This window comes from Armigeres subalbatus, chromosome 1, assembly GCF_024139115.2.
Source record: "Armigeres subalbatus isolate Guangzhou_Male chromosome 1, GZ_Asu_2, whole genome shotgun sequence".
NCBI classification, from domain to species: domain Eukaryota; kingdom Metazoa; phylum Arthropoda; class Insecta; order Diptera; family Culicidae; genus Armigeres; species Armigeres subalbatus.
In genome coordinates this window covers 242481937-242594828 of record NC_085139.1, presented here as the reverse complement: position 1 = coordinate 242594828, position 112892 = coordinate 242481937, and the positions used below count along the sequence as shown (strand labels likewise).

General features: G+C 40.0%; 2 protein-coding genes across 3 annotated transcripts; one reads left to right on the top strand and one right to left on the bottom strand.

The window, feature by feature from the left end:
- Positions 1 to 31539: 31539 nt before the first annotated feature.
- On the top strand, positions 31540 to 96718 carry LOC134207156 (carboxypeptidase D-like). The gene is given in 8 exon segments (XM_062682877.1): positions 31540 to 32030; positions 94582 to 94938; positions 94940 to 95251; positions 95253 to 95344; positions 95422 to 95451; positions 95564 to 96094; positions 96097 to 96129; positions 96327 to 96718. Coding segments are annotated over 7 exon segments (1731 nt in total). The 5' UTR covers positions 31540 to 32030; positions 94582 to 94597.
- Positions 65981 to 66874, bottom strand: LOC134212156 (uncharacterized). 2 transcript variants are annotated; one of them, XM_062689776.1, is made up of 2 exons: positions 66791 to 66874; positions 65981 to 66731 (listed from the first exon to the last, which is right to left on the bottom strand). In XM_062689776.1, exons 1-2 carry the CDS (start codon positions 66837 to 66839, stop codon positions 66013 to 66015), a joined length of 768 nt encoding a protein of 255 aa, XP_062545760.1. In that variant the 5' UTR covers positions 66840 to 66874; the 3' UTR covers positions 65981 to 66012. The 2 variants fall into 2 exon arrangements, with proteins under 2 accessions (XP_062545760.1, XP_062545751.1); XM_062689767.1 differs by having other exon boundaries at positions 65981 to 66734; positions 66791 to 66871.
- Positions 96719 to 112892: the final 16174 nt, after the last annotated feature.

The window sequence follows — 112892 nt, the reverse complement described above, 5'->3', positions numbered from 1 at the left end:
AGAAGTTACGTATTGCTTATAGGGTGGAAAGTTCAACGCGTCGCGAAATCTCTCACCGAAGCGTTGTTGTTGTTTTGGTGGTCGCGCACACTTTGCAGGCAATCAACTTGAAACTTGACTAATTCGCATTTGACAAAGTAGAGCCTTTCTTATACTTGAGCTTAAATTTTACAGATATATTGTGTTAGTTTATCGGATCTAAAAATAATTGACCTATAAAATTTTGTTACCCTAGTCCTTCAAATTGTCGTAAAATTAAAATAAAGAAACATCTGTTTCTATTCTTCATCGCACACTCGGCAGTAACGGGCAAATCAACTTAGAATTAATTAGTTATCCACCGGTTTCGTTTCAATAGATACCAAAAACAGAGTGTATAGTATCAGGGTTGCTAATTCCTATAAAAACATAAATTACTAATGCGTCACCCCTAAACGTCCATCAAGTTGCCTTAAATTGTGCCAGGACTCCAAAAATTATCAAAAGACGCTATTAGACAAATGGGAGTTGATGTTTTAAAACTTTTTTGAGGTTTGAACTCACCTAGTTTTTATTCAACATATTTCCATTCTATAATTTATTTGGTAGGCATAAGTGGCCTTGTACGTTGCGTAGCCAAATCACTGTTTTCTTTAGCGAATGTTAAACTGAAACTGTGCCAATTACAACTCGATTGTCTTGTTTTGTAAACATCAATTCGCTACAAACATTTCTATCAATTTGAACATTTGCCGTGAATTTAAGGAAACCGCCTGGTAATGAAACATTGCCCGGATAAAAAATTACTGTAACTTGTTTGGTATAAGTCATTGAAATATTATAAATTTTATAGTACACAGTACCATCTATTGTAATTTTATTGTAATTTTTGACGATAGAAAAAAATCTTATTGTAGCCTATAAGTTAGGGTTTGCCAGGCGTAGCGCATGCAGACTTACCTTAATCTCATCCCAGGGGCTGCCTAGTCTACAGATTCTGATAGGCGGCCTCTAGCGCCGGATGGTGGACGCCGGGTTCATGGCCAATACCGATGCAATGGTTCAGCTTTTTAGGAGGGATTTGGCACACTGCACTCGCGGAAGGTCGGGAATCCGATTTGGGAAACGTTTTAGGAAGTCGGCTTTGGCCATTACCGACACTTTCACAGCGGCGGTTTCGAGTATTGGCTATCGCTAATCAAGAATTCCACAGTTAGTGACTCACTACGGCACTGTCACTTCGAGACGATTAACTACGCACTTGGGGTTCGGACGGTCTCTCTGGTTATCGACCATTCACCTGGTCAACGTAGTGAGGTTTTGGCAGTTTCACTTGTTCACACACGCGAACACTTCGAACTCTGGGCTTCACGGTTACCGACAATCGAACGGTACGTCTATCTTTAACGAGCACCAAGCACCAAGAGAACTTCTCTGCAGTCCCGTAGTGTAAGCGGAAGCTGTACTAAACTTTTCATTCTCCCTTTACATCTTTCTTCGCAACTCAGGTTTAGTACCTCGAGGCTGGGTTACCAACGTTTTTCCGACGGCGTGTGAGGCAAGATTATATAAGAATAATTATAGCTCCTATATCTTTACGCTTTAATTTTCTAATATTTATGGAACATTGAAAATGTAACAAGCCACATTATAAGAACAATACATTAAAATGTTACTAATACATTCTATTATAGTTGTATTGTTTCGTATTGTTTATCAAAAATGTACAGAATGTTAAAACTATTCTATTCCATTGTTATGAAAATCATTTTAAAAGATAAAAAACATACGATTCTTCGAATATGTTTTTCATGATAAACAACGTAAAAACAGTAAAATTTCAATTGACTCTATTGTTTGAACAAAATGTTTTTTTTCATTATTTTTTCGTTCTGTAAACATCAATTTATGCTTATCGAGATGTTTATTATTCTTTTATATTATCGATTTTTTAATCAACTTAAAATTTTAATTTCTTTATTTGAGTATTTGTAGTTTCCGTTGAGTGTGCATTGGCGATTTGACATGTTTTCATCCGAACCAAAACATGAAACAAGTTTGTAAAAGTGTTTTCTGTTGGGGTATATGTGGAAGCCGCTGGCTAAACCTTTGAAGAGAGATCAGGGCAGCTGACAACTTCTGATTCTTACTCGGACATCCGCAACAACCATTTTCCTTGATGATGTTCCACGGTATTTCCGCAGCATCGCTATAGGTCAAATCCCGAATCGCAAATATGCTCCGGTGTTGGATTCAACTATGGTAAGTTTTCTTCATTAGGAACAAATAGGAAAACTGAACAAAATTTGTTTTTTTTTGTTTACCGCCAAACCACAATATGGATCACCAGAAACCGACAGTACAGTGAAATTAATTCTTGCTTCAGAGCCAAAAAGCGTCGTGACGAGAGAGAAGAGGGTTGTCTCGATAAAAATGCCAATCGTGTGCTCCAGGAAGAACCAATGCAAGAGTTTCTATTTATTTAGAATAAGTTAATTTTAATTTATTTTGAAATGAAACCTTCAAATATTTAAGGTAAATGGCAAAAATTAGTTTTACTAGTTTAGTTTATTTTTTAAGAAATGTAGTGATTATTTCCAATTACAAATTGTAATGATGTTTGGAGAAGGAGTATTTTTTGCATCTCACAAAAATGTGATTTTTCTTCTTAAAAAAAATATAGAACATAAATGTATTGTATTTCTATTGTAGTACTGGAGTGTAATTCATTCTAAATCCTATCCAGTTTTTCGCGATCGTTAATGGCCGCCAGCTTGCCTGCGGGTTAGTCTCTGGTTTGACGTTTGTGAAGGTCAACCGCACCCACGTTCGAGCATTTTGATCAATGTGGTATATTAGAAGGCTTGAGTTCACTTCATCAGAACCTTCTTATATGCCACATTGGTCAGAATGTAAAACAATAAAAAAGTGAGGAAAAACATTTAAAACACATTGTTTTCTATTGTTTCATCTATAGAAATCATCCAATTGAAAAACTGTAAAATCAATTGTTTTGCTCTGAATTTTGTATGGAAAATTTCGATTTTTATTGTAAAGATACATAACAACCCCTATTTTTATTGTAAAAGTCCATTTACCATTAAATTTATCGTGCAAAACCATTAATTTTATGCATTTTATTGTAAAATTTCCATTACATTCAATGGTAATTATTATGTGCTAAATGGTGCTGTAGCAATAAAATTTATTGTTTTTCAATGATATTTTTTATCCGAGTGACTATGTATGTAGATCGCTGAAGTAGAGTAGAATGGAGACAATTTTGCATGCGCAGGTGAGTCAACCTGAAAAGAAAATCTTTTTGAAAGGATGATTTCTGGTACGATTTATAAACTTTCTTGTGCTATAAGAAATATAAAGTATGGGCAAAACATACGCAGGAAGCGAATCACATCTGAATGGATCACATTACAGTTGTTTTCATATCTATCGAAATGGAGTTCAGCCACGTTCAGCGTTCTCCACTGACGATCGTCGCCGTCAGCTTACACCGGTTATGAAGTTATTTCCGATTTGGTTTAATTTACCAGTCTATTTTTCTGTAGCTTAAAACCTCTGAATAAATTGCTTCCATTTTCCATTTAATTGTGCGAGCGGTTTGATTCATATTCCGAACAATCGAGTTGCGAAAAACCTTTCGATACTTGGCCTATAGGAAATTGGATACTTCTGCGATATGCTAAGTATCAAGCCTCTGCCGTCGTCCATTGTGCCGTGATCATCGTGACGATCGTTGAACTCGACCAAAAGATATTTTAGTTACTAGATAAAGATTGTCGCTGGCGTCGCTGTCCGGAACATCTTTTGCTGGCGAGGATAGGGAGCTAAGTCAAAGAAGGAAAATCCATACGATTTGACAGGTATGTACCACACATGTTTCGGACAGCAGAACAAAGGGAACCGAAGCGACAATCTTCATCTAGTAACTAAAATATCTTTTACTCGACCGCGTCCGCAACGTGCAGCGGACCGATACCAAGATCGAGGAAACTTTATCACACGTTTGGACGTATAAATTTCGATATTTACATTTCAGCTTCCTTCCTTGAGTTGAGTCAAGTGGAGAAGTTTGCCTCCGCCGGCTCTATTGAACGGCTACTTTCTTTCCGCATTTTGCATCGCTTACCGGCTGAGTGATGTGTCAAGTTCACTGGTTACTGCTCGTTGACAGGTAGGGCACAAATGTTTGATAGGCTTGATGTACTCAGATAGATTATTGAATGCTTGGAAGAAAGGTGCATATACTTTCCTAAAACTGGCTCCCGTGTGGTCACCATGTATGCGGTCACTGGCCACTTATGAAAGCAAAGAATTGAATAGACGATTAGATAATTATGAGCTTCACTTCAAAACCTTGTCGTTTGGGCGTGTATTCCCTTCAAAATTGAAAGTTGTCGTACCGTTCAATGAAGACTGACAATCATGTTTACATAAATGAAAAATTACCGTCATATAAGATATTCTTATATCATCAACACTTTCGCTCGATGGATTTTTTCCTTCCATCGGAATACGCCGACAGAAACCATGAACTCTAGACATGATGCCATTCTTCCGCATCCACAGTTCCAACCACAACAGAAGAAGGAAGAAAAAGGACGGGTTTTCGTTTTTCCTATTCATATAGATGCCGAAGGATGTGAATTGTTAATGTGAATCTCTACTCAGAATACTTGGCAAGGATGGGGACTTGTTAACCGATAAAACGTGTAGGTATGACGCAATTAATTGGCATTGAATCATGACATGCCTACATTGAATGCTTACCATACTACACCCGTTCAACATTAGCTATAAGTCGGAAGAAAGTTATAAATATGGTCAAGTTTCATCAGGATAAAGTTCCACATGAAAATAAAACGAGAGGTCAGGCTACTAACAACCCTAGTCATAAATTGTCAATTTGAGACTTTTCTTCCGTTCATCAATGAACTGCTGAGTTATTTTTAGCTTCATCATATGCCTAAAGAGCGACCGAATCTTTTATGTTCAAGGATTGAGAAATGCCAACAGATGAATGGAAGAGATTTGATATGCACCATCCAGGGATATATGCCTACATGGACGTAGGCCATGCTGACTGGTATTTATTGCACTCTGGAGCATTCCAAAATTTGAACAAATAAGATTCCTTTAATGAGGTACAAGAAGAATCGTGTTACCGACGATACAACTGAGCCATCGAAGTAATGAGTCGGTATCGATTACATTTAGTTTTTATGATTATTGAGTACTATATTACCAAACCAAATTAGTAGATCAAGATAAGTTATTGTGCAATATATCGATGATGTTTGCTACTTTTACAGCGCGGGTCCAGTGATCCTTATAAACTCGGTAGCGTTGACTGGTGGCTACGTGTGGAGCTAGAGCGGTTCGACAGATTTAGGTATCGACGACCTGCCTTCCGTCCGGGCTACAGTGCTAGCTCATACTTCGCCTTCATAGCAGACGTTCTACAAAACTTGTAATATAAGTAATGTTTTAGAATTTGTTTCTTCACACCGTCTTGAGGTTTTTGCACAACACAGTTTCAAGAAGTTTCTTCAAATATGTCATCAACATCCACATTGCATATGGTTATTATACTAATTTTCCAAGCATTACAGATATTAATTAAATGTTTTTGGCTTTACTTAATCGCTGTATGCTTATGATTATAGGATTCTAAATGAATCTCAACTTATACCAAACGTCAAAGTCATTTGATATTTAAGTCACGCTGGTAGTAATTTTCCAGAAAAATATATTAAGCTCTTTTAGTGGAATGTATTAAACCGTCTAAGACGAATTAAGTACTGTCCATTTAATTCCACTAGTTAATTTTCGTTATCTTTGCAGATACGTATTTCGACCACAACTGTGTGGTCGTCTTCAGTGTCTTGTACTTGACTCGACTCGATACTTGACTCGAGTCAAGTACAAGACACTGAAGACGACCACACAGTTGTGGTCGAAATACGTATCTGCAAAGATAACGAAAATTAACTAGTGGAATTAAATGGACAGTACTTAATTCGTCTTAGACGGAGTAATTTTCCATTTTTTCGGGGTTCTCTGACCATCGCAACATATTTGCAACTTCTTCTCGACGACGAGACTAACATTCCAACTGGATACCAGTTTTCCGCGAACGGTAATGGCCGCCAGCTTGCCTGCGGGTTAGTCTCTGATTTGACATTTCTGGAGATCAACTGCACCCACCGTTCGAGCATTGTGATCAATGTGATATATAAAAAGGCTTGAATTCACTGAATCAGCACCTTCTTTTATGCCACATTGGTCAGAATGCTCGGAGTGGTGGGTGCAGTTGACCTCCAGAAATGTCAAATCAGAGACTAACCCGCAGGCAAGCTGGCGGCCATTACCGCTCGCGGAAAACTGGATACAACTCCAATGAAAAGTCAACTGATCTTAATAATAGCTATACGTCTTCTCCTAGGTGATTTTCAAGAGAAAGCGCCCTAAAAATTGTCAATTTATGCAAACTAATTTTTCTGAGCCAAAACAGAAGCTAAATATTTTTTTAAATTTGACGCAAAATATTCGGGAAAATTACATCACGTTCATTAAATTGATATTATCTATACTGCCGCTAACCGCAAGTCAGACATATCTGTATATAGCATCCATATACAGATGGGACTGACTTGCGGTTGGCGGCAGTATAGGATGTTTCAAAATTTTCAATTGCCCACAAACATTTCTGAAACAGTCTATATGTTTATATATCAAGTTTCCTACAAGACTTTAAGGACTTTTGGAGAGTTCCAAGCCTCTTAAGGGAAGGCTTCCGAACTTCTTAAAAATACTTGAAAGGACGCTTCTCAGTCTCTTGACAGAAGGCTTCCAAGGCTCTTGAAAGCATGATTTCAAACGTCCTGAAGGGAAGCTCCCGAGCATCTTGAAAGGATGCATTTTGATGGCTTTCAATAGGCCTCTTAAATAGAGGCTTCCTAACCTTTTTCAGGAAGGCTTCAGCGCCACTAGAAAGGAGGCTTCAGAGCCTTTTGAAATGAGACTTCTGAGCCTATTGGTCAAACATCTTGAAAGGAAGCCTCTTTGTCTTTTAAAGGAGGCTTCCGAGCCTATTGGCAGGAGGCTTCCTAGCCTCTTGGAAGGAGGCACTCGAGCCTCTTGAAGGGAGATTTCTTGGCATCTTAACAGGAGGCTTCCAATCCTCTAGAAAGAAAAATGTCGAGCCTCTTCAAGGGACGCTTAAAAGGAGGCTTCCGAGCTTCTAGAAAGGAGGCTTCCCGGCCTCTTAAAAGGAGGCTTCCGAGCCTCTTGAAAAAAGGCTTCCGAACCTCTTGAAAGGAAGCATCTGAGTCTCTTGAAGGGAGGCTTCCTAGCCTATTGAAATGAGGCTTCCGGGCCTCTTGAAAGGAGGCTTCCGAGCCTCTTGAAAGGAGGCTTCCGAGCCTCTTGAAAGGAGGCTTCCGTGCCTTTTAAAATGAGGTTTCCAAGCCTCTTGAAAGAGGCTTCCGAGCCTTTTGAAATGAGGCATCCGAGCCTCTTGAAAGGAAGCCTCCGAGCCTCTTGAAATGAGGCTTCCGAGCGTCTTGGAAGGAGACTTCCGAGCTACTTGAAAAGAGACTTCCGAGCCTCTTGAAAGGAGGCTACCAAGCCTCTTGAAAGGAGGCTACCGAACCTCTTGAAAGAAGGCTTCGGAGCCTCTTGAAAAAAGGCTTTCGAGCCTCTTGAAAGAAGGCTTCCGAGCCTCTTGAAAGGAGGCTTCCGAGCCTCTTGAAAGGAGGCTTCCGAGCCTCTTGGAAGGAGGCTTCCGAGCCTCTTGAAAGGAGGCTTCCGAGCCTCTTGAAAGGAGGCTTCCGAGCCTCTTGAAGGAGGCGTCTGAGCCTCTTGAAAGGAGGCTTCCAAGCATCTTGAAAGGAGGCTTGCTAACCTCTTGAAATGAGGCTTCCAGGCCTCTTGAAAGGAGGCTTCCAGCCTCTTGAAAGTAGGCTTCCGAGCCTCTTGAAAGCAGGCTTCGAGCCTCTTGAAAGGAGGCTTCCGGGCCTCTTGAAAGGAGGCTTCTGAGCCTCTTGAAAGAGGCTTCCGAGCTCTTGAAAGGAGGCTTCCAGCCTCTTGAAAGAGGCTTGAGCCTCTTGAAAGGAGGCTTCCAGGCCTCTTGAAGGAGGCTTGAGCCTCTTGAAAGGAGGCTTGGAGCCTCTTGAAAGGAGGCTTCCAGCCTCTTGAAAGGAGGCTTCCAGGCCTCTTGAAAGGAGGCTTCCAGGCCTCTTGAAAGGAGGCTTCTGAGCCTCTTAAAAGGAGGCTTCCGAGCCTCTTTAAAGGAGGCTTCCAGGCCTCTTGAAAGGAGGCTTCCAGGCCTCTTGGAAGGAGTCTTCCGAGCCTCTTGAAAGGAGGCTTCCGAGCCTCTTGAAAGGAGGCTTCCGAGCCTCTTGAAAGGAGGCTTCCGAGCCTCTTGAAAGGAGGCTTCCGAGCCTCTTGAAAGGAGGGTTCCGCGCCTCTTGAAAGGAGGGTGCCGCGCCTCTTGAAAGGAGGCTTCCGAGCCTCTTGAAAGAAGGCTTCCGAGCCTCTTGAAAGGAGGCTTCCGAGCCTCTTGAAAGGAGGCTTCCGAGCCTCTTGAAAGGAGGGTTCCGCGCCTCTTGAAAGGAGGGTGCCGCGCCTCTTGAAAGGAGGCTTCCGAGCCTCTTGAAAGGAGGCTACCGAGCCTCTTGAAAGGAGGCTTCCGAGCCTCTTAAAAGAAGGCTTCCAAGCCTCTTGAAAGGAGGCTTCCGAGCCTCTTGAAAGGAGGCTTCCAAGCCTCTTGAAAGAAGGCTTCCAGGCCTCATGAAAGGAGGCTTCCGAGCCTCTTGAAAGGAGTTTTCCGAGCCTCTTGAAAGGAGGCTTCCAGGCCTCTTGAAGGAGGCTTCGAGCCTCTTGAAAGGAGGCTTCCGGGCCTCTTGAAAGGAGGCTTCCGGGCCTCTTGAAAGGAGGCTTCCGGGCCTCTTGAAAGGAGGCTTCCGGGCCTCTTGAAAGGAGGCCTCCGAGCCTCTTGAAAGGAGGCTTCCGAGCCTCTTGAAAGGAGGCTTCCGAGCCTCTTGAAAGGAGGCTTCCGAGCCTCTTGGAAGGAGGCATCTGAGTCTCTTGAAGGGAGGCTTCCTAGCTTATTGAAATGAGGCTTCCGGGCCTCTTGAAAGGAGGCTTCCGAGCCTCTTGAAAGGAGGCTTCCGAGCCTCTTGAAAGGAGGCTTCCGAGCCTCTTGAAAGCAGGCTTCCGAGCCTCTTGAAAGGAGGCTTCCGAGCCTCTTGAAAAGAGGCTTCCGAGCCTCTTGAAAGGAGGCTTCCGAGCCTTTTGAAAGGAGGCTTCCGAGCCTCTTCAAAAGAGGCTTCCAGGCCTCTTGAAAGGAGGCTTCCAGGCCTCTTGAAGGAGGCTTCCAGGCCTCTTGAAAGGAGGCTTCCGAGGCCTCTTGAAAGGAGGCTTCCAGCCTCTTGAAAGGAGGCTTCCAGGCCTCTTGAAAGGAGGCTTCCAGGCCTCTTGAAAGGAGGCTTCCAGGCCTTTGAAAGGAGGCTTCCAGGCCTCTTGAAACGAGGCTTCCGCGCCTCTTGAAAGGAGGCTTCCGTGCCTCTTGAAAGGAGGCTGCCGCGCCTCTTGAAAGGAGGCTTCCGAGCCTCTTGAAAGGAGGCTTCCGAGCCTCTTGAAAGGAGGCTTCCGAGCCTCTTGAAAGGAGGGTTCCGCGCCTCTTGAAAGGAGGGTGCCGCGCCTCTTGAAAGGAGGCTTCCAGGCCTCTTGAAAGAAGGCTTCCATGCCTCTTGGAAGGAGGCTGAGGCCTCTTGAAAGGAGGCTTCCGAGCCTCTTGAAAGGAGGCTTCCAGGCCTCTTGAAAGGAGGCTTCCAGGGCTCTTGAAAGGAGGCGTCCAGCCCTCTTGAAAGGAGGCTTCAGGCCTCTTGAAGGAGGCTTCCAGGCCTCTTGAAAGGAGGCTTCCGAGCCTCTTGAAAGGAGGCTTCCGAGCCTCTTGAAAGGAGGCTTCCGAGCCTCTTGAAAGGAGGCTTCCGAGCCTCTTGAAAGGAGGCTTCCGAGCCTCTTGAAAGGTGGCTTCCGAGCCTCTTGGAAGGAAGCTTCCGAGCCTCTTGGAAGAAGGCTTTCGAGCCTCTTTGAAGGAGGTTTCCGAGCCTCTTGGAAGGAGGTTTCCGAGCCTCTTGGAAGGAGGCTTCCGAGCCTCTTGGAAGGAGGCTTCCGAGCCTCTTGGAAGGAGGCTTCCGAGCCTCTTGGAAGGAGGCTTCCGAGCCATTTGAAATAAGGCTTCCGAGCCACTTGAAAGGAGGCTTCCGAGCCTCTTGACAGGAGGCTTCCAAGCCATTTGAAAGGAGGCTTCCGAGCCTCTTGAAAGGAGACTTCCGAGCCTCTTGAAAGGAGGTCTCCGAGACTTTTGGAGACTTTGGAGCCTCTTGAAAGGAGGCTTTCAAGCATCTTGAAAGAAGCCATCCGAGCCTCTTGAAAGTAGGCTTCCAAACCTCTTAAAAAGAGATTTCCGAGCCACTTGAAAGGAGGCTTCAGAGCCTCTTGAAATGAGACTTCCAAGTCTCTGGAAAAAGCACTTCTGAGCCTCTTAAAATGAGGTTGCCATTCTTCTTGAAAACAAAAAAAAATCCAAGCCTCTTGAAGAAAGCCTTTTGAAATAAGGCTTCCGAGCCTCTTCAAAGGAAGCTTCCTGGCATCTTAACAGGAGACTTCCAATTATCATGAAAGAAGAATTCCGAGCCTCTAGAAAGGAGACTTCATTTCGAGCCTCTTGATAGGAGGCTTCTGAGCCTCTAGAAAGGAGGCGTCTGAGCATCTTGAAAGGAAGCTTTTGAGCCTTCTTTTGCAACTAGTTTTGCTTTGCTTAGCTTAGACTGACTGTACATATCAATGGTTGCTACTCCGTGATTGATCACAACTGGTGCAAATTGCACTATACAGTATACAGTATGGAAATGTTACAGCATGTATGATGTAACAAAAAGGCTCCGTTCGATTTGACTCAATTTTCCATCACTTTTCAAATATACAGGTTGTCGTTACTATGAATTGAAATTTAATATTGCATATAAGATAAAGTTGTATGTAAAATTAAAGGATATCGAACACAAAAATATGAGTTCAAATATATCCATAGCGTGTAATTTTTAGAATTTTTCACTGTGATACGATCCAAGTGAATAGTGGTTGGGATCTATCATCTATTCTCGAAGTGCACGTTTCAGCGGCTCGCAAATGTTGCCCAAGTAGCACACGCAACATCTTCATAAAAGCACCTTGTTTCTATTCAGTTTTATTAAAGGCATTGGAAAAACATCAAAGTACGAAAATGTTGCATCAAGATGTCAAAAACGTTCGAATTGTGAACAATGGTTCATTAACATTGCAATGCAGTACGTGTTTGACATTAGAAAACAAACAATCAAAGAATACTGCACTTCCTGTTGCGAAAACGAAGCAAAATCATTAAGTTGCATATTTTTTACCATGTAACTTCAATGCGTCTTTCAAAATTTATTTGTTTGTTTAAGAGCCAGTTCGCGAGAAGCGCGACCCCCTCTTGTATCGATATTCTCCGATTTGGATGAAATTTTCAGGGTTTGTTCATATATGTAAGAAAAGACATTTAGCAAATTTTCAGATTTTTTCATTGAAGGGAAGTGGGGTAAAACGGCCCTTCAAAAATTATTGTTCAAAAATCGCCAAAACCAAAAAAATGCAATAACTTTGGCAATGAGTGACCGATTTTGTTTAAATTATGCATGCCTTTTCTACTCAATTAGTACTTTATACCGAGTGGTTAATAGGGTTATAAAGTTGTTTACTTTAGGAGAAAATTGACTTTTTCGATAAAAAATGGTCGTTTTTCCAAAGGGAATATTTTTCACCAACAGATCTAGGATAAAAAACTAAACCCGTAAGGCAATCAAGGAACTAAAGAGCTTTCATCTCATATATAATTTAGAAGCGCCAACTCAAGAATTTCTAAGAAAATCGCAATTTTCTGCAACACTGTTTATTCAAAAGAAAGTTCGCACAAATTTTGACCCTACTTAAGTTGATGTTTTCCGATCTGGAGAAAACTGTCCAAACTTTTTTGTCTAAGTTGAAATTAAAAATCAGAATTTTCCATTAGGGGAGTGTAGGGTAAAATAGTCCTTTAAAAATAAATGTCAAAAAATACATCAATTTTTTAAGTGAGTTTTAGCAGAAAATACATAAGTTTAAAAACACTATTTCTTCTTCCATTCAATTCATCTATATTTTTCGTCTCAATAGATACTTATATCCTTCGCTGATCTATATTAGATAGCAAACTATTTGCAGAACAATTTTCAACAGAAGTAATAGGTCCAAAATAAGTGCCTTAAACATTAGCACGTCTTTCGCAAACTGAAGCATTTGATGAAAGTGCTTGTTGATTTTTTTTTTGAATCAGCTACAATTACTGTGGGTACCGGTACTGATGTTGCTTTTACAGCTATGCGAAAAAAAAATAATTATTCTTAACGGCAAATGAGCAATTTCGTAGCGTTTAAACATAGCTTGTTTGGGGAGCTGCTTCTCAGATTATATTTTTCTTTTGTACCTACTTGCATCAGGTCACCATAGGCTTGTTTTTGTAGCTTGTAACGATTGTGCGGTATTCATAACTCTCTTTCATCCTCAATCATTATCAATTTAAACCAAATTCTGCAAGTTTATTGTAAAAAACCGTCTAAGACGAATTAAGTACTGTCCATTTAATTCCACCAGTTAATTTTCGTTATCTTTGCAGATACGTATTTCGACCACAACTGTGTGGTCGTCTTCAGTGTCTTGTACTTGACTCGACTCGACACACAGTTGTGGTCGAAATACGTATCTGCAAAGATAACGAAAATTAACTGGTGGAATTAAATGGACAGTACTTAATTCGTCTTAGACGGTTTAATACATTCCACTAAACGAGCTTAATATATTTTTCTGAAGTTTATTGTGCAAAAACGTCAAACCGTGTACCATTCATACATTTTGAATTACTAACCTTCAAACTGTTAACTAATATTACAGAGATACAATCTAAACAAAATGTTTGACTGAATGGACTATACAAGTTCTAATCGGGTGTATATATTTTCAAAGGTTGGATAATTTTATCTCATAGGTAATGGAATACCCTCGATTCTATGTTTACACAACTGTGTGAAAAACACTCCAAAGTTTAACAAAGTTGCATTCATTTAGCACAATACAGGAAAAACCTTTTTTTTCTACAACGAGCTGATTTTTTACACGGAGAGCGTAACAATGTAATGTGTATACTATTGAATAGGATAGAGTATCAATTGCCTGACGATTTGAAAACACACCCCTCATGAAAATACTTCAAATTTTAGGATACACGTTTCTACACTCATAGATAAAGTATATAAATTGTAGATCGCTTAATGAATTAATTTAAAGATTACCAAGCAAAACTGTTTTATTCTCGGCTTAATTTACACCACCTGAAAGTGCTTGAGTACCTCAACAAGACTGTGTAGTTGATTGTAAAAAGGATGCCTTAAATATCAGCCTTTTTCTCTTGAAATCTTTACTAACCTTATATGAACATATTTCCAACCAACCATAAGGTGTGGTTTGCTAAGAAGTAGTACTTGGGTAGTAACAGCTTGCAATACTTTTTGAGAAATCTATCTATTGCTTTTTTCACCGAGGAATAGACTACCGTGTTGGAGTACCAAAACAAATGTTCTCACTTCCGAATGGATGGAAACTAGCTAAAGCATTGGATTTTGCTTTACGTCGTTCTTGATCCATGCATCGTTCTTGCAATTAAGACGCCATCATGGACGAACTGGTGGGAATATATTTTGGTAGAACAATATTTTTGAACGGGAGTTTAAGACGGCGCTAAGTTTACAATACTTGCGCCGGATATTATAGAAATGACATGACTATTTGACCAGTTCACGTTATTTTTTGAGATTGAGAGATTGTGAAGGATTTAATTGTTGACAGTTAAAAAACCATAAAAATACTAAGCTTGGAATAATTTCGAAGCAAACTAGCAAAATCACTAGATTAGTTGCCAGTTGGGTCGGAATAATCAAATCTAAGTAGTGTGGTTACGATTATCTTGTTTCGTATCATTATTTATATTTGGAGATCTACTTTACTCCTCTCTCCCCATCCCAATATTTTACCAAATAGATTCATCTACATATAGAAATAAACCTTGTAAGTTTCAGCCAGATGCTGAAACATCGATAAAATGGCAAAACAAACTGGCTTGCAAACAAACAGTGCAATATGCAGAAACTCATAATTTGATTGGTTGTTCTTAAGTCGGCGCACTGAAATAAGTTTCAATAAGTTTGATGTATATTCTGCTTGAGCTCACATATAAAAATTTATGAATTTTTGACATTTTATTTTTACAAGGCCAACATTTTACCCAATTTACCGAAATTGCTCATTTGTCGTTAAGAATAATTGTTTTTTTAGAGTAGCTGTAAAAGCAACATCTCTACCGGTACCCACATTAATTGTAGCTTATTCAAAAAAAAATATTAATAAGCACGTTCGCCGAATTCGTTCATTTTTGTTTCAGTTTGCGAAAGACGTGCTAATGTTTAAGGCACTTATTTTGGTCCTATTTTACTTCTGTTGAAAACTGTTCTGCAAATAGTTTGCTATCTAATATAGATCAGCGAAGGATATAAGTATCTATTGAGACGAAAAATATAGATGAATTGAATAGAAGAAGAAATAGTGTTTTTAAACTTATGTATTTTCTGCTAAAACTCACTTAAAAAATTGATGTATTTTTTGACATTTATTTTTAAAGGACTATTTTACCCTACACTCCCCTAATGGAAAATTCTGATTTTTAAGACAAAAAAGTTTGGACAGTTTTCTCCAGACCGGAAAACATCAACTTAAGTAGGGTTATCATGCCTCTTCTTAATTTGGCAGGTTCGTGGCACGATTTTTACACTGCGCAATCCGTTGCGCTTGACCCTAAAGGGAGTTTCTTTTAAAACAGTGTCCTAACCCAAAATCTGGGCAGATAGGATCACTAATCACAAAACGATGTGGTTCCGAAGAACACTAACTACGAACAGAACGTTTATTACAGAGTCCAAATGTGTTTTATATTACAAGCTATGTGTTGCTACATTTTCGCGTCATTGCGCATATACAAAGTGGTTTAATTTTGCTTACACTGGTTAAACGTGAGGGTATTGATCCGTGTGACAAATATAATTTATTAAGCATGGGAGAGTCGATGTGCTTGCTCTGCACAAGCATTGAAATAAGTAATTTGATCCGAACGCTTGGGGTGAAATTGCTAAGTTATGAGTTTTGTCAATCGTTAATACAATGTATATGACACCTCCTTTTACAAAAAAATAATTGAAGTGAAATGAAATTTTTTTTTTTTTTGCAAAAATTTGGCCATTCCTTGGTGGTTTTTTTTCTTTTTTTTTTTTGTTTTGCGAGTTTATTCTTTATGCTTTTACAATTCTATTTTTATGAATTACTGTTTGTTTGTTTGTGTTTTCATTAACAATAGTACAATTTGGGCTGTTGATTTCTTTTACAATATATGGGCCTAGATAGAATGGGTCTAATTTTTTACGATTTTCGTTTGTAATATAAATGTGGTCACCGATTCTCAGATCTATTGGATTAATTTTCTCGTTTACTACTTTTTGTCTACTTTCTTTTCGCTCTAGCAAATTGTCTCTAGCTAATTTGTTTGTTATATTCAGTTTAAATTTTAATTCGTTGTAATATTCCTCAAGGTTATAAATCGGCTCATGGTTTGACGTTTTCGAAAATCAATTGGTAAATTTGCTTTATGTCCAAATACTAATTCAAACGGTGTAAAACTGTGCTCGATATGGGGTGTTGTGTTGTAGCTGAATGTATAAAATTGAATCCAATCATCCCAGTCATCTTTGTGATCATTGGTAAAACATCGCAGATACTCGTTCAAGCATCTATGATTTCTTTCCAATGCTCCAATTGTCTGTGGGTGATACGCTGTTGAAAATTTTTGTTTTATAGATAAAAGTTGGCAAATTTGATCAAGGACTTCGTTGTTATACTCTGTGCCTTGATCTGTTCTAAATTCCAAAATATTTCCGTAAATCAGAATAAAATGTTCGACAAGCGCTTTTGCTATTATTGCTGCTTCTTTTGTAGGTATTGGAATACAAACTACGTATTTGGTTAGATTGCATTGTAGTGTTAGAATATACCGGTTACCGTTTCTCGTTCTTATGAACGGTCCAACTGTATCCGCTGAAAGAACTTCGAAAGGTTTTGATGGTGTGGTAGTAATAACTTGATTTTCTTTAGTATGTCGGTGAACTTTATTGATTTTGCACATATTGCAAGACTTGACAAAATTTGCAACATCTGCTTTCATGTTTCTCCATTTGTATACTTCTCTTATTTTCAAATACATTCTGTGCTGTCCAATATGACCTGACGTCGGGGTCATATGGAAATTCTGAAGAACTTCTTTGATTTTTTCCTGTGTTGTCAGTAGTTTTGGAGGATTGAATAATATTATTTCGCATTTGGAAATGGCTCTGTTAGCGATTTCCTTGAATGTACTAGCGCTGATTTCTTTGAAAAGTTTATCTTCGAGTGAAATGGCCAATTTATCTCTTCTATATTTTATTAAAATCTCTTCAATTTTCAGAAGAGCATACTCTAGCGCATGACTTCCGTTATTCAGAGTAATTTCAATACTTCCCAATATTTTTGTATAATTATGGCTGTATACATTAAATCTTACTTGGTTTCGGTGCACTTCGCAACCAAGCTTAAGGATTTTCTGGTCTCAGAGGGATTTTCAGTTTGCCAAGCATTAAGGTGATCAATCTTATTACTTGGTTCTTCTGATCTTAGTTTACTATTTGATTGTGAACTGTGTTGTTTTCTTGCCATTGCCCTAGTGTTGACTGTTAAAACTGATAATTTTTTCAGTTCATCTGAATTTGAAGGAATGCGCGAAAGTGCGTCTGCTCCTACATTACTTTTGCCTGAAACATATTCAATTTCAAAATCGAACTCTGCTAAATCTAAGCGCATTCGTGTTAATTTGCTAGTAGGATTCTTCATGCCGAATAGATATACTAGTGGCTTATGATCCGTACGAACTATAAACTTTTTCCCGTGTAAATAACTTTTAAAATGATTGATGGCCCAATGTATGGCCGTTAGCTCTTTTTCAATTGTTGGTTTGTTACTTTCACCTTTTGTGAAGCTTTTGCTTGCGTAGGCGATTGGTAAATCATGGTTGTCATGTTGTTGTGAAAGAATGGCTCCACACGCTACGTTAGAAGCATCCGTAGTAAGGGTAAATTCTTTCGTAAAGTCTGGGTAACGCAAAATTGTCGGAGATATAAGTAATCGTTTTAATTTCTCAAAACTGTTTTGATGTAAATGTGTCCAAGCAAATTTTACACCCTTTTTCAATAAATTGTTCAAGGGCTTTGCTATATTCGCAAAATTTGGCACAAACTTTCTGTAATAATTACAGAAAGCGACGAATCGTCGTATTTCATCCGCATTTGTAGGTACTGGAAATCTTTGATGACTTGGAATTTGCTATTGTCTGGTAAAATCCCTTTATCTGTAATACGATGTCCTAGATAAAGAACTTCTCTTCGAAAAAGTTGCATTTTTCAGGGTTGAGCTTGAGATTATAGTACCTCAAGCGCTCGAAAACCTTTGTAAATTGTTCAGATGATGATTTACTGAACAACCTATAATAATTATATTGTCAATATATATAAAGGCACAATCAGGATATAATCCTGCCATAGCGATGTTCATCATTCGCTGGAAGCTATTAGGGCTAATGTTTAACCCGAAAGGTAATCGCTTAAAATTGAAGTGTCCAGATGAAGTGGAAAAAGCTGTGTATTTTTTGCTTCCGGATCCAATGGAATCTGGTGAAATCCAGACATTAGATCCAGTGTTGTAAAATATTTAGCATTTCCTAATTGATCAAGAATTGTATCAATTCTTGGCAATGGAAATTTATCTGCCAAGATTTTTTATTCAACTGGCGAAAATCAACGACCAGTCTCCATTTTTGCTATTGTTGTCCGATTTTTTGGAACAAGTAAAATTGGACTATTATACAACGATACTGATGGTTCTATAATATCGTCCTTCAGCATCTTTTGAACTTGTTTTTTATTTCATCATTTTGTGAATAAATATTCTTATAATTCAGGATATAAACTGGAACAGGGTCCGTTAAGTGAATATTTTGAGTATAAAAATTGTTTGTGCTCAATTTCTCATCTGACATACAGAAGATGTCTGAATTTTGTTCGATTAATTTTTCAAAGGTTTCTGTACAAAGTGGGGAACGTTTGAAAAATCTATTTTAGAAAGCAATTTTGGTTTCGTTCATTATTTAAATTGGGTTTCGTCGCGATTTGTTCATAATTACAAAGTTCGTCGACAACGGGTTGAAAGTTCTGTATTTGTGCTTGTTTGTCAGTTGTGTTGATAAATTTTATCATAGCATTCGTTGGAGATACTATTGTATTTCCACAAAATATTCCAGGTAAAATTTCCTGTGAAAATACTATAGAATCAGAAGTAACTTTGAAGTTTGGTATTCTGCGTACTACTTCACACCTCGGTGGGAGAATAATGGTGTTTTGGAAACTATCCTCGATTGGTATTGAAACAACATGATTTTGGTAATTGAAATTTAATAGCCAATATTCATAGTCTATAGTACATCTGTGTTTGATAAGAAAATCCCGTCCCAAAATACCGTCTGTTGGTATTGGGAAATCATTACCAACTATCTGAAAATTATGACTTATTTGAAGACAGTCATTGAATCGTAAGTTAGTAGTAGTTTCGGCAATGGTTTCAGATATTCCATTGGTTATACCTGAGAGTTTATATTTAATATTTCTATCAATAGGTTGGTTAACAGATATTTTCCCACTTTTAAAAAGTGAAACGTCGGCTCCACTATCAATTATTAATGTACATTTTGAATTGGTCATATGTACATCTAAAGTAATAAAATTTACAGCGTTTACATTTGTTAAGTAAATTACGTTAGACGATGCGGGTTTACCTGCATCATATGTTGATCTAAAAATTATCGTTATTAATACTTTGTATATTACGTGAAAGATCCAGTTGATGAAAATTGGTTGGTACAGGAGGTGTATGAGATTGTGGTCCTGCATCTTGGGATATGGAATTTGGAATTGAGGTGTTATGAACACGTATTGCATCAGTTGTAAAGATTTGCCTTCGAGAATTTGTATGGTACCTTCCGCCACGTCCTCTATTTTGATAATAGTTATTCGTATTATGAGGAAAACTATTCCTGAATTGCAAATTATTTCCATGGTAGTTTGGTTGAGCGTTATACTGACCTCTTTTAAAGAAACGAGTTGTGTCGTTTCGGTTGCTATTGAAGCGGCCTTTGTAGTTATGTTGCGTTTGTCTGCTTTTGAATGTTAACAATTGAGCAGATTGACATGAAGTGTTTGCAGTATTTTCCAAAACCTTTGCGTGGCTTCCTTCATGTCCTTAAATGTACCTGCTTTAAGAATGAGCTTTGTCTCAGCCGAACCAATACCATTAATTAAGGTATCTACTCCAGCTTTTGTTGACATTGCTGTTGATACTGTATCAGGAATTCCACTATTAAGGTAGACAGCCTTCAATTTTATGGTAAGTCTTTCCACCTCGTCGCAGAATTTTTCTGCAGTGTCTTTTTGCGTCACTGCCTTCAGCTTGGCCAAAATATACACCGGAGAATTTATCCTCACATCTTGTTTTAACGTCAGCAATAATATCGTCAATCGTTGCCAATCTTTCAGGTAGACCCAATCTGGCTTTCCCCGTAAGACGTGTCTTCAAAAATCTTGCTGCTGTTGCTTGTTGGTTCGCCTCCGTTAGATCCTTCAAAAGATTTGCGGAATCCAAAAAGCATCGATACTGTCAGCCGTTCCATCGTATGGCTGTACGATAGATGTAGCTACTTTATAATCAAACGGCATTGTGACTTGTGGTTTAGTGTTTAATTGTTCAAATTTGAGTTTAAGAATATTTCGAATTTCAGATATTGAATTTCGAGATGCTTTAATTAAAAAGGTTAATTCCGTATCCGGTATAGTATCTTCTTCTTCTAGTAACCCCCTTTCAATTTGGTTATATAACTCGTTTGCGTAGTTTAATTTAGCCTGAAGAGTGGTAACTGTGAAATTTTTATTAATGAATTTTTTTAAATTATTTAGAAGTGTGTTCAGTAAGCCAATGTCGTCTTGTAAAGTCAACATTGATAAATATTTCAGCTAGATTAAATATTATACATCAGCTATATTTGCGATAGATGCTGCTTTTCCCATGGCATACCCTTTACGCTGCCAGCGTTTCTTCAACGTTTTTCTCAAGACTAAAATGAGTTGAATAAGTACAATTGCAAGGATTAGCCAAAGTTTAATTTCGTGACTATCATGGTAATTTTCATTTTGTTCTAGGTGTTCAACTATGTTAATATTATTTTCGTTGATCTACTTTTGAATTTGGTTTCCCCATCGTAATATAAATGTACAATATTTAATACACAATAATTATAATAATAACAATAATAACACGATGTAATAGTTTGAGTACTTCACCTTACTGAATTTTCCAGAACTCCAGCTGCTGTATTTTCACTCCACTGGTCTCGGGCTGGTGTTTTTTGGCATCTGCATTCTCTTCATCGCCTTGCTCGTCTGCTGTACAGATTATCTTCCGAATCTTGGTATCTGCATTCTCTTCATCACCTTTCTCGTGTATCGAACAGTTTGATTTTCACTTCACTATTTTTCTCGTGCATCGTAATGATCGTTCACGCATTTTACTAGCACTATACAATTATTTTGTATTGTTTTGCACATTTCACTAGCATTGTACGGATTGTCTTCCTCTCTTTTGTTGTGCACCGTGCCGATGGTTTTAAACCTCTGTGCTAGCACTTAAATACTGGCTGCAACGATTGCGACTCAATTCCACGCAAACCATCTCTTCAATTTCTTAATGGCTGTTTTTCTTCATTCTCAGTAAACTGTTGCACTGCACTAACTCTGGCCGGTCGCCATATCATGCCTCTTCTTAATTTGGCAGGTTCGTGGCACGATTTTTACACTGCGCAATCCGTTGCGCTTGACCCTAAAGGGAGTTTCTTTTAAAACAGTGTCCTAACCCAAAATCTGGGCAGATAGGATCACTAATCACAAAACGATGTGGTTCCGAAGAACGCTAACTACGAACAGAACGTTTATTACAGAGTCCAAATGTGTTTTATATTACAAGCTATGTGTTGCTACATTTTCGCGTCATTGCGCATATACAAAGTGGTTTAATTTTGCTTACACTGGTTAAACGTGAGGGTATTGATCCGTGTGACAAATATAATTTATTAAGCATGGGAGAGTCGATGTGCTTGCTCTGCACAAGCATTGAAATAAGTAATTTGATCCGAACGCTTGGGGTGAAATTGCTAAGTTATGAGTTTTGTCAATCGTTAATACAATGTATATGACAGGGTCAAAATTTGTGCGAACTTTCTTTTGAATAAACAGTGTTGCAGAAAATTGCGATTTTCTTAGAAATTCTTGAGTTGGCGCTTCTAAATTATATATGAGATGAAAGCTCTTTAGTTCCTTGATTGCCTTACGGGTTTAGTTTTTTATCCTAGATCTGTTGGTGAAAAATATTCCCTTTGGAAAAACGACCATTTTTTATCGAAAAAGTCAATTTTCTCCTAAAGTAAACAACTTTATAACCCTATTAACCACTTGGTATAAAGTACTAATTGAGTAGAAAAGGCATGCAAAATTTAAAGAAAATCGGTCACTCATTGCCAAAGTTATTGCATTTTTTTGGTTTTGGCGATTTTTGAACAATAATTTTTGAAGGGCCGTTTTACCCCACTTCCCTTCAATGAAAAAATCTGAAAATTTGCAAAATGCCTTCTCTTACATATATGAACAAACCCTGAAAATTTCATCCAAATCGGAGAACATCGTTGCAACCTCCCTTGGAAAGGGGGTCGCGCTTCTCGCGAACTGGCTCTTAAATTAAGTTGCAGACAAGTTGAGTGTGTCTTCATGCTTAATTTAGCATTGTTCAACGTTTTGACAACTCACAATTTGTTCCTGTGATGTTGCAATCAAGTAACAGAAAACCCGAGTACAAAACTTCATAATCGTATGGTTTACATGGTGAGTCAACATGCAGTCCCTTCGAACTGTTGAATGGTGCTGTGGTAGAGTGAAGGACTATCAATCACAAGATCCATAAATCGAATCCAGTTTTATGTTTTTATTTTATTTTTTTCCGCTGTAGTATTTTGCAACATTATTGCAACTTTACTGTAATCGAAGGATGTTTCCGTAGGCTCCACCTCTTGTGCTTTTTAGATTGTAAGAGAGTTATATTTGATGGCACATATGCAAAAATTGTTTCTTTCCGAATAGTTGCAACACAGTGAAATGTTCAGTAGTGAAACAAGTTGTGCTGCTTGGGTTGATCAATAACGGTGTCGGCCAAGTCCTTACAGTCAGTTGAGAAAGTTAGGGAATGTTAGTGTGTGGTTATTGTTGTTACTATAGACCGAGAATACCTCTGCATCTCCACAATTACCATGAGAAGAAAGACCTATGCAACTTCTACACAACAGTATTAGCACAGACAAACAGACATAACACATTGAACATTCACTTATCAAATTCATCGTTGTTTAAACACTAACGACATCTGTTGATTTCAGTTAGTTGGGCAAATCACGAACCAGATAGTGGTAGTGAGCAAACGTCAAACTAAAGCAAATCTGATGCGCGCGCCACGGGTGATCGATTGGCCAACTAATGATTATTTGAATTGACCAGTAAATCAGCGAACGATGGAAATTTGATGAGTGTTATGTCTGTTTGTCTGTGGTATTAGCATTTCCTCAAATTGTTCAATTGTTCATCCTTCGCAAGAATAAACAATCAATCGCTCTAAGTGAACGATTTTTCTTTTGAATTTCGGATTAGGCGCCCGCGTCATAATTTTTTTAACGTGAAGAAAGTAAAAAAGGAACGGGAATAAAATTGAAAATATGGTAATATTCACGGCTGTTCAACTACATTGATAGTTATCGGAAAGCTAATGTCAAACAGCAACTCTTATTTTATCTCCATTTGAGATATTTTCAACCGATATTCATATAATAATTGAGGAGATTCGCAAAGTGGACTATATTGTTAAAATATACTATATTTGATAGAAAGTAGGTTACTAAAATATTTCGACTATCTCATATGTTTTTGTTTCTCCAATCAATCCTACGCATTGTGCTCGCAAGGCTACTGGAGACCCCCATTCGACTCATTGGGCCATTTAATTGCAGGAATGTATTTGATTTGGTTTCAAATCCAGCAGAGGCTTAAGAGCTGAGCAGAATAGATACGTTTGCATGCGTTTTGACGGTTTTACCATGGGGAAACTGTCAAAATGTACGCAAACGTATCTATTCTGCTTAGAAATTTGCGTCCATTTTTCCCCTGTACTGTGTGCTGGTAAATGGGTTTGGTTGGTCCGAAACACCCAGTTTGGACACAGTACAGATTTCCACGGCTCGTTATGCTGATTCGACACACTTACTTAACTTGCACTTCCTCATTTATTTGTATTTCCAGTGCTCTAGACTAGTTATAACACTTAACGAGAGAAATTATTTCGACGCGACATTATCGACTAACATTTGCGACTATTAAGCTTCTTAGTTGCTGATTGAATTCGATGCTCTTCGGAAACTTTGGAATCTAACATCTTGTTGTTTATGAAGGTAAATTATGTGCTTAGTCGCATTGGCTACTGAACTTTATAGCCCATTCAGACCACAAGCTTAATCACTCGATAAAAGGAATCATGATGTTGAAGTTTAAAAAAAAAAATGGTTTTATTATTCATTGCATATTCGGCAATTCGGCCGTACGTAAATCTTTTTTTTTTGTTTTTTTTTTTGTTGTGCATATGCACAGCACATGTTTCGAAATGGACATATTGATATGAAATTTGCGTAGGGGTTATCACTCTCTAGATAGGCGTGTTAACCCCTACACAACAAGACCACTTTAAGGTCACGTTTGCGGAAAAGCCATCAGAATCCACCAGTACCACCAGTACCACCAGTACCAACCTTCAACGTGGTTAACTCTTTTTTGCAAATTGAACATCTTTCGGATGCTTGATTTGTCCAATCTTCACATGTGCTTTACTGTTGTTTATCCACAGTCAAGCGAGAATATTAATACATCGAATGCAAGCTTATATTATGCTTTGTGTCCAAAAATCTTAGAGGTATGTTTTTTCTATCAAAAGTTCCAAATTACTTTTGTAAGGCCCATCTGACTAACGAACCTTATTTTTATGGTTAATATGATACTACGACGTCAGTTGTTTGATTTCATACACTATTCTACGCCAACAGTATTTTATTTGGAAGGCTCAAAAGTTTCAAAGAAGTATACATAAGCGACAAACAAATAGTAAAATAAATTTTAATTAAAATATTTTTTTTATAACTTGAGAAGAAAATTATTTTCGGATTGTTTAGTTGTATGTTTCACCTTTCAAAAAACTTTGCACTTTGTTATATTGTGAAGTATTTTTTCTCTAACAGTAAGATCATATTCAGTTTTTTGTGAAGCTTAAATATTTTGAAACTCGTTCACAACATTTCTTGACGTGAAAACATTTCGACCCAAATTCGAATGCAATAAGTACTAAAAACTATTGCCAAAATAATGAAAAAAATACAAAGCTACAACTCCTCCTATTGGATCAATATTGTTTCTATGAATTTGTATAAAATACTATTTCCCAACGTCCAGAAAAAAAATTCCCCTACGTACTTCAAATTAAACTTTCGATTACTTGGGTTTTTACCTTAAGGCTCAAGACTCCATCACGCTGTTTTGAAAATTATGACTGTGTCGCTTGTTTGTAAACGTGATGCAATTGGTACGGAAAAAAGCAGCAGCGATAAATATATTTATTTCCGGTTTATTTGTTCAACCCGACGAACAACAATGATTGTTTCCAATAAATAAATCTGGCAACGAAGATGATTATTTGTATGCACATCTTTGTTTGCGTGTTGGCTGGCGTATACGTTTTATTGTTCGGATTGAATGAAGTTGCATCGCGTAGATTTTGAACTCACCATTTCACTTATTGCGCTTGTGAATTTTAAAGTCTACCGAATTTTTTTATATTCACAATACGGTCGACAAATTTGTTTCTCATTTCTAATTTTACTAAGAAACAAGCGAAACTAAAATACCCTTTTTCACTATTCTCGTATTTTTCATAGGTAACATGTTGAGAAAAATAAATGCAGAATAATCAAAAGTAACTCTCGTTCACCTTTGTAATCATCAATACCAAAATTCTTGAATTATTTAATACAATAACCTAAATACGGCTCCGTCATGCTTAAAACTCTTTAGCCTCCCGAATAAAATACTGTTGTAGATATGCTCTTCATTTTCAAAACATATTTAGCGTAGAATAGTGTATGAAAACAAGGAACTGACGTCATAGTATCATATTAACCATAAAAATAATGTTCTTTCGTCAGATGAACCTTGAAAAAATAATTTGGTAAATCGTACATAACGTTTGATAGAAAAACATACACCTGAGATTTTTGGACACAAAGAACAGTATAAGCTGAGCTTTCCATCGATGTATTATAAAAAATCGGTGGTGACAAACCTAACGGAATAATAATTTTCAAAAATAAACCCAAGATGGCGGCTAAAGCAGGGAGGGCAGCAGGGACTATGTCCAAGGGCTTGACGATCCCTCACCAGGCCATCTGCGAGTTGTGGCGCCTGCCTAGGATGTGGTGGGGTTTGACAGTGTGCCCTGTTAAACCTCTATAAAAAGCTGTATGAATCCGCAAGTAGGCTCCGTCAAAGCGACCGTGTGCCGCTCAAAGCGCACAACCCCAAGTCCTGGTGTTAGGTGGGACGCTAAACAGCCCTGACACGACGGCCCTCCGACGAGACAGGATGTTTGCGCAGGCCCAATAAGCCGCCTGGAAAACCAATAAATACGAACAATATAAGAGATAATGCGACTCGATACAATCGGCAACAACCTAGGCGACGAATAAAGGATCACGATTGGAAGTTTGGAACATGGAACTGCAAGTCAGGCTTCGCAGGTTGCGACAGGATAATCTACGATGAATTACATCCCCGCAATTTCGATGTCGTAGCGCTGCAGGAAATCTGCTGGACAGGACAGAAAGTGTGGAAAAGCGGGCATCGAGCGGCTACCTTCTACCAAAGCTGTGGCACCACCAACGAGCTGGGAACCGGCTTTATAGTGCTGGGAAAGATGCGCCAACGTGTGATTGGGTTGCAGCCAATCAACGCAAGGATATGCAAGCTGAGGATAAAAGGCCGTTTCTTCAACTATAGCATCATCAACGTGCACTGCCCACACGAAGGGAGATCCGACGACGAGAAAGAAGCGTTCTGTGTGCAGCTGGAGCAGACATACGATGGATGCCCACCGCGGGACGTCAAAATCGTCATCGGTGACATGAACGCTCAGGTAGGAAGGGAGGAAATAGACCGGTCATCGGGCCGGATAGTCTGCATACCGTATCGAACGACAACGGCCAACGATGCATAAATTTTGCAGCCTCCCGCGGAATGGTAGTCTGAAGCACTTTCTTCCCCCGCAAGAATATCCACAAGGCCACATGGAAATCACCTAATCAAGTAACGGAAAACCAAATCGACCACGTTCTAATCGACGGCAAAGTCTTCTCCGACATCACGAACGTGCGCACTTACCGCAGTGCGAATATTGAATCAGACCACTACCTCGTTGCAGTATGTCTGCGCTCAAAACTCTCGACGGTGATCAACACGCGTCGGAGTCGTCCGCCGTGGCTAAACATTGGGCGGCTACAAGACGGTAGACTAGCCCAAGACTACGCGCAGCAGCTGGAAGTGGCACTCACAACGGAAGAGCAGCCAGGCGCAGCATCTCTTGAAGTTGGCTGGAGAGATATTCGATCCGCCATTGGAAGCACCGCAACCGCTGCACTACCCAAGTAACAATTTCCATGCTTGTTGGATTTATTTAATTCTTATAGTGGTTTTATGACAGCAACCGCCATGACTAGTTTTCAGTTTTATTGGCGCTCTTATTGCTATCAATAAACCACTCATAAATCAACTGGAAAAGCTTCAAACGTCAAATTCCGATTGATCTTATGAGCAACTCTACGATTGTGGTAAAGAGCTTAATAAGCCATATTTTCAAAGCTCGATCAAAGTCGTAATGTGGTCAAATGAATAACCCCAATAAGAATATTTGCATTGCAAAGAGTTTATAACGGTGTGAAAGAAGAGCAACATTTTTCTGCTCGGAATGTATGATGGCCATATTGGAAAAGGAGAAGTATTTTCAGGTCGGTGAAATTTATCGCTGAAATCCATAAATAAATGATATTTTCTTCGCGTAGAACTTTTCTTGTTAAATGATTGGAATTAGGAGCAACATCAACATATTAGGATATTTACGATGTTGATGTTTTAGTTGTTTTCAACTTAAAGCGCTAAACTACATTATTTTGCCGGCGCGTGGTATACAATCTTATTTTTTACCTAGATTTCACCATAAAATCGAAAGCGCAGTTTATTTCAAAGAAAGTATATTGAAAAACTAACCTGATAAATTTTATTTTGTTGACATCCTCTTCATGAATTTCATCATCAGTCCATTTTGTTATTATTTCCCGCAATATATTTTCCCCTTTTTAAAGCAACATGTTTGACAGCTGCCGCAGCCAAATTCCCTTTTTTGCAGGTGTTTCAAAAAGGGTTTTTCAAATACTCTTATAGGAGGTTTATAGTGGTTAACTAGAGAGGGCCACTTGGCCATATTTTACTCTTATAGTGGTCATCAGAAGGTTGTCGTGTAGTTATGAGTTTTATTGTTAGTTCTTATGATTTGATCTTGAAAACCATTCCAAGAGGGGAATAAAACTTAAAATGTTACTTGGGTAGGCACGGTGGCTCCGGATCAGAGAAACGACTGGTATGACGGCGAATGTGAGCAGTTAGTTGAGGAGAAGAATGCAGCACGGGCCAGATTGCTGCAACACCGCACGAGGGCTAACGAGGCACGATAAAAAACGGGCGCGGAACAGACAAAACTCGATTTTCCGGAGGAAAAAGCGTCAGCAGGAAAATCGAGACCGTGAAGAGACGGAGGAACTGTACCGCGCTAATAACGCACGAAAGTTCTATAAGAAGTTAAACCGTTCACGTAAGGGCAACGTGCCACAGCCTGATATGTGTAAGGACATAAACTTCTTACAAACGAGCGTGAGGTGATCCAAAGGTGGCGGCAGCACTACGAAGAGCACCTGAATGGCGATATGGCAGACAACGGTGGCGGTATGGTAATGAACCTAGGAGCACGCGCGCAGGACATGCGACTTCCGGCTCCGAATCTCCAGGAAATCCAGGAGGAGATCGGCTGGCTGAAAAACAACAAAGCCCCTGTAGTTGACCAACAACCAGGATAGGTGTTTAAACACGGTGGTGAGGCACTGGCTAGAGCGCTGCACTGGGTGATTACAAAGGTTTGGGAGGATGAGGTTCTGCCGCAGGAGTGGATGGAAGGTGTCGTGTGTCCCATCTACAAAAAGGGCGATAAGCTGTATTGTAGCAACTACCGCGCAATCACATAGCTGTACGCCGCCTACAAGGTACTCTCCCAAATATTATGCCGCCGACTAACACCAATTGCAAGAGAGTTCGTGGGGCAGTACCAGGCGGGATTTATGGGTGAACGCTCTACCACAGACCAGGTGTTCACCATACGTCAGGTATTGCAGAAATGCCGCGAATACAACGTGCCCACACATCATCTATTCATCGACTTCAAAGCCGCATATGATACAATCGATCAGGACCAGCTATGGCAGCTAATGCACGAACACGGATTTCCGGATAAACTGACACGGTTGATCAAAGCGACGATGGATCGGGTGATGTGCGTAGTTCGAATTTCAGGGGCTTTTTCGAGTCCCTTCGAAACCCGCAGAGGGTTACGGCAAGGTGATGGTCTTTCGTGTCTGCTATTCAACATTGCTTTGGAAGGGGTAATACGAAGAGCAGGGATTAACACGAGTGGTACAATTTTCAATAAGTCCATGGTGGTAGAAGAATTTGTGTACTTGGGCTCACTGGTGACTGCCGAAAATGATACCAGCAGAGAAATTCGGAGACGCATAGTGGCTGGAAACATACTTTGGACATACTTTGGACTCCGCTAGACGCTCCAATCGAATAGAGTTCGCCGCCGTACCAAACTGACAATCTACAAAACGCTCATTAGACCGGTAGTCCTCTACGGACACGAGACCTGGACGATGCTCGTGGAGGACCAACGCGCACTTGGAGTTTTCGAAAGGAAAGTGCTGCGTACCATCTATGGTGGGGTGCAGATGGCGAAACCATCCATCGTTCACACCGCGGAAATCGGACGACTGCGGTGGGCCGGGCACGTAGCCAGAATGTCGGACAGTAACCAGGTGAAAATGGTTCTCGACAACGATCCGACGGGCACAAGTAGGCGAGGTGCGTAGCGGGCAAGGTGGATCGATCAGGTGGAAGATGACTGGCGGACCCTCCGTAGACTGCGTGGTTGGCGACGTGTAGCCATGGACCGGGCCGAATGGAGAAGACTCTACCGCACAGGCCACTTCGGCCTTAGTCTGAATAAATAAATAATAATAATGGAAAAAATATGAGCAAAATCCTTTCATATTCACTCAAATTTGACGATTTGTGATTCTTCCACCTCACCCGTAAGTTTGTAGTTCAATCCATTAAAAGAATAAACAAACAACCATGTGTTCACCATTATTTTACATGCAATTGAGTCATTTTACACCATTCTACAGTGGCTAAATTCGTGTTTCTAGCGCGTTTATTTAAAAGTACCTTTATTATGCGATTTAGCGTAATGGCGTCTTCGAGACATTTTATCAGTAAGTCGACGCGCTTCTTTGGAGGTATTCAGCCAAATGATCAATCCCCCTAAAAGTGAGATGAAAAAAATATTTTTTCCACTTTACAACATGGAAGGTATACGTCTTCGCGAGAGTTGTAGCAAAAGTTCTCCTGAAAAACTTTGTCGAAGACACCAAGTTCGTAATTTCATTACTTTTGGAGATTTATTTATTTTTATGCCAACAAGTTTTGAACATGTTCGATGTATGAGCGAGCATACAAGCATATGGAGACGCATGGTGCATTGGTTCATCAACTCCTTGTGATGGGTGATTTCTAACTTGCTTAATAGGAAATGGTTTTTGATGAAACATTCCTTACATTCGCTTACAACTCTACAGTTCGGGTATTAATTTAAAGTTCATTACTTGTACTTTGCTATGCGTATGAGATTGACTGCCATAATTTGCCCCTTGTCAAGTAGCAATTAAATCAAATATGACTAAAAAATCTGATAAAACTGTTATAACTTTCTTATTTTTTTAGTTTTCAAGTCACAATAGCCACAAACGGTGTATTTTACTAGTAGGTATGTAAAACTGAGCATAGAAATTAAAGTGAAGAAGATATGTTAAAAAAAACATTAAGAGGTTGACTGCATAAAACATAAAACATCTCTAAAAATAACGGAATTACGAACTTGGTGTCTTCGACAAAGTTTTTCAGGAGAACTTTTGCTACAACTTTTATAAACAATAAAACCTTATATGTTGTAAAGTGGAAAAATTAAATTTTTCATCTCACTTTTAGGGGGATTGATCAGTAAGCTGAATGCCTCCAAAGAAGCGCATTAACTTACTGATAAAATGTCTCGAAGACACCATCACGCTAAATTGAATAATAAAGGTACTATTAAATAAACGCGCTCAAAACACGGTTTTACTGTGCATTCGGGTGTTTTGCTCCAGGCCGATTTTTGAAACATTTTTTTCAAATGCGTTAGAAAGTCATGAACACCTTATTGTTTTGAATGGGAGATCTTTGTGAAATGTGGCTGGTTTTGTAAATTTTGCATTTACACGTTGATATGGTTCGGTATTCTTGTTTATATTGGTGAAAACATCTAAAAAGCTTAAGGGGTGCATATTGCTTTTTTTTGTTTTGGAACTGTTTTTTTGGAAATTTCGATTGATTTTGATTTCACAGCAAACTTCAATAATAAAATGTCTTGACTTCCATTTATTTCACATCGAACACCCAAATTTGCCCGTCCTATCGCTTCCATACGCACCCATTCGGATGTCCCCGTACCGAACGAATCCCCAGACTGCGACCGCCAAACTTTGTTGTTTATCTCCCATACGTCGACGACGAACGAGATGCTACACACCGCGCTTTTCGAGTGGCTCCACCAAAGTCCCCAACCAGCAGCGCCAACAAGCCCAGTACGTACCTATCCGGAGAAGAGCTTTTTGCGTGCAGTGCACTGAATCGATTGTGTGTCTATATAAAAATTTACCATCTCAGCTGAGCTTCGCTCAGTTGGCAACGATCGGTCGGATCGTTCGGACGCGTTTTCTTCCCCCTTAGAGGCTCAGTGTGGGTACCATTGGAGTGTATGATAAGTGACAGGTGTACGGAAGTTGACCGTTGGTGGCGAATGTGACACGACACGTGATTAGCAAGTGTGACGATCTGGGATTAATTGGAAGAATAGTCGGAAACCCAGTAAGACCCAGTGGCACAGATAACGAATGATCTCCGGTGTTAGTGCAGTGACAGCAAGGCAGAACGGTTATTCCCAGGGATCGCGACATCGGTGATAACGCGTCTTCTCGAACTGCCCAAACGATTGTGATTCCAAAATATTATTGCACCACAGCTGAAAGGAGAGGATGCCGATAGGTTGCTGCTAACTAATCGAAGCAAAGTGAAAGCAGATCAACGGGATTCCCCTCTGGATAGTCCGGGAGGTGTAGAATACGCCAAGTGAGTGAATGGGTTGCTTTCAGGTTTCTGGTGCGTGTGGCTTCTTTGGGTGCCTGAAGTGGGAACTTGGTCGCATAAAAATATGACACGCGACCGATTATAAACAACAGTTACTTCACTTACTTTCTTCGGAACTGAACGGTTGTTTTTTTTTTGTGGAGCACAACACTAAGCGGAGGATGGCTTTTACCCGCGGGCAGCGAGTGGGTGCGTTGCAGCTTGATGTCGAGTGCTACGGCTAAGAGACACGGAACAGTTTAGGAAAAGAAAGGTGCCTTGCAAAGAGTTGGCGCGTGTTGTGCTGCGCTGGGGTATGGCATTCGATGTCAGTGGGGTAATCAGATTCATGTTGGGTATGTGACGAACGCCGTGAATGCGGTCTTCAAATGGAGTTGGACTTGCAAGATTTGAGGTGCTTAGCACATATAGATAAGTACTAAGACCATCGACCTTCTTTTGTTCTGAATGGACAAGTTTGACGGGATTGTGAGTAATGAGCGTTGGATAAGACAAGTACTGGTTCTTTTGCAACAAAGGAATGTCTCGCTGCTTTGCATTTAGAACATCGAACTTTGATGCATATGATGCATACGACCAATTTTTCATCCCGCTTTTAGATTTATATTCAAGCTTCTTTGACCAATTACAGAAGGGTGCAAGATATGCTAGTTTTCCTCATATAAGTTAGAATTTTTTTTAATGATGAACCTCTTTTATGTACTGAATTTTACTCTGAATGAACTGACACTGTAGCAAGGAAAATCATTTTTCATTTTGAAATGTTTTCTATAGACTCTAAAACTATTATATTTGACTTTTGATTGTTTACACTCCTGTATTAATTCATGCCCCAAAGTCGAAATGGAAGTAGACTTTTCCCAATAGAATTTTACTTATGCTGAAAGAGATTGATTGTGTCTAGAGAACACACTTGTTGGGGCTATTAAACTAGTTCTGGTATGCCAAATAATGAGATTATTACTTATCAATTTGATTACTTTCGCCCTTTGAATAATACTTAGATTTTCCCTCATAATCAAAATTTTCACCTTCTGAACTGCTAGGGGAGCTGTTCCGTTTTCCATCTCACTGAACATATATTCATCTCATCGCAAAAAAGAAATACAGAACCAATCTCCTCGCTTATTCTTGCTAACACGCGTGCTCACTGCTGAAAAAGATCACAAAAATAAGAAACAAACCAAATTCCTTTTCACTGCTTTGTTTTTGATGGGATGGAAATAGGAGCTATGGGATGAAGTACCGAACCGTTCCCCTATTTTAAATAAACCTGAAACTGATCTTTAGAGTGTCAATTGCCTTTTTTATAATTGTTGATAGAATCACTTTCTGAATGAACGGTGGTGTACTCTCCTATATATTTTGGTTGAAGATTCCATATGAAAATGGAAAATCAGGTGGGAGGGAGTTGGTTTTGCGTAAAACTCATTTCTTTTCCCTGCATTCTGGCTGGAACAATCAAACGTTATATTTATAGAGGCGCTCAACAAATAATTATATCATTTCCGTGTGTGAAATACACACGATTCTTTTTTTACACGGGGGAACAAAATTGCTTAAAAAGTGTGGAAATCCTCAGACGAAAAAAAACATGAGGGTTGTTTACAAGAAACGACCGCTGGACGCAAACTAAGTACCTGAACACTATTAACATCATTTGATATTTTAACAATTACTATTTGTATTATTAGCAGTTTTCTTCTCTTCCTAATGAATGTAAAAATCAATGATAGTCATGATTACAGACGCGTATAGGGTAAGACGGTATAATATGCCCCCCCTAAGGCAATACCTATGAAAAAAAATTATTTTTCAACGTAATTTATACAAACTTTGTGTTATTTGGTAGCTCAACAAGTCGCAAATGCATTACCTGTGAGTAGTCATATAAAAATATTACTGAGAACACGTAATAAAGCTTTTTTGAAAAGTCGTGAAAAACTGGATTTCAAAAAGTGCCTGGGCAATATGCCCCACCGTTATCAACCACGTATCATAGCCCTTCATTGGTATTTTATCTATCCCATAATAAAAAGGTTACAAATCCTTATGTGCTTGACATTAAAAAACCAACATAAGTCCATTCAAGCAGGTCTGAATTACATTTCAAAATTGTCCATACATTTTTGAAGCAACTGCTGCAGGCTCGCTGCGCTTGTGTACAGTTGGTAAGGGCATACCGTCCTGCCTACACTGGGGCGTTTTGGCCAGTGAAACATGTTTTCGAAAATCGTTACATTTTTGAAGATGGAAGTAATTTTATATCATATTAACCACTGAGAAAAGTTATTTTGTTGCCCAACTGAGTGTTCCAGTGCAAGTTTTCCGGACAGTATGCTAGAGTCGCTCCAGAACGTTGAGCAAACAAACATGAAAAGTTACATCAAAACTGTAACTTTTTGTATTTTACTATTATTTTCATTGTGTAATAGAAAAATACTTCCACATTCACATAGTATGATGGTTTTACAAATATTTATAGGTTCCAACTGATTTTTACCCTTAGTTAGGTATAGTTTTCTAGAAATCAAAGGGGAGCGTTTTGGCCAGGTGGGGCGCATTATACCGTCTTACCCTACGTGCCAAAATACGGGTGGGACAAAACAACAAATAGCGGAAATAACGTAGCGGGGTTTCTAAGAAGCATAAGATATTAATGATTTCAAGATCATTAAATTTTAGGAATCTTCAGGAATTTCTGTGGATCGCTACGAATGACTTAGAAAACTTATGATTAATCAAGAATGCCCTAAGGCCCTGGGTCTTATTTCGGACAAGATTATGTGGACTTAGGGATGATGGTGGATCTTATAATGGACTTCCAACAATTCATCTAAACTAGCTAGAATTTATAACTAGAATAACTAGAATTTATAACTAAGATTTTTTTAAACGTGCAATTGACCATATTAGCAGATTTCAACAATCTTTATTTTCTACAGTAATTCTAATAGAATTTTAAACATTCTTTTGAGATTCCAGGAATATTTTTAACAGCAACCATTACGTACTTCCTGAAAATGTTCAATAACTTAAGGGAAACCATTAAATCACCAAAACATTTAATTTCTTGGAAAACCTCTAGACATTCTTGATCACTTTTTGGATTCAAATGCTTCCTGAAATCCTTACGGATTGTCAGTAGACTTTTTGGAAAAAAATACTTTCTACAAAACCCCCGAAACATCCACGATTAATAGTTTAACCTTAATTTTTCCCGTAAAGCTAGTAGATCACTTTTACGCAGTGTTGGTAAAATCACTCATAAATCTCAATCAATGAGCCTTCCCATGCGAACGAAATCGTCTGCGATTTTAAAGGAATGCATCACGCTTGAATTTTTCATGCTAAAATGCATAATTTCACTCATTTGCCAAAAAATCATTTTGGTTGAAAAACACATTTGAAAACAAATTGGGGGCAATTTATTGCTTATACATGAAAGAGTGTCTTATATTTTATACGACAAACGTCAATTCACTGTTTTTAACGAAGGAGAACAAAAGAAAACTTACTATGATTCAAATGGATGATTAAACTCATCCATGAGTTTTTAGGTGCTGAGTTGGGTGCCAAATCGAGCCCTAGCTTAATCCATTTTTCAAGCTAGGGCAATAAGTTGTGGTATTTAAAGAATTTATCCTGTTTAGTCCTCTCTACCAATTGCAGTTTTTGAATTATAACAAAATTATCTTTACCCTTCACATGGTTGAAAGGCTAAATTGTATGCAGCGGAAACAGCTTTTCTAGCAATTAGTTATAAAACCAGGGCCCGCATCGACCTAGGCTGAACTAACTGCTGGAAAAAGTTTGAGTTAGGGTTTTATGGATGTACTAACTCTTCATGAACTGGTAAACAATGGTAGTTCGAGAAACACACGGAAATTATTGTTACTGAACAACTTCTTTAAATTGAAATGGTCTTGTAGATAGAGCTAAATCCCGGGTTTCTAGCTTTACTGGCAAGACAAGGATGTGGCTAGGGCTCCGATGCATGGCCAATTAACAGTATTACTGTTCTGTTTTCTCAAGGAAAGATTTGATAAGGGGCGCGCCTTCAATGAGATTGCTCTCTGTGAAGTGTCTAAATAGCGGGACCGTGTCATGTACTATTGGGAAAACAAAACAAGAACTGTATCGAAACCGATACTTCATTGCTTCTCAATAGTAATGGAGTAATTCAACATGTACTTAAACACTAAGGATACAAGGAATGCTAAAATAGATCTAATAGCTGGTCGCAGTGGCACACCCGAACAGTAAAAAAAACCTTAATTTATTTCTGAAATAAATAGTTCGAAACTTTGTGGAAAACTAAAACTTCGAGATATAAAGTTTTCGTTCAAAGGGATGTAGCATATATGTTTTCTTTCATGTTCGAACGAGAGATAAAACACATTTTTATTTTGTTACGGAATGAAATTCTTGTTGAGTTTGATATCGAAACTACATTACCTACATTACATGGGTCCGCGACGTTAGGCATAAGTACGTTAGACATAATGGACGTTAGGCATAACGGACGGTAGGCATAATGTACGCTAGGCATAATGGACGTTTGGCATAATTCAACCTTCTTTATGTCATGGGCTGTTCTTTGGGTCATTTTATGCCTATCGTCTATTATGCCTATCGCATATTATGCTTAACGTCCGTTATGCCTAACGTCCATTATGCCTAACGTACTTATGCCTAACGTCTTTCTTTATGCCTTACGGGATATACCCCATTACATTAGGGTAAATCCGGGTGAGATGCCGCGTCGCTACAGATGCCACAGAGATCTGGTAGAACGAATTTAATTTTTTGGCACAAATTTACGTGAGTGAGAGGCCCGTCGGTTTGTCGGTGATAAAATGCTTTTGAATTTTTTTTTGAAGTTTCATACACCATGTAGAATAAGGCAGTTTCATCAGGCACCGAATTATCACCGTATGCATAATTTGGATGCTCAAAATATGTTCCCATGTGTCAGATGATTTCTTATATATGTTATGTCAATGTTTCTATCATCACTAGATGGATAGATAAAGCCTGTCTACGTTAAATTTCGGACACTGGGATAATGTCCAATTTATTTGTAGCCATTGTATAAATTTGAACGAGAATGAAAACATGATGAAAGCAGCACATAAAGCAGAGAGATTCAATTGTCATGTAAATTGATCGTCTCAGTGCTTTGTGAAAATGTTAAAAAATCGCATTGGAAGAAAGGTGTCCGAAATTTAACGTGGAGACGTTTTATTTTTTTTTCGGTAAAGGGATATCACCAAAATTGCATTTTCTTAAATCCGTTGATTTACTCCCACAGTAGAGTGATTCAAATTTTGACTTTTTTGCTCCCCGATGCTTAAGGTCACTCCTGACAGAATCCAAGTTTCAAAGTGCTCGCGTTTTCGGGGGCACATTACTCGATACGGAGGCGGCGGAAAACTGTCATTTTTGTTGATTCAGCTTTGCTGCGTCGTGAAAAAATAAAAATGACAGTTGTGGGTTGCTTCCGTATCGAGTGGTGTGCCCCCGAAAACGCGAGCACTTTGAAACTTGGATTCTGTCAGGAGTGACCTTAAACGATTGCATTTGTCTTTTTAATAATCCTTCACAATTTTTATCCAATTTGGATGTAATTTGAGTTAGCACGCGCGGTTTGAAGTTTCTATGAAAACAGTTACTTCCACGGAAAACCGTTCCCTAACGCTTCATTCAAAGCTTTAAAAGCATATGAGTACATTGGCAACATAGAAAATTTGACTAGAAAACGGGCCGTCTTCGTTGCGAAACGATTTGATGCTCGCAAGAATAGTTATTAAGGAAATACTGAATTGTGGGAAATTCAATTTAACACGTAAAAGAATAACATCAATATCAATAATGAGCATTTTTATTTTCTTCATAACTTTGCTTCCAAACGAGAAATCGCTTCGCAACAACAACTGCCTTTCAGCTTGAGAAGTATCCTGTGTAGTCAATGTGTTGATTATATTTAAATACTTCATGGGTTACCCCACAGAACGTTCTTTCACATAAGGGCCGGTTTTCACAGTAATTTCCATACAAACTTTAAATGTCGCGTGCACAGTCAAATTACATCCAAAATAGCTAAAAATTTAGGAGGATTATTAAAATGGCAAAAAAGTCAAAATTTGAATCACTCTATCCCAAAGCTAGTGAAAAGTTGAACATTCCTAGATATGTACAATATTATAACTAGAAGATTTGAATAAGATATTGGTGAAAAACCTGAGAAAATCGCCTTATAAATGACTGAGATATAGATATTAGTTACAACGGAATGAACGAATGAATATTAGTGTTAATATGGATACCTACATTCATGGGCGTAGCCAGGATTTCGAGAAGGGGGGGGGGGCAACTTTGTTGGTCTTCTAAATCGTAGTTTTATAGTAGTTTTATAAAAACACATGAATATTAACACATGAAACCAAATCGAAACAATAATGATTAAAACAATAATGGATTTAAAAATGCGTGATTTATTGCTCATCAGATATTTTTAAATAAAGTGAGAAAAATATTTACGAGCTAAATATTCAGAAAGAATATAAAATCGGCTATAACCATTATTATAAAAATCCTGCGTTCTTCCATAAGTTTAAGAAAACTAGAACCATACATCTGAATTTCTAAACAAATCCTCTCTGAAATAATATTTATTATAAAATAGGCAGAAAAATCAATATGCAAGCTTTTTCCAGGAATTCCTTTGACAATATTGCTCCTGGCATTCTATCCGAAATTCTATCAGGAATTCTTTAGGAATGCCTCCAGTAACTTCTTCGGCAGTGTCTTCAGGAATTCCACCATAAATTTTGCCGGGAATTGATCCGAAAATTCCACCATTATTTACTCCAAGAAAATCTTCACGAACTTCTTTATAAGTTCTGCAGAATTACCTGCAATAATTCAAATAATTTCGTGCTGTTTCCCATAATTTTTAGGAATAAGAATAATCCGTGGAAATTCCACAGAATTGCCAGTAAACATTCCTGAGAATATGACGAAAAATCTTCGAATTTCTTTTGTAAATTCCATAAAATTTTCCGTGAATTGTTTCGAATAATTTCTTGTGAAAATTCCAAAGAATTTCTCCAGGAATTCCACCGGAAATTTATACAGAAATTATATCGTAAATGAAATCAACAATGGAATTTTCGGAGGAATTCCTAGATTAATTCGCAATGAAATTCTGAAAGGATTCCGGTGGAAACTTCAAGATTTCCACTGGTAGATCCTCCAGGAGTTTCTCCGAAAATTCCTCCTAGAATTCTTCCAGGAGTTCCACCGGCATTTCAACCAAGAATTTCTCTAGGATTTCATTCGAGAATAATTCCGGTAGTTCTATCGGCAGTTCCGCTGAAAATTCTTCCGGGAATTTCGGCAAAATTGGAATTTATTTAGGCTTCTTCAGGAATTTATATAGATTTTACACCAGAAGCTCCTCCGAGAATTTCTCTGCGAGCTCCTCAGGGAATTCTCCGGGAGGTCATCTGATGATGATGATGGTCCAGCTACAAACCCCAACAAAGGTTCCAGCTAGACGAGATTTGTCTATAAGATGAATTCTCTTGTTTCCGAGAATGCTTCTGGTAGTTTCCCCGGGGTTCCTTTGGAAATTCTCCCGGGAGTTTCTTCAGAAATTCTTCCAGAAAATTACTTTGAGAGTTCCTCCGGGAATTCCACCAGCAATTCATCCGGGAGTTTCTCCGGAAATTCCTCCGGGAGTTCCACCAGAAGCTATTCCAGGAAATTATTCAGGCTTTTTTCAGGAAATCATTTAGGCTTTCTTCAGAAATTAAGCTGGGAGGTCTTCTAGGAATTCTTCTAGGAGTTCCTCCTGAGATTCCTCCGGGAGTTCTTACAGGAGCTCCCTCCGAGAGTTTCACCGGCAGTTTCTCCGGGTGTTTCTCTGAAAAGGAACTCCCGGAGGAACTCCCAGAGTAATTTCCGGAGGAACTCCCGGGGGATTTTCTATAGGAATTTCCGGAGAAATTATCAGAGGAATTCTCGGAGGAAATGCCGGTGGAACTTTTGGAGGAATTTATTGAAGAACTACAGGAAGAATTTCCGGAGGAAATCCTGGAGAAACTCTCGTAAGAATTCTAGGATGAACTCCCAAAGGAACTTCCGTAAGAATTCCAGAAGGAACTCCTAGAAGAATTCTTAAAAGAACTTCCCGGAGGAATTTCCATAAGAACTCCCAGAGAAATTCTCCGAGGAACTTCTGGAGGAATTTGTTGATAAATGCCTAAAGAAATGCTAAATGAATTCCTGGAAGAAATCCTGATTGAATTCCCGGAGGAACTACTGGTGGAACTTCAGAGGAACATCCGGTGGAATACCCTAGAGAAAGAGAAAAAATATTTCTGAAGGAACTTCCGAAATCCCATTTCCCGTGAAATTCCCGCCAAATATCGTCCAGGAATTCCCTGTAAAGTTCCTGGAGGTATTACCGGAGAATTTCTTGGAAAAACTCCTGGAAGAATTCCCGGAGGAACTCCCACAAGCACTTCCGGAGGAATTCCCACATGGAAGTCTTGGAATAATTCTTAGAGAAGTTCCTAAAGGAATTTCCGAAAAAATATCTGAAGGAATTCCCAGAAAAATACCAGGAGAAATTAATGCAGAAATTCCCAGATGAAATCCTGAAAGTATTCCCAGATGAATTGTGGATTGTTGCGGATTGTTGCGAAGAAATTTCTGGAAGAACTCTTGGCAGATATCCGAGTAAATTACGAGTGAAATCCGGAGGGAATTCTAGTACACTTCCGTAGAAAATCTCCCGGAGAAATTCCTGAAGGAATTCCTGGAGAAGTACCTAAAGAAACTCCCGATAAAATACCTGTAAGAATTTCTGGGGAAATACTTGGACAAATTACAGGAGAAATTCATGAAGATATTTCTAGAGGATTTCTTGAAGGATATTCTGAAGTAATTGCGAAAAGAATTCCAGATTGGAATGCTAGATGATTTCGCTATTGAATGTTTGGAGGTATTCCCGGAAAATTTCCTGGAAGTAATCCCGGAGGAATTAGAGGAAGAGTTCCGAGAGGAATGCCCGGAGAAGTTCCTAGAAGAATTTCCGAAGGAATTTCTTATAGATTTACAAGTGAAATTATGGAGCTAAATCGGAGGATTTCCGTCATAATTTTTTGAAGAAACTTCTGGTAGAATTTTGGGAAGAAATTCCGTATGTACTCTTGACGGAACTCTCGAATGCATGCCTGAAGGAAATGCCTTCCTGAAGAAAGAATAGTCAAAGAAATATCTAGAAGTAAATCTTGAAGAGAAGAAAAGAAATCTTCAAGGAATTTCCTCGTGAATTTCCTAAAAAAAAATTAGTGGGGAGATTCTAGATAAGGAGGAATTACAATTACATGAGAAGGATTTTCTAACGATGTTCAGAGGAATTTGTGGATAACTTTCCGGGGGAATTCAGAAGTTCCCAGGGGAGCTTCTAGAAGGATTTCAAGCAGAATTTTTGAGCCCGAAATGTTTCGAGTTGCTTTGAACTTTTATATATTATGGATCCTGGATGCCCTAATAAGTTTTGGAAATCTTTTGAATTTCAACCACCTATTTCTGTATATGATTGGATCGTAAAGTGCACATGTTTGAGGGAATTCATTTCAGTACCCGTTCAATCTTTCCACATTAGCATTGCCCCCCTTGGCTACATTGAAATAAAAGAGCAGATATCTACGAAAGAAAACTAGGAATGGAAGAACATTGCTTCGAAGAATATAAAGCCATCTTGGAGTATTAGACAAGTTGAAAAAACGCCGTGAATATGAAAAAAAGGGCAATATGCGCTATTTTTGACGATTTGCGTAATTGATTGTGGGAGAAAACCAATATATTAAAAGCATATTAATGACTAATATACTCGACTGTGTATTGTAAATTGTAAATTATGTAAAGTAGAAATAAGAAATTGTTCACGCGATTAGTTTGTTTGTTTTTTTGGGTTGAAAACAAATATAAATGATTATACTTTTCTGAAAAATATCGTTCATTAGCGTTGCCATTGAGCAATTTGTATGAGACTAGCATTACTTTCATCCGTTACCTCAGATATTGATTTGGGACTAATCACTATCTCTTATAATCCCATTTCTCCAACATTTCCCGCGTGCCGCATCTCTCCCTGAGGTGTGGCATTTCACCCGGATGTGACTATTTTTTTTGTATAAAGTGAATAGTACAGTCCGTCTTTTTGTTGTGCAAATGACTTCTAAACGAATATAAAAAACATTATCAGAGTTTCAAAAAAGGTGTGGCATCTCACCCGGATTTACCCTATGCCCAAACAGACTTCCATTACGATATCACGAAAATCTGTGATGTAGGCTTTCTAAGCACCCGACAGTTTCAACAGTCTTCGGATATCATACTTCCCCGTGTCTGTTATTAGAGCATTATAAAAAAAATTGGAATTTGAGCTTTGCTCAACGGAATGTGACTGACTTGCGGTTACTTTTCTCATTGAGACGAAATGTAATCGCAAAATAAGTCATATTGAGATTTACAACCACTACTGCAATTTCTCATTTTCAATGAGAGATGTCACGTGATGTTTACATATCTGCCCCTTTCAATATCTATAGAAACGCGAAGGATGAATAGCGTGCTACAAAAATCTCAAAAAATATTTGTTTCGTGACATAAAAGTGTGCCATATCTGCTTTATTTTTGTGTTTATTACCACTTTCAACTCGGTGGGTTAAAGGAATATGATTAATTTATCTACTAGTCATTATTCTTTGCATATATCTATAACAATCACTTAGAAATTATAATTTTAAAACAAAGCACAACATTTTTTCGTGACTGCCTTTCAAGCGAAATTGATCAAAGGGAGCATCCATGAATTACGTAACACTCAGAAGGGTGAGAAAGGGGATCTACTCAAGTGTGACAACTCATACAAAATTTCTAGATGCTTCCTAAAAAAAGTGTGACATAGGGGGAGGGGGGCTTGAAAATTGCCATTTTTGCGTTACGTAATTAATGGATCTTCCCAAAAAACCTACGATACTGTCATTTGGTCGCCTGCGATAGAAAAAGGTGCTTTACTTACTGCTTTTAACACGGCAATTGAGTTTTTCACCTAGCCACTATGATCCATTAAGGTCACTCCTGACGGATTCCAAGTTTCAAAGTGCTCGCGTTTTCAGGGGCACATCACTCGATACGGAAGCAACGCACAACTGTCATTTTCAATATTTCACGCATGCTGCGACGCAGCAAAGCTAAATCAAAAAAATGACAGTTGTGCGACGCCGCCTTATCGAGTGGTGTGCTTACGAAATCGCGAGCACTTTGAAACTTGAATTCCGTCAGGAGTGACCTTAAACATTCAAACATTCTTTGATGTGTGACGTTTAGAGCTGATCTCAAACAACGAGCTTCATCGTCGTTGTCACCAAAGGCCTATAGCAACAGAGATTCGGGATCGGAAGTGGGCCGAGTCGGCCACACCTTACGTAGGGGTTGAGACAAAATCTGTAGACAATCATTAGACTGGAACCAAGCGGGACATCGCAGCAGATTCAGAGGCTCAGGTGGCGAAGCCTCTATAAAGAAATCAAAGTAGTCGCTGACCTGGCAACAGGTCAATGCGATAGCTGTAACTTACAGCCTCTAAGTAAGTAAGTGAGTTTAGAGCTGATCAAAATTACTTAAGTACACACAATTTTTAACGAGAAAATTATAAAAACTTTGCAAGCAGTTTTTCATATGCACTTTTTTATAGATGTACTCGACTTGCGGTTAGCGGCAGTTCTCCTGTCATAAGTTGAGTCAAGTACAAGACACTGAAGACGGCCTTACAGTTGAAGTCGAAATACGCATCTGTAAAAATTACAACGAGGTGGAATTGAATGAAATAGTACTAAACAGGTGAAGCGAAACAAAATGCGTTTTCGTCGGTGGGTGATTGTTGCAGAAATTCATTCTTCAAGATGGCGTCTTATCCGATTTGGCTGGCATTGGTGAAAAAAATACACTTTCTCGCAAGATTCTTACTATGGTCTTGTTGCTATAAGTGATTTAGAATACGCATGTTCAATCACTGATAGCAACGAAACCAAAGTCAAATCGTGTGAGAAATTTCTATTTTCGCCAAGGACAGCCGATTCTTTTCAGGACCACCATTTGTTCAATAGAAAGTTGATTCGAGACGAATATTCTTCACAGTACAAATAGTGACGACAGGCAGTTCAATCGCACACAAGCTCGCGCCAGAAACAGACGCAGCAATTAGACCTGTGCGCCGATCCACTTTGAACCTACGACGAATATTATTTGCATGTTTCGTCCATTAATGGTAAATTTATATTGTACGCTGTTAAATAAGCCTTCAGGAAAACATTTCAAAAATGCAAAATTCCTTTAAAAATTCCTTTAGGAATTTCTTTACTATCTCTCAAGAAATTCTTCATGAAGTTCGTCCGGAAGGGTTTGTAATTCCTAGTGAAAATACTATTCAAAATCCTGAATAATGCCTTCCTTAGCTTGGCGACCACAAAGCAAGGCCAATGCAAAAGGTGACTGGATCATCTACATGGTACGGTGTTAGTTTTTTGGTTCTTCGCTATGCCTATGAGCATCATCATGTTTGTGTTATGATACAGGAATGCTAAAATAGTGAATCTACTCAGAAAACTCGTGAAAAACTGTAGAAGGGCTTGATGTACGCTGTGAAAAGTCGTTGTAGAGCAGCTGGCGATTGATTAAAATCAAAGACATGAAACACTGCGTTAAAATTGTCATATCCCAGAGCTTCTGAAGGAGAAATTCTCCAAAAGTACTATCAGACCAAGTTTTTCTTTTTCGAGCTGGGCAAAATCAGTACCGCTGTAGCTCAGTAAATTCAAAAACTGAATTTAGGCAAAAGTTTTGTTTATTACTGATTTTCAGCAAAATATTTACCGTATCTCAGTAACCGAAACGTCACTTTTACTGAGAATTCGACTAGGATTTCGGCAAAAATCATGTTTTCTGAAACTCGGCGGTGCCCAACACGGGAAAATATACAAAAAAATCTGAGATCTCGGTGAAAAAAATTAAGTATGTAATGTTAGAGTAGTCCACAATTCTTGTATAACGAGTTCCTAGAATGCCTAAGGCAGAATTTGTCCAAAATATTTGAAGGAAATTTCCACAGAGTTTTACAAAAAGGAATACCTGGGTTGAAGGGCGGGGGGTTGCTGCAGTTCTTTTAGATTTTTTGGTGGAATAATTCTCCATAAGTCCCGAATGGGCAAGTTCTTAGAACTTCTGAGAAAGGAAATTCCCTCGAATTACTCGAGACTGAAGAACCCAGAATGGCTGGAAAATCAGTGTCCCAGAATTCATGGAGCAGGAATTTCTTAGAGTCCTAGATAGTCTGCAGGGGGGCAATGTTTCCTGAAATCCTTAGAGGAAGAATTCGTCATAATTTTCGAAGAGATAAATGATCAAAACTCCTGTGTAGAAATTCGCAGGAACTCCTAGAGAAGGTATAACCCTGTATTCTTGATATATGAGTTTCCCAGAACTCCTAAAGAAGGAATTTCGCAGAATTTCTGGGAGGAGATTTTTTCAGAATTAAAGAATCCAAAGTTCTTAACGGAGCAATTCCTCAAAATTCTTAGTGCGGAAATTCTCCCGAATTCTTGGAAGAGTCTTGAATCCCCAGAACTTCTGCATTACATCATGCTGTCATCAGTTACAAAAAAAAACTTTTCTTTAAAACGATAGCACATCTGGCAAATTAACGGCGTAGCGAAAAATTTCGTTGTTGAAGAGGGGAGAGACTTCTGTGTTGAGTTCAATTAAGCAACTAACAATTATGTTTCTGCCCGACTTTGTGTCCCATGCTGTTCAAATATAATTATCCAGAATCTTTTCATTTTCTAAGCTTCTCTTGAGCAAGTAAAATATTAAGCGCAACGTATCGTTTTCTAATTTTCATGATAATTAGAAAACACTCATTCCTACCTATATAGAACAAATATGCTCCTTCTTATTGGCTTTACATCCCCCACTGGGACATTGACGCCTCGCTGCTTAGTATTCATTAGGCACTTCCACAGCTATTAATCGCAAGGTTTCAAACCCAAGTTATGATGATACTTTTATGCCCTGGGAAGTCGAGACAACTTCCAGTCCGAAAATTGCCTAGATTGGCACTGGGAATCGAACCCAGCCACCCTCAGCATGGTCTTTCTTTATAGGCGCCCAAAACATATGCATCCCAGTCTTTACAAGAATTTCCTGAAGTATAGGCCTTGAGCTCCCTGAGAGCTGCTAGCATTTTTTTTATTCGTTTATGCTGACTGTGGTCAGCATAATTGAATAGAATTGAATTGGATGAGCGTTTAGCAATTTTTGCATTACATTTCATCCAAGAGTTCCCTAGAGTTTGGGCATGAAGGTCTGCACGGGTATCCAAACGGCTGTTATCTGTTTTTTAGAATGGATAATGCGTTTTGTATCCCATAGAACCAAATTAGCTATGCCCTCAGCTATGCCCTAGTTCATCCCAGATCTTCCGAGAATTTCCTTGAGTATACACTATACACTAGGGTGGTTCAAAAAATTGATTTTGCTCCACAGCGCTCATCTGATTCTATGCCATGTTCTGAGTGTCCTATGGCAATTTGAGCTCATTTGGATTAAAACTGATTATGCACAAGTCGTTTCAAGTTTGCATGCAAATTAGTATGGGGCAGTTTATTTTTTCATTAAACTGTTAATGACGCTTCCTCATCAAGCGCAGGTTAAAAGAAAACCTACATAGCTAAAAGGAATACTCAACATCTTTCACTCAACATCTTTGTCTCCATTCTAGTATTAAAATGGATTGATGTATACTTTTGCTGGCCGCTAAGACAGCGGGACGGACATTATCCAAAAATGACATGGAACAACTATGCTTGTAACAGTAGAAGTACAAAGTAGAAGTGAAGTTTGTCTTGCCAAAAAGGCCAAACTTGGTGTGAATGTTTTCAACTCAACACTACAATATTTGCAATAAAAAAATGTCTCTTGTGAAAAATTGAAAACAAAACAAATTAATTATAATAGGAACCTGAATTATTTAAACAATGCCGAATGGTAAAAACCAAACCCGCAGCTCATAGAAGTGTGACGAAATCTCTAATGTTACACGTTGCATCCGTATTACGAAACCTCCCGTCAATTTTGTACAATGCTGCACAAACCAACATTGTCTACCGGTATGCGCAGCAGCACCTATTTAGAAGGACGGAAGCTTAACATGCGTCTAATGGAGCCACGCGTGTGGGCTTCACTCGAGCTCAACGATGCATGAATTTGCCCATTTTGTAGCTTTAAATTTTCCTAAACAAAAAAAAAAGTCTAACCTCCGAATGCCAGTTGAGCTGGCACTGAAACCGGTGTCTACGCTTTAAAGCTAATTGAGGTATCCAGCACCCCTCCCAGAGGTATCACATAACCTGCAGCAAACGATCACCATTTTCGGGAACGCGTAGCGCGAGAGGAAAAGTGAAAAGTTTTCACTTTTCAACGCATCAGGCGTGTAATTCGACGGCGGCAATGCATAGACCGATGAAAAATGAGATCGGGGAAAAGCATTCCCCAACACATATGTGAGGGTTACACAATAAGTGATGATGGTCGATCATCGAGATAGAGCTGACAATGAGTTATGAGTTACGAAATTAGTTGTAGAACAATAATGTTTGATGGTAATAGCCATGTCCCACGCAATTAACAGCAGAGCGCAGTGAAAAATCACGATTCGATTATCAAGTGGTACTTGGCGGCGGGTACTTGGTAATGGAATGTACGCGGCCGCAGTGAAGGCCACTGTGAAAATTCAATGCATTTGGCGAGTGTTTATGGATGAGGTGGGTGGTGTGTCTGCTAATTTGAACACGATCTTGATTCTTGTTCAGCGATTTATTGTTGGGAAGTTACCTTGATAATGGAACAAATTAGTTCTGCTTCGTCTTGATAATATGGTTCGTCATGTGTGCGATCGTTATATTTGTTTTATTCGTATATATGCTTCTCTAAAAAAAACATTGCGATTCAAATGAGTTTATCATGGATTGACCAATTAAGTAAAGTAGATTGGATTCTGACGGAAACTCAGTTCGCCACGGATCGATGAAAAAAGGTAAGGCTTGAATAATGCACACGACTATGGCACCGGCGACGACGGCGAGGCTTAAAATAGTTGACATATTAACACGTGAAGCGATGCAACAAGCATCCAATTATCTGCAATGCCAACCAAGAATGAACAATATGTGTTGTGCTCACCATGTTTCCATCATGAGACTATTAACCTTTTATAAGGAGTCACGCCGTGCTATTAGACTTTTTTTAATTTCCATTTTCTGTAGGCCTCCGTGAATGGTTTAAAGCGCATGGTGTTCAAGGACACAAAATGCGTGCAGCTTCCCCTTTATTGGGGTACATGATAGAACTTACACACTGCGCAGACAAGTACTGAAGTTAATCGCAAATCAACCTTATCTAAGAAGAAAATCAATAATGGATGTGCTCAATTTTCGATTATTGGTAACACGCGGTATTGATATTAAGTAGTTTGAACATAATTGATCCACTTTTTTATGCGCAAATGCTTCGGATGCACGTAGTAGACACGCGTATCCAGATCTCTCAGTTGTCGTTGTTGGCATTTTATACGGAACTAAGCTAGACATTCCTTCACTACTTGGAATACATCCTCGTAGATCGATGTTTTCTTGTCACGTTTAATCTCTCTTATCAGCATGCTTATTGTTTTTAACGCATTTTCCAATCACTCAACCCGACATTTAATGCGTCACATCGCGGGCAGATGTGCAGCTCATTATCGTCTCTAATGTTCTGCAAAACTGGATAGTATGAGAAGCAGTGTAGAGATTTCTTCCCAAATGTATGACCAATTAGGCGATTTAGAAATACGTTCGCTACAAACATATGTATATGTGTAATCAAGTTTATTGACGACTTGATCTGCACACTTTTTGATTTATCGACTTGCGCACTTGCCATTGATTAAAACGTAGCTTCTTAAAATCTTCTCGACACTGTCCAACGTAAGTCCTCTGGAGACTGTGTGAGAGATCTGCATTTTAGATATCCTGTGGCATGACAACCTGGCATTTGCCGAGTTTTTAAATGGTCCTTCGAACCTGATGGGCGTCGAAGATGTCCGCCCAATCCAGTGTATGCTGTTAGAGAAGACAAAACCAACGTGCCATTGCTGAGGGATTTCATGGCCCATCGGTCTTGGTTGCTGCTCATTGTTATTCATATAAGGCATTTACAATGCCTCACTAAGGTGAGTGCGGTTCTAATCTCTTACAAGTTTTGTATGGTGCTACTTTATACCTTTTCTGCACATGGTATCTGGACGTTTGCGAATGGCGGTGATGCTGTGATATCTGAATTGGATGGCCCACTAGTCGATCGGAGAGTGAGAATTTCGGTATTTGATCTACTACTAGCTTGGACCTGCTTACTGAGAGGGAAATTGCGTGCATCCCAAGTTGCTGTGCACTGGTGAATTCGTTAATTGCACGAAACTGATTCTAATTTGATTTTCTGTGGTCGTATTTAGGAATCCAAGAAGGAAGGAGTTTTGAATTAAATATACAAGGCATTTGCTGCCTGTTATCAGGAAATTGCGGTTCCGCTAAAAATACTCAACCTTGTGTGGTCTATGCGGTCTGTTGTTTTAGACATTGTCGTCGTCCATCATCATGTCTGCTGCTGATCGGAAACTGCGCGGTTTGTAGAACATCTTTCGCGGCGATTCGGACATTCGTATCCAGCTACAAGGCCGAGAAGGACAAGTGCGAGGTTCCAGTGCGGTTCCAGGAGTTCAACACTGTGCAAACGGAGTTGGAGACTTTGGAGGACGACGACGAGGTATTGGAAGCATACTTGAAGGAACGCACGGAATTCGAGAACGCATATTATCGTGCAAAAGGTACGCTTCTTCAATTAAACCAAACCACTGTGGTCCAAAATATGCCGGAGCGAGTAAATAAGCATGCTGGTGGAGCCCATATAAAGCTACCAGACATAAAGCTTCCAGTATTTAGTGGGGATTTTGAAAGCTGGTTGAATTTTCACGACTTGTTCATTTCTCTCGTCCATTCATTGACGAATTTGTCCACAATTCAAAAATTTTATTATTTGCGATCCTCGTTGGCTCCGCTCCAAACAATTCCGATCAGCAACGAACAGTATTTGGTTGCGTGGAATTTGTTGATAAGTCATTATCATAATCCACGAAGGTTAAAAAGAACGTATGTTCAGTCGCTTTTCTCGTTCCCTTGTATGAACGCAGAAACTGCTGCGGAATTACACTCGTTAGTGGATAAGTTAGGATAAGATAAGATAAGACCAATGTGAAAATTCTAAAACAACTGGGCGAGGAAACAGATCACTGGGATGTGTTACTAATTCATTTGCTCAGCACACGGTTGGATTCCTCGACAAGGCGCGACTGGGAGGATTTTGCGGAGACAAACGATTGTACGAAGTTTCATCAGCTGATCGAGTCAACGGCGAGTCAACGTGCTGGAAACGGTGAATAATAAATCCTACGAGTCAGCAGCGATCAGCAAGAAGCCCAATCCTCCACGCACTGGAAGTCATGGAGCTGTACAGCAAGGATTTCGCTCATGTCCAGTGTGTTCCAGTCAACATTTTCTGTACCAGTGCGAGTCGTTTGCGAAAATGACGGTCAATGAGAAAGAAGGATTCGTACGACGAAACAAGCTATCTCGGAATTGCTTACGCCGCGGTCACAGGGCGAAGGATTGCTTTTCCGAAAGCTACTGCCGCAAGTGCAGAGGTCGTCACCATACTCAGCTGTGCAACGTGTCTAAATCCGATTTCACCAGCAACGCGGCCAGCAGTCAACCAGAAACCAATTGGTTTCTTCCAGTGCTCCCAGCCAACCCAGCATCCCCAGTGGGTCGCAAACCTCAACTCCAACCGCGCATACGGGAATAACGAGCTGCATTTCCTCCGATGGGTCGAGAACAAATGTGTTGTTGGCGACAACAATAGTTACGATGGTAGACGATGAAGGTTCAGAACATCCAGTTCGGACGTTGTTAGATTCGGGGAGTGAATGTTGTTTCGCAACGGAGCGAGTTGCCCAGCGGATGAGAGTTTGTCGATCAAGAGTAAATCTACCGATTGCAGGGATCGGTCAAGCCTCCACTGAAGTTCGCTGCAAATTTCTAGCAACGGTTAAGTCCAGAGTATCAAGCTATTCCACCACCATTGAAGCATTCGTTCTGCCCAAGGTTACTATCGATTTACCATCGATATCTGTCGACGCATCGAGTTGGACTCTACCAACAGGAATCCAACTGGCGCATCCATCCTTTTATCAGTCAGGAGCGGTTGACTTGGTGTTAGGCGCTGAAGTATTCTTCGACCTTTTCAACGTCGCAGGTCGCATTCCTCTGGGCGGCACACTTCCTTCGTAATTAACTCGGTATTTGGTTGGGTGATCAGTGGCAAAACTCCCCAAAGGCAATCGGGGTCGCCCATTACATGCAACGTTGCTACTACCGCAGACATCCAGCGCAGCATGGAGAAATTTTGGGAAATAGAGGACGATGCAGCAATCGCATATTCACTCGAGGAAGCCTATTGGAGAAGTTCTTTCTTGAGACGACAGTTCGTGGAGATGGTGGAAGGTACATCGTGAGAATCCCGTTCAAAGATGGCGCTTTAGACAACCTGGGTACCAACAGAAGGACAGCGTTTCATCGTTTGCGACTTATTGATCATTTAAATCAACGAACTTATCGCGTACAATTGTCATTTTTATTATTCCGGCTTGTATGTGCAGCATGTGCGGAATAATAAAATGATAGTTCTGCGTGGGATTCGTTTTCTATGGGGTGCCCTTGAAAACGCGAGTGCATTTAATTTTGGATTCCGAGATATTTTATTTCTTCGTCGCCTTGTTTACGGTCTAAGAACTGTGATATACAGAACCAAAAAAATCGGTAAATCGGGTAAAATCGAAACAGAAGGCAAAAAAAAACTTTGATGAAGCGTCAACAATCATTGAATTCCGATACAGAAAACAATACAGCTAACTTTTCGAAGCAAGCAATAGACGACAGACCTGTCATATTGCCAGCAGAATCGTCTCTGGAGAAGAGAAAGTTCCGTATCCCAACATATGAATGGATTAGTGACGAAAACGAGCGTAAGCTGATAATAGAAGAAGACAGAAGCAGAATAGGAGCCGCTTTTAACCTTCCTAGTGCATTGGGGTCTATTTTGGCCCGGAGATTATTTAAAAACGGTGTAGCTTTGTAATCAAATAAGATAGGGTGTTGAAATTTTCTGACTTTTCCTAACTTTTGGAAACGAAAAAAAAAAGCTTTTCATTATCGAACGCTGAGTAACAAATGATTATGGTGACCCTTTTTGAAGGACTTGGGTGGCCACCGGAGATCTTCCGGAAGATTCGGAACGTCCGTTAAAATGGTCAATTCATGAAACTCATTATGGAAGAGTACGATTTACAATACAAAGCTACTCTGAGTAACAAAAGATAGTGGTTACCCACTTGAATATACTTGAGTGGCCATCGGAGATTGACTGAACTTGCGAAATTGTACAGAGAACACAATGAATGGGGCTTGGGATTAGCTACCCATTCTCAATGCACACGTTTCGGGAGCTCCAATATTTAAAGTCAATAACGGTGCCGGCCACGTCCTTACGGTCATATAGGAATGGAAGGATTGTTAGTCCGACTCTCGTTGCTACTAGAGACCGAGTATACCTCTGCATCTCCACGATTGTCTTGGGATAGGATATCGTTTTAGTTACAAAGGATAATTTATCTGGATTCACTTTGGTAAGCGATGCGATCTATGGGATGGGAAATAACACTAATACGATTTAAAAGTTAAAACATGCACGCTCGGTGGCATATGAAAACTGAGGAGATTCGCGTTTGGACGACGCATGGAAGCGCAGCACTCTGTACTCACTTGCTTGATGGCTACAGCAAACTATTGAAAACGCGCTTTTTTCGACCGCGCACGACATGCGCGTGAGCCACCGAACACGAGATAGATATTTTATTTCTTTCTCGACAACTAAAACACGCACTACACTTACTTGTTCGATATCTACTCTTATTACCGGCTGCGCAATGCAGAACACAATTTTTCGGCAGATCGCGCGATCGTTCTGCTGTCCAAAACAAGACACGCACTGAACTCTTAATGATTGTGGAAGTGCTTAATGAACACTAAGCTGCAAGGCAGCAATGTCCCAGTGGGGGATGTAATGCCAAAGAAGAAGAATAATAATAAGAAGATGCTCTCAGTATTAAATATATGTCATGAACTATTTTTCAAACCTTAGTAAATAAATGTGGTTGAACCTATGTCCAACTTGATCATAGTTGAACCTCTTTGCTGCCATTATTGACCCTCTGGTAGTAAAAATTAAAAATTATAAGATTGGTTTTTCATCATCCATCATCTTGCAAGACATTTTTGACCAGAAGTTGTCAAAAGATTCATCCAAAGTAATTTTTATTTTAAGTCAAACTTTTATGAGTCGATGATTTATGACTGAATGTCGTCTCATGGAAGCAAATTATGCCTTTGAATAATTTTCTGGGTTAATGTGATAGTCCTTAAAAAAAATAGTGTCATCTTAATTTTTATGAACTGACTATAATTACAGATTTTTTGATCTTGCGGAGTTTCATTGGTGACTACAAACGTTCCTGAGAATGGGTTACGACTATCATTCATTACTCAGGATACGAAAATAGGAAAACTATGACAAGTTTCATTAATTGACCGATTTTACGGATGATCTGAATGTACCTTAAAAGACATACAGTGGGCAATCCATGCGAATTGGTTACGATCATTTGTTACTAAAAGTAGGAAAATAAAAAGGTTTAGAAGAATCGTGTTTTTCATCTTCTTCTTCTATGGATTCTATGGCGTGTTTTTCTAAGGTGGGTTTTATGAATTGATCACTTTTACATGTGATGATCTTCCGGAGAGCCTTTGGGTGCTACTCACATCCGTGAGAAAAGGTCACGGTAATAATTTCATGTTCAGAGTGAGACAAGGAAATTTAAAAAAAAAATAGGCTCTTCTAGTATGTGTTACTTCAATTAACCACTTTAACCGATGTTGCGTATCTTCCGTAAGACCTCCGATAGTCACTTTGGTAAATGAGAACGGGTTACGACATTCCTTCGTACCTTGCTCAGAGTTCGATAATAGAAAGATTTTTTGACATACTCTTTTCTGGGATGATTTTTTTTAATTGATAATTTTTATGGATGTTCGGAAACTTCTGGAAGACCCCGGTGACTGTTCAAAAATTGACCACTTTATGGGATATTTTATTATCCAGAGTACGATAATGAAGAGCTAGGAATAATGTGACCAGGCGCTGCATTTTTCGACTTCGTTTTACAAATTTATTACAATTCATACAGCCTTACAAATATTTTTCCATTTTTTTTCTGCACTTGCACTTTTGGAGGAATGGATCCTCAAGCCAGTAACCCGCGTTTCGCAGGACGCTTGCTACACACTTAATATTTTTTGCCGGGATCTCAGCAAAAAGGTCAACTTTTACCGAAATTCGCACAGCCGTGCCCCAGCAAACATGTTTTTTGCCGAGATATCTTTCAAAATTGCTGAAAATCAGCAAATAATTTGCCGAAAATCAGCTAACAAACATCATTTTTGCCGGAATATCAGTTTTTTATTTTGCTGGCGCACGGTTGTGCGGATTTTTGCCGAGCTGCAGAAATAAAAACTTAGTGTGTGGTCACATTAGCAAGGAAGGAACTGTGCTCCGCTGGCCACTCAGGTCTATCACATGGGGTCACCATAATCATTTGTTACTCAGCGTTCGAAAATGAAAAGATTCGAAAAAACGCACTCTTCTATGATAAGTTTGATGAATTGACCACTTTTACAGACGTTCCTGATCCTCTGGAGGAGCTACGGTAGCCACTCAGATCCATCAAAATGGGTCACCACCATCATTTGTTACTCATTGATAATGAAAAGCTTTGTAAAAAACCGCGCTTTTATTATGATAAATTTCATGAATTGACCATTTTTACGGACGTTCCGGATCTTCTGGAGGACCTCCGGTGGCCACTCAGGTCCATCAAAATGGGTCACCACAATCATTTCAAGACAAAATTTTCAAAACGACTTATCTGCTTTTGTAAACAAAGATTCAAACGACGATTTGACGAATCTGATAGCTCTCCCACGCAAACCAACACCACCAATAGGTAGGTGAAGGTTTCCGCTACCTGTTAATGGTGTTGGTTTGCGTGGGAGAGCTATCAGATTCGTCAAATCGTCGTTTGAATCTTTGTTTACAAAAGCAGATAAGTCGTTTTGAAAATTTTGTCTTGATTTGTTACTCGTAGTTCGATAATGAAAAGCTTTGGAAAAAACCGCGCTATATTATGATAAGTTTCATGAATTGACCGTTTTTACGGACGTTCCGAATCTTCTGGAGGACATCCGGTGGCCACCCAGTTCCACCAAAATGGGTCACCACAATCATTCGTTACTCAAATTACGATAATCAAAAGCTTTGTGAAAACCGCGCTCTTCTAGGATGAGTTCCATGAATTGACCACTTCTACGAATGTTCCGGATCCTCTGGAGGACCTCCGGTGGCCACGCAGGTCCATCAAAACGGGTCATCATAATGATTTGTTACTCGGCGTTCGATAATGAAAAGCTTTGAAAAAAAACCGCACTCTTCTAGGATGAGTTCAATGAATTGACCACTTCTACGGATGTTCCGGGTCTTCCGGAGGAAGGGACACCGGACCGTAAAATAACCAGGAATTGTGTTAATCCATGGAAATAGACAATGGCGACATTCTATTAGGATTATTGCTACACAAATTTATGAGCATTTCCAAAATCACCCTTCGAAAGGCAAGAAATCACGCCAGAAGTTGGCTTGAGAATCTATGTTCCTTCAACATCGATTCCTGGGAACCAGGATGGCCAAAGTGCAAAAATCTGTCCGTGGAATCCTTACCTTCAATTTGATTCCAAAATATTGAGAATCGGTTCGAAAATGAGCTTTTGGGAGCGAATTCAAGTTGGGGTCATTTTTGACCCGCTAATGCACAATGTGTAACTTTTTTTTAATGCACTAGGAAGGTTAATATTGTCGTTGATCAGGTTGTTTACCATGATTAATTTAATTTTTAGTGCAAAAATAGTAAATTAATTGAATGTTGTAAAACTACAAAAAAACTTGTTGTCGGCTCCGCGAAGTGACATACACGACTGAGCCTACTAAATAAATAAACGAAAAAAAAGATAAAACATCATGCAGTCAATAAAATACGTTGGTTCAGTTATTTTATGCTTGTGTAATAAAAATAAAATTTCATCCAAACTCGTCATGTATATCAAAATTTTCTACTACTCCGAAATATTGGAAAAGGGGAAATAATTTCATAATAGAAATTTGATGGTAACACTGCCCACGTACATGTTCAGTACTTGTGTTAGTTGTTTGATAGACTGAGACAATTTACAGAATGGTAGTACAGCCAAATCTTTTGAATGCAAATTGTACCTGGATTTTTTTTATTGTACGTGTATTGTACGCACTAAAATTTTATACACGCAAACGATTTCTGGAGCATTCAACACTTCGTTAATCAAACATCGTTTTCCTTTCATGTTTATGATTGTGTGTTACCATTTTTTCATTTATCCATTTCAACCTTTTCCCTTTTCAAAACAATACCAGTTGACTCCAAACACAAATAAAAAAGAAATTCCCTTTTTCGACAGTGGTTTTATGGTAGTTTTATTATTAGCCTTGAGTTTGCTTTGAAGACATGCTCAAGAGTGAGCCACTTGGTCATAACTTACTCTTGTAGAAGTTTTCAAGAGGTTGTCATGTAAGTTTTAGTTTCATCATAATTTTCAAAAAAATATGTTCCAAGACTGCAATAGAGTATGATAAAACTAAAAATGTTACTTAGGATGTTGTTGCAGCCAACCCGAGTAGCACACTTGTCACATATTAGTCACTGTGACTAATATGCGACCAAATCCAGTCACATTGGAGTTGCTGCAACCAAATAGATCTGAACTGTGCTACTAGGGAACATCTCAGAGTAAAATTAATGATTAGCAGGCCTTGGAAAATTCGTTCAAAAATGAATGAATGCTTCGTTTTTAGCCCACAGCGAGGTTTTAATTTCGGTGCACAGATTAATGTTCGCTCGATGACGTGCTGTTTGCTGCACGAATAGGGGAAGAGGCAAATACAAAGCATTCGTTTTATACATTGAAAGTGGGGAGTTTTGAACGCGGCATCTTCACAAACCGGATAGTGCCGAGGAGGCATCGTTCAGTAGGGCAGCGTGAAATGAGGATGCTTCCTTCGTTCATCGGCAGTGTTTCAGATGCGAGTGAGTGTTGTGTAAATACAAAACCACATTAGCGAGAAAAAGAGAGCCTGCATTATAAACCTCTCTTTCACACATTCATTCCAACCGAAATGCGCAACTCACTATAAGTGAGGCAAGAGAGTTAAATATTCTCTGCACTAGCGGGTGCTGGGTTTGACTCTCCAACTGTTTCGTGCAATAGTGCCATATGGAGCGAGGAATCATTCTTCACTAAGCACTTTAAAACTGTTCTCTCATGAAGCTACCTTCCTCGGAAGTATTTCTGGTGCTGAAGCATCGGTCATCATCTTCATTGCTTCATTCATCCAAGCCCTGATGATTAGTTTTTTTTTATTCTCATTTTGATCCAGATATATCAGTGAGGACCATTCTCGCAATGTTGGCTGCAAAACATTGTGCGAGACAGGGATGACACCAACCTGATTATCTAGCGATCTTCAAAACTTGCCTTGTGATTTTTCAAAACACCTTTTCTTACGTGAAGTATATAAAAGACATCAAAAATTGGTACAATAGTTGGTCCACGTTGGCCATTAGGTTTCAAAACCAAGCCACATTTTTTGACGTTTTAGTTGTTCAGCACATCCCAAGCAAACCAACGAAGGTTGCTAGGATGATGAATGCTATAAAACCCGCACACTTCTTCTTCTTCTTATTGGCATTACATCCATAACTGGGACATTGCCGCTTCGTAGCTTAGTGTTCTCTAAGCACTTCCACAGTTATTAACTGCAAGGTTTCTAAGCCATGTTACCGTTTTTGCATTTGTATATTGCTCTTTTCACAATTGTTTAGCTTTCTGTGATCATCCTTCTTGCTCCGTTTTCGAGCTACGCACTGTCACACGCTTTGAGACGATGATGAAAACAAACTATTTGTATTGTTGACCATCAAATTTGCTGACTGTCAGTTGCAAGGCCAATTAAAATAAGGCATTTCAAAATAAATATTGTATGGAACAATTAGATAACCTTACTTTGCAGTAACCTTGACGCACTGCGAAATCGTGTGCAAGATTCGACTGTGATAATCATTTATTCAGGGTAAGTCTAAATAGGAGTAAATGTCGCAATATCATGAGGCTAACCCCGAGCAGGGGCGACGACCTCGATAACAAAAATTGGTATGAACTAGCCTTGCATAAGAGGTCAAATACCAAAAACTTATATGCAGAATACTTGAGGCATAACATGCTTAGGTATTTCAATACCAAACGAATAATAATTGGTTATGCATTTGGTATTGAAATTCAATTTAATAACTGAGTAAGTTATGGCTCAAGTATTGTACATATTAGTTTTTGGTATTATTCCTTTGGTATTTTACCTCTTATGCAGGGCTAGTTCATAAAAGAGTATGGTATCAATAGCAGCATTAGGTATTATTGAGCCAATTTCTCTTGCTCGTGACACGATGATACTTTTGTCACAGACAAACAGACATGACACTCGTCAAACTTCCATCGTTCACTGATTTACTGGTCAATTCTAATGATTATTTATTAGTTGGCTAATCAATCACTCGTGGCGCGCGCATCGTTCGAGTTTGACGTTTGCTCACTACCGCAATCTGGTTCGTGATTTGCCCAACTAACTGAAATCAACAGGTGTCGTTAGTGTTTGAAAGACGATGAATTTGAAGAGTAAATGTTGAATGTGTTATGTCTGTTTGTCTGTGCTTCTATGCTCAGAGAATTCGAGAAAATTTCCAATCCGAAAATTTCCTAGACCGGATCGGGAATCAAACCCAGTAACCGCGCATCTTGACGTACGGCTAATGAAGGCCCCTTTTTTCGAACCACAAACGGTCTTCCAAACGTGCCTTGTGGTTCTCCAGTTACCCTAGAGCCTGATTTCCGTCTGTTGTAGCCAAACAAATTTTCACTCAATTCACTCTTCCGCGGAAAATAAAGAATCTAATACAGACAGAATAATCTGCAATCAAATTTGCATTCAATATGTTTTTCTCCACAGATCTTACGTTTGCATCTCCCATAATTCTACGAGTTTTGTCTTTGGAATTCTATAGTTTTCTCATCAAATTATACGATCTTTTTACCGAAATTCTGTACATAAATATGTCGTCCGTAAAGCAACATTTTTTTCAATCAAAATTCTTTGAATTTTCTCTTGAAATTTTGCGACTTTTGCAGAGATGCTATGAAATTTTTTAAGCTTCGTCGAAAATTTTGCGAGTTATGCTTCAAGTACTAGAGCTGCATGATTAATCACTCTACACTGTTGGAATTCGAAAATATCCTCTCTCGCATGCTGCTCAGCTTGCTTAACGAGAACTCATCTCAGCTGTTCCCAGTTGCAGAACGTCATAGGACGCAAAAAGCAACAGATTGATACACTCTAAAAAATAATGGAATTTACATATGACTGAAACGTTATTGAACCTAATTATTTAGTGACTTAAACTAAAATCTGCCCTAATTTAACGTTCCATTTGATGTGCAATTCAAATCAATTTCATTACTTTGAATAATGACTAAAATGTACGTTATCGTTTGAAATTCACATCAAATATTAAAATTAAAATCTTCAAATCTGTGGAAATCTGTTCAGTGTGGCGTAAATTTACATGAATCTTGACCGATGCTGTGCGGCGGAATGAAAAAGCTTCGTCCTTGAATTTCAGTTCAGTTGAAAACAATGCCAGAGCATTTGTATGTCAGTCGCAGTTTCCCGTATTTTTTTGTTTCGTGCGCTGTTTATGGAAAAGTGAATTACTTATCTGGAAATCTATCATGAAGCTAGCTGGACTACTCATCGCAATTTCGTTTTAGATTACCACGTCCTCAATTGGTGAGTAATTTTTTAATCGAACTTCGCTAGCAGCACCAAAATAAGAATAGAATTTCTTCTTCAGATACCATGTATGTACTTGCAGAATCTTATGTACTGCTTTGTACAAGATGCATTCATGTTTGTCCTGTAAAACGGTTGCTTATGAGTTATGATCATGACAGAAATTGATTGACACCGGAGCACCAAACGTCCACAAAATTGCCCGCTTTTGGAAACAGAAAGGAACACAGGCCTGCAACATATAGATGTACAGCACAAATAGACAAACCTCATAAAATTTTGGAGTTTTTTAAATTAAAAAGTCCAGTAATTTCAAAATAAAATAAAAATACTGTATAAGACGTTGAAAAAATAAATCATATAATTACAACAAATTATTTCTTTTGAACCAGAGCATGCAAGAAAATTTCCGATCAACACCGCTGCCGGAATAATGTTTACGTGACAAAAAATTGAATTTAATTTACATGTCATGACGTAAAAATAAGTAGAGCTTATTACGCATATTTCTTGCGCCTCATGTGATTTTCAAATCAGACGTATTTGTACATCAATCGGGTCGCTCCTTTTATGTGCATCTTATAAAATGTGAGTTTACATGATTTTTTCGAAGTGTGTATTATTTATTTATTTGTTCATACTAAGGCCGAAGTGGCCTGTGCGGTATATAAGAGTCTTCTCTATTCGGCTCGGTCAATGGCTACACGTCGCCAACCACGCAGTCTACGGAGGGTCCGCAAGTCATCTTCCACCTGATCGATCCACCTTGCCCGCTGCGCACCTTGCCTTCTTGTGCCCCTCGGATCGTTGTCGAGAACCATTTTCACCGGGTTACTGTCCGACATTCTGGATACGTGCTCGGCACACCACAGTCGTCCAATTTTCGCGGTGTGAACGATGGATGGTTCTCCCAACAGCTAATACAACTCGTGGGCGGACCATCACCTTGCCGTAACCCTCTGCGGGTTGCGAAGGGACTCCAGAATGCTCCTGAAACTCGAACTACGCACATCACCCGATCCATCGTCGCTTTGATCAACCGTGTCAGTTTATCTGGAAATTCGTGTTCGTGCATTAGCTGCCATAGCTGGTCCCGATCGATTGTATTATATGCGGCTTTGAAGTCGATGAATAGATGATGTGTGGGCACGTTGTATTCGCGGCATTTCTGTAGTACCTTGCGAATGGCGAACACCTACTGGTCCGTGGTGGAGCGTTCGCCCATAAAACCCGTCTGGTACTGCCCCACGAACTCCCTTGCAATTGGTGCTAGTCGACGGCATAAAATTTGGGAGAGTACCTTGTAGGCGGCGTTCAGCAATGTGATTGCGCGGTAGTTGCTACAATCCAGCTTATCGCCTATTTTGTAGATGGGACACACGACACCTTCCATCCACTCCTGCGGCAAAACTTCCTCCTCCCAAATCTTGATAATGACCCAGTGCAGCGCTCTAGCCAGTGTTTCGCCACCGTGTTTAAATAGCTCTCCTGGTAGTTGGTCAACCCCAGGGGCTTTGTTGTTCTTCAGCCGGCCAATCCCCTCCTGGATTTCCTGGAGATCTGGAGCCGGTAACAGTTCCTCCGTCTCTTCACGGTCTCGATCTTCCTGCTGGCGCTTTTTCCTCCGGAAAATCGAGTTTTGTCTGTTCAGCGCCTGTTTATATCGTGCCTCGTTCGCCCTCGTGCGGTGTTGCAGCAATCTCGCCCATGCTGCATTCTTCTCTTCTACTAACTGCTCACATTCGCCGTCATACCAGTCGTTTCTCTTATCCGTGGGCACCGTGCCAAGTGCAGCGGTTGCGGTGCTACCAATGACGGATCGAATATCTCTCCAGCCATCTTCAAGAGACGCTGCGCCTAGCTGCTCTTCCGTTGGGAGTGCCACTTCCAGCTGCTGCGCGTATTCTTGGGCTAGTCTACCGTCTTGTAGCCGCCCAATGTTAAGCCGCGGCGGACGACTCCGACGCGTATTGATCACCGTCGAGAGTTTTGAGCGCAGACATACTGCGACTAGGTAGTGGTCGGATTCAATATTCTCACTGCGGTAAGTGCGTACGTTCGTGATGTCGGAGAAGAATTTACCGTCGATTAGAACGTGGTCGATTTGGTTTTCCGTTACTTGATTAGGTGATTTCCATGTGGCCTTGTGGATATTCTTACGGGGGAAGAAAGTGCTTTGGACTACCATTCCGCGGGAGGCTGCAAAGTTTATGTATCGTTGGCCGTTGTCATTCGATACGGTGTGCAGACTATCCGGTCGGATGACCGGTTTATACATTTCCTCCCTTCCTACCGGTGCGTTCATGTCACCGATGACGGTTTTGACGTCCCGCAGTGGGCATCCATCGTATGTCTGCTCCAGCTGTGCGTAGAACGGCCTTTAATCCTCAGCTTGCACATCCTTGCGTCACGCGTTGGCGCATCTTATCCAGCTCTATGAAGCCGGTTCCTTGTTCGTTAGTGGTGCCACAGCTTTGGTAGAAGGTAGCCGCTCGATGCCCGCTATTTTTGGAATTCCGATTTGGCTAAGCTCAGGAAGCAGTGTAGAAGAAGTTGGAACAGATGCCATTCAGCAGGGACGGATTCTTTCAAGTTGGCTCGCAAAGTTTACAAGAAGGCTTTACGATCTGCTGAACGATTCGGCTGGAAAAACCTTTGTGCAAATGTTCCCAATTTGCGTGAAGCCACTCGATTGAATAAAATTCTTGCGAGATCCAAGGATTTCCAAGTTGGCGAAATTCGCAAGCCAAATGGCGACTACACGAAGAAGCGTTAGAGCACTTATTTGATACACACTTCCCTGGATGTGTAGATATAGCATTTTAGGATGTTCCTGATGTCTTTTCATGTAGTTATGGGTCTTGGGCTCAGGCTCGTAGATCATAACTACTGAATCGATTCAATGGGCTCTTCATAGTTTTGCTCCTTACAAACCTACAGGGGAAGATGGGATCTATCCCGTTCTTCTTCAGAAGGGTTTTGAGCATATCAAACATATATATTGAGGGTGCTTTTGACAACGTGTCTTTCGATGCAATATTGGAAGCCGCACGTTTTCATGGGCTACCTCATATAATTACCAAATGGATTCACCAGATGCTTAAAAACCGACATCTCTACTCGACATTACGTCAAGCAGCGATTAGGAAATTAAGTGTCTGTGGCTGCCCCCAAGGGGGACTATTATCTCCACTTTTGTGGAACCTCGTTGCAGATACGCTATTGAGATTACTCAATAATGGTGGTTTTCCTACCTATGGATTTGCCGACGACTATCTAATATTGATAGTCGGTTTGTGTATTACTACTTTATTCGACCTGATGCAAAACGCTCTCCAGGCAGTCGAAAGTTGGTGTCGCCAATATGGCCTTTCGGTTAATCCGAATAAAACATCTATTATACTTTTCACGGAAAAACGTAACCGAAATGGTATTCGCCCATTACATCTTTTTTACTCTGAAATCAATGTAACAGATCAGGTAAAGTATGTGGGACTAATTCTTGATTCCAAGCTCTCCTGGACTCCTAACATTGAGTTCAGAGTCAAAAAGGCGTGTATGGCTTTTGGCCAATGCCGAGGAACTTTTGGTAAAACTTGGGGTCTTAAACCTAAATATATCAAATGGATTTACACAACAGTTGTACGACCAATTTTGGCTTATGGATGTCTTGTGTGGTGGCAAAAGGGTGAAGTGAGGACAATTCAGTCTAAATTAGGCCATCTTCAAAGGATGTGCCTAATGGCAATGACTGGCGCGTTCTCTTCGACTCCCACGGCTGCTCTTGAGGTTCTTCTCGATATTGTCCCACTACACATACATCTCAAACAAGAAGCACTTTCTTGTACTTACCGATTATGGGTTCTCGGTTTCATGGAAGAGAATCCTGTAAACCGTAGTTCTACACACACTTCGTTGTTACAACTCATGGTTGATTGGGACAGAACAGTCCTTGCTCCAAGTGATCTCACACTCGCTAGTAGTTTTCCTTATAAGACATTTTTAACACAATTCCCCTCGCGGGATGAGTGGACATCTGGCTATTTGAAGAGAAGTATGTCGGACAGCATTGTTTGTTATACTGACGGCTCCCTCTTCGAAGGTAGAGCGGGTGCAGGTGTCTACTCGCGTGAGATAAAATTGGAACAGTCCCACTCACTGGGTAGACACTGCACTGTCTTTCAAGCGGAAATATTTGCCATTATGTATGTGTGGAGTGCAATCCGCACTGCAGAAACACATAATGAGCAAAATAATATACTTCTGTTCAGATAGCCAAGCAGCTATCAAAGCCCTCGCTTCGGCCAACTCAAGGTCGAAGTTAGTAATCGCATGTCGAACTCAAGTAGAGGAACTGGATTCAGTTAATACAACTAACTAACTGGATTCAGTAGTAGCTAACTATTTAGCTAATCTGTCTAAACAGAATTGCAGTGTCTTAGTCAAGGCCTTGACAGGTCACTGCCGACTCAACTATCACATGGCAAATATTCAACGTGTTGAATCCTCAGCTTCTCAGCTTGCACATCCTTGCGTTGATTGGCTGCCACCCAATCACGCGTTGGCGCATCTTACCCAGCACTATGAAGCCGGTTCCTTGCTCGTTGGTGGTGCCACAGCTTTGGTAGAAGGTAGCCGCTCTATGCCCGCTTTTCCACACTTTCTGTTCTGTCCAGCAAATCTCCTGCAGCGCTACGACATCGAAGTTGCGGGGATGTAATTCATCATAGATCATCCTGTCGCAACCTGCGAAACCTAGCGACTTGCAGTTCCATGTTCCAAGCTTCCAATCGTGATCCTTTATTCGTCGCCTAGGTCTTTGCCAAACCTATAACAATTTTGTATGGATCGTCAATCTGGTCTGAACCCCCCTCCCCCTAGAGGCGTGACGTACTTTGTGGATACTGCCAGAGGCGCGTCCATGATTCAAGTCGTGTGTATGGGATAAATAAGGGGAAATTCCGAATTGTACGACAATTCTGTCGTTAAGAAATCAGAGCACCTTATAGTAATAATCTATTTTTATAATCCGGACTTCAGATCATCTTGCACGAAAGAATCCTCAAAATATTTGATACATTCGCTTCGATTTTAAGGAAAAATATTGAATTTCTAGAATTACCAAGGATTTCCAGGAAGTATGACATACAACCTGGATTTTTTTGCTTTTGAAATATTTTTTTAGCAGGGGTAACGAATTCCACAACTTTCCCGAATTTCGTCGGGTTCCACTGCCACTGCTTGTTGCCATTGTAGTGCCTCATTAAAAAGTACCACCAACAACAGAACTGGTTAAAATGGTTCGTCTAGCCCCTAGACATAGGTTTTCCTGTTCTATCAAATCCACTCGTTGAAGGTTAACACCTATGACAAGTAAAATAAGCTTAAGATTAGTCGATCCAGTAGCAGTTTTCTAAGCTCAATCTATCTGTTCAACCAATTCAAATTTACGAATTTGATGAACTGAAATGTGTAGAATGAGTAGATTTAGATAAGTAGCTCTATTACTAATGACCAAAACACAGAAAGTTATATACTTGTAATATCTTTCAGTATAATTATTTACTAGATACCTCGACAAACGAATTATGTAATGAGGTTACAGCAGCTGTGGATCAGATTACAGTAGTCAACATATTTCTCAGCCTAGCACGTAATTCACAATGCTGACAATAAGTAAAAGACTTCCCATCCAGAATCGTAATCCTTCGATCAACGCATTTGATCCTGATTCTATCACATCCGGAGCGCCTGTTGCATTTATGGGTGTTGTAGATGTATCTTCGATTCTGGTTCCATTTTCTTGATTCGTTTTGACAGTGTTGCCAGTTGTATTGTTACGACACGCCTCATTTGATTTATTTTCCTTTCTTGATGGCTTCTCGGTCCCCAGAGCATTGTTCAGCAGATTGGTAACATTAATACGTGTCCCATCCCTGTCGGAACTGACCGTAGAACTATTCTTCTGCGAAACGGTTTCCGACGAGCTAACTGGTTTTGCATCGGATTCGGACCGTTGGATGTGGATCACGTCAACTACTTCCACCAGCTTGCCCTCAGGAGTCATCTTCATTCGATGCTTCATTGCCGTGCACTCACTGGAGCTGCTGTCGTCTGTACAGAGGGAGCACTGTTTCATGTTTACAGAATCACGTTCGGTACAGAAGGCGGCATCTCCGGTGCAGCCTTGCCTGTAGCGGACAAGTTTCGTATACGGATCCATCTCTTCCAGTTGGAAGCATTGGTGCATGTGGCTGGTATTTTTAGTACCAATTAGACCGCAAACTTCCGGCACCGTATTTTTATAACAGTCGTCCCACCCGATTTTAGATTCACATCTTTGGCAAATTAGTGAGAATACTGCTGCAAAAAAAGGTGTTATTGGTGGGTTCTGCAGTTAGGTCTTGATCTTGATATACCTGATGGAGTGCATCCGAGAAACGCCAGCAAAAGAAATACGAACAACATCCCTGATGAGTGGTAATACTTTAAAAGGTTGATTACAGATTAGAAACGTGAACTTCTGTAGGCGATTGAATTCGAGAACTCCGCTTTTATCAGCGTGTCCGATAGTTTGAAACGGTTTAAACTTGGATGTTTACTTTTCTGATTAAAATTGAACGTTATAACTACTATGTTGAACTACTGCAGGTGATGTGAACGTCACTTTAGGAGGATTATTACTGAGTCATTTGGTGGAATTGTGGAACGATAGTAAAAAGAGTATGAAAAACCCATTCGTGTCGGATACTACATGTTCGAAGCCGTGTAGTCACAATTGGTCAGTGTTGGAATTGCTTCCGGACTTTTAGCTAAGATCGTAATTGAAAGAAAGAGAAAATATTACGAGGTATCGCTTCATATAATGAACGTAAAATTGAATAGTTTCGAATAATAGTCCGGGTTAAGAGATGATCAAAGCCTAGGGCTGCAAATCTCTATAATAAAGATAATAATAATAATTGCTCGATTTGGCAACTGATCTTGGGCGTCAACATCTTGCATGAGTTTCAGCTAGCTATAAAACGTCGTTTGATTATTTAATTACTAAACTCGAAGTTGCATCTACTCAGCGATTGAGTAAAGTTGTATTGCAGCCTCTTTCTTTCCATGGAATTTTCGTTAAAAGTGGAACAACTCAAAATTTAGTAAAATTTGAAATTTTACTCATCCGATGAGTAGATGAAAGTGTGTATATTTTACTACTATTTGTATATTTAGGTTTTTTAGCAATAATATTTTTATGGCAATTGTGCACGCACATACACAAATACACACGGAAGTAGGAAGCATTCCCCTAAGCATGCTATGGATGGACCTAGTTGTCCTCTAGATGGTTGCAATAAGAAGATGCAGTGTGGGTAGCACTGCTCAACCTTACTCATTGTGCAGCTGCTTAGGCAGTTGGTCTCCGAGTCAGAGATTATTCTTGCAGATTCGTACTGCGTCTCGGCCAACAATAAAAACTGGGTCACGGACGGGTCCAATACGGCGGCAATTTGCGCAATGGGCCGGTTCCCGGTCCATGAGGTTGTACGCACACCTGCTGAAGATGTTGCTATACCTAAGATTATGCCCGACCTCGTGGGTCGGAAACCGATTCTCTTCGCTGGTGGTCGCTCGGGCAGTAGAGTGGGGTAGCCACTATACCAATCAGAGAGGTCAAGTTTTGCTTTGCAATGGGACGGAGTCATTTATTGAAGCATCGCTCTTTTGCTCTGGCTTGGCCAGGAGACTGAACGGATTTAGCAATCCGTGGTTGAATAGTCCCCGTCAGATTCGTGGATGGACGTCCGATGTACTGGTGAATGTATCGATTGCAGACCTTCGGTCAACCTGAGCAGTAGAGGTAGGAACACCACTTAACGTTCAAAGAGTTTTTGATAAACTTTGCCAGCCTACAGCATAGTAACGGCTAAGACTAGAAGAGGGTTGGCACCACCCGGATGGTCCCGGGAAGGTCACGTCACAACTCCCTGGCCTCCAGCACCGCGCGAGTGCGGTCGAAGTGCCATTGGCGACGAACGAAGCTTGCGGTGGTCAAATCCCTAGATACGAATATAGCTCCGCGGCCGACAGAGTGCCAAGCCTTGCTCTAAATGCAGCAAAACTTCGAGCCCTGACATGCCTGGACAACTGTAGTTTACCTAATAGATGGAAGAGATAGAAACTGGTGCTATTACCGAACTGCCGTAATCTGAAAAAGTGACGTATACCCCATTTTCCAAAAGTGGTGTTAACGAGTAGTACTCATCAAGCTCTTTAACAGTAAAATGGAAAACATGCATGTTGTCATTTGGCGCTTACGTTACTTTCTCAGATTACGGCAGCGAAGCCCTGGAAACTACCCGGCAATCCTTCGGCGTATAGACCATACCCAAACAACCAAAAGTTCACATTTTACTTAAATTTGTTCCTAACCGAACCAATTAGTTCCTCTTGGTTCACATCGAGCTCCAAGCACCTTAACAGAACTTCGAAGTTCACTTTTGCGCTCCAGCCATACACAAAATTACTTAAAATATAAGCAGCTTGTAGCTAGCTAGCAGCCAAAACAGCCCATCTTACCCGTACTTTTGGTTGCTTGGGCACTGTCCAGTTGATCGATACCACGGGGAAGTTGCTTGAGAGGATCATCCTCAATACACCGAAGCTACGGCTTAAACTATCCGTTTAGGTTTCGTAGGAGTAGATTCTTATTGGACGCTCAACTCTGCGGGTGAAAACTGCGGAAGTAACGATCCACCGCAAACGGCATTCATCAGCACAAGTTGGGATGCCATCATCGTGCTCTTTTTACTCCGGCTGGGCATACCGGTGGGCCTGTACAACATTTTGGAAAGTTATTTCCAGAAACGTGTACTATTATACAAGACCGATGTTAAAGCCAGGGCATCTAGGTTTCCGCGGGAGGAATTATTTCCACTTGTACAGTGGCCCTGAAAATTCATCTCCGATTTTACTTACTTATGGGTCCTGCACACCTCCGACTTGAAAGATCTCCATCCTGAGCGATGTTCAGCTATCGCTTTATCCTGTTTCGGTCGACTTATTTGACATGAGCCTCTGGGTCTGCCTCTGCTGCGATGTCCCGCTGGGTTCCAGTCTTATGCGTGTTTACAGATTTTGTATCCGACCCTAAGTAAGGTGTGGCCTACCCAGTCCAACTTCTGATCCCGAATTTCTGTTGCTATTGCGCGCTTTTTCAAAAAATCAAAGCGCTTTTTCAAAAAGCGCGCAATAATAGTAATTAGCGGTCCAAATTCTGAAATTTTTTAAATTTGATTTCAAAGTTTTTCGGAAAAAAGGGACGAAAAACAAAACAAGGAATGACGGTTAAAAGCTTTCGAATCCTTGAAAAAGATCCAATAAGGATCGAAACGTTGGAGAAAGAAAACATATAGTTTTTTTTCATTCACAATATAGACTTAAACGCCAATGATATGGAAGCAAAAGTTTTTTCATCCGTCATTTTTTGGTGTACACAAAAAAAGAAAATTTATTCGGATAATGTTCTGCTGATACAGATGGCATTTCCAATCCATAAGCCCAAGCTCACGCTTATGATCGGATAAGTTATACATATGAAAAAATATGCTAACATCCGAAATCTCTAATTTTGATCCGCAGAACTTCAAAATCAAACAAATCAAAAAACCTTGACGATGCCACTGAACGTTCGGATAAAAATATATTCGACAAGGAAAAAATTGCTGCACCTGCTGAAGAGGGAATTCCTTCTCTGAAGGTGTATATATGAAGGTAGGCGTTTGGAAGCGGGAAATGGAATAGAACTAGAAGCTTCGTCAACGATACAGGGATGATGTATTCACTGCTTCGGTAAGTCCGTTCCTTTTTCATCTAACACGTCAACGCGACTACAAAACATGAATGAGTGCTGATTGTAACATGTAAGGGGAAAGGCAATTTGACCACTCTAAGGAAATTACTTGCCACAGGTACAAGAACACATTTTTCATAGTTGATTCATTAAAACCAATGTGTGGAGTATTACCATTCATATAAAATGTATTACTTTTGAAAAATAATCAATTTTAGTTCATTTGAGATCATTTTAGAAATTCAACCTGCTTAAGAATAAATGATGGGGATAATATGAGTTGGGACAATTCGAGCAAATGTGAATTTTAAATCAATTTTTTTTTTCTCCAGTAATGAAGTTATTTCCTAAAAAAATAAAATAAGTATTCTGTTGCGCTTAACATTTTGGGTTTATTCACCACTGCTGTTGAGAAAGTAACGTGTTGCGAATATATTGTTCCAGAAATTTCAAGTAGCGATTCAACTTTTGGCGTAGAACCATTGGTAGAACACCGTGTTCTATCGCAGCTCTGTTGACCCGTGACCCATGGTGATTTATGGTTTCAATTGCTGTTGATAATTCACTGCTTCTGATGACCTACACAATTGTAACACCAAACAATATTTTTTTAATCATATTAAACTTAAGGTGAAACCCTTTAGAAACTTTAGATTTGAAATAATCTACCTCACGCTTTCATAGGCACAATTCTTAAAAATCAAGATGCAGCAACCACAAAACCCTTTCTTTCAATTTTGGAAATGTAAATAAACTTAAATTTGTTCATTTCAACATGCCGATATCTCCCCTCTCGTCGATGCTCATGTTACCCCAACGAGTGATTAGTTGAAATTGACGTTGTGTTACATCAAATTTATTAATTATATGGAAATCAAATACTTTCAATATGCAAATAATGAATAGACAAAGTTATCTTAACTTCGAAAATAAGCAAAATAAGACAAAATAGACTTGATCCTTATTTAGGTCCAATTCATATAATTTTCCTAATATTTATTCCGTTATTAATTATTTAACATTTTTTTTATCAGAAAAATATATTAAGCTCTTTTAGTGGAATGTATTAAGCCGTCTAAGACGAATTAAGTACTGTCCATTTAATTCCACCAGTTAATTTTCGTTATCTTTGCAGATACGTATTTCGACCACAACTGTGTGGTCGTCTTCAGTGTCTTGTACTTGACTCGACTTATGCCGAGTCGAGTCAAGTACAAGACACTGAAGACGACCACGCGGTTGTGGTCGAGATACGTATCTGCAAAGATAGCGAGGATTAACTGGTGGAATTAAATGGACAGTAATTAATTCGTCTTAGACGGTTTATTTTTTTATGATAAAAACTTGAAATTAATTAGGAAAACAGCTTACATTGCTTCATCATACGAACAGGCAACTGGGTGGAGCTAATAATTCAACAAGCGATTGCATTTTCATCTTAAAAAAGGCATTGGCCATTCCACCCCGTTGGCGAAATTACGCCCTCCTTCCCTATGTATAGGGATACGGTCACCCAACACCAAAGTCATGTTGAATATTTGTAGGTTTTTTAAACTCCTGATTACGATTTGTTCTATCGTTTTCGTTAACTTTTTTAGTGAAACGCCAGTAAAATTTAAAAATGCTTAGTATATAAATTGCATTCAATATATTGATATATTTATAAATCCTTGTATTGACATCTATTGAAAAAATCCTATGAAAATCCCTATGTAAAAAAACAGCAACTATTCAATAGTTTTTCTAACGGGTAACGAGTAAACTGTACTTTTCTCGCTTAACTCGCTTTTTGTAGTACTCAAATTAATTTGTGAGGAGGGTGTTGATTGTCCTTTTGAAAAGTTAAGATTTCTTTTGTGCTGTCCGCTTGGTTAATTTGTTTTCTTTTTATCATGTACTCGTTAATCCACACTCTTGGTAATCCATAACAAATGTATCACTGCATGGAAAACATTCTCTTTTATTGTTCCCAATCACAACTCGTATTTAACATTCTTTATTAAGATTATTTAAACATTTTTTTCTATTAAACCTATATATCAAATTGTTTTGTGAGAAACAGAGTAGAACATGATATGTCAAATATACGGTAAGCTAATCGTTCTGAACATAGAGTGTACTCCCGTCTTATGAAATGTTAGTTCGCGTTCGATCGTGTTTCCTTTAATGAGCAGAACGATCGCGCGATCATAGAGATTAGGCTTTGCGTTGTGCGGGTAATTAAATTAATTAACAAATAAAAATTAGTGCGTGTTCTATCGTGTTTCTATTAGTACGCAAAGCGATCGCGCGATCATCGAAATATTTTGTTCTGCTAAGTGCGGTAGATAAGTCAATTAATTAGTGCGCGTTCGATTGTGTTTTTGTGGTAACTCCATCAAACTACACGCTACATACGGCAAACCGTTTATCAAAACGAACCCTGCTACACTTCCTATCCCATATATCCAACATCCCAGTGATTTCTCGTGGAAGTGCAGATGACTCGTCGGCTTCCATCAAAGCGAGTATCACGTCAACAATTTCCTACCTATTCCCCAATTGACCTGCATTCGGACACGGCCGGCGCTGGTATTGCTTGACTTTGGGTTACCAGTTTTTACACATTGAGGATGATGTTAGTCCCAAACATCATCTGTTGGTTCTCTGTGTAATTACAGCTGACCTGGCAATAACGGAGGAGCAACCGTGGGCGGTCAATCATGCTCATGCTCATGCTCATTCACAATATAGACTTAAACGCCAAATAATTACCGAAAAAAATTGTGCACGTGTTCGTAATGTTATAGATGGTCAATAAGGTAGCAAGAAGGTTCACGGCACTGCACGTTACACCATGTCGAAAACACAAGGCCTTTTGAACTGGATGTACGATGCATATGGTATGGTATCTTGATGACGAGAATCGTTTCTTGGTCTTCTACTATCCGGAAGCAAATTGCTCGAAATTGTCTTCATGCTAGAATATAAATATTAAATAAATTAAGATATCCGCCATTTCCCAGAGCTGAAAAACATTATGATTTTAACTTCTTACGGGTTCTTTCAAATAACTCCTCTATGTTGCACCCTTCAGATTTCAAGTTCGGTAACGTCTTGTAAACGTCCGGATCCATTTACTCACTTTATTCGCTGCACATTTAGAAAGAATTTATTAATTTTGAAGACAAAAACGGAAACGCGGACTGAGCGAACAAATACAGTGACCACTTTTTTCACAAAGGCAGTGACAGCCAACAACGGTCGAATATGCTGAATGCAGCGCCGTAGCGTGCGGTTGGCCATGTTGGCCGCCTCCAAGGGTGCCAGCCTTCAGGGGACGCCAAAATCAATGTTTACTCTGTTAGAAAAAAAATCTCGTTTTAAGGGACCTCTGAGATCGGGTTGGGGGAGCTAATTGAATAAGAAAAAATCTGAGAGTACCTCATTTGGAACCACCAACAGACTCAATCCAGAACTGGATATCCTTTGATCCGAAAAGATACGATGGGGATTTCATCCAACAACCAACCGATAGTGATAAGACCTGAACCAACGATTACTTCATTCTAATCTAGATTTGGTTTTAATTGACCCAACTAAGTCTATTAGTTCCTTAAAATCACCGACCAAGCCTTGGCCAAGACTATAGGTCTGACAGCGATTCCGAACATCTATGAACCTGCGCCAGATCTGAGTTTAATTTACCCAACTAGGTCCAGTGGTATCTCCAAACCATCCATAGACTTACTCCAGAATTGGGTTTTCTTGATTCGAATAGGGCCGATAGCGATCCGGCATCCAACCAACCCATTTTCAAGTAGGTTTTTCATATTGCGATTTTGGCAAGTATTTAGCTTGGCCAACCATCAGTCTGACTCAGAACCATTCAAGTGTTGAATTTTCCCCGATTGGAATAGGTTCGATAGTGATTACGACAACGAGCACCGATCGATCCACTTAATAATTGGATTCAATTTACCCAACGAGATCTAGCAGTGCATAGGTACTGGGAAAAATCGGCGCTGCACTCGGCTCTGCAAGGCTCCTCAAATTAATTGCTTCGAAAAGTATCGCAAGAATAAAAAATGAGTTTTATTTTCTGGAATCCTCGTGCACATTGTAACCTTCTCATCTCCAAATGGTCGGGGTTCAGCCAAATCACACCAAGCGCCATCGAAAAATTACCGATTTTTCTGTTCAAATTTCCGTTTAGCAGATTTTATTGATCGCAAATCACATCGAATATCCCTAACCCCACAACTAAGGATGCCCTACTGCAAATGTATGATTAAATTGGTATGAATCTATTTCCGTTGTCCTTGTACGAACAAAAAATTAAAAGTCAGTCGAAAAGCCGCTTGGTGCGGTTACACTGGTTACACGGTTGTAGAATACACTGTTTTTGATCCTCATCTACTGAGAGTTTGGAATTAAAATCTTTTATCAATGCTATATCTCGTTCTCGTTCAATACTTCCAGGCTTCGAACTCGCTACTTGACAATTTGATACCTCTCTGAAATATTCCAATGCGTAACATCGATGTTAAGTATAGAGTCCCGAATTTTTGAAGCTTTGAACAAGTTTTTAATATGGTTGCTACCTTGCACGAAATAGTGCAACTCGATCGTTGAAATTTCATGCGCCTCAACTATAGATTTTGCAGAATCAATTTCCTGTGCCTCTGTAAATGATAAGATATTTGGAAACTCATTGTCTGAATATATTTAAAATAAAGTTAAAAGTATTTACAGCTGGATCTAAGTTCTCATCAAAACCGCACAGTCCTATCAGAAAGGGTGTTATCCAAATACTGTAAATGGGTTAAAAAGCAACTTCCTCATCGAAAGCCTCATGCTTTTTCAATAATTTTAATAAATTGAGGTCATTATTTGCCGACATTACAGCACATGAGCTAGGAAATCGGTTTTTCAAATAAAGTTTCACAATGAAGACATTCAATTGTGCTAAACGTTTTCTAGTGCTGTTGGGCATATAATACGTGTGCCTATAAGACACATTCCACGCACTTCTACGCCAAGGGACCAAAATTTTAAACTGAAAATGAGGGTCCAATATCTTTAGGACACGAAAATGTATATATTGAATTATAAGAAAAACATTTGTTTCACTGAAAATTAGTTTGGGAACATATTTTAATAGCCAATCAAAATAGTAGACTTTTAGTATGAGAAAAAGACTTCCTAATCTAATTTTTACAAATGTGCTCCATCGCACCTATTTGGATTCAAATGTATTGATTAATACATGATAAAGTAGAGTTTATGATGGCCTTTTTATGAGCCAATTGTATTGCTTTGAAAATATTTGTTTTCTTAAAATTTTTGTACTTTGAAAACAGTGACATTGAAATGGTGTCACGTTACGAAAATAGTCGCATAATTAATACTGCACAAAAAGTACAGATATCGAAAAAATAATAATTCGGATTCTCTTAGTACTCGTCAAGAGCCTTCTTTTCATGTTTCAATATTCAAAATCGGAGCATTTTTCACAAAGTTACACTAGGTACAAAAATTTGGTGTCGCGTTACGCGAATTCAGTGTTTTCCTGAAATGAGGGATAACCGGCTTTCGGTGTATGTATAAAGTATCACAATGGCCCAGAAATAGAGAAAAATATTTGTTTAGTACCGTCAACTGGGGGGAAGATGATCATTGAGGTGAAGATGATCATTTGATGTGTCAGTCAAAAGTGCCAAATTTTTTTATGAAACGGTAGTCAACAATATTCTCCGTTCAAGTAATGTTACCGCTAGGTAGAAATCCGAGTTTTTCGATTATAATCATGAAAATGTATTTTGTGGAAGAAAGAGAGAGATAGTCATAAATGACGCCATTTTCGTTTCAAACATTGACTTTGTAGACTTTTTTACATAGTAAATTCAACATTCATACAAATAACCTAGTGTATTTTGACTACTAGGTCATAATGATTTTAGTAGAGCTGTCTTGATCAATTTCACCCCAAACCAGATTACTCAAAAAATGTGTGATAATTTAATTTATTTTAATAAATGCGAACACATTTCAGAAAACTAAAGTTGTTGATTATTGCAACGTATAGCAGTACATGTTTTGAAAATATTTGTTTCGATTTAAAATGTAAACACACATTGTTATTGCATGTTTTGTCTTAAAAATGATCATCTTCCCCCCAGTTGACGGTATATTAGGGTTTGTACGTGAATAACGTAACAAAATTGGGTATGTAACGGGGTGTATCATTTGATAACTGTCCATACTAAAAAATGAGTTCCCATGCAAAAAATGTTACGAAGTGGTTGGAAACTGCAAATTTTGGTGTTTCATAGAACTCGTAGGGGTCATCCATAAATAACTCACGAAAAATTTGAGCTCATTTTTTTGTTCGTATATATTTTGAGGCTTTTTTAAACCTCTCTCTTCGCGCTCGATATCATACTCATATGAGTAAACGTATCGAACAGTTTGCTCCCGAACATGGCTTCCTTCTACCCTTTCACGGACCTTCAGACTCTTTGCGGATGCTATGTAGGACGTGTTTTTGCTTCAATTATTTATTTGAAATGCTCATTTGTCGTGAAGCGTTACGGAGCCGCAAAAATGCTTTTCGATACTAGTTTGATCTTGATACATATATATATATTTATACATATTTTTGGCTTTGGAGAGCAGACAGATTTGTGCTTTTTCTTTTGATTTGATGATTTTTAGTATTTTAATTTATTTTCCTTACGATCAGTAGATCTGCAAGATTTTTTTTTATTTTTCTAACCGAGATCTGACGGCCCAATTCTTTGTTCATGAATTTCTACTAATATCCCAGTTGAAAACAAAGGTTAGTTAATTGCAACACTTAAAACCGTAACCATGCGTCAATTTAGCCGATATTTCAGCTTATGGAATTTCACCGAGATTTACACAGCCTAGAGCGTTGGTCATCGGCAGTTGAAAATGTAATGGAGAGCATCAGGAAAACAAACTTCAGCAATCACTGCAAGAAATTGGTCTATTGAAAAAGGCAAACATTAGGCTTCTGTTGTCAACATTGGAAATTTATTGATTTCTCAGTTATGTTAATCGAGATAAACCTATTTAGGGCAAAAATCTCGTTATTCTTAATAACGGGATTTTTGCCCTAAACAGATTTATCTTGATTAACATATTCGGTTTTTGTGTTTTATTTTACAACATGACATCAACACTATTCTCAAAAGCGTAAGGGCGTAAGGGTTTTAAATGCACGTAAGCAAATCAGTGCACGACGCGTCCGCTCATGTGGTAAATATTGCTTGCAACAAGAGACATACACCAATGTATTCAGACATGTATGAACAAAAAGTTAAAAACATATCAGGTTCCAGAAGAAAAGAAGACTAAAAAGAACAGAAAAATACATCTTCAACATTTCTTAGCTTCTTGGGCCATCATCACCTTTTAAAACGGTTAACAAAGAAAAAAGGCAACACAGAAGTCTTCATCTAAAAAAACAAATCACTTCTAGAGATCGATCATCTGACTATGTACTTAAAAACAGATCCGGATCGTACTTGGGTGTGACTAATATAAATATCAGAAAACCTATTAATATTGATTTCGTTTTGAAAACTGGATATGTGACATGAATGGTTTTGATTGTTTGTTTGGATGGCCGGTTAGTCCCTTGAATCTTAATAGTCGAAACACCAGATCGTGGCCACCACCTCGAACAACATTCAAAGATAGATAATGTAACAATATCCCCTGTCGAATGCAACATGCTGCATCGAAATCTGCTGAAATTATGCACTCTATCAGCGTGAAACATGTTCGCCTAACGCGACATCATTTGCAGAACACTGTTTGTCGATCAGCGTAACGCGGTGGGGTTGAAATCAATCCATCGAATATTATTGTAATTTCCGTTTTTACCCACAATTTGAGTTCACAGCCTCATTTCTGTTGATGTATACGAGAAGTGTTTGGAATAAATCGAGATTCCAAATCATATACCAGAGCTAAAAAACGCACTTGCATTGCAAACGACGAAAAAGTTCATTTCAGCGAAATGCAGCGCGTTTTATTTACTATATTTGAAACAAGAAATCTTAAAGTGAATATTCTATCAGAAAGGAAATTTATTGAGGATTATTATAAACCTGTTTAGTCATATGCCTCCGAAGCTAATTTTCGAATGCAGATCTAATTTCTCCCTGAAAGTCGACTCCTCATGGTGTCGCGTTACGCTGGAATGTGTCATAAATGAACATTTTTAAAGAGTAAATAATTTTTGCCATCCACCTTGCATTATAGAAAGCACCAGGAGCTCTAATTTGCAATTTTCCACCAACCCATTCAACCCAAAAATATTATCGCAAGTTGGATAACTTCCCGATAATCTACGCGGTGATGTTGCTCTTTAAGTTGTCGTCCAAAAAACTCAAATAAGGAACTTCTCTCGTTTTCTGTTATTGATGATTTAACGAATGTATCGTCCATACCTGAGTGATACGAACTCTTTTCTAGGCGGTGCCATTCCGTCTGAAATCTAGAATGGAAAACCTAAAATGGTAAATAAAAGTTTTGAATAATTTTGAGCACCCCTAAATCATGCCCGATTTAGCTCAAATTTTGCATAGGGGGAGACTTTTGGCTACGAAAACGTTTGCGTATCGTCCGGTGTAAAAACCCGATGAAAAAAAAAATTATCACCCGAAAAATAAAATTCCAAAAAAAAAAAAATCGATTTCTTTCAATTTTTTTTAATAACGTCGGATCTCGACGTTTCACGCATTTTAAAGTCATTTGGCATCAAAAACAAAAATTCGATTTTCGACTTTTCCTTTGGTTTTCATGGGTAAAAAATTCAAAACTTTGATGAATTTTAGGCACCCCTGTATCATGTCCGATTGAGCACAAAATTTGCATGGTGTCTTGTTTTGGGGTTATAAAACTTGTGAGCAATGTCGTTTTTTGAAATTCGATGACAATTTTTTATCTCATTGGAACCCTAATAATTATGTTAAATCTCATTAAAACCCCACTACCTCCACTATTGGTGCTACCTTCACTAAGGGTACGGTTGCCCTGCATCTTTTCACAGTTGGCTACGGTGGCGATTTAGTGGCTGTGGAAACGCATGGCTATCGACAACAGATCCTCTTGAACAACTGGTCCAAATAGCTGTATGTCGTTTACTACAAAACCTGACGTGGTCTTACACAAATTGTCAAATACAACACGGACCTTGGAGGATGTACTCGAAGTTTTAAACACTGGGTAATGCGGAGAATAACAGTACGGAATAGTGTCGGCTGGATCGTCGATTCTCCGCATGTGTAGAAGGTACTAGACCATGAAACTGCAATATACATCTTGGGTGGTGGATCACGCTCAAGCCTTTTCTCCGGGTTTAAGAACCGGCGCTCACCGAGAGTGACGAGTCGATCGAGATAACGACCGTAAGAATCGCGAGTGGTGGTAGCGGAATAAAACTTTTTACAACAGGTTTCTTCAGTGGACAACACTGGATTGGAACTGATGGCCTCCAGCTCCCAGAACCGTTGTAGCGCTTGATCTTGGTTTCGAATCGAAAATGGTGAGGAGACAACGACGTGGAACGCTTGGGGATTGGATGACAACTTTCCCTGAAACGGTCAACCCGAACACTGTGGGTAAACCTTCACTAAGAAGAACTTCACCGCCTGTGTGCAGCTCATGGTAGGCTTCACCACCTACAATCATGTCGATATCTGCGGGGATGTGTGAATTTATTCAAAGTTCTCATTTCCCAAGATCCAACTTTCCAATCGCTATCCTTTATTCGTTGCTGTTGAATCCATCCGGCTTTTCTACTTTTGCCATTCTTGGTGGTTGTAGAAACCTCGAAGAGTGTTTTGTGCAGCAAGCAGACAGTTTCGGTCGGTTGTACTCTGCTTTGCGCGATCGAATTAAAAATTAATTAGTGCGCGTTTAATCGTATTTTAAGCAGCGAGCCGATAATTCGCGCGATCCGGTTCCCTGTACAATTTCGCAAGTTCTGATCAATCACAGAATAAATAACAAGTAGGAATATGGTTATACGGCTCACACTCTTGGAAGCTGTAGAAGCTTGGTTGACTGCCTTACAAGTGTTGCGCTACTTATGTGGTGTGCAAGGGATCTTATCGATGGTGACACGATGCAGCACAGTGCGCACAATTGTGCGTATAGTCCATCGGACGATGATCAGTCGCCCCCAACATGAGAAAAAGCAACTGTTGTGAGCCACTCCTGTCATGGAGAACAGATGCTCGATCAGATTTGCACATCCGGAGTCAGATAGTACTCCGGTTGCTGTGCCGCTCTGGTTTTCCGCCTGTTGAAGATGATGTGGAGTAGATGGAAAACTTGACCAGAGCTGGTCCCAGCTGCTTCCGCCAGAGTAACGAGACGATGAAAAGGTTATTTCTAGCAATACGACCCAACAAACTGTAGCTCAAACCTCTTACTCCTGACACAAATGCGCCATCCTGATGTTAAGTTTTACAATTGCTTACAAACAAACAACCTCGGGAGAGGAGCAAAGACCCCTTTCCTTGCCGACGCCCATAGTTCTCACCGGGATTGATTATCCGATCTTCCCTAGGTTGCTCGTTCCACGGCCAGCACCACGGGAAGGAGAGATAGGAGTTGATGGATAAGTGGCTAAGGACCGTGAAATGACAATGGGAAAATGGGAATATTTTAATGGTGCCAATGAACATTCAAACACTTATTCAGATATGCGATATGTATCCAATTTCACTTTTCTGGAAACAAAGAACAATGCAACAATGGCTAAGCGCCTCAACCGTAGATCAGACCCATCACTTTCTAATATACAATTGCCGCATAACTGATCACGAATGTGATCATAGAGTATCATTTACCTGGTACCACTTCAAACACTTCGTATCAGTCCACCCTCACCATTATGTTGTTATACTAACTGACTGACTGACTGAGTGAGCTGATTGCCACACGCGCATCAATGGCACGCGAGCTTCCCAGCATGGAATTTTATTCAAATAGGGTGCCGAAGAGAGAGAAATTGGCGCATGCATGCCAGTGTTGAATCCATTCGAAAGGTAGTAACGGCGAGGTGACGAACGTTCCTCCAGGAAATGGGATCACCTACATTCACTAAACGCCATCATCATATCAGCCAGCAAACAATCAAACACGATCACGAAATGGCGAGACAGACCTGCCAAACAAACCAATAATGCGCCAGGGTGTATATTTTAATGACTGCCCTGTCTGGTCTGAAGCGGTTCGTTCGAGCGGATTTCACATTCTGTTTTGCTTCACTTTTCCGGATTAACTTTAGGTGGCGTTTAGTTAACAGATCAATTAGCTGAATTAATTACAGGTTTTTATTGACTTCGGTCTGCAAATGTCAGATAGAATTTTATTTCCAATTGTTTGAATATCCATAATTAGCTCTTTCCTAGCTTTCTGTGCACTTCGTTTTGCTCGCGATCGTCTGTTTAATTTATAATTTATACCAATTTGAACCAAAGTTTCAAAGTTTCATCTTTTTCCAGTTGGTATGTAGAGCCATAGAAGAAGAATAAGAAGGCCTTATAAAAATATCTTGATAAATCATCCTAGCCCCTATTCGTTCTCCTCTGTGATTAAGTATTTATCCTTTTCCTATATTCATATTCAAGATTTTATAACTAAACTATTCAACAGTTATTTGTAAAAATGCTGGGAGTAGTCATCCACAAACAAACTAAAAGTCAAGACTGTTAGCCAAAGCACAATTACAATTAAAAATATGTACCTCCTAAAATCGCCACTATGCTGTGAAAATCACGTTGCATTCAAAACAAATTGTACCACACCTTTGTATTCGCTTTTTCCAACCTGATTGCTCAATATCCATAACAAATAACCATAAAGCTTCCCTAATTATCTGGGCTCCATCTGGTGGTTCTTGAACAGCTGCCACCGAGCCGACCTTCACCTTCATCAGTAAAGCTGCATTTCCGACTGACGTCATCGAGGAAAAATCCTTCACTGCACTGCACACAGATCGGTGTGTGGTGCAGGCAGCATCCATTCAAGTAAAACCGTTTTTAAGGTCACGGTCACACCACCGGGAGCAATATTTTCCGCTATGTGCTGCCACTGTCATTGCCAGAATTTTTTTTTCTGCAGAGGATACCGTCACCGCTCGCTCGCTCGCTGGTGGTGTCGTCATTCCCACACCTCTTACTCAGTTACAAGTTGCTCCAGACTTGGTCCCGCGCTGTCGCCTTGCGTTGTAAACTGCTTCGACGGTGACCCATTTTGGTGGGCGTGTTTGCGGGAATTTCTCTTTCGCCAGTGACCGACAACGTTGTAAAAGCAACTACATAAATCCGCTACATTAAACTTCAGATTAATGTCCAACGTTTGTAGGTGGGTTATGAAGGAATTCGGATTGCAGTGATTGTTTGCATTATGGGTGATGGTCAAGCAAGACCTTCACGGGGGAATGTTTGGCGTGTGCGATGAACCGGTTCTTCTCAGACATGTGTGCCATTTAGTTTGGAGAAATTGGTGGAGGTGCTAAATTTGATAGCTTCCGGCTATAGACAACACGCTGTTGAATCATTAGTATTTCACCTGAGGGGTTTTGTCGGGTTGATTTATGTGTCTAAGCGTAACATTGAAACATAACTTTCATTTTCGTTCGAAGTGAGAAAACATATTCGTAAAAAGTCATCTGAATGTTTTCGTGGTCATTGACTCATTGTATTGTGCATGTTAGTAATAATTGGGACTACAACATACAAAAGTCGCATTTTAGATATTCCAAGCAAGAATAATTTCTTAAAGTAAAATCAGCAGTGATTCAAATCGTTCGGGGCTGTCAGATTGAATATGAATCTGAAATATAAATTTTCCCAGTAGCTGTTCTAGATTCATTTTTTACCAGTCAACTATTGAAAAAGTAAAACTGGTATAACGTTCAGTTCTATTTTCTGCAGATTTGAACCAATAATGAATCACGAGATTCATATGTTTTTGAATTATTTTGGTGTATGAATGCGTCATTTTATCTACGGACCACTTTCCACTAATTAACTTTGCAATTACGGCGCCTTTCTTGGCAACAACATTATGATTTCTTTTTATTGAAAATTTGAAAAACATGAATGAAACACTGCTGGGGAAACCAGCGAGATTGTTCTATTTTGCTCCAGATTCAAACTAGAATAGTGGTCGAAAATTGGGAATGAAACTGGCAACTCTGAATAAGACATTATTTAATTATTTACTCTAATTAAGGCCGGAGTGACCTTTCAGTACATTTATCAATTCATTTATTCAGTCTACATCGTTATCTGTTTATAACACTGAATCAACAATTTGACGCTACAATACACGGTTCGAGGCCGCATCTCTCTATCCTCAAATACGCCCACTTCGCTCGCTGCGCTCCACGCCTTCTCGTACCTGCCGGATCGGAAGCGAACACCATCTTTGCAGGGTTGCTGTCCAGCATTCTTGCAACATGCCCTGCCCATCGTACCCTTCCGGCTTTAGCTACCTTCTGGATACTGGGTTCGCCGTAGAGCTGGGCGAGCTCATGGTTCATTCTTCGCCACCACACACCGTCTTCATGCAAACCGCCAAAGATGGTCCTAAGCACCCGTCTCTCGAATACTCCGAGTGCTTGCAAGTCCTCCTCGAGCATCGTCCATGTTTCATGTCCGTAGAGCATAGTTTCCCAAAGTGGTGGGTCGCGACCCCCAGCCTGTGTAAATCTTATGGAAGGGGGTCGTGACCCCCCAACTTTGGGAAGCTATGCCGTAGAGCAGCGGTTCTCAACCTGGGGTACATGTACCCCTGGGGGTACCTTCGCTGGCCTCTGGGGGTACCTCGGACAAAACTGCATAATGGCGGACGCATTAAATTTCAATCGATACTTATTGATAAAGTTTTGATGATTGTGTATTTTGTATTTCAAAACTTTGTCTTGTACACAATATGCATGGCGATCAGTAAATCAAAGCCAATTGAATCCTGCCCTCCTCTACAAGCACAGCGTATGAAGGGCTGCGGTACAAAAGACCAAACAAATGCAATCTACCTGATCTAAACAAAATGTTGAATAATATGTTGAGAATATGCTTTTGAACTGAAATCTAGATTCTAAAGGCTCGGAAGTGTCCGTTCGAGAGTCATCGAGCCTTTTGTAAGAGTAGCCTGGTTGCTTCGTTGTAAAAGGAGTAGAAGCATCCTTCTACGCTTCTCGATGGCCGTCTTCCAAACAGCTCGAAGGCCACCTTTCAAGATGTTCAGAAGCCTTCTTTCAAAAGGGCTCGGAAGCCTCCTCTCAAAAGGCTTGGAAGTCTCCTTCCAAGAGGTCCGGAAATCTTGTTTTAAGAGGCTTGGAAGCCTTATTTTTAAAAGCTCGGAAGGCTCCTTTTAAGAAAGTCGGAAGTCTTCCTAAAAAAAGGCTCGGCAACCTTCTTTCAAGAGGCTCGGAAGGTTCTTCTCAAAAGGCTCGGAAAGCTCCTTTCAAAAGGCTCGGAAGCCTACTTTCAAGAAGCTTGGAAGCCTCCTTTCCAGAGGCTTGGAAGTCACCTTCCAAGAGACCCGGAAGCCTCATTTTAAGAGGGTCGAAAGCCTTATTTTAAAATGCTCGGAAGGCGCCTTTCGAGAAAGTTGCCTCCTTTCAAGAGGCTCGGAAGCACCTTTTCAAAAGGCTCGGAAAGCTCCTTTCAAGAGTCTCCGATGCCTAGTTTCAAGAGGCTCGGAAGGTTTTTTTTTTTTCAAAAAGTTCAGAAGGATCTTTTCAAAAGGCTCGGAAAGCGCTTTTCAAGAGGCTCGGAAGCCTACTTTCAAGAGGCCCGGAAGCCTCCATACAAGATGCTCAGAAGTCTGCTTTCCAGAGGCTCGGTAGCCTCCTTCCGAGAGGCTTGAAAGTCTCTTCCAAGAGACCTGGAAGCCTCGTTTTAAGAGGGTCGGTAGTTTCAAAAAGCTCGGAAGCCTTCTTTCAAAAGGCTTGGAAGGTTCTTTTAAAAGGTTCTGAAAGCTCCTTTCAAGAGGCACCGAAGCCTATTTTCGAGAGGCTTGGAAGCCTCCTTCCAAGAAGCTCGGAAGCCTACTTTCAAGAGGCCCGGAAGCCTCATTTCAAGATGCTCGGAAGACTCCTTTCCAGAGGCTCGGAAACCTCCTTTCCAGAGGCTTGGAAGTCTCCTTTCCAGAGGCTTGGAAGTCTCCTTTCAAGAGACCCGGAAGCCTCGTTTCAAGAGGGTCGGAAGCTTTATTTTAAAAAGCTCGAAAGCTTCCTTTTAAGAGGGTCGGAAGCCTTCTTTCAAAAAAACCCTGAAGGCTCCTTGAGGCTCGAAAGCTTACTTTTAAGTGAATCGGAAGCCTCTTTTCAAGAGCCTCGGAAGCCTCCCTTCAATAAGCTCGGAATACTTCGGTCAAGAGGCTTAGAAGCATACTTTCCAGAGGCTAAGAAGCATCCTTTCAAGATGCAAAGAAGCCTCCTTTTGAGTGACTCGAAAGCCGCCATTCGAGAGGCTCGAAAGCCTCTCTACAAGACGCTCAGAAGCATCTTAACAAGAGGTGCGGAAGCCTACCTTCAAGAGATCCAGAAGCTCCTTTCAGGAGGCTCAACCACCTTGTCAAAGGAAGCCTACTTGCAAAAAGCTCGGAAGACTCCTTTTAAGAGGCGGAAGTGAAACTCCTTTCAAGAGGCTTGGAAGCCTCTTTTTAAGAAGCTCGAAATTCTTCTTTCAAGAGGCTCAAAAGCGTCCTTTCAAGATGCAAAGTAAGCCTTCTTTTAAGATGCTCGAAAGTCGCCATTTAAGAGGCCCGGAAGACTCTTGTCAATAGGCGCGAAAGCCTACTTTCAAGAGATTCAGAAGCTTCTTACAGCAGGTTCTTAAGGCTCCTTTCAAAGGGCTCGGAATTATTCTTTGAAATGGCTTGGAAGCCTACTTTCAAGAGGGGGTACCTAAATTAATGCGAAAGTTTGGAGGGGTACCTCTCAAGAAAAAGGTTGAGAACCGCTGCCGTAGAGGACAACCGGTCTTATTAGCGTATTGTACATGACACATTTGGTGCGGTGGCGAATCGTTTTTGACCGCGGTTTCTTCTGGAGCCCGTAGTTGGCCCGACTTCCACAGATGATGCGCCTTCGTATTTCATGACTAACATTGTTATCAGCCGGTAGCAAGGATCATCGATCATCGATCAACCCACTTCTTAGCTGAAAGTTATTGAACTAACAGTTGTCTTCAAACCATTGACATACTTCAGAGTAGAATTTTTCTTGATCCTAATCTCAACGAACAAATTAAGCTGAATTTGCTAGTTTTTTGGCTGAAGAAGCCTATTTTTCACTAAATAGTTTAATGCTTTACCAGCCTCCAGTGTTTGTTGGGGTAGGTTCGAAGGCTAGGTTTGGGTAGGTAGGTTTGGGCAACTAACATCCATTCTAGAGACGAGTAACAAACAGCATTGTGGTGATTCCTATCATCGTTTTTTTAGTCTTTATTAAACCTACTCGGTCTACTTACGTCAGAGTTTGATTTTTTTGACGTAACTTTGTCCAGTAATATTCCTTCAAATCATCGACCGGCTTTGTTTTTTTCTTAATCCGAAAAGGGCCGATGGTGAATACGGCCAAAGGGATTTTTGTGATCCAACTAGCTCCGACAACGACTCTTACCATTGACCATCTCAATTTAGAGTTGGATTTTATTGACCCAACTAGGTCAAGTGTGTGTGTCCACGAAAATTCATTTTCCTTTTGATTTGCGTTAACGTACGTAAACGGGAATTAATTAAAATTTTAAGAGTTTTTTAGGAATCTTATGGATATTTGGGAATCTATACTGCAGAGGAATTTCAGAAATAATTGGATAATTATTTATATTTTTTTCATTTTGACCCCAGTCACACTTTTCAAACATCTCAGCTTTGCTCTGCTAAGGCCGCAGAATATTTTGTGAATAGTCTAAACGTTCTATGAAATTTCCAACATTCTTAGGGGCCGTACACATATTACGTAAGCACATATGGGGGGAGGGGGGGTTTGTCAATATCTTACGCGCCATATAAATAAAAAATCTTTTGTATGGAAAAAATCTTACATGGGGGGAGGGGGGGTCGAAAAACCCAGAAAAAATGCTTACGTAATAAGTGTACGGCCCCTTAGGAGGATTTCCTGCAATCTACAATTCCTGAAATTCAAATTGTTATCCAAATTTTTTCCCTTAGTAGAAAAGGATAAAAGATAAAACAAAAAAAACTTCTGAATATCCGCTGGAGACTCTAAGGAGTTTTCACGAGAAATTCCCAAGGAATTTTTTGCAGAAGCTCCATGGAAGATTGTTCAGAATGTAGATTTTATCAAAAAAAATCTTTGGATCTCAACGGAAAATGGGATTTTTAAGAAATTTCCATAAGAAGTCATTGAGAAATTCCATTGGCCGAAAGCGACATACAGTCTCACTGATAATTTGGCCGAAAAAGCCGTTTTTTCTAACAGGTCGTTTTGCCGAATAGGTCATCAATCCGAAAATGCCGTTTGGCTGAAATGATCGTTTGACAGAAGGGGCCATTTGGCCCAAAATGTAATTTAGCCCGACGGGTCATACGGCAAATGTCAATGACCCAAACCTCGAATCAAGCTATAGTCAAAAACATCGAACCGTTTAGCCAAATGACATTTACTCTCTACTTTTTAAGATGATACTGGCCTTTAATCCAAAAGTCATCTAGCCAAATTCCAATAAGCCGATTTGAACGTCCATCTGAAACTGTTATCAGGTCGAAAATGGATTGTCCAAAAATGTAATTTGGCCGATAGCAACAACAGCCGAAAGTAACATTCGGCCAAACAGGTAATTTCGCAGAAACTCATGTTTGGCTAATTTGCAGAAAGCATATTCTCGGGTCTAATGGTTCTCTCTGACAAATGACCATGCCTACCAAACGGTATTTTCGATCAAATGATCTATTCGTTTAAACGACATTGTTGGCCAAACGGTATTTTCAACCAAATGACCTGTTAAGCCATACACCCTTTTCGGTCAAATTACCAGTTCGGCGGAATGTCCATTTCGGCTGTATGTCGCTGTAGGCCAAACTATATTTTCGAGTAAACCATTTTTGACCTTATAACAATTTCAGTGAAATCGGCTTTATAGAACTTGGCTAAATGGCTTTTGACTTAAAGGCCAGTATCGACTTAAAAAGTTAACAGGTTAAGGACGATTCAAATATAACGTCCACTACCTTTTGAGATTTCTAGACTCCCCCTCCCCCTCTGTTACGCTTTTATACCTAGTAATGTCACAAAATATTAGAATCTAACTAAACCTGTGACGTCATTATTGAATGACTCCACGTAATTAATGGTCATTGGACAATAAGGCCATTTTGCCAAACAAGTGGACATTTTCGACCATATCACCCGTTCAGTAATGACATTTCTACCAGACTATCTGTTATGCCAAATTACCAGTACGGATGTATTTCACTTTCGGCCAATGGAATCTATTTCCCAGGAATTTCTTAGAAATCCAAAGAAAATCCTTAAAAACTTCGACCAATTTTTCGCGGAAACTCTGAGAAGTTTTCCGTTGAAATTCAGGAAAATTTGTTGGGAAGTTCCAGGAAGTATCCCGTGAAAACTCATTGGAGTCTCCTGCGGGTATTCTAAAGAATTTTGTGTTTTGACGTTGGCTATGCCAAGCTAGCCATCTTTAATAATCTATACTAAGAAAACCAACAATAAAACATCCCTTCTACCAGTCGCAATCTCCTACAATAATGAAGAACTTTTCGCGTAAATTTCGAAGAATACTCAACAGAAACTTAATAGGAACTTTCCGTGGATATTCCGAATATTTTCCTGTAGAAATTTGAAACATGTTTCCGTGAACATTCTGAAGAGATTCGCATGTAAAATCCGAAGTATTTTCCGCTAAAACTCCCAACAGTTTTCTTTGAGAATTCTAAAGAGTTCTTGAAATTTCAAAATAGTTCCCGTGGAAAATTCGAAAATATTTTCCAAATGAAAATTCTTAAAAAACTTAAAGAACTTTCTGGGGAAGTTCATCAATTTTTTTTCGGCAAAATTCAAAAGAATCATCTTTTAATGTTTTGGAAATGGTTAAAATGACCAATTCAGATGAACGACATTTTAGGCCGAATGTCCTTTGAGGCCAAAGGGCCTGTTTTTTTTCAGCCAAAGGAACTGACCAAATGACATAATTAAGCTAGATGGGTCTCTGTCAAATTTTTTTGTCGGTCAAACTTCCAGCCTTGTGGCTTTCGGTTCAAAAATTCTATTACAACGAGAAATTCTTTAGATTTCAATGGGAAACTCTTCACAATTTCCACTCGAAGTTTTCTTAGTTTTTACGGATAGCTTTTCGAAATAACAACGAAAAATTGTATGAAAGTTTCAAGGAAACCATTGGTATATTTACGTAAATTTATCTGGAGTTTCAACGTGATGTTGTAGGGCTCAATAAGGAAATTATACGGTTCCACTGAACATTCGAAATTTGCACTAGAAATATTGCAGACTGCTTTAAATTTAGATCGGCGTGGTTAATTATAGATCAGCGGCGTGAAGAATTTTAAACAGCGGCGCGCCGATACAAAATTGTCGGCAGCGGCGGCGTGCCAAAAACTGTCGGCGGCGGCGTGTCGCGGCGGCGCACACCTCTAGGCACCGCTGTTCCATCTCCTCGCACTCCGCTTTTCCAGGCGGCGTTTCTTCTTCTGAAAAAGGCGGGTCTGTTTGTCTCCGCTTCCGTCTACAACGTTCCACGTTCTGCTGAGTACCTTACTGCAGCGCAACCACCCGCGCTGCGTCCTTCTCCACCAGAATCTGTCTGCATTCTTCGTCGAACCAATCGTTCCGTCGACTTCGTCCCATATACCCGAGGCTCTCCGCTGTGTCGTTAATGGCTGCTTTGACTGTATTCCAGCAGTCCTCAAGAGGGGCCCCATCGAGGTTGTGTGGCCTAATTCCGCCGGACAAGCTATCCGTTGATTTCTTCGCTTGTGTGCTATCTTCTCGAGCGTGCAACTCCGGACGTGCCCGACGAGGAAAGAGGCAAAGTCCTGGCCTGCTATCCACTAGTCAATGTTGGTAATCGAACCGTTATACGGATGATATTTACATGTCTGTCATCTATGCAGGCTCAGAGTGGATTGCCCAATTTCTATTAAATCTCACCCTCACAGAGCTCACCCTCTTCCGGCAACGTTGCCTCGAGACGCTATGCGTAGGCAGTGGCGACATCAGATTGCTTCAGTCGCTCTAGATCGTACCGCGGCGGTTGTCGGTACCGAACATTGTTGATGACGGATAGTTTTGGGCGCAGTTTAACCATCACCAGATAGTGGTTAGAGTCGATGTTAGCGCCACGATATGTCCTGTCGATTTGTGATTCTGTCTGCAGTGGTGATCTCCAGGTGTACCGATACGGGAGGCTGTGTTGGAAGTAGGTGCTGCGAATGGCCATATTCTTGGAGGCGGCGAAATCAATTAGCTATAGGCCGATTTCGTTCGTCAGTCGGTGAGCGCTGAACTTTCCAATAGTCGGTCTAAACTCCTCCTCTTGGCCAACCTGAGCGTTCATATCTTCTATGATGATTTTGACGTCGTGGCTTGGGCAGCTGTCGTACTCACGTTCCAGCTGCGCGTAGAATGCGTCCTTATCATCACCAGTGCTTCCGGAGTGTGGGCTATGGACGTTGATTATGCTGAAGTTGAAGAACCGGCTTTTGATCCTCAACCTGCACATTCTCTCATTGATCGGCCACCACCCGATCACGCGCCTTTGCGTATTGCCCATTACTATGAAAGCTGTTCCCAGCTCGTGTGTGTTGCCGCAGCTCTGCTAGTTGGTATGATTACTTTGCACCATTGATCCCTTCCAACGAACCTCCTGCAGCGCGCTACGATGCCGAATCCACGGCCCTTGAGCACATCGGCGAGTATGCGTGTGCTCCCGATGAAGTTGAGAGATTTGCAGTTCCAAGAACCGAGTTTCCAATCGCTAGTCGCCGATGGTTCCGATCTGTACCCTCTTGTTGATTGTTCGTTGTGTATGTTTTTTTTAAGGCTGGCTTGCAGGGCCTGACACTAAACCCCCTAAATTTCCGGAGGACCTTTCCCCCTTATTCCCGGTGGACCATGGTGCACAGTTTCGCTTAGAGTCCCTCGCTGGCACTCGGACGATGATCACCCGCCCCTAACATGGAGAACAGACGCTGTTGTGAGCCGATCCTGACATGGAGAACAGACGATCAGTAAGATTCCCTAGTAGCACAGTTCGAATCGATTTGGTTGCAGCAACTCCAATGTGACTGGATTTGGTCGCATATGCGTCACAGTGATAGATATGTGACAAATGTGCTACTCGGGTTTGCACCTCCACCAAATGTTGTAACAGGATTTTATCATAATATGATCTGAAAAATGCTTAACACCGAATTGCCCAACAGTAGGTAATTAAATTACACACTTCGAAAAAATCATGTAAACTCACATTTTATAAGATGCACATAAAAGGAGCGACCCGATTGATGTACAAATACGTCTGATTTGAAAATCACATGAGGCGCAAGAAATATGCGTAATAAGCTCTACTTATTTTTACGTCATGACATGTAAATTAAATTCAATTTTTTGTCACGTAAACATTATTCCGGCAGCGGTGTTGATCGGAAATTTTCTTGCATGCTCTGGTTTAAAAGAAATAATTTGTTGTAATTATATGATTTATTTTTTCAACGTCTTCTACAGTATTTTTATTTTATTTTGAAATGACTGAACTTTTTAATTTAAAAAACTCCAAGATTTTATGAGGTTTGTCTATTTGTGCTGTACATCTATATGTTGCAGGCCTGTGTTCCTTTCTGTTTCCAAAAGCGGGCAATTTTGTGGACGTTTGGTGCTCCGGTGTCAATCAATTTCTGTCATGATCATAACTCATAAGCAACCGTTTTACAGGACAAACATGAATGCATCTTGTACAAAGCAGTACATAATATTCTGCAAGTACATACATGGTATCTGAAGAAGAAATTCCATTCTTATTTTGGTGCTGCTAGCGAAGTTCGATTAAAAAATTACTCACCAATTAAGGACGTGGTAATCTAAAACGAAATTGCGATGAGTAGTCCAGCTAGCTTCATGATAGATTTCCAGATAAGTAATTCACTTTTCCATAAACAGCGCACGAAACAAAAAAATACGGGAAACTGCGACTGACATACAAATGCTCTGGCATTGTTTTCAACTGAACTGAAATTCAAGGACGAAGCTTTTTCATTCCGCCGCACAGCATCGGTCAAGATTCATGTAAATTTACGCCACACTGAACAGATTTCCACAGATTTGAAGATTTTAATTTTAATATATGATGTGAATTTCAAACGATAACGTACATTTTAGTCATTATTCGAAGTAATGAAATTGATTTGAATTGCACATCAAATGGAACGTTAAATTAGGGCAGATTTTAGTTTGAGTCACTAAATAATTAGGTTCAATAACGTTTCAGTCATATGTAAATTCCATTATTTTTTAGAGTGTAGATGTAGCAAAGTCTCCCAGCCATAGATATCACAATGCTGATATAATTTGAATAGATTGCCTAATTTGAAATATTGTTAGCTCCATGTTCTTCAAAATATTGTTGTTAAGACAAAAACAAAAATTTCTGATTGTTGATCACAAAATGGAGACCTATCACGACCAGTAAAAAATTACAATATATTTTGTAACTGATTCTGTTATAAATATTTATGATAAAATAGTTTTTTGTTTTTTTGTGTAATTTTTGATAGAAATTTAGATATTTTAACAACATCATGCACCATGTTTTTAACAAATTTTGTTATAAAAATTTAGTATAACATACACACTTGATATTTTTTACCGGGATCTCAGCAAAATGGTCAACTTTTACCGAGATTCGCACAGCCGTGCCCCAGCAAACATGTTTTTTGCCGAGATATCTGTCAAAATTGCTGAAAATCAGCAAATAATTTGCCGAAAATCAGCTAACAAACATCATTTTTGCCGGAATATCAGTCTTTTATTTTGCTGGCGCACGGCTGTGCGAATTTTTGTCGAGCTGCAGAAATAAAAACTAACGTTAAGTGCATTTTTAAAATGTTCTATCGGGGGTCATTTTTCCATACATTTTTTGGGGGGTTGAATTGGCCATCATTTGCGATTTCTATGGAGTTTGCACTCAAAATAGTGAAAAAAATACCCACGATATGAAAGAGGAGATCATATACTTTCGCGTGGTGGGTGTTTCAAAGGTACTGATTTTTGAAAAATGAGATTTCCGCATAGAGACTCCGTGCTTCATTCATTGCTTCAACCAAGAATCCAAAATAATAAACCGGATTACAAAACACTAGTACAATGCAAATAAGTTAAATCCAGTAGGGGAAACCGCCAAATGTTGAACGGCTAATTTTGTCGCCTATTGTTAAACTCCCATAAGAAATGCACGTGCGTTCAACAATAGGCGAAGAAATTAGCCGTTCAACATCTAGCTAATTACCCTAAATATTTCAAAGATAATTATTCTAACCGAATTCCGTCAAACAACATTCCCCGGAATGACCTTCGGTGAAAAAGTACATTCCGCGAAATGTCTTTCGGCGGAATAGTATACGACCATTAAACCGAAGTTGTGATTCCTTGTGGAAAACACTGAAACGTTCGTGCGACGTCGACCGGTGGTGGAATCATACGGAATCTCGAACTTTTTCTTTTTCAATGGCTCTACATTTCAACTGAAACTTGACCTTGCCCTTGACCAGCTTGTGACGCCTTAATAAGAAAATATAAGAAGTCAATGAGCCCATATGTCATTGCTATTTCCGTCTATCTATGAAAATTTTCAATTATTCATTCATGGAAAAGTTCCAAATTTTCAACGGAAAATTTCATATTTCCATGGAACGTTTTAGCTTTCGTCATTTCAAAATATCATTTACATTTGTTCAGTTTAACAACAACAATTACCTTTGCAGTTATCGGCATCAATAATTACTTAGCAGAGGTATACTGACCTTTTTTTTATCAAAAGCCATCTCTGCCAATTAAACTTGTTACAGACTCGTACGAATGAGAAGTTTATGATGGGAACGTGCTTCCCCTGAGCAACAAATGAAGTTGTGTCTCGAAGTGTAATGCGTGTTGTCAATTCTCTGTTTTACAGCGAATGCCAATGATGTATATATAAAAAAATTGAAGCCGGTTTAGATCAAGTTATTTAAATGTCGTATGATGATCGGGTTTAATTGTTCTATAAATTGTAAATCCGCTTTAATAGACTTCGTGAATACTAAATAGTGCAACCTGTCTTTGTCTTTCATTTACAGATAACTTACTACTAAGATGCTAATAGATAAGCAAATTGTGTTTGCGGCGGTGACGCTATGCGCCGGAATCGCCTTCGCAATTCAAGTGCCCACATCCGATCAGATAAGCATTACGAGCAGTGATCGTGCGGATGGCCTGTCAAAATATGGCGGTGTGGGTGGCGATGAACCTCGGGCGTATCGTCCGGATACTTCCTCGCTGGATTTTGTCTACCACAATCATGATGATATGACGCGATATCTGAGGGCGACCACCGCGCGCTATCCCAACCTGACGGCACTGTATTCGATTGGGAAGTCGGTTCAGGGCCGCGAACTGTGGGTCATGGTGGTTTCCTCGTCCCCGTACGAGCACATGCAGCAAACCGGATGTGAAGTACATCGGTAACATCCACGGTAACGAAGCCGTCGGACGTGAACTGCTGCTTCACATGATCCAGTACCTGATCACCAGCTATACGTCTGATCCCTACATCAAGTGGCTATTGGACAACACCCGTATCCATATCCTGCCCTCGTTGAACCCGGATGGTTATGCTGCTTCCAAGGAAGGTACTTGTGACGGCGGACAGGGCCGATACAACTCGCGTGGTTTCGATCTGAACCGTAACTTCCCGGATTACTTCAAGCAGAACAATAAGCGATCGCAACCGGAGACAGAAGCCGTCAAAGTGGATCAACAAGATTCAGTTTGTACTGAGTGGATCCCTGCACGGGGGTGCTCTAGTGGCCAGTTACCCGTACGATAACACTCCCAACGCTAGTAAGTATTTATTTTAGGTGACATTTCCGTGATTTTTATTAACCTGTAAGATCACCCCAATGCTTTCGTGGAAACAGAGATATGTAGATCGTCATCTACCTGCGCCGGTGAGCTTGTCGTAGTTGAAAACATAAGAATTCCCTTTGTACTCAATAACCATATTCTCATACGTTTCTATCTCTGCTTCGTTTCTTCCAACATGACCCCTTTTGAGTTCAGTATTCAATAGCTACGTGTCGCAACCATCGTTGACACCGGACGACGATGTGTTCAAGCACCTCTCGCTAACCTACGCCAACAACCACGCTAAGATGTCTCAAAGAGTGGCCTGCAAGTCCGCTTCGCCCTCGTTCGAGAACGGCATCACCAACGGTGCAGCTTGGTATCCACTGACCGGTGGAATGCAAGACTTCAACTACATCTGGCACGGTTGCATGGAAATCACTCTGGAAGTATCGTGCTGCAAGTTTCCGCCAGCTTATGAACTGCGCAAGTACTGGGACGACAATCAGCTGTCGATGATCAAGTTCCTCGCCGAAGCGCACCGAGGTGTTCAAGGGTTCGTCATGGATCCCAACGGGGGTCCCATCGAGCGGGCTCAGCTAAAGATCAAGGGCAGAGATGTCGGCTTCAGTACCACCAAATACGGAGAGTTCTGGCGAATTCTTATGCCCGGTGTCTACAAGCTGGAAGGTGTTCGCCGATGGATTCGTTCAAGAGACGTCGACTTCATGGTCGTTGAGCAGCATCCACGCTGCTGAATGTCACAATGCAGCCATCAGAAGGTATGCCCGTAGATCATTGATTTTTTTTCCACAAACTCCAGCACTGTACATACTAAATTAGACAAAATTCACAATATTTGAATAGTCGCACTTGTTAACAAACCTGCAAAACAAATCTTCTCAACGGAATCTGGTCTACTAACAACTTTCTCCCATCAAAACGTTTTGTTTTAATAATAAATCCTACGAGTCAGCAGGGATCAGCAAGAAGCCCAATCCTCCACGCACTGGAAGTCATGGAGCTGTACAGCAAGGATTTCGCCATGTCCATGTGTTCCAGTCAGCATTTTCTGTACCAGTGCGAGTCGTTTGCGAAAATGACGGTCAAGGAAAGAAGGATTCTACGACGAAACAAGCTATCTCGGAATTGCTTACGCCGCGGTCACAGGGCGAAGGATTGCTCTTCCAAGCTACTGCCGCAAGTGCAGAGGTCGTCACCATACTCAGCTGTGCAACGTGTCTAAATGATTCCACCAGCAACGCGGCCAGCAGTCAACCAGAAACCAATTGGTTTCTTCCAGTGCTCCCAGCCAACCCAGCATCCCCAGTGGGTCGCAAACCTCAACTCCAACCGCGCATACGGGAATAAGAGCTGCATTTCCACCGATGGGTCGAGAACAAATTTGTTGTTGGCGACAACAATAGTTACGATGGTAGACGATGAAGGTTCAGAACATCCAGTTCGGACGTTGTTAGATTCGGGAGTGAATGTTGTTTCGCAACGAGCGAGGTTGCCCAGCGGATGAGTGTTTGTCGATCAAGAGTAAATCTACCGATTGAGGGATCGTCAGCTTCCACTGAAGTTCGCTGCAAATTTCTAGCAACGGTGAAGTCCAGAGTATCAAGCTATTCCACCACCATTGAAGCATTCTTCTGCCCAAGGTTACTATCGATTTACCATCGATATCTGTCGAGGAGACGAGCCAGCCTCGGCTGAAAGTCTCTTAAAAGACAAAAAAAAAGATATCTGTAGACGCATCGAGTCTTTTTTTTTAATAATTTTATTTGCTAATTATCTACATATGCATTCATCTCTTAGATAGGTGTTCCGTGTTTTTTTAAACTATCCTTATTTGCTATGTTATATTTTTAGTTATTAATAATACATTTTAATTGCCTCTGGCAGTTAGAATTTTTCCTCTGGTTGAATTGAACCATGTAGGAATTAAATGTTTTCAACTAAACTAATCTTAACCTATTTTATACTAAGGGTACAGGAGTTAATCGTTGCAGAAGATTGCAACGATTTTATCTAAAATTGGAAATTATTTTTGTTGGACATTTGTTGCAATGTCTCAATATTAGAAATTCTATGAAGTTCATTGGTACTATACCACGGAGACAACTTCAGAATCATTTTACGGTATTTTGAATCCTCTGAAGTGCCTTCTTTCTGGTATTGCAGCAACTAGTCCATATTGGCACAGCATCAACATGGCAGGTCTAAACATTTGTTTGTAAATCAAAAGTTTGTTCTAAGACAAAGTTTTAATTTTCTGTTTATAAGTGGATATAGAACTTAATATATTAATATTTGGCTTGAAGGCCTTCAATGTGATTTTAAAAGATTTTGATCTAGCAGAAGTCCTAAATATTTAGCTTCGCTAGACAAAATTGGAACCCCATTCATAGTGATACATGTCAGCTGAAGGTTTCAAATAAGAAGTTCTGGCTTATGGGAAAATTATATGAGTTTTGGAAGATCTGTGGAAATTTTCCATTTTAAGTAAGTGGAGAAAATATCCAAACTTTTTTGCAATCTACTACAATGACACGAAGGTACGCTCCTTGTGGAGACCTGTGTCATCTGCAAACAAAGATTTTTGACACCCTGGTGGTAAATCAGGTAAGTCAAGTAAAAATGTTATACAAAATGGGCCCCAGTATGCTGCCTTGGGAATAGTTTACAGGTAATCTATCAGATTTAGAATTCTGATAGTTTACCTGCAGTGACGATCTGATAAATAATTTGGAAAAGTTTAATAATGTACAGCGTAAAATTAAAATTCATCAATTTTAAACTAAACCTTCATGCCAAACACTGTCAAATTTTCTATATCAAGAAGAGCAACCTATCGAATATCCTTCAGATTTGTTGAGCGAATTAAGTTCGTAACTCTTAATAACTGATGAGTGGTTGAATGCCCTATCGAAAACCAAATTGCTCATCAGCAAAATAGAATTGTCATTAATATGAACCTATTCTATTTAAAATAATCTTTTCAAACAGTTTGCTTATTGAAGAAAGCAAACTGATTGGCGATAAATGGCTCTCAGCTGGATTTTGTCCGGCTTCAAAATTGGAACAACTTTGGCGTTTTTCCATTTATCGGAAGTATGCCAATTGAAAACATTTGTTAAATATATTAACCAAAAGGATAAAGAGCTCTCTGAAGTTTTTGATAAGTATGTAGAAATCCACTACCACTCCGGGGCTTCTTATTTTTAAATTTTCTAGTAATAGATCTCACTTCATCCAAATTGGTTCCTAACGAAAGGTCAAAGACATTATCTTGGTTGAGAATGTCTTCGAAGCTTCGTAACCTGATCCTCAATTGGACTAGTGAGACCTAGACTAAAATTATGGGCATCTCGAACTGCTGAGCAAGTTTTTGAGCCTTTTCGCCATTTGTTAATAAAATTTGATTTCCCTCTTTAAGCGCTGGAATTGGCTTTTGAGGTTTTTAAAATTTTCGTTAATTTCAAAAGGGTTGCGAACTGGGATCAACTTGAGACATTATTCTCAAAGTTGGTATTTCTCAGAATAGCGAAACGTTTTTAATTTCATTTGCAAATCTGCCAATAACTTTCAACGCGGATCGAGTTCTTTGTATTGCCTTCGCCTCACATTTTCAAGAGATGTAGCTGAAGATCGTCGTCATAATAATGGAGTTGAAACACATTTAGGAATTTGCAATGCCTGGCTTCGAAACCAAATTTGCAAAGATACGAGAGCATTATCAATATACTTTTATGAGAGGAATATCAACACTTTCCTATCGATATACGTTTTTATAAATCCAATCAGCATTATCATAGAAAGTAGAGCTGATTGGATTATAAAGCTTCTTGTGATTTCAAATGTCACAGGAAGGTGATCAGAGTGAAAGTCAGCATGAGTTACCAATTGGCACACAGCTGACTTGAATCCGTTAAAACAAATCAATTGTCAAGGATTTCAGTGGATGAAAAAAGTTGGGCCATTGGGATATTGAATAGTATAATATCCGCAGAACAATCTTCAAATAAAATGTTGCCGTTGGAATTGCTTTGAGCATTATTCATGAACGGTGTTTGGTATCAGTCAATTACGAAGAATTTTGATTTGTTGCGAGTCAGAATTTGAAGATCAGCTCAACAAATTCTTTTGCTGCCATTGCATTGAAAAGATAGGCTGCAATGAAGGAAAATTCCAAAATTTGTTTCAACAGAAACTCCCAAGGTTTCAAAACTTTTTCAACGAAGAAAATAATTTATGTTTGATACGTCTAAATTGATAGCGACCACCACAGGCGCGTCAAGACGATCATTTCAGATAAAAGTTTGGATCTCTTTAATGGAGAATCCTGGTTTAGTACTTATAAACAATATGAACTGAAAGGAAGTTGAATAATCATCTTCCTTACCCTAGAGAGCGGCATCCTAATTTAGAACTTTCAACCATTCAAAGTCATACAACAACACAAATGAACAACAACACACAAATAATGGAATTGATTCAATCAAAATCTCATTCCGAAGCTTTTCAGAAAATCGGCAAAAGATACCATAATTCTTTGTTGCGTATGAATCGAATCACCTGGAGCTAGAGGTATGATTTGCTCAATTTCACTATTGACAAATCGGAACTGATTACCAGTTCGATTGGAGAAGAATTATTTCATTATTAGAGTTAGAAGGCACTGAATTCTCAGCTCTTCTATTTTTTCCGCGCTTGGCAGGACGGTCTTGAACCTTGTTTCTTTGAAGGAAGTGGAGAATTCAGAGACTCTTCGTCTTCTTGTTTTTATTAATGCTCATGGCTGAGCGTGAGACGTGACTTCTAAGAGGTTTTTCCCAGAACGGTGTCCCTGCAGGATTACCATTATTAGCCTCACAATTTCTTCAAACGCTATTCAGACTACAGTAGAACAAAAAGCAGCAACAGCCAATTATTTAATCTTTTTTCTAACAATTTGAAACCACTCAAACAAGAGAAAAAGACAGTTTTTTTTAGGTCCAATATCAATCACAGCCTACTTGAAACTCGGACAATAAGGGAAATTTGAATTGTATGACAAATTCTGTTGTTAAGGAATCAGAGCAACCTTATAATAATCTATTATTATATTCCGGACTTCAGATCATCTTGCCCGAAAGAATCCTTATTATTTGATACATCTGCTTGATTTTTGGAGAAATATTGAATTTCTAGAACTATCAAGGATTTCTAGAAAGAATGACATACATCCCAGTTTTTTTGCTTTTGAATTATCTTTATAGACTTTCGAGGGTAACGAATTCCACAAATTCCTGAATTTCGTCGGGACTTCGACTTCTGGGCATAAAAGTATCATCGTGATATACGAATGCAAAAATGGTAACCTGGCTTAGAAACCTCCTGCAGTTAATAACTGTGAAGTGCTTAATGAACACTAAGTCTGAGGCGGCTCTGTCCCAGTGTGGGATGTAATGCCATAAGAAGAAGACTAATGTACAAAACTACTTAAAGTGCAATTTTTGTAGATCTAGATATTAGGATTATCATAGTATTGCAGCAAAATAATTACCAATATGATATTGTTCATACCGCAATCATGGGTAGGTACTTGTGTAGGACAGTACTTTGACTAACAACCAAGACAACAGACATGCGTAAGAATATCCTATTTGTCCTATCCATTTCCAGTGCCACTGCTTGCCATTGTTTAGGCCTCATTAAAAGTACACCAACAACAAACTAAGTTCGTTCAGCTCCCTAGACAAGGTTTTCCTGTTCTATCAAATCCACTCGTTGAAGGTTAACAACATGACAAGTTAAATAAGCTAAGATTAGTCGATCCAGTAGCAGTTTTCGAAGCTCAATCTATCTGTTCAACCAACTATTTCTGATTTCATTTGATGAACTGAAATGTGTAGAATGAATAGATTTTGATAAGTAACTCATTACTAATGATCAGAACTCAGAAAGTTATTTGTATTATTTTCAGTGTAATTAATTTACTAGATACCTGACAAACGAATTATGTAATGAGGTTGCAGCAGCTGTGGATCAGATTACGGAGTCCATATTTCTCAGCCTAGCACGTAATTCACAATGCTGACAATAATTAAAAGACTTCCACCCAGAATCTCAATCCTTCGATCAACATTTGATCCGATTCTGCACATCCGTCGGGCCTGTTCCATTTATGGGTTGTAGATGTATCTTCGATTCTGGTTCCATTTTCTTGATTCGTTTTGACAGTGTTGTCAGTTGTGTTTTTACGACACGCTCTATTTGATTTATTTTCCTTTTTGGTGGCTTCGGTCCCCAGCGCATTGTTCAGCAGATTTGTGCCGGAAATGACCGTAGAACTATTCTTCTGCGAAACGGTTTCCAAAGAGTCAACTGGTTTTGCATCGGATTCGGATCTGGATGTGGATCACGTCAACTACTTCCACCAGTTTGCCCTCAGGTGTCACTTCATACGATGCTTCATTGCCGTGCACTCACTGGAGCTGCATTTGTCCGTACAGAGGAGCATTGCTTCATGTTTGCAGAGTCACGTTCGGTACAGAACGCGGATCTCCGGTACAGCCTTGCCTGTAGCGGACAAGTTTCGTATACGGATTCATCTTCCAGTTGGAAGCATTGGTGCATATGGCTGGTATTTTTAGTACCAATTAGACCACAAACTTCTGGCACCGTATTTTTATAACAGTCGTCCCACCGATTTTAGATTCACATCTTTGGCAAATTAGTGAGAACACTGCTGTAGAAAAAGGTGTTATTGATGGGTTCTGTTCTGGTCTATATCTTGATATACCTGATGGAGTGCATCCGAGAAACGCACAAAAGAAATACGAACAACATCCCTGATGAGTGGTAATACTTTAAAGGTTGATTACAGATTTGAAAGTGAACTTCTGTAGGCGATTGAATTCGAGAACTCCGCTTTATCAGCGCCGATAGTTTAAAGGTTTAAACTTGGATGTTTACTTTCTGATTAAAATTGAACGTTATAACTACTATGTTGAACTACTGCAGGTGATGTGAAGTCACTTTAGGAGGATTATTACTGAGTCATTTGGTGGAATTGTGGAAGATAGTGGAAAGAGTATGAAAACCCATTTGTTTTGGTTACCTACGTTCAAGCGTAGTCACAATTTCAGTGTTGAATTGCTTCCGGACTTTTAGTTAGACGTAATTGTGGAAGAAAATAATGGATATCGTCTTATATAATGAAGTAAAATTGAATAGTTTCGAAAAAAATGTCCTGGTTAAGAGATGATCCATCCTAGGGCTGCAAATCTCTATAATAAGGATATACATAATAATAGCCAGATCTGGCAACTGTCTTAGCGTCAAAACCTTGCATGAGTTTCAGGCAGCTTAAAACGTCATTTGATTAATTTATTAAACTCGAGGTTCCATCTACACGGCGATTGAATAAAATTTTTACAGCCTATTCGTCCATAGAATTTCTGTTAAAGTGGGACAACTCAAAATTTTGCGAAATTTCTTTGGAAAAAGAGACGTTTTTACCAGCGATCAATACAAGTAGAGTATGCCCAAAAGCATGTTATGGATGACCTATGTTCCTCTCGATAGCTGCTATAATGCAGTGCGCCTCAGCAGTCTTGATTTTATGCAGGTGTTATGGAAGTCATGAAAAGAAATTGTGTTATGACCGCATAAACCAAAAATGTTACTTGGGAGCTCAATCTCACCATTATGCAGCTGCTATAGCAGTGGTCTCCGAGTCATAGATTATTCTCAAATTTGGAAGTCGTATATGGCGGCAAGATGCGCAACGGCCCGGTCCAAGAGGTTGTAAGCCCACTTGCCGAAGATGTTCTATGGCTAAGATCATGGTCGAAAGGATATCGCTCTTCCTCGTAGTTCGAAACCAATTCCTTCGCAGGTGGCCGCTCGGCAGTAGATTGGCCTGCTGGAGCAGTGAGAGTGGGGTACCGCTGTACCAATCAGAGGTCAGGCTTTCAGAGGCTCAGCAAAGCGGAGGTAGTGTGTCTGAATGGGGTGGAGCACGGTGGAGTCGTTCATTGAAGTATCTTTCTGTAGCTCTGGCTACCAGGCGACTGAACTGAGAGTCTATAGCGACCATTTAACAATCCGCTAGATGGTCATCTGTGTGCATCAACTGAGTTAAGGAGTCCCCGTCATATTCGTGGATTGACGTCCGACGTACTGGTAGGTGTAGCGAGCAGATCTTCGGTCAACCTGCCATGCAAAGGATGCAAAGAGCTCGCTCTGATCTAGAAAGGTAGGGACTTCACCTTTAATGCTGTGAAACTTGCTCATAAGTAGCAGTAAACTTTGCCAGAAAGCCAATTCCTATGGTGATGCCCTACAGCACAGGTGTGTTTGTCCGAAGAGGTTATTTTCAAAATCATCTCTAAAACACTCATACACGAAAGTATAGGTTTTCCTCTTTCACGTAGGTGCATTTTTAAAATGTTCTATCGGGGCCATTTTTATACATTTAGAAAACAAAATAGTGAAAAAATAAAATTGTTCTAGATCCCTGATAGAACATTTTAGTTTACGTACTATATGAAAGAGGAGAGCATATATTTTACTGTGGTGGTGTTTTGAGATACTGATTTTTGAAAAAATGTTTCCCCATAGAGACACGTGTAGAGATAGTAACCTCTAAGACAAGGCAGCAAGGTTAGCGCATTATCGAGGTAATCTCTTCCTTTCCCATGTCACAAATTCCTTGCCTCCAGCACGGTAGCACCGAGTGCCATTGGTAACGAACGAAGATCACTGCCATGGTGAATCCTAGATACGAACACAGCTCTGGCGAGGAACCGGGAACGGAGCCTCGCTCTAAATGCAGCAACCACGGCGAACCCTGACATGTTCAGAACAGCCATGCAGAGATGCCTGTACAAGTGTAGTTTACCTGATAGGTGGAAGAAACAGAAGCATACTGAAACCCTGGAAGCCACCCGGCGATCCTTCGCCGTATATACTGTCCACTTGATCGACACGGGAAGTTGCTTGAGAGGATCATCCCATCCTCAAACACTGATGCTGGATGGCCTGTCACAATCAGTTTGGGTTTCGTAAGAGTAAGTTCCGTTAGACGCTTAATTCTGTGGATGAAAATGCTGAAGTAACGATCCAACGCAAAAGGCATTTAACAGCACAAGTTGGGATGCCATCATCATGCTCTCTTTACTGCGGTTGGGCATGCTGGTGGGTCTGTACAACATTTTGGAATCTTATTTCAAGAAACGTGTACTATTATAAGAGACCGATGTTAAGGCTAGGGCCTGTAGGTTCTGTTGCCAGGTTAGATTTTGGTAGACTTATTTCTTTATGGAGGCTGTGCCGCCATGGGGCTCTGATGTGATCAGTGTTGAAAATCACTCATAAATCTCAATCAACGAGCACTCCCGCGAACGAAATAGTATGCGATTTTAAAGGAATGCATCACACTTGAATTTTCATGCTAAAAGCATCATTTCACTCATTTGCCAAAAATCATTTTGTTTAAAACGCATTTGAAATCAATTTGTGGCAATTTATCGCCTATACATGGAAGAGTTTCCAATTGTATGCGAAAAACGTCAATTCAATGTTTTTAACGAAGGAGAACAAAAGAAAACCTACATGATTAAAATTAATGATTCAACAAATCCATGAGTTTTATGCTAAGTTGGTAGTTTCAACTCACGCTTGATTTGAATCGTCCATGAGTTTTGAGGTTTTGAGTTTTACCAACACTGGCTGTGATGACCGGCCTGGGTTCCAGTCAATGCTTGTATCCGACCTTACGGAGTGGCCTATCCAGTCCATTCTGATCCGAATTTCTGTTGATATTGGATTCGTGACAACGACTCGATGGTTGAGATCCAGGCGTGAGAGGCCAACAGCAGAATTATAGTACCGATGCATCTGTTGATGAACACCTGCAGCCGTTGGGTGTCTCCACGATACACACAATGTTTCCTAGCGTATAACAGACAGATTCAATTAGAGTTGAAAATCATATTTTAGAGCGTTCACGCATCTGCCGGTTTTTTCTATATTTCTTAAACTCGCTCAGGCAGCCATTGCTTTTATTGATCCGTGCGCCTATTTCGATCTTGGTACCGCCAGGCGTCATTTTGCCAAGGTATTGAAGCTTTCAACATTCATAATTCTCGATTGCGGCCTCGCTGAACCAAGTTTGGTGTTGATCACGTTGATGACTAAGCCCGAAAGAAGCGCCTCTGGCAAGGTCGTTGAGCTTATTCTGCATATCAGAGCGCCGTTGAGGAGGGTGTACAAACGTCATCAGCCAATTGAAGTAGTTTAGGTGCTCCAACGCAACATGAAACGTGATCTTCGGCTCTCGACCACGTGACTTGGCCTGCCGTACCGCCATCTTGGTACGGGTAGGAGGCGAGATAATCAGAGATGTATGGACGGGACGGATCGATGCCAGCGGATTGGAAGAGAAAAAGACCTGGTAGATCGATCGCGGAAAGGATTATTATGATCCGCAGTACATGCGAGGTTCCCAGGCTACTCTAGACGGACGAACGCTAATTTCCGCCTGATCCGGAACAGGACGACTGCTTCGGATGACGCTGTTTTAAGGTGACGAATGCAACGTCGTTCTTGCCGCTAAACCTTATTACTTCTTGAGGCCACTGGATAGGCGGTACATTCGTCCCCACTATCCCAATTCTTCCTGGTCGATGGTGAAGGGCTTCATCCTGGCACGTGTATATTCTGGACACCATCTAGACAGATTCTCGGAAACGCTTCGTGTGAGCTCCCAGTGCAAAAGACGGTCGTCGGAGCTTCGGTCAGATCTACCTGGCGACGTTGCAGGTTTGCTCCTATAGAAGTACCCGGGTAAGGACTTTCAGAACGGACGGTTAGGTATTTATGAGGAGTGGAGTTCAGTCACTTTAGATTTGAACAGATGAGTGCCAATGACCCCAATGTCCTCGCAGATGATGTTTTTTTTTATTCATATTATGATAGGACAGATCACGGCACTGTTCTTAACGCTACTGTGCGTGATCTACTGGTCTGCTGCAAGAATCCACACAGAATCTATAGATATACATATTCGTTATTGGTGTGCCAGTCTATCTTTGCCGTGAGTCCATTGTGTCCGTTTGTCCATGTCGTGTATCTAATGATTGTTGCTTTGTTCTGTTGATTTAATCGGTAACGTTGGAGGAATGCCTCCGAGAAGAACAAGACGTCAGTCGTCATCAGGCAGCTGTGACGTAAGGCACAAACGCCACCGCATGGGCTGCGGATCCGCGCGACTAGTTTGTGGAGGGTGGGAATCGAACACGACCATTCGCCTATAAATAACGCAACAATGGAACACCCCAAGCAGATGATGTTGTGATGCCACCTAGGTAAGCTTGACGTGATTTGAAGACTGCTTCCTAGAAACAGCCGAAGTGTGGAGTGCGTGGTGGGATAAAATACAGAAATTTTATTCTCTGAGAATCTGCATATGCTCAGGCCGGCGTGGTCGGACTTCATCATCTGATTATCCTGTGTAGGTCAATTGCTGTACCTTTGCCTTTACGTGTGCATCTTTTTCACGGCGTTCGACCATATGCAGACAACAAACTTTGCGTCGAGAGGTCGGACCCAAGTTCGATATGGGTACACAAAATGGCAATGCATGCTTTGTAGAGTATTGAGTACGTGTGAAATCGTAAAATGCACCCCAAGAACTTATACTTTTTTGGTGGTGCTTAAGACATACTTTCAAGAAAATTGTTGACTGATCTAGCTGAGATCCGAACCACATGCGCTGTTGTATACACTGCTGAAAATTTGCGAAAATGTTCTTAAATCGTCAAAGGGTCGTTTTGTCCGGGGTATATTACCCCAGTTCCCCATGTTATATGGACTGGTCAAATAGTCTACACCACACGACGAATGGGTTACTTGGTGTTCACGAAAGGTTGGAAATCGGCGATGCTCTGCTGAACCAGGAGCGGCTTTTACCAAACATTGGAGACATTGTGATGAGTTTGAACTAGATTCCAGCCACGATAATCCAAAATCTTTGGGATTGTAGCTAGTCATGAACTGGTGTGCCAGCGTGCAGAAGATTTCGGTGGAGTTCTCCGCCAGAAGAATGGAAAATGCATGCTTGGTCAGCAAAACTATCGGATGTTTCACTATGAATGAAGCATTTTTAAGGCGTCCCCGAGATGCGTCTATCATGGTAGAGAACTGCGTTTAACCTCTTTAGTGGTGACGATGGTGATTCACGTAGTTGTTGCGAGGCATAGAGCGACATCAGCATCACTCAGGTTTTCTGTAATAAGGAACTTCTTCTTCTTGGCTTGCTATGCACGGAAAATATCTCTCCCACTTCGAATAGTTGGAGAAACGGCTGAACAGCTTTTCGAGAATTTGGGATCGGCAGCGGTGAACATCATCGACGACCTTGCTTCTGGCTTCAAGTAAACCGTAATGAAAATAGTTATCAATATCAAATGTGATAAGATAGCAAATAAGATTTGGACATGATTGAATAAGAAAAAGATCAGACGACAAATCATATTTTGCACCAAAATATCATGAGAAAAATATTTGATTTTGATATTGTTGCCTGTTCTTTATCTCTTATATCAATCAAGTCCATATCATATTTTGTTGTACTGTTCATGGCTTTTGCCCGGTAGGGATCAACGGTTGAGTTGCGATTGCTGGCAATTGTGATGCGGAAGCGATAGCATTCCACCAAACGAACAACTTACAAGCTCGGTGGACCTGATACCTCTTAAAAGGAGGTCAGCTTTTGCAGACTCCGGAACGTGTCTCCAGGAATTCAGATCGGTAGTTGCTTTGGATTGTGTGGACACCTTGTTTGTCACGCAAAATCGTGAAGCGTTCCACATTTTGGGAAACCACAACCTCTTGGATTAGAAACTTTAAACGGTGACGTCCAATCGCAAGCTGTATTCGTGCACAAATGCTCGAAAGGAGAAATTGATGCTTGACTATTTTCGCGACATCAACATCTACGTTCCGGAGAGGACACTACGAGTCGTATTTCCTTCATATTGGTGCACGAAGTGTGAAATGGACAACATGATCCTATTAGATATATGCATTACTTTAACGTAGTCTTTACCTGTTTGATTTTAATAGTTCGTCCCAATCATTTACATCATTGATATCGACTCTGTTCAAGACGATGATGTTTGTTCTTTTTGAAGTCATTCATTGTTATTCCTGTAAAAATTTAACTGTTCATCAAGACCACAGATGAAAACTAATCAAATAAACAAACAAATAAACAAATGTTTTCTCAGAAAGGCAGAATAGCAGCCAGTGTAGGACGTATAAAACACTAACGAGGAAAAACACTTCAGGTGGCTTTTTCAAGCAACTGCCCCACAGCTCGAGGCGGCGATGGTTTGAAGCTTGCTAGCTGGAGCCACTTTAGACCTTGATGTAAGTAGTTGTCCTTGTACCTATTCTGTTGGTACCAAGTCTATAGACTCGCAACGCAGAGCAACACGTACCGTAGGGTTTTTCGATGCGAGAAGAAATGTAGTTGGCTAGATAGCGTGGTCAGAAACATACACCTTGTAATCAGATATTCGGCAGTACTGATGTACGCTGTGGTAGGGTTACTGCACAGCTAGGAGCTGTGGGTGAACTGGACGATTCCACTCGTGAGAGTGTCCTTCGTTGGTGTGTAGGGCCTAGACGCTGCATAAAAAGTCTAGATACGTCAAAATTATCCACTAAAGTCTGTTGGATCGAATATCGCGACCATAGTACGACATAATATTCCTCTTGGTAAGAACAACTGCTGTTAACGGAAGTTGCACTTCAAGCGAGCATGTTGAACACATGCTCGCAGACTAGTCGGAGAACTGAAGACGCTTGGTCTTCTTCAGGAACATCGCTAAAACTTCAGGGACGTTGGATGCCCTTCTTCAACGGGAACTCTGCAGGTGAGCGCATGGCTTGCGTAAGCGGATTGCGGATGGAGGGTCATACGCGTCGGACAGGAAGTCATCCACGAAACTTGTTTTACAGCCTCGCCAGCGGCTGGTACTTCTCTTTCTCATCTTTGGCCACTTCGTGTAAGGTGCGAGTGCTAGAATGACGCAGATGCGAAACCGTACGAAACGGTTTTGAATCTCGAATGTTGCGAGCGGCTGATCTTGACTTGAGAGCCAGAGAATTCTTTGGAAGGATCTTTCTGGGTAGCAAAACTGCTGATACATCTTCTCACAATCGGCTACGGTGGGTGGAAACGCATATCGACAGCAGATCCTCTTGAACGATCTCCAAATATGCATGTCGTTTTCTAAAAACTGACTGGTCTTACAATGTCGAATACAACACGGACCTTGTGGATAGATCAGTTTAAACACCGTGTAATGCGGAAAATGCAATACGGAATAATGTCTGCTGGATTGTCGATACTCTGCATGCGTAGGGGTACTAACCATGAAACTGCAGTATGCATCCTTGGTGGTGGACCCGCTCAAGAACAGCACAAGCCAGACAAAATGGTTGCAGCAACTTGATTGTGACTGAATCCGGTAATATATTTTTTACTATAGGTTTCTCCAGTGGGCAACACTGATTGGAATCGATGCCTCTAGCTACCAAAACCATTGTAGCGCTTGTTCAGGTTTCGATCGACAGTGTAAGGACAAACACGAGGAACGCTCGGGATTGACGAAACTTTCCAGAAACGGTCGACCAGAATACTGTCTCGATTAACGTTGGTAAACCTCCTTCACCAAAAAGAACTTCTATGGTAGGCCCTGCCACTTACAATCATGTCGATAACTGCGGGATATGAACTTTGAGATTTCCAACGAATTTCGGAGAGCTTCCACTGGTTGGCAGATTAACAACGGGTTCTGATCGATCCGGTTCCTTTACATCGCAAGTTCTGATCAATCACGGAATGAATAACAAAGTATGAATATGGTCATAATGCTCTACTCATAGCTGTAGAAGTTGGTGGACTCCAAAAAGGCGGAAAAACGGAAGGAATCACAAAAGGCAGAATCTCGAAAGGCAGACTTCTTATACATGTAACAAAAAAAGGAATATATCATAGCGTAATTACAAAAGGCGGAAATACGAAAAGGGAATCTCAAAGGCAGATTTCTATCATTTTTAAATTTTACACAGGCGCCTGCTTGAGGTAAAGCAGGACATATTTTATTCTTTGATGGCTCGCATCTGCCCGGCCTAAGTTGAAGGAGGATATGATTCCTTCTTTAAAAGCACGCCTCTTCGTATATTTATATAATTTCTATCACAGGTACGCTCATAAAATTATTTGCCATTAGTTGTTTGGCATAATGGTTGTTCTATAATTGTTAAAAATAATATATACTCAGAAAAATTACAATTCTTTTAGAATAGTTATTATTGGCATTTATATAAATTATTATTACTATATGATTTTTACCCTACACGTTAATAATTGATATTCTTATCAACGATTTAGGTTCTTTTCAATTCCCAGAAAACTGTCTGTCGAGAAACGTATTCCACTTGAATCTTTTTCCCAGAATATATTTACTAATTCCAAGCAGACCTTTCCTCAGAACGTATAATTCAAGAAGTGAAGGTAAAAGTAATTCTATTTTATCGAATTTTCGTTCACTTCGTATCGTATCACTTTTTAAATCAAACGATCGCTCGAGATAAGGTGAAACGCGTGATGTGCCTTTCTTTAAAAGCACGCGTTTGCTCGGTGTAATGTGAAAGGGAGACTATTCATTCTCTGTTACGCAATAGCTCGGATAATGCAAAGAGTTGATGATGCCTTCTTTAAAGTACGGAGCAAGCTAAAAGGGGATATTATTCCTTCTTTAAATTACGACTGCTCGGGATAAGCAAAGAGGAAGTTTTTGAAAGGTGCATTTGCTCGGTGCAATGCAAAAAGGAGGAGATCATTCCTTCTTTAAAATATATATGATTACTCGGATAATGCAAAAGAGTTGATGGTGATGCATCTTGACTTCTTCATTGTAAATATCAAGAAGTCTATGCAAGTCCAGCTTTAAGTTGCGTAAGAATATGATTATTGAAAATAAGATGATTTTCACTGCGTTATGCCAAACGACCATTATGCGAAAACGACTATTATACCAAATGACCATTATGACAAACGGCTTAATATCAAATGATTTTATGCCAAACGGGTAGCCCCTTTCTATCTATTGAAATCTAATTTCAAACTGAAACACTAACAGCTCCTTAGCTTAGTATCTATTAGGCACATCCAGAGTTATTAAGGTAAGATTTTCATGCCGGAAAGGCGAGAAAATCTAACCCAAAACAGACCATATAGAGATTCGATTTCAGTCACCTTCAGCATGGTATGCTGTACAAATGTCTTATGCAGCTACGAAAAGTCTCCCACCAAACAACAAGAAAATACGCATCGCCACTAACGGCCAAAGTGTATCTTTTATAGCGAAAGGAGAATCACGCCATTTCATCTGTTGGTTTAGAATGTCCGCATAAGTGAAAACAGCCCAATGCAATTCTGCCTTCGTAATTATGAAAAAGACAGGGTCACCGTCTTCGACGCAGATCGACAGACTGAACACTTAACATCTAGCATTAGACAACGGAAAGGACATTTACACAACACCCAGTGGACCAGTGGAGAACTTACCGCTTTGAAAAATTTTCTCCTTACTGGGGGAATCGAACCCACACTCCACAGCACATGCGTTCAGACGATTGATCGCGCCAACCGCAGCCCACGAAGCCCTTATTATTATGCCTTTGTGATTCCGCTTCGTGTTTCCGCTTTGTATCGTTCCGCCAAAGTGTAAAATAACGAAAATTTTTGGTGAAGTCCATTTTCTTCATTTGCCAGTTCACTTCCGACACATTCATAGTCGGCTCTGGAGTCAATATCTAGTTGAATATTAGTCATTGAATATTTATACATTTACAAATTGATAAATTATCTCGAAATCTGAACACGTTTCAAATGAGTAAAGTGATTAATCACACAGGACTGAATCCGATTTCATCCGCGAGGCACTTTCAACGGTAACATCAACATAAACAATGCAATTATGTTTTTCTGCATAGAAACACACTCAGTGACAGCGAATCTGTGTCGTTCGTGGAGGTCGTCACTGCGTCTATTCTTTGAATATTCATGCGATGTTTGTCAAAATTCGGACCGAAGCGTTGCATGAAGATGAAATTTTAAGCCTGTTCCGCCTTTCGTTCATTCCGCCTTTCGTATTCCGCCTTATGTGCCTTCCGCCTTCGTGTTTCGCCTTTCGTAGGACACCCAGAAGCTTGTGACTGCCTTGGTGCCACTTATATGGTGTGGAAGGAATCTTCTCGATGGTGACACGATGCGGCACAGTGCGCACATTTGCGTAGAGTCCAACCAGCACTGGACCATGATCAGCCCCTAACATGAGAAACAGCAGCAGTTTTGAGTCTGTCGAAGAATAGATGTCGATCAGATTCATACATCCAGAGTCCGAGTATACTGCCTGTCGTTCCGGCCTTTTCGGCTCTTGTGAAGATGATGAGGAGTAGACTGGAAAACTTGACC

Excerpts from the sequence above, each read along its gene's own strand:
- LOC134212156 (XM_062689767.1), bottom strand. The coding sequence starts at position 66,839 with ATGTTGTTCGTATTTCTTTTGCTGGCGTTTCTCGGATGCACTCCATCA. Across the intron at positions 66,735-66,790 it reads TCTCGGATGCACTCCATCAG|CAGTATTCTCACTAATTTGC; the intron begins GTATATCAAGAT and ends CTTTTTTTGCAG.